Genomic DNA, 110,410 nt, shown 5'->3' with positions numbered 1-110,410 from the left:
CAGAGACAACTGAGAAAGGAAACAGTGCGACAGTGAGGAAGCAAAAGAATGGGAGGGGAATCGGACCATTCCTGTCCCTGTCCTGGGAGTGTTCGATGGGGACAGTGTAGAGGGAGCTTTACTCTGTATCTAACCCCGTGCTGTACCTGTCCCTGGAGTGTTTGATGGGGACAGTGTAGAGAGAGCTTTACCCTGTCTCTAACCCCGTGCTGTACCTGTCCCTGGAGTGTTTGATGGGGTCAGTGTAGAGGGAGCTTTACTCTGTATCTAACCCCGTGCTGTACCTGTCCTGGGAGTGTTTGATGGGGACAGTGTAGAGGGAGCTTTACTCTGTATCTAACCCCGTGCTGTACCTGTCCCTGGAGTGTTTGATGGGGTCAGTGTAGAGGGAGCTTTACTCTGTATCTAACCCTGTGCTGTACCTGTCCCTGGAGTGTTTGATGGGGACAGTGTAGAGAGAGCTTTACCCTGTCTCTAACCCCGTGCTGTACCTGTCCCTGGAGTGTTTGATGGGGTCAGTGTAGAGGGAGCTTTACTCTGTATCTAACCCCGTGCTGTACCTGTCCCTGGAGTGTTTGATGGGGTCAGTGTAGAGGGAGCTTTACTCTGTATCGAACCCCGTGCTGTACCTGTCCTGGGAGTGTTTGATGGGGACAGTGTAGAGGGAGCTTTACTCTGTATCTAACCCCGTGCTGTACCTGTCCTGGGAGTGTTTGATGGGGACAGTGTAGAGAGAGCTTTACTCTGTATCTAACCCCGTGCTGTACCTGTCCTGGGAGTGTTTGATGGGGACAGTGTAGAGGGAGCTTTACTCTGTATCTAACCCCGTGCTGTACCTGTCCTGGGATTGTTTGATGGGGACAGTGTGGTGGGAGCTTTACTCTGTATCTAACCCCGTGCTGTACCTGTCCTGGGAGTGTTTGATGGGGACAGTGTAGAGGGAGCTTTACTCTGTATCTAACCCCGTGCTGTACCTGTCCTGGGAGTGTTTGATGGGGACAGTGTAGAGAGAGCTTTACTCTGTATCTAACCCCGTGCTGTACCTGTCCTGGGAGTGTTTGATGGGGGACAGTGTAGAGGGAGCTTTACTCTGTATCTAACCCCGTGCTGTACCTGTCCTGGGAGTGTTTGATGGGGACAGTGTAGAGGGAGCTTTACTCTGTATCGAACCCCGTGCTGTACCTGTCCTGGGAGTGTTTGATGGGGACAGTGTAGAGGGAACTTTACTCTGTATCTAACCCCGTGCTGTACCTGTCCTGGGAGTGTTTGATGGGGACAGTGTAGAGGGAGCTTTACTCTGTATCTAACCCCGTGCTGTACCTGTCCTGGGAGTGTTTGATGGGGGACAGTGTAGAGGGAACTTTACTCTGTATCTAACCCCGTGCTGTACCTGTCCTGGGAGTGTTTGATGGGGAACAGTATAGAGGGAGCTTTACTCTGTATCTAACCCCGTGCTGTACCTGTCCTGGGAGTGTTTGATGGGGGACAGTGTAGAGGGAGCTTTACTCTGTATCTAACCCCGTGCTGTACCTGTCCTGGGAGTGTTTGATGGGGACAGTGTCGAGGGAGCTTTACTCTGTATCTAACCCCGTGCTGTACCTGTCCTGGGAGTGTTTGATGGGGGACAGTGTAGAGGGAGCTTTACTCTGTATCTAACCCCGTGCTGTACCTGTCCTGGGAGTGTTTGATGGGGACAGTGTCGAGGGAGCTTTACTCTGTATCTAACCCCGTGCTGTACCTGTCCTGGGAGTGTTTGATGGGGACTGTGTAGAGGGAGCTTTACTCTGTATCTAACCCCGGCTGTACCTGTCCTGGGAGTGTTTGATGGGGACAGTGTAGAGGGAGCTTTACTCTGTATCTAACCCCGTGCTGTACCTGTCCTGGGAGTGTTTGATGGGGACAGTGTAGAGGGAGCTTTACCCTGTATCTAACCCCATGCTGTACCTGTCCTGGGAGTGTTTGATGGGGGACAGTGTAGAGGGAGCTTTACTCTGTATCTAACCCCGTGCTGTACCTGTCCTGGGAGTGTTTGATGGGGACAGTGTCGAGGGAGCTTTACTCTGTATCTAACCCCGTGCTGTACCTGTCCTGGGAGTGTTTGATGGGGACAGTGTCGAGGGAATGATCAGCCAAGCGTTGCTCCTACCTGATGATTTCCAGGAGAATGTTATAACGCTGGATCTCCTGCAGCAGTACGACATTCAGGGGCGAGTTGTCGTCCAACAGCATCAGACACGTGCCTTCATAGTCCAGATCCTCGGGGGTCCTTTGTAACACATCGGCCGATAGCTCGAGCACCTTTAGTGACAAGACAGAGTGAGGACACCGTGCGCCGTTACGCAACCTGCTTCCCAGCTACTGAAGGAATCTCTAACTGAGGTGCTGTTACCGCGGTAATGCAGGAAACAAGGTAGCCAATTTGCGCACAGCAAGATCCCACAGACTGCAACATGATGCGGGCCAGCCAATCTGTTTTAGTGATTTTGGCTGTGGGGAATAGCCCTGAACATAAGGAACAGGAACAGGAGTAGACCATTCTGCCCATCCAGCGTGCTCCATCGTGCAATACTATCATGGCTCATCTTGGTCTTCAACTCAATTCTCCCAACCGCTCCCCGTATCCCTTAATTCCCCGAAAGATCTAAAATCTGCCTGTCCCACAGCGGTAAATATAGTCAATGATGGAGTACCCGCACCCAGCTCTGATCAATCAAGAACCATAGAATCCCTACAGTGCAGAAGGAGGCCATTCAGCCCATCGGGTCTGCACCGACCACAATCCCACCCAGGCCCTATCCCTACAACCCCACACATTTATCCTGCTAGTCCCCCTGGCACTCGGGTTAATTTAGCACGGCCAATCCACCTAACCCGCACATCTTTGGACTGTGGGAGGAAACCGGAGCACCCGGAGGAAACCCACGCAGACACGGGGGAGAATGTGCAGACAGACAGTGACCCAAGCCGGGAATTGAACCCAGGTCGCTGGTGCTGTGAGGCAGCTGTGCTAACCCACCGTGCCACCCTGCCGCTCCTGTGAAGGGTCATCCAGGCTCGAAACGTCAGCTCTATCCTCTCTCCACATATCCTGTCAGACCTGCTGGGATTTTCCAGCATTTTCTGTTTTTGTTTGAACATCCACAGCACCCCCGGGGAGAGAATTCCAAAGATTCACAACCCTTTGGGTGAAGACATTTCTCCTCGTCTCGATCCTTCTCCTGAGACTGTGCCCCCGTGTTTCAGATTCCCCCCGGGCCAGCGGAAACAATCCCTCAGGGCCCACCCTGTCAAACCCACTCAGAATCTTTGTACGTTTCAATGGGGTCACCTCTCATTCTTCTAAACCCCCAGAGAATAAAAGTTTTATTTCCTCAGCCTCTCATCATAGGACAAACCACCCCCCATCCCACTCTGTGATCCCAGGGAGCTACTGAGTGAACCTTCGCTGTACCAGCTCCAGTGCAAGTGCATCTTTTCTGAAATGTGGAGATCAAAACTGCATTCACTATTCCTGATGTGTTCTCACCAAGACCCTGTACAAATGCAGCAAAGTTTTGTGATTCCTGCACACCGATCCCCTTGCAATAAAGGCCAACATGCCATCGGCCTTCCGAATTGCCTGCTGCACTGCTTGCTCACACCCAAGCCTCCCTGAGTCACAGGTTTAAGACCAAACTGAATAACCTCACACTTCCCCACGTTACACTCCGTCAACTTGTTTCACACTCACCTAACCCGTCTGTAGCCCTTTGCAGTCACTTTGTGTCCTCCTCACAGCTTGTATCCCTACCTAGCTTCGTATCATCGGATTCATTGAATCATAGAATCCTACAGTGCAGAAGAGGCCATTCAGCCCATCGAGTCTGCACCGACTCTCTGACAGACCATCTTACCCAGGCCCTCTCCCCTTGCCTATCCCCGTAAGCCCACATATTCACCATGGAAAATCCACCTATCCTGCACATCTTTGGACACTAAGGGGCAATTTAGCATGGCCAATCCACCCCTCGCACACCCCCCCCCCCCACCCCGCACCTTCAGGATGAGAAAATTACTTTTTATCTTTTCATCTAAGTCACTAATATAACTTGTAAATATTGGAGGGCCCAGCACTGATCCTCGTGGCCTCCAGTGGTCACAGCCTGCTAACTTGAAAATGCCCCAACTCTCTGCTTCCTGTTTGTTATCCAATCCCCGTTCTTCTCCCAATACGGACGTGGGATATTTCAGGTTCACACTCGGGAGCAGAGGGTTGCGGAGTGCGGGGAGAGGTTATTTTCTGACTCGCTGAGGGTGCGCACCGTGGGGGTTTGCTGGGGATGTGACATTCACAGGGAGTGAGGGAGTGTGCCCTCTTGTCGAGCGGAGGGTTTTACCTTTTCCTCCCTGGTCATTCCCTTGCCCCCAGCGGTGGTGACCTGTGGCTGCAGCGACAGCAGGGTGTCGAAGAGTCTGAGAGCCTCGATGATCTCACTGGCCACATCAGCGTTGGGGTGTTGCCCGAAGGCCTCGGGGTGTTCCATCGCAGGCAGCATGTTGATGTACTCTTGGTAAGATTCCAGGTCCCCATCTTTGGGGATGTAGTAATTATCCAATATGGAGAGTCTGAGAGGAACGCAAAGCATGCACATTAGAAATGATCTCGACAGAAAGAATACTGTTTGGGTGGGGTATGGGGAAGGAATCTTCAAGCACAGAAGATTTAATAAATCATTAAATTAGGGCTAGGTTACAAACATGAACTCCATGCACTCGGAAAGCATGGTGAATATAAAATGGCATCCCATACTGGGGAATTCACAGCAGAACAGCAAATGTCTCACATCTCTGTCAGGCACGACCAAGAGTCACAGGATTAGAGGCTGTCATCAGTTGGATGATGGGGAGAGTTAGGAGATCAAAATTATGGGAAAGTAAATCCTTATCCCATCACCGTGTGGGGGAGTCACAGACCCCCGTCCCATCACCGTGTGGGGGAATCACAGACCCCCGTCCCATCACCGTGTGGGGGAATCACAGACCCCCGTCCCATCACCGTGTGGGGGAATCACAGACCCCCCCGAGTCACCGTGTGGGGGAATCACAGACCCCCGTCCCATCACCGTGTGGGGAATCACAGACCCCCGTCCCATCACCGTGTGGGGGATCACAGACCCCCGTCCCGTCACCGTGTGGGGGAATCACAGACCCCCCGTCCCATCACCGTGTGGGGGAATCACAGACCCCCGTCCCGTCACCGTGTGGGGGGATCACAGACCCCCCGTCCCGTCACCGTGTGTGGGGGAATCACAGACCCCCCCGAGTCACCGTGTGGGGGAATCACAGACCCCCCCGAGTCACCGTGTGGGGGAATCACAGACCCCCGTCCCATCACCGTGTGGGGGAATCACAGACCCCCGTCCCATCACCGTGTGGGGGAATCACAGACCCCCGTCCCATCCCCGTGTGGGGGTATCACAGACCCCCCGTCCCATCACCGTGTGGGGGAATCACAGACGCCCCCGTCCCGTCACCGTGTGGGGGAATCACAGACCCGCGTCCCGTCACCGTGTGGGAGAATCACAGACCCCCGTCCCATCACCGTGTGGGGGTATCACAGACCCCCGTCCCATCACCGTGTGGGGGAATCACAGACCCCCGTCCCATCACCGTGTGGGGGAATCACAGACCCCCGTCCCATCACCGTGTGGGGGAATCACAGACCCCCGTCCCATCCCCGTGTGGGGGTATCACAGACCCCCCGTCCCATCACCGTGTGGGGGAATCACAGACCCCCCGTCCCATCACCGTGTGGGGGAATCACAGACCCCCCCGTCCCATCACCGTGTGGGGGAATCACAGACCCCCGTCCCATCACCGTGTGGGGGAATTACAGACCCCCCCGTCCCATCACCGTGTGGGGGAATCACAGACCCCCGTCCCATCACCGTGTGGGGGAATTACAAACCCCCGTCCCGTCACCGTGTGGGGGAATTACAGACCCCCGTCCCATCACCGTGTGGGGGAATCACAGACCCCCGTCCCGTCACCGTGTGGGGGAATTACAGACCCCCCGTCCCATCACCGTGTGGGGGAATCACAGACCCCCGTCCTGTCCCCGTGTGGGGGAATCACAGACCCCCGTCCCATCACCGTGTGGGGGAATCACAGACCCCCCGTCCCATCACCGTGTGGGGGAATTACAGACCCACATCCTATCACCGTTTAAGTTTATTTATTAGTGTCACAAATAGGCTTACATTAACGCGGCAATGAAGTTACTGTGAAAATCCCCTCGTCGCCACACTCTGGCACCTGTTTGGGTAACACTGAGGGAGAATTCAGCACGGCCCAATGCACCCTAACCAGCACGTCTTTGGAGTGTGGGAGGAAACCGGAGCAGCCGGAGGAAACCCACGCAGACACAGGGAGAACGTGCAGACTCCACACAGTCACCCAAGCCGGGAATCGAACCCGTGTCCCTGGCGCTGTGAGGCAGCAGTGCGAACCCACTGTGCCACCGTGAGGGAGAAAGTGCCAGAACTCCCACGTCCCCCACACCTTGGGGCACTCGTTGTTGCAGAGTTTTGAACAGCGTGTTCTGGGGAAAGGTTAGTGAGAGCAGTAGCCAGAGGGAGCGGGCTACTTCTGTCTCTGCGTCAGTGATTCTTGGAAAACGAGTAGGGAGAAAGGTTTACTGTTCCTCGTTAACGCACTAACTGGAACATTGATTTCTTGCTACACCGTGCCACTGAAAGGCATTTATCTGGCTGAATGTCACTGGGTCTTTGGCAGTGGTGGCACTTCACAGAGTGAAAAATGAAACTTACTTGAAGTAAGGACTGGCGACAGCCTGGTCACAGAAATAGTCGTTGATGTATGTGGTCAGCAGTCGGCGATCCCAGTCATCAGTAACATGGCCTCCGTAATTCACCCCCGCAATCAGGTACTTGAGAGCGTCCCAAGGTGTTGCCTCGTATTCATCCAGGTAAATGCTGAGCAGGTTTTCAGACACCTGCAGCACAGACAGTGTGTTTGAGTTCCACTGACCCAGTCCGTCTGCTCCACTCAACAGACCTGGATAGACTTGGTACTCTTCAGTGGTGTTTGATGGGGACAGTGTAGAGGGAGCTTTACTCTGTATCTAACCCCGTGTTGTACCTGTCCTGGGAGTTTTTGATGGGGACAGTGTAGAGGGAGCTTTACTCTGTATCTAACCCCGTGCTGTACCTGTCCTGGGAGTGTTTGATGGGGGACAGTGTAGAGGGAGCTTTACTCTGTATCTAACCCCGTGCTGTACCTGTCCTGGGAGTGTTTGATGGGGGACAGTGTAGAGGAGCTTTACTCTGTATCCAACCCCGTGCTGTACCTGTCCTGGGAGTGTTTGATGGGGGACAGTGTAGAGGGAGCTTTACTCTGTATCTAACCCCGTGCTGTACCTGTCCTGGGAGTGTTTGATGGGGAAAGTGTAGAGGGAGCTTTACTCTGTATCTAACCCCGTGCTGTACCTGTCCTGGGAGTGTTTGATGTGGGACAGTGCAGAGGGAGCTTTACTCTGTATCTAACCCCGTGCTGTACCTGGCCTGGGAGTGTTTGATGGGGGACAGTGTAGAGGGAGCTTTACTCTGTATCTAACCCCGTGCTGCACCTGTCCTGGGAGTGTTTGATGGGGGACAGTGCAGAGGGAGCTTTACTCTGTATCGAACCCCGTGCTGTACCTGTCCTGGGAGTGTTTGATGGGACAGGGGGCACACTCTGCAGGCCACGCTCGGTGAGCAGAAAGACATTTTGTTGAAATTGGAATGTATGGTGTGGACATTAATGAGTGGAGTGGGGAAGAGGGCAGGTTCCCGTAAATCTGTTCCCAGTCACTCTGATTACACACGCCTACCTCAAAGTCGGAGTCGTTGAAGCCGTAGATGATATTCCAGCCGAGTTGCTGGAATTTCTTGCGTTCCAGCAGGATGCTGTGGAAGAAGCACAGGGCAAAGAGCAGCTTTTTGTATTTCCTGGGCTTGGAGCAGCGTTTGAATTGCTGATGCGACACCAGGTTGTACAAACGCTTCATGTTTGCTTTGATGCCCTGAGGTGGGGGCGCGTGGCCCGGGGTGGGGGAGAGAGAGAGAGAGAGAAAGAGAGACAAGCGTTAGCAAAAGGGGCAAGTGAGCCGGGCTTCGAGCCTTCTGGAGAACCGTCACGGTTTGCACGTCCAGTCACTGAAGCATCCCACTAAATGGTGCCGGGCTCCGGCTGAGTGCCGCCTGCCAAAGGGAGCGGGAGAGGCGGGGGTGGAAGAGGCTGGCACAGTCTGTCAGTCGGGAAGAGCGGGACCGGCACTGGGCATGTTCCTTTGTGGCAATAGCAGTCCCCTCTCCCAGGGACGGAGGAGATCAAGCTCGGACCTCTGAGCTGTCTGTACCACCAGGGGAGGAGATGGCCTCGTGGTAATCTCACTGAACTATCACATCCAGAAACTCAGCTCATGGATCGAAGCAAATTACTGCGGAGGCTGGAATCTGGAACGAAGAAACGCTGGAAAATCTCAGCGGGTCTGGCAATGAGGAGAGAAGAGGAGCTGACAGCTTTGACAAAGGCTCATCTGGACTCGAAACGCCAGCTCTTTGCTCTCCTTACAGAGGCTGCCAGACCTGCTGAGACTTTCCAGCATTTTCTCTTTTGAACTCAGCTAATGTTCTGGGGACCCTGGGTTCGAATCCCGCCGCGGCAGACGGTGGAATTTGAATTCAATAAAAAATATCTGGAATTAAGAATCTACTGATGACCCATTGTCGATTGTGGGAAAAACCCATCTGGTTCCTTTCGGGAAGGAAATCTGCCGTCCTTACCCCGGTCTGGCCTGCATGTGACTCCAGAGCCACAGCCAATGGGGGTGACTCTCAACTGCCCTCCAAGGGCAACTAGGGATGGGCAATAAATGCTGGGCCCAGCCAGCGACGCACATGTCCCACGAATCCATAATCAAATAGGGTGTGTGTCATGGCCCAGAAGCTCACCTTGAGCATCAAGCTGAACCCAGAGACCAACTCCTCACCATTCCCCAGCCCAGCTGCCTCTAGTCTGGCGCCCTCTCCTCACTGGGTATTTGCTACCTCCGGGCACGCTGGGGGGGACATTGAACCAGCGAGGGGGGCGTGTGACGGCTGGACGGAGACACCCGCTCCTGGGATTACCTTTGGTGGCTCTGTTGTCATCTTGATGCTGGTCTGTAGGATGGAGACTGGAAAGTCGGGATGCGGGCTGGAACTTATCCAGAGACGGAAGTCCGGGTGCGGATCCTGGATCTGCAGCTGTTCTATCAGCTTATCCAACTGTGGCATCCAGGAGAGCGAGAGGTGGCAGTTTGCGAGGAACACCCAGTTTCCTGTCGGTTACACAGAGAGGAAGCAGATCAGCTGGTGTTCCCTCAGCGTGGTCACTCTCTTACCCCTGGACACGGGAGGCCCGTGACCATCACAGACAACAGAAACTCCCACTTCACCAATCCGCAGAGTGAACACCCGCACAGGTGCACGTTCCAGAGAAGCTGTCTGCCGGGACGGGGGGAAAGAGAGGAGCCCGAGGTTTGTCTGGATGATCGACTGAGAGGGGTTTAACCAAGGTGAGAGCCATTTAACAAGCAGCTTTGACAGGGCTCGACACAATCTGTCAAGCTGCAGGAACCAGAATAGAGCTTGGCTTCAACAAGATGTTTCAATTTCAAATAGGACCAGAACCAGGGGAGAATGTGGGACTCGCTCCCACGGGGAGTGGGGAGAATGTGGGACTCGCTCCCACGGGGAGTGGGGAGGATGTGGGAGTCGCTCCCACGGGGAGTGGGGAGAATGTGGGACTCACTCCCACAGGGAATGGGGAGAATGTGGGACTCGCTCCCACGGGGAGTGGGGAGAATGTGGGGCTCGCTCCCACGGGGAGTGGGGAGAATGTGGGACTCGCTCCCACAGGGAATGGGGAGAATGTGGGACTCACTCCCACGGGGAGTGGGGAGAATGTGGGGCTCGCTCCCACGGGGAGTGGGGAGAATGTGGGACCCGCTCCCACGGGGAGTGGGGAGAATGTGGGACCCGCTCCCACAGGGAGTGGGGAGAATGTGGGACTCGCTCCCATGGGGGAGTGGGGAGAATGTGGGACTCGCTCCCACGGGGGAGTGGGAAGAATGTGGGACTCGCTCCCACGGGGAGTGGGGAGAATGTGGGACTCGCTCCCACGGGGAGTGGGGAAAATGTGGGACTCGCTCCCATGGGGAGTGGGGGAGAATGTGGGACTCGCTCCCACGGGGGAGTGGGAAGAATGTGGGACTCACTCCCACGGGGAGTGGGGAGAATGTGGGACTCGCTCCCATGGGGAGTGGGGAGAATGTGGGACCCGCTCCCACGGGGAGTGGGGAGAATGTGGGACTCGCTCCCATGGGGAGTGGGGAGAATGTGGGACCCGCTCCCACGGTGAGTGGGGAGAATGTGGGACACGCTCCCACGAGGAGTGGGGAGAATGTGGGACTCGCTCCCATGGGGGGAGTGGGGAGAATGTGGGACTCGCTCCCAGAGGGAGAATGCGGGACTCGCTTCCACGGGGGAGTGAGGGGAGAATGTGGGACTCGCTCCCACAGGGAGTGGGGAGAATGTGGGACACGCTCCCACGGCGAGTGGGGAGAATGTGGGACACGCTCCCACGAGGAGTGGGGAGAATGTGGGACTCGCTCCCATGGGGGGAGTGGGGAGAATGTGGGACTCGCTCCCACAGGGAGTGGGGAGAATGTGGGACTCGCTCCCACGGGGGAGTGGGGAGAATGTGGGACTCGCTTCCACGGGGGAGTGAGGGGAGAATGTGGGACTCGCTCCCACAGGGAGTGGGGAGAATGTGGGACACGCTCCCACGGCGAGTGGGGAGAATGTGGGACACGCTCCCACGAGGAGTGGGGAGAATGTGGGACTCGCTCCCATGGGGGGAGTGGGGAGAATGTGGGACTCGCTCCCACAGGGAGTGGGGAGAATGTGGGACTCGCTCCCACGGGGGAGTGGGGAGAATGTGGGACTCGCTTCCACGGGGGAGTGAGGGGAGAATGTGGGACTCGCTCCCACAGGGAGTGGGGAGAATGTGGGACACGCTCCCACGGCGAGTGGGGAGAATGTGGGACACGCTCCCACGAGGAGTGGGGAGAATGTGGGACTCGCTCCCATGGGGGGAGTGGGGAGAATGTGGGACTCGCTCCCACAGGGAGTGGGGAGAATGTGGGACTCGCCCCACGGGGAGTGGGTAGAATGTGGGACTCGCTCTCGCAGGGAGTGGGGAGAATGTGGGACTCGCTCTCGCAGGGAGTGGGGAGAATGTGGGACTCGCTCCCACGGGGTGTGGGGAGAATGTGGGACTCGGCTCCCACGGGGAGTGGACAGAACATGGGACTTGCCCCACGGGGAGTGATTGAGGTGAGCAGAGCAGAGACATTGAAGGGGAAGCTGGGTAAGCTTGGTGCAATCGGGCTGAATGGCTTGTTTCAATACTGTGAATGCTTTGCGACAGGCCCTTCGGCCTTCCTCCTCCCGTGCTATCCCGGGACAGGACTGAGATTGCCGCGCGGCTTGCCGTACCTTCGGACACGCCCTCTGTGATCATTCGCGTGGCGATGGGCGCTTGTCCCTGGCCCAGAGAGAGTGCGAGGAAGCGGCTAGCCATGCCCGAGTAGTCTGCCAGCTGCAGCAGGGAGTTGGTGGGATCCACCCCCGGGGAGAGCACGAAGATGAGTGGGGTGCGAGAGTTGGAATCATCAATGACCTGTTGAGGAAGGGGGAGGTGGCGTTAGTGCTTCCGGGGAGACGGCCTGCACTGATCTGAGTGTTTGGCACCCCCGTCACTCACTGACCGATTTCATATCCAGCACTGGCGGCTCCACAAACCTGGAGCCCAGGTTGTTGACGATGAACGAGGTGACGCAGAACGCGATGCGGTCCTGTCGCAGGGAGCGTACGATCAGCATGCGCTGCAGCTCGTTGCAGGTGTTATCCCATTCCACTGAAGAAGACAAACGCAGAGAAAGGGGGATTAGAACCAGCAGCAGAAGCTGCCCCCGCCGGGCAGAACCAACCACCCTCACCCCCTGCTTTTACATAAGAACCAGGAGCAGGAGGAGGCCATTCGGCCCCTCGAGCCTGCTCCGCCATTCAATAAGATCATGGCTGATCTTTCCGTGGACTCAGCTCCACTTACCCGCCCGCTCACCATAACCCTTAATTCCTTTACTCTTCAAAAATCTATCTATCCTTGCCTTAAAAACATTCAATGAGGTAGCCTCAACTGGGCAGGGAATTCCACAGATTCACAACCCTTTGTGTGAAGAAGTTCCTCCTCAACTCAGTCCTAAATCTGCTTCCCCTTATTTTGAGGCCATGCCCCCTAGTTCTAGTTTCACCCGCCGGTGGAAACAACTTCCCTGCTTCTATCTCATCTATTCCCTTCACAATCTTACATGTTTCTATAAGATCTCCCCTCATTCTTCTGAATTCCAATGAGTATAGCCCCAGTCTACTCAGTCTCTCCTCATAAGCCAACCCTCTCAACTCCGGAATCAACCTAGTGAATCTCCTCTGCACCCCCTCCAGTGCCAGTATATCCTTTCTCAAGTAAGGAGACCAAAACTGTACACAGCACTCCAGGTGTGGCCTCACCAGCACCTTATACAGCTGCAACATAACCTCGCTGTTTTTAAACTCCATCCCTCTCGCAATGAAGGACAAAATTCCATTTGCCTTCTTAATTACCTGCTGCACCTGCAAATCAACACCTTGTGATTCCTGCACAAGGACACCCAGGTCCCTCTGCACAGCAGCATGCTGCAATTTTTTACCATTTAAATAATAGTCCATTTTGCTGTTATTCCTGCCAAAATGGATGACCTCACATTTGCCAACATTGTACCCCATCTGCCAGACCCTCGCCCACTCATTTAGACTCTCTGCTGGGCAGAACCAGCCACCGTCACCCCCCTGCTTTTATAACACGATGAGAGGTGTAGAGAGGGTCTCTTTCCCCCAGATTTGAAATGTCTAATACTGGGGGGCGTGCACTCAAGGTGAGAGAGGGAAAGTTCAGCGGAGATGTGAGGGTAAGTTCTTTACACAGACAGTGGTGGGTATCTGGAACGCGCTGCCAGGGGTGGTGGTGCAGGGACTTTTAGATGAGCACATGAATATGCAAGGAACAGAGGGATATGGAGCAACGGCAGGTAGAAGGGATGAGTTTAATTTGGCATCATGTTCAGCATAATATCGTGGGCCGAAGGGCCTGTGTCTGTGCTGTAATGGGCCAAAGGGCCTGTTCCTGTGCTGTAATGGGCTGAAGGCCTGTTCCTGTGCTGTAATGGGCTGAGGGGCCTGTTCCTGTGCTGTAATGGGCCAAAGGGGCTGTTCCTGTGCTGTAATGGGCCAAAGGGGCTGTTCCTGTGCTGTAATGGGCTGAGGGGCCTGTTCCTGTGCTGTAATGGGCCAAAGGGGCTGTTCCTGTGCTGTAATGGGCCAAAGGGCCTGTTCCTGTGCTGTAATGGGCAGAAGGGCCTGTTGCTGTCCTGTAATGGTCTGAGGGGCCTGTCCCTGTGCTGTAATGGGCCAAAGGGCCTGTCCCTGTGCTGTAATGGGCTGAGGGGCCTGTGTCTGTGCTGTAATGGGCTGAGGGGCCTGTTCCTGTGCTGTAATGGGCTGAGGGGCCTGTTCCTGTGCTGTAATGGGCTGAGGGGCCTGTGTCTGTGCTGTAATGGGCTGAGGGGCCTGTTCCTGTGCTGTAATGGGCTGAGGGGCCTGTTCCTGTGCTGTAATGGGCTGAGGGGCCTGTTCCTGTGCTGTAATGGGCCAAAGGGCCTGTTCCTGTGCTGTAATGGGCAGAAGGGCCTGTTGCTGTCCTGTAATGGTCTGAGGGGCCTGTTCCTGTGCTGTAATGGGCTGAAGGGCCTGTTCCTGTGCTGTAATGGGCCGAAGGGCCTGTGTCTGTGCTGTAATGGGCCAAAGTGCCTGTTCCTGTGCTGTAATGGGCAGAAGGGCCTGTTGCTGTCCTGTAATGGTCTGAGGGGCCTGTTCCTGTGCTGTAATGGGCCAAAGGGGCTGTTCCTGTGCTGTAATGGGCTGAGGGGCCTGTTCCTGTGCTGTAATGGGCCAAAGTGCCTGTTCCTGTGCTGTAATGGGCTGAGGGGCCTGTTCCTGTGCTGTAATGGGCCAAAGGGGCTGTTCCTGTGCTGTAATGGGCCGAGGGGCCTGTTCCTGTGCTGTAATGGGCCAAAGGGGCTGTTCCTGTGCTGTAATGGGCTGAGGGGCCTGTTCCTGTGCTGTAATGGGCCAAAGGGGCTGTTCCTGTGCTGTAATGGGCTGAGGGGCCTGTTCCTGTGCTGTAATGGGCTGAAGGGCCTGTTCCTGTGCTGTAATGGGCTGAGGGGCCTGTTCCTGTGCTGTAATGGGCTGAGGGGCCTGTTCCTGTGCTGTAATGGGCTGAGGGGCCTGTTCCTGTGCTGTAATGGGCTGAGGGGCCTGTTCCTGTGCTGTAATGGGCTGAGGGGCCTGTTTCTGTGCTGTAATGGGCTGAAGGGCTGTTCCTGTGCTGTAATGGGCTGAGGGGCCTGTTCCTGTGCTGTAATGGGCTGAGGGGCCTGTTCCTGTGCTGTAATGGGCTGAGGGGCCTGTTCCTGTGCTGTAATGGGCTGAGGGGCCTGTTCCTGTGCTGTAATGGGCTGAAGGGCCTGTCCCTGTGCTGTAATGGGCTGAGGGGCCTGTCCCTGTGCTGTAATGGGCTGAGGGGCCTGTTTCTGTGCTGTAATGGGCTGAGGGGCCTGTTCCTGTGCTGTAATGGGCTGAGGGGCCTGTTTCTGTGCTGTAATGGGCTGAGGGGCCTGTTCCTGTGCTGTAATGGGCTGAGGGGCCTGTTCCTGTGCTGTAATGGGCTGAGGGGCCTGTTCCTGTGCTGTAATGGGCTGAGGGGCCTGTTCCTGTGCTGTAATGGGCTGAGGGGCCTGTCCCTGTGCTGTAATGGGCTGAGGGGCCGGTCCCTGTGCTGTAATGGGCTGAGGGGCCTGTCCCTGTGCTGTAATGGGCTGAGGGGCCTGTTTCTGTGCTGCGCTGTTCTGTGTTTTCCGACTCTGCAAAGGCCGTTGGGGCTGGGGGAGGTTACTGAGACAAGGCGGGTTGGGGGAAGAAGGTGATCAGTGTCTGGGGACTGTCACTGGAGGGATGGGGTGGGGGTTATCAATGGAGGAACCGTTCTGAGCAGGATCTGTGGGACAGAACCATCTAACGAGAAAGGTCAGACTGAAGGAAGGATAAAGTTGGTTGATTCACGAACTGGCCTCCATACAGCTGGGAAAAAACATCCCAGAAATACAAGGCAGGGGCTGACTTGGATATAAACAATTGGAGTTAGTCGCTGGGAATGTTGAGAGAGACTGGGAGTGTAGATCAGTTTAAAGTATATTTATCAGTGTCACAAGTCGGCTGACATTAACACTGCAATGAAGTTACTGTGAAAGTCCGCCAGTCGCCACACTCCGGCTCCTGTTCAGGTTACACTGAGGGAGAATTTAGCACCTAACCAGCACGTCTTTCAGACTGTGTGAGGAAACCAGAGCACCCGGAGGAAACCCACGCAGACACGGGGAGAACATGCAAAACTCCGCACAGACAGTGACCCGAGCCAGGAATCGAACCCGGGTCCCTGGCGCTGTGAGGGAGCAGTGTTAACCACTGTGTCACCGTGCTGCCCCGGGTCCCTGGCGCTGTGAGGCAGCAGTGCTAACCCACTGTGCCACCGTGTCGCCCCGGGTCCCTGGCGCTGTGAGGCAGCAGTGCTAACCCACTGTGCCAGCGTGCTGCCCCGGGTCCCTGGCGCTGTGAGGCAGCAGTGCTAACCACTGTGTCGCCGTGCTGCCCTGGGTCCCTGGCGCTGTGAGGCAGCAGTGCTAACCACTGTGTCACCGTGCTGCCCCGGGTCCCTGGCGCTGTGAGGCAGCAGTGTTAACCACTGTGTCACCGTGCTGCCCTGGGTCCCTGGCGCTGTGAGGCAGCAGTGCTAACCACTGTGTCACCGTGCTGCCCTGGGTCCCTGGCGCTGTGAGGCAGCAGTGCTAACCACTGTGTCACCGTGCTGCCCTGGGTCCCTGGCGCTGTGAGGCAGCAGTGTTAACCACTGTGTCACCGTGCTGCCCTGGGTCCCTGGCGCTGTGAGGCAGCAGTGTTAACCACTGTGTCACCGTGCTGCCCCGGGTCTCTGGTGCTGTGAGGGAGCAGTTTAACCACTGTGCTACCCAGCCGGGAATCGAACCCGGGTCCCTGGCGCTGTGAGGGAGCAGTGCTAACCCACTGTGCTCCTGTGCTGTTTTTGATTTCAGCATTGGTGTGAGCATAAGGTGTTTCACTCCAGGTATGATTCGACTGCCCCACTAGGGAGCTTTTAATAAAACAAACTTTATTTAAGAACACAGTTAGAATATAACAAGAAGAATTAGCAAAACTTTACCAATTGAAATACTTAACTGCTAGTTATCTCTATAGTTCCAATGTAAGCAATATCCCCACAGACATAAATCCTTCTTCAGAATCAGTTAGCACACAACATATACGCTCACGTGGGTGCTACTTTCCAGCCTTTTAACCCCTCTGGACAGACACCTGTCGTCTGACTCCCACACAGCAGCCTCCAGAGAAAGAATTATCTTCAAGCAGCAGAACGTCAGAGAGACTTTATTTTCTGGCAGATCCCAGTGTCCAAATCCAGAGAGAGAAAGTGAGGCACCTTCTCTCTAACAATTCCAAGCAGCAAGTGACTTGGTTTCTCTGTGTAAGCCTCGTCCTGAGGTGGAGATGCCGGCGTTGGACTGGGGTAAACACAGTAAGGAGTCTGACAACACCAGGTTAAAGTCCAACAGGTTTAGCAGCGCTCCGAAAGCTAGTGGCGTTTGCCACGTCCCGCCCAGGGGAAAATACCAAAATAACAGAACTGCATTCGTCCTGATTAACACAAACAATGCAGCAATTCAGATCAATTATGCTGCTGCAGTAACAATAGGGCTGCCTGTTACAGACAAAGCGGCACCGGCTAATAGAACTGTCTGCTAAAACACATCCTGTACAAGAAACGTGACACAAATGCATTTCCTAAAGGCACAGCACAGAAACATAGAAAAACTACCGCACAAAACAGGCCCTTCGGCCCCACAAGTTGTGCCGAACACATCCCTACCTTTTAGGCCTACCTATCGTCACAATTGTTGCAGCGTCCTAGTCCTCAAGGCCAACGAGGAGGGCGCTCTGTAGGAGCCTGTGCTCGGGCAGCTCTGAGGACACTCACCTGGTAGCACTGCCGTTTCTGGCTCAGCGTTGGTGTACCAGGCATGCCAATCCTTGGGATACTGTTCAAAGGAATTCATAATTCCGTGGAAGTTTGTCAATTTATCGAGCTCCGTGATGTTGTCCCAGTTGATGTCCGCAAGCCAACCAGGACAGGGGTTGTCCATCTGCTCTTCTCTATCTAACACCTGTCCGAGGCAGGGAAACAAGCGACAGATCAGCTTTAGAACCTTTCAATAAGCAGCATCCCACTCTCTGTAAGGCCCAAAGCTGCCTCCAGAGCGGGACATGTTCCTCGAAGCACCACATCCACAGTGTTAGACTCAACACAAATCAAACTGCTCATCTCCCACCTCTCTCCCTGTAACCCCCGCTCTGACCTCGCCTCCCATCTTACTGCTTTCAAATCCCTCCGGGGCCTGGCCCCTCCTGACCCCCCCATCTCTTCCCCTGGCCCCTCAACCCAGCAAGTTCCCTGACCTCTTTCAAATCCCCGTTTTTAATCATTCCAGGGCTCTGGGATTCTCTTAATCAAAGAATAATAGTGCAAAAGAGGCCCTTCGACCCATCGAATCTGCACCGACATGTGAGGAACGCCAGAACTCCCGACATGTGAGGAACATCAGAACTCCCGACATGTGAGGAACACCAGAACTCCCGACATGTGAGGAACACCAGAACTCCCGACATGTGAGGAACACCAGAACTCCCGACATGTGAGGAACACCAGAACTCCCGACATGTCAGGAACACCAGAACTCCCGACATGTGAGGAACACCAGAACTCCCGACATGTGAGGAACACCAGAACTCCCGACATGTCAGGAACACCAGAACTCCCGACATGTGAGGAACACCAGAACTCCCGACATGTCAGGAACACCAGAACTCCCGACATGTGAGGAACACCAGAACTCCCGACATGTGAGAAACATCTGAACTCCCACCCAATCCCATTTACCCGCACTTGGCCCGTAGCCCTGAATGTTGTGACGCGCCAAGTACTCATCCAGGTACTTGTTAAAGGATGTGAGGCATCCCGCCTCCACCACCCTCCCGGGCAGCGCATTCCAGACCCTCACCACCCTCTGGGTAAAAAGATTTTCCTCAAATCCCCCCAAACCTCCTACCCGTCACACTGAACCTACGTCCCCTCCTAACTGACCCTTCAACTAAGGCCATAAGACCATAAGATATCAGAGCAGAATTAGGCCATTCGGCCCATCGAGTCTGCCCCGCCATTCGATTATGGCGGATATGTTTCTCAACCCCATTCTCCTGCCTTTTCCCCATAACGTTTGATCCCCTTACCAATCAAGAACATATCTTGTTCCCTATCCACCCTGTCCATGCCCCTCATAATCTTGACCTCAATCAGGTCGCCCTCAGTCTTCTCTGCTCCAGAGAAAACAACCCAAGCCTATCCAACCTCTCTTCATAACTTAAATGTCTCTCTCTCGCCTCATTTTAAATACTCCTGAAAGTCTGATGTTTTGACCAATCCAGTGTCACCTGTCCCAATATCTCCTTTGGGCTTGTTATGAGGTTTTGTTTGATAATCACTTTGGGATGTCTTAATGCATTAGAGGTGCTATATAAATGCAGGACGGTGATGTTTATCAACGCGATGGGAAGTCAATATTCAATCTAAACTTTCCACTTCTATCCCTCCCTCATAAGCTCAAATCCTCCATCGATAGACCACTCCTCCCCACACCCTCACTGCATTAAAATCTAGAGGTACCACACAGACACTGGTACACTCACTGTATCCTCACTGGTACACACCACACAGACACTGGTACACTCACTGTATCCTCACTGGTACACACCACACAGACACTGGTACACTCACTGTATCCTCACTGGTACACACCACACAGACACTGGTACACTCGCTGTATCCTCACTGGTACACACCACACAGACACTGGTACACTCACTGTATCCTCACTGGTACACACCACACAAAAACTGGTACGCTCACTGTATCCTCACTGGTACACACCACACAGACACTGGTACACTCGCTGTACCCTCACTGGTACACACCACACAGACACTGGTACACTCGCTGTATCCTCACTGGTACACACCACACAGACACTGGTACACTCACTGTATCCTCACTGGTACACACCACACAGACGCTGGTACGCTCACTGTATCCTCACTGGTACACACCACACAGACACTGGTACACTCACTGTACCCTCACTAGTACACACCACACAGACACTGGTACGCTCACTGTATCCTCACTGGTACACACCACACAGACACTGGTACACTCACAGCATCCTCACTGCTACACACCACACAGACACTGGCACACTCACTGTATCCTCACTGGTACACACCACACAGACACTGGTACACTCACTGTACCCTCACTAGTACACACCACACAGACACTGGTACACTCACAGCATCCTCACTGGTACACACCACACAGACACTGGTACACACACTGTATCCTCACTGGTACACACCACACAGACACTGGTACACTCACAGCATCCTCACTGGTACACACCACACAGACACTGGTACACTCACAGCATCCTCACTGGTACACACCACACAGACACTGGTACACTCACTGTATCCTCACTGGTACACACCACACAGACACTGGTACGCTCACTGCATCCTCACTGGTACACACCACACAGACACTGGTACACTCACAGCATCCTCACTGGTACACACCACACAGACACTGGTACACTCACAGCATCCTCACTGGTACACACCACACAGACACTGGTACACTCACTGCATCCTCACTGGTACACACCACACAGACACTGGTACACTCACTGTATCCTCACTGGCACACACCACACAGACACTGGTACACTCACTGTATCCTCATTGGTACACACCACACAGACGCTGGTACACTCACTGCATCCTCACTGGTACACACCACACAGACACTGGTACACTCACTGCATCCTCACTGGTACACACCACACAGACACTGGTACACTCACTGTATCCTCACTGGTACACACCACACAGACACTGGTACACACACTGTATCCTCATTGGTACACACAACCATTGGTACACTCACCACCTTCTTGCTAGTACACACCACACCATGTCTGGTACACTCAAACCCTGGTACACATTCACTGCCCCGCCGGCCCCTCCCTCAGACTCACCACACCCCCACGCAGGAAGAAGTTGTACTCGTCCATGTTGAGCTTGCCGGCGACCTCCAGGATCTTGATGCACACCTGGAAGCTGAAAAGCAGCTTGTGTCGCTCAAAGAGCCCTCGGCACGTGTATCTAGGGAGTGAGAGGTGGATCAGGCTTCACTACACTGAGGTAATTTAAACACTCCCACTGCTAAACTGACCATCAATCACAGATCAAAGAGCCCTCGGCACGTGTATCTCGGAGCGACAGGTGGATCAGGCTTCACTCCACTGGGGCAATTTAAACACTCCCACTGAGAAGGAGGAACACTAAGTTGTATTGGTCACCAATAACAGATCTCAGAGGAAGAAACAGATTGATTACAGTGGGGTTACAGTCTAATGGGTTATTTAGGCATTAGGATACAGAATAACCTTGGTCTCATTTATATCAGCAATGAGCCGGTTACAGGAGACTGGACTGGAACCCCTCAATCACCCTAACGATCACCTTCCAGCATGGCCTAACTTAGAAACTAGCAGCAGGAGGAGGCCATTCGGCCCTTCGAGCCTGCTCCGCCATTCATTATGATCATGACTGATCATCAAATTCAATATCCTGAACCCGCCTTCCCCCCCAGCCCCTGCTCTGTTCCTTCTTCCCTCTGCACTTAACTCCAGCCAGTGCAGCCATGCTTTCAGCCCCATGCCTCTGCCCCCTCCGTCTTGCCCCCTCCCTGGTCTCTGGAGTCTTGATGAAGATTTTTATATATCTTTCAGACCTGCTCTCGACTCCAGCTCCATTTTCCCCTTCGCCTCCAGCTCACAGTCCATAGAAACTAGAAGCAGGAGTAGGCCTTCAAGCCTTTGAGGGGGCGGCACAGTGGGTTAGCCCTGCTGCCTCACAGCGCCAGGGACCCGGGTTCCATTCCCGGCTTGGGTCACTGTCTGTGCGGAGTCTGCACGTTCTCCCCGTGTCTGCGTGGGTTTCCTCCGGGTGCTCCAGTTTTCTCCCACAGTCTGAAAGACGTGCGGGTTAGGGTGCATTGACCCAAACAGACGCCAGAGTGTGGCGACTAGGAGAATTTCACAGTAACTTCACTGCAGTGTTAATGTAAGCCTTACTTGTGACTAATAAATAAACTTTACTCCTCCAGCTCACAGTCCACAGAAACAAAGAAACTCGAAGCAGGAACAGGCCTTATCCTATTTTGATCATGGCTGATCATCGACTTCAATATCCTGATCACCCCCTTCCCCCCCATATCCCTCGATCCCTTTAGCCCCAAGAGCGATATCTAATTTCTTCCTGAAATCACACAACGTTTTGGCCTCAACTGCTTTCTGTGGGAGTGAATTTCACACATTCACCACCCTCTGGGTGAAGAAATTTCTCCTCACCTCAGTCCTAAAAGGTTTACCCCCTTATCCTCAAACTATGACCCCTAGTTCTGGACTCCCCCCACCATCGGGAACATTCCTCCTCAGTGCGGGTGAACGCCACATGCCATGTTGGGCTGATCAGTGCCCACTTTTCAAACAGGCAATATGTTTTGTCCAGTGAAGCTGATGGTGTGTGTTCCAGTAGGAGTGGCAGTGGATGGGCAGAGCACATTCTACTCTCATGGTGCTCGCGCTGCTTGCCCCTGAACCCGCACTGGACGGAGTGTGCGCTGGCCGGGTACCTGTACACAGCGTAGGTGTGGTACTCGTTGAGGTTGACGATCCGCTCCTGAAGCTTGGGGCTGCGTTTGCTCTTCTCGATGCTCAGGTTGAAGAGGTCAATGTAGGCGTCCAAGGCAAACTGGTACATGGGGTCGATCTTGCCCATGTCGTTCAGGACGAAGAAGAGGATGGAAGCTCGCTCAGCGCACGAACGGTACCCCTGAGGTTAAACAAAGATATGGGGTGACATTTAACAGTGGTTCGCGGTGACCCACAACCCTCTGTTATTGGTGATCTGCCCCATTCACTCTCAGTCTCAGGCTGCTGGTAAACAGTATGAGATGGCTGGTGGCCAGCACAGACATGATGGGCTGAAGGGCCTCTTTCTGTGCTGTAAAACTCTATGACTATGACCCTATTGCCTCGTGGTTTAATTAATGGAAGGGATGTGGGTATTGCTGGCTAGGCCCAGCATTCATTACCCATCCATAATTAGAGTCATCGAGGTTTACAGCATGGAAACAGGCCCTTCGGCCCAACTTGTCCATGCTGCCCAGTTTTAACCCATAAGCTAATCCCAATTGCCCGCGTTTGCCCCATATCCCTCTTTCCCCATCGTACCCATGTAACTGTCTAAACGCTTTTTAAAAGACAAAATTGTACCCGCCTCTACTACTGCCTCTGGCAGCTTGTTCCAGACACTCACCACCCTCTGTGTGAAAAAATTGCCCCTCTGGACACTTTTGTATCTCTCCCCTCCCACCTTAAACCTATGCCCTCTAGTTTTAGACTCCCCTACCTTTGGGAAAAGATATTGACTATCTAGCTGATCTGTGCCCCTCATTATTTTATAGACCTCTATAAGGTCACCCCTCAGCCTCCTACGCTCCAGAGAAAAAAGTCCCAGTCTACCCAGCCTCTCCTTATAACTCAATCCATCAAGCCCCGGTAGCATCCTAGTAAATATTTCCTGCATTCTTTCTCGTTTAATAATATCCTTGAGATATTGCCCCTTGAGAAGGTGCTGGTGAGTTGCCTTCTTGAATCACTGCAGTCCACATGGTGTAGGCCACCACTCTATTCTCGGGAAGAGAGGGATACCGACCGAGTAAGGGCAGGAGGTTTCTTTGTTAGCTTAGTTAGGGCATCATGATCGGCACGGGCTTGGAGGGCCGAAGGGCCTGTTCCTGTGCTGTACTTTTCTTTGTAACCCCTACAGGGCAGAAGGAGGCCATTCTGCCCATTGAGTCTGCGCCAGCTCTCCGACAGTGCTGCTAGGCAGGGTTTTGACCCGAGCGGCAGTGAAGGAATGGCCGCGTCAGGATGGTGAGTGACTCGGAGGGGAAGGTGCAAGTGGTGGTGTTCCCGGGTATCTGCTGCCCCTTGACCTTCTAGATGGCAGTGCTGGTGAGTTTGAAAGGTGCTGCCATGAGGAGGCTTGGTGAGTTGGTGCAATTCACCCACTTCCCTCTCTCCAATGATGCCTGTAGCTGTTGTGTGCACACACGCGGGGTTGGGTTGAGTTCAGTTGATGTGCGTGTGTGTGTGTGTGTGTGTGTACTAACCTCTCGAGCGGAGTCGATTTTCACCTCCGTGGTCTCGCTGCTCTCGATCTGTTCTGCTACCTCGGTGGCAGTTACCTTCGAAGTCTGCAAGGTGTTGACGAGTTGTACATCGTCGAGTAGTGAGCCTGTTGCCTCGTTCAGCAACCTGGAGAGGAGGGGATTGGAGTGAGTGAGCAGACAATCCAGCATTGCGGCAGGGCATCAGCCAAAGTCCACGTCCCAACTGGAGCGCGCTCCCACCGCCAACTCCAGAGTGGTTACAGGTGGGAGCGTTTGCCTTCGCAGGCTGAATTTACACCAGTTTACGGCTGATGTGATATTTAACTGGATGGGGACATTCGCTCATTCCTAGGACCACACATGCAGGCTGCGACTGGGCTGACAGGAGAACTAGCCTCTCGCTGGTGAGCTCCTGACTCACGGTGGCACAGTGGGTTAGCTCTGCTGCCTCACAGCGCCAGGGACCCGGGTTCGATTCCCGGCTTGGGGTCACTGTCTGTGCGGAGTCTGCACGTTCTCCCCGTGTCTGCGTGAGTTTCCCCCGGGTGCTCCGGTTTCCTCCCACAGTCTGGTTAGGTGCATCGACCTGAACAGGCGCCGGAGTGTGGCGACTAGGGATTTTCACAGTAACTTCATTGCAATGTTAATGTAAGCCTACATGTGGCTAATAAATAAACTTTACTTTTACTTTAGAATCATACAGTGCAGAAGAGGCCATTCAGCCCATCAAGTCTGCATCAATTCTCTCACAGAGTGTCTTACAAAGACCCTATCCCCACTCTTTCCCTGTAACCCCGTACATTTACCATGGCCAATTCACCTAACCCGCACATCTTTGGACTGATGTGGAGATGCCGCTGTTGGACTGGGGCACAGTAAGAAGTCTCACAACACCAGGTTAAAATCCAACAGGTTTATTTGGAATCATGAGCTTTTGGAGCGCTGCTCCTTCATCATCTTGAACTTTAACCTGTTGGACTTCAACCTGGTGTTGTGAGACTTCTTATTGTGCCCATTTTTGGAGTGTGGGAGGAAACCGGAGCACCCGGAGGAAACCCATGCAGACACAGGGAGAAGGTGCAGACAGTGACCCAAGCCGGGAATTGAACCCGGGTACCTGGCGCTGTGAGGCAGCAGTGCTAACCCACTGTGTCACCCAGCAAACTGATCCCACATCCCTGTTCGGTGAGCAGCAACCGCTGGGGCTACCCGGTGTGTGTCGGCCAGACTCCTTGACCTTTGGGCCTTGCTGGGGGTCGAACTCATCCTCTTACCGTAGAATTTCATCCTCAAGCTCTTTAAGTTTCTTCTTGCCGGCTGCGATGTTCATCACCAGTGAGTCTTTCTGCTCCTCCAGTTCAGGCCGCTCCTTCCTCACCACGTTGCCCAGTAACTGCGCCTCGAGGCCCTACAGAGAGTGAGGAAAAGCAGACCGAGACAAACCCGCTGGCTCTGTACTACAACACGACGGACGCTGGCCCCACCATTCACTTCATTCCCAGAGCACATTCTCCAAGTGAATGTTCCTGCTCTCCGGCGCACGTCAATCCGGACCATGAGGCTCAGGCCAGATTCCTGATTGGCTGGTTTGTGTCACTGGAGCCTGGTGGTTTGGGCACAGCTGGCATTATACACTGCTGCTGGTGAGGTGGGAAAATGGGCAGCCAGAACACTGGGATCCGAGGGTCGGTGCATAGGATCATAGAATTGAACCCAGGTCCCTGGCGCTGTGAGGCAGTAGTGGCCAAGGTGATTAAGAAGGCGTGTGGCAAGCTTGCCTACATCAGCCGGGGCATTGAGTACAAAAGTTGGCAAATCATATTGCAGCTATATAAAACCTTGGTTAGGCTGTATTTGGAGTATTGCGTCCAGTTCTGGTCACCGCACTACCAGAAGGACGCGGAAGCTTTGGAGAGAGTGCAGAGAAGGATGTTGCCTGGTCTCGAGGGTGTTGGCTACGAGGAGAGGTTGAATAAACTAGGATTGTTTTCACTGGAAAGACGGAGGCTGAGGGGAGACCCGATAGAGGTCCACAAAATGATGAGAGGCACAGACAGGGTGGATAGTCAGAGGCTTTTTCCCCAGGGTGGAAGTGTGAAGGGGGCACAGGTTCAAGGTGAGAGGGGGGAAAGTTTAAGGGAGATGTGCAGGGGAAGGTTTTCACGCAGAGAGTGGTGGGTGCCTGGAACGCGCTGCCAGAGGAGGTGGTGGAAGCGGACACATTAGCAACATTTAAGAGGCATTTAGATGGGTCCATGAATAGGGAGGGAATAGAGGGAAACAGACCGAGTAAGGACAGAAGGTTTTTTTTTTAGTTTCGTTAGGGCAGCATGATCGGTGCAGGCTTGGAGGGCCAAAGGACCTGTTCCTGTGCTGTAATTTTCTTTGTTCTTTGTAACCCCCACAGGGCAGGAGGTGGCCATTCTGCCCATTGAGTCTGCACCAGATCTCTGACAGGGCATCTTACCCAGGCCCTCTCCCTGTAAACCCACATATTTACCCTGCTGATCCCCCTAACCCACACCTCTTTGGACACTAAGGGGCAATTTAGCATGGCCAATCCCCCTAACCTGCACATCTTTGGACACTAAGGGGCAATTTAGCATGGCCAATCCACCTAACCTACACATCTTTGGACACTCAGGGGCAATTTAGCATGGCCAATCCCCCTAACCTGCACATCTTTGGACACTAAGGGGCAATTTAGCATGGCCAATTCATCTAACCTGCACATCTTTGGACACTAAGGGACAATTTAGCATGGCCAATCCATCTAACCCGCACATCTTTGGATTCTGCCCTCAGTTTTAGTAACTGGAGAATGATGCAAATGAATGGGAATCTGAAGTTAAGCTTTTCCCATGTCCCTGAGCCTCGCAGGTACCCCGCACACGGTCTGTGGAGGCTTGGATATTTCTATCAATCCTACCCCGGGATACCCGCCCCAGTCTGTGCGGTGGGGCTGCCACCAACCTGCACTTTGACAGCAAAATTGACGATGGTGGTCTTGGTGGAGATTTCCGGGGCGTAGTGTGGATTCGACAACTTGGTCGTGATGTAGAATCGGAATTCCTTGTTGTACTCAATCTCCTTGTCTCCCAGCTTCATCACCAGGCGCCCAGCTGCGGGAGGGAAGGAACAGCGTCAAACGCAAGCTGCATGGGTGCCCTGTGGAGGAGTGAGACTGATTTTTAATTGGGAATGGGGGTTGAAGGGTTACGGGGAGAAGGCAGGAAAATGGGGATGAGAAACATATCAGCCATGATCGAGTGGGGGAGTGGACTCGATGGGCTGAATGGCCTCATTCTGCTCCTGTGAACTTATGAGCTGTGTTGCAGGCAGAGAACCTTTTAATGTTTTATTTTAAGAAAGAATTACATTCTTGCCATTTCTTTCTCAGTGGTATCATTCCTCTCAGCCTGCCAACCTTGCCCAAGTTGCTGTTCCACACGCTTGTCCCTGCCGTGTTCCAGTGGACTATTGGCCCCGGCTCTCGGCTAATCTCAATCCGAGACTCTTTTTTAAAAATTCATTCATGGGACACGGGCGTCGCTGGGCTGGGTCAGCATTTATTGCCCATCCTTCGTTACCCTTGGAGGGTAGTTGAGAGTCACCCACATTGCTGTGGCTCTGGAGTCACATGTAGGCCAGACCGGGTAAGGACGGCAGATTTCCTTCCCTAAAGGAACCAGATGGGTTTTTCCAACAATCGACAATGGGTCATCAGTAGATTCTTAATTCCAGATATTTTTTTATTGAATTCAAATTCCACCATCTGCCGTGGGCGGGATTCGAACCCAGGGTCCCCCAGTAACATTAGCTGAGTTTCTGGATTAATAATCTAGCGATAATACCGCTAGGCCATCGCCTCCTCCTCGTCTCGCTTCCTCCTCTGTGCCAGGAGCCCCACTCAGTTCCCTGCTGCGACTAATTCAACTGATCTCAGCCTAGTGGGTGGGCAGGGGGAGAACGTGGCATCTATAACCCACTCGATCAGGGAGTCCTTGCCTATTTCCTAGCCGCTCTGGACCTCGAGTGGGTGAGAGATGCCACGTTCTCCCCCTGCCCATCCCCTGGGCTGAATTGCAGGGAGAGAGCAGGGAATTGAAGTTGGGAACCCACCTTTGCTGCCATTTCTAACATGGCCTGTGCACTCAGAGCCATTTCACTGTGAGGACAGTCACTTTCAGATCAACTCATCCAGTCTGACTCTGAGACCAGAGTAACAATTCACTCTCCTTATCCCTTCGAGTGCTGGAGTTTATAGAGTGGTCCCATTCAAAGCCTTCCCAAGCTGGTTAGGTCTCCTCCTCTGTGGGTCTTGGCCACCCCTGGACACTTACCCACTTTAGTGACAGATTTATTGAGGATGGGGGCCAGTGACGGATCCAGATCTTCCTGAACATTCTGGAGTAGAACAGGAGATCCAAACTGCACTCCCTTTTCCAGCACACGCATGTAATCAGTCATCTGAAAATCAATCAGTTTCAGCCCCTGTGGAAACAGTAACCACAAAGAGGTTAGAATCATAGAAACCCTACACTGCAGAAGGAGGCCATTGAGCCCATCAAGCCTGCACCAACCCTTACCCAGGCCCCATCCCCATAACCCCATGTATTTATCCGGTAATCCCCTTAACCTGCACATCTTTGGACACGAAGCAGCAATTTATCATGGCCAATCCACCTAACCCACACATCTTTGGAGTGTGGAAGGAAACCAGAGCACCCGGAGGAAACCTACGCAGACACGGGGAGAATGTGGAGACTCCACACAGTCACCTGAGGCTGGAATTGACTCTGGGTGACAGTGGGTTACTGTGCTGCGGTGGACAGGATCTACAGCTGCCAGTCTAAGCGTGATTTCAGTTGTTCTGGGAGTGTATGATGGTGAGAATGTTTGCAGCTTATTATAGCTGCACTCTGTGTTACAGCCAGCAGATGGGGGTGTATACTGCAAATGATTTTCCAACTGGCCTGAACATCATTAAACCCAGTGTGAGTCAATCTCACCCAAACCCACTCAATCTCTCAAACTCACCCAAACCCACAAACTCACCCAAACTCACACACACAATCTCACAATCTCACAAACTCACTCAATCTCACAAACTCACTCAATCTCTCAAACTCACTCAATCTCACCCAAACTCACTCACACTCACAAACTCACTCACTCAATCTCATAAACTCACTCAAACCCACAAATTCACCCAAACTCACTCAATCTCTCAAACTCACTCAATCTCACCCAAACTCACTCACACTCACAAACTCACTCACTCAATCTCATAAACTCACTCAAACCCACAAATTCACCCAAACTCACTCAATCTCTCAAACTCACTCAAACTCACTCAATCTCTCAAACTCACTCAATCTCTCAAACTCACTCAAACTCACTCAATCTCACAAACTCACTCAAACTCACTCAATCTCTCAAACTCACTCAAACTCACTCAATCTCACAAACTCACTCAAACTCACTCACACTCACTCATTCATCGATTTTTTGCTCAAGTCATTTATTTAAGGGATGAAAGTGAACGTTTTAATTTATTTCCTAGTCTCTATGCGCTCCAGCATGCTGAGGTACAATATCATCAGGTACAGAGCAGAGCTACCTCGACACTGTCCCCCATCAAACACTCCCAGGACAGGTACAGCACGGGGTTAGATACAGAGTAAAGCTCCCTCTACACTGTCCCCCATCAAACACTCCCAGGACAGGTACAGCACGGGGTTAGATACAGAGTAAAGCTCCCTCTACACTGTCCCCCATCAAACACTCCCAGGACAGGTACAGCACGGGGTTGGATACAGAGTAAAGCTCCCTCTACACTGTCCCCCATCAAACACTCCCAGGACAGGTACAGCACGGGGTTGGATACAGAGTAAAGCTCCCTCTACACTGTCCCCCATCAAACACTCCCAGGACACGTACAGCACGGGGTGAGATACAGAGTAAAGCTCCCTCTACACTGTCCCCATCAAACACTCCCAGGACACGTACAGCACGGGGTGAGATACAGAGTAAAGCTCCCTCTACACTGCCCCCCATCAAACATTCCCAGGACAGGTAGAGCACAGGGGGTTAGATACAGAGTAAAGCTCCCTCTACACTGTACCCCATCAAACACTCCCAGGACAGGTACAGCACGGGGTTAGATACAGAGTAAAAATCCCTCTACACTGTCCCCCATCAAACACTCCTAGGACAGGTACAGCACGGGGTTAGATACAGAGTAAAGCTCCCTCTACACTGTCCCCCATCAAACACTCCCAGGACAGGTACAGCACGGGGTTAGATACAGAGTAAAGCTCCCTCTACACTGTCCCCTACAACCAACCAGATTTGCATTCTAATCAGTATTCTGTAACTTGATTTTGTGTCTCTGTGCCCTGTTTGAGAGCAGGTTTCCACTCCATCTGACGAAGGAGCAGCGCTCCGAAAGCTGATGGCATTTGCTACCAAATAAACCTGTTGGACTTTAACCTGGTGTTGTTAAACTTCTTACTGTGTTTACCCCAGTCCAACGCCGGCATCTCCACATCATGAGAACCAGGGCAACAGTGAGAGCACCGCCTCTATCGAATCCAAGTTGCCTGGTCGAGGGAGCAGCAGCAAGGACAGCAGCCAAGGCTGCTGGTCCTGTCGGAGTTCTCACAACTCCGAGCACGGCCATTTCGGGGAGGTGCTGGCAGCGTTCTGCACCCACAGGCACAGACCCTCCTGCCAGTTTGATATCTACCTCGAGAGAAGATGGGAAAATTGAAGGACGGGAGGAGGACATTGTGATTTGGCCACAGAGAGGCGAGGCTGCTGTATCTGGGCCGGGACGCTGGCTGGGTTTTGGGCAGGGTTATCTGCAATGTGTTACTATCCTCCCCTCACTGCGTTTTGCTGGGGACGTCACCCTGTTCTAACCGGGAGCCACTGCTGCAGTCCCACTCAGGAATTCTGTATCCTGTAGGGATTCTTTGGCTGGGTATTTCCGGCTGTTCCCACTGCTGGGATCTTCCAGTCCCACTGCAGGCAACCACCCCCCAACCCCACCCCTTTCCCGACCCCCAGCCGAGAGTGTGAACACCTGGAAACCCGGTTGATAGCGGCGGGACCCCAGCAAATGGTGGGCCGTCCCATCCGCCACATGTTGAGGAAGGGGTGAGGGGTGAGTCCTACACTTTTTAAACAGATCATGCAGACTGTTTGAAGGACCACGCGGTCCAGGTAAGCTTTCAGGGTTAGCTGTGTCATCAGGTGTTGCCTGTTGTAAGGTTGGCCACTTCCAGGGAGTCATGACCTTCGCCCTGCTGCCAATGCATTATTGACCTCACCGTCTTGGCCAATCATAGAATCCCTACGGTGTAGGAGGAGGCCATTCGGCCCATCGAGTCTGCTCCGACCACAATCCGACCCAGACCCTATCCCCATAACCCCATGCATTTACCCTGCTAATCCCCCTGACACTAAGGGGCAATTTACCACCTAACCAGTACATCTTTCGGACTGTGGGAGGAAACCGGAGGAGCCGGAGAAAACCCACGCAGACAAGGGGAGAACGTGTAGACTCTGCACAGTTTCCCAAGCCGGGAATTGAACCCGGGTCCCTGGCGCTGTGAGGCAGCAGCACTAACCCACAGTGCCACCGTGCCGCTGGGATTGAACCCGGGTCCTTGGCGTGTGAGGCAGCAGCACTAACCCACTGTGCCACCATGCCGCTGGGATTGAACCCGGGTCCCTGGCGCTGTGAGGCAGCAGCGCTAACCCACTGTGCCACCGTGCCGCTGGGATTGAACCCGGGTCCTTGGCGTGTGAGGCAGCAGCACTAACCCACTGTGCCACCGTGCCGCTGGGATTGAACCCGGGTCCTTGGCGTGTGAGGCAGCAGCACTAACCCACTGTGCCACCGTGCCGCTGGGATTGAACCCGGGTCCCTGGCGCTGTGAGGCAGCAGCACTAACCCAGTGTGCCACCGTGCTGCCTCATCATGTTGATAAATAATGTGGATTTATGTATTTGTTCCCCCTGTTGGTGCTCAGCTTGTATCTGCAGCTTCTAGTTTTATGAGCCTTGTACCTTTGAGAACTCCATGTTCTTGATCCACTTCAGAGCCTGACCCTGTGGGTCCACCATCAGAGGCCACCTGAGGGAGAGAAGGACTAATGTCAAGGTGTGAATCTGAGTCGTTTCCAGCAGTTTCCAGCTCCGTTTACAATCACACCCCTTACCCAAAGAGACTCGCTCACATTCCACTAACTCGCACAGAATGCAAACCCAGCATTGTGATGGCCAGAGGATTTCCTAGTACATTGCACTGAATCAAACAGAGTAAAGCTCCCTCTACACTGTCCCCATCAAACACTCCCAGGACAGGTACAGCACGGGGTTAGATACAGAGTAAAGCTCCCTCTACACTGTCCCCCATCAAACACTCCCAGGACAGGTACAGCACGGGGTTAGATACAGAGTAAAGCTCCCTCTACACTGTCCCCCATCAAACACTCCCAGGACAGGTACAGCACGGGGTTAGATACAGAGTAAAGCTCCCTCTACACTGTCCCCATCAAACACTCCCAGGACAGGTACAGCACGGGGTTAGATACAGAGTAAAGCTCCCTCTACACTGTCCCCATCAAACACTCCCAGGACAGGTACAGCACGGGGTTAGATACAGAGTAAAGCTCCCTCTACACTGTCCCCATCAAACACTCCCAGGACAGGTACAGCACGGGGTTAGATACAGAGTAAAGCTCCCTCTACACTGTCCCCCATCAAACACTCCCAGGACAGGTACAGCACGGGGTTAGATACAGAGTAAAGCTCCCTCTACACTGTCCCCCATCAAACACTCCCAGGACAGGTACAGCACGGGGTTAGATACAGAGTAAAGCTCCCTCTACACTGTCCACCATCAAACACTCCCAGGACAGGTACAGCACGGGGTTAGATACAGAGTAAAGCTCCCTCTACACTGTCCCCATCAAACACTCCCAGGACAGGTACAGCACGGGGTTAGATACAGAGTAAAGCTCCCTCTACACTGTCCCCCATCAAACACTCCCAGGACAGGTACAGCACGGGGTTAGATACAGAGTAAAGCTCCCTCTACACTGTCCCCATCAAACACTCCCAGGACAGGTACAGCACGGGGTTAGATACAGAGTAAAGCTCCCTCTACACTGTCCCCCATCAAACACTCCCAGGACAGGTACAGCACGGGGTTAGATACAGAGTAAAGCTCCCTCTACACTGTCCACCATCAAACACTCCCAGGACAGGTACAGCACGGGGTTAGATACAGAGTAAAGCTCCCTCTACACTGTCCCCATCAAACACTCCCAGGACAGGTACAGCACGGGGTTAGATACAGAGTAAAGCTCCCTCTACACTGTCCCCCATCAAACACTCCCAGGACAGGTACAGCACGGGGTTAGATACAGAGTAAAGCTCCCCCTACACTGTCACAGGGTATCACTTGCCTGACCCTCAGAGAGTGAAGCTGAACCAATTTTTAGAAAGTACGGCACTCCCTCAGCACTGACCCTCTGACAGTGTGGCTCTCCCTCAGCACTGACCCTCTGACAGTGCGGCACTCCCTCAGCACTGACCCTCTGACAGTGCGGCACTCCCTCAGCACTGACCCTCTGACAGTGCGGCACTTCCCCAGCACTGACAGTGGAATTGTCCTCCTTGACCCTGGTCTGTTGGTGTTACATATCTCTCTGCTGCCCCCTCCCTCTGGTGAATAGCCCCACCGTACCTGTTGCCTCTGGTTACGATGACTCCATTTTCTGTGGAGAAGGCATCCGTTGGCAGGCCCTGGATGTTCCAGTCTCGCACTGTGGTGGGATTGGAGAGAAAGTTTGCAAAGGCAAAGTCGGGGGAGTAGGGCACTGCCCTCTGGTTGATCTGTAGGGAATATCATTCAGAGAGTTTGACGGCAGTACAATCAGCCAGGCAAGAAACTGGGTACAAACACTGCTCACGCCGCACTCTGGCCTTGTACACAGCCTGGGCCCTGTCCACAGCCTACGCACTGTTCACAGCCTGGGCAGTGTACACAGCCTGGGCAGTGTACACAGCCTGGGCCCTGTACACAGCCTGGGCCCTGTACACAGCCTCCGCAGTGTTCACAGCCTGGGCAGTGTACACAGCCTGGGCCCTGTACACAGCCTGGGCCCTGTACACAGCCTGGGCCCTGTACACAGCCTGGGCCCTGTACGCAGCCTGGGCCCTGTACGCAGCCTGGGCCCTGTACGCAGCCTGGGCCCTGTACGCAGCCTGGGCCCTGAACACAGCCTGGGCCCTGTACACAGCCTGGGCCCTGTACACAGCCTGGGCCCTGTACACAGCCTGGGCCCTGTACACAGCCTGGGCCCTGTACACAGCCTGGGCCCTGTACACAGCCTGGGCCCTGTACACAGCCTGGGCCCTGTACACAGCCTGGGCCCTGTACACAGCCTGGGCCCTGTACACAGCCTGGGCCCTGTACACAGCCTGGGCCCTGTACACAGCCTCCGCAGTGTTCACAGCCTGGGCAGTGTACACAGCCTGGGCCCTGTACACAGCCTGGGCCCTGTACACAGCCTGGGCCCTGTACGCAGCCTGGGCCCTGTACACAGCCTGGGCCCTGTACACAGCCTGGGCCCTGTACACAGCCTGGGCCCTGTACACAGCCTGGGCCCTGTACACAGCCTGGGCAGTGTACACAGCCTGGGCCCTGTACACAGCCTGGGCCCTGTACACAGCCTGGGCCCTGTACACAGCCTGGGCCCTGTACACAGCCTGAGCCTTGTACACAGCTTGGGCCTCGTTCACAGCCTGGGCCTTGTACACAGCCTGGGCAGTGTTCACAGCCTGGGCATTTCTCAGTGTAGGAAAGCAACAGGAAGAAGGGATTACTGAGGCAGCTGAGATTTTGCTGCAAAAGGATGAATTAGAAGGTGAGAAGGTGTCAGCACAGTAACAGGAGGGACAGAGAGAGTTGCAGCTTGGAAACGATGTGAGGGAAGTTCAGAGAGACTGCGGCCATTCGAAGATCGACACTTGTTCAGGAACAGCACTGCTCCTGTTATCCCAGTCACTCTGCCCAGACTTGTCCTGTGCAACCAACAGCACACACCGACCGCTAGTGCGGTGGGAATGCAAAAGGCAAACCATATACATCACAGCACACAGGTACACCACAGCACACAGGTACATCACAATGCACACAGGTACACCACGGTGCACACAGGTACACCACAGTGCACACAGGTACATCACAATGCACACAGGTACACCACAGTGCACACAGGTACACCACAGTGCACACAGGTACATCACAATGCACACAGGTACACCCCAGCACACACAGGTACACCACAGCACACACAGGTACACCACAGCACACACAGGTACACCACAGCGCACACAGGTACACCACAGCGCACACAGGTACACCACAGCGCACACAGGTACACCACAGCGCACACAGGTACACCACAGCGCACACAGGTACACCACAATGCACACAGGTACACCACAGTGCACACAGGTACACCACAGTGCACACACAGGTACACCACAACACATACAGGTACACCACAGTGCACACAGGTACACCACAATGCACACAGGTACACTGCAGCGCACACAGGGACACCACAATGCACACACAGGTACACCACAGCACACACAGGTACACCACAGCACACACAGGTACACCACAGCACACACAGGTACACTGCAGCGCACACAGGGACACCACAGCACACACAGGTACACCACAATGCACACAGGTACACCACAGTGCACACACAGGTACACCACAACACATACAGGTACACCACAGCACACACAGGTACACCACAGCACACACAGGTACACTGCAGCGCACACAGGGACACCACAATGCACACACAGGTACACCACAGCACACACAGGTACACTGCAGCGCACACAGGGACACCACAGCACACACAGGTACACCACAATGCACACAGGTACACCACAGTGCACACAGGTACACCACAGTGCACACACAGGTACACCACAACACATACAGGTACACCACAGCACACACAGGTACACCACAGCACACACAGGTACACTGCAGCGCACACAGGGACACCACAATGCACACACAGGGACACCACAATGCACACACAGGTACACCACAGCACACACAGGTACACCACAGCACACACAGGTACACCACAGCACACACAGGTACACCACAATGCACACACAGGTACACCACAGCACACACAGGTACACCACAGCACACACAGGTACACCACAGCACACACAGGTACACCACAGCACACACAGGTACACCACAGCACACACAGGTACACCACAGCACACAGGTACATAACAGTACACAGGTACACCACAGCACACACAGGTACACCTCAGTACACAGGCACCATGATAACCTGGTGATAATGGTCAGTAATAATGTGCAGAAACAACACACGAGGTGCTGGCCCTCTGACACTCACCTCCTTCATCCAGATGTCAGTAACAATCTCCTCCCGATAATTTGAGAGGAAAGGGCCCATGTATGAAAGGAAGGCTGAGGCCAGCAGGCAGTCTCCAACCAGGTAACCCATGTCCGATTCGAGACCCTGGCAGGGAAGAGAAAAGGACCTGTTGGAGCTGGCCACGCGAGGATGGACAATGTTGTTAACAGAATACTCGAGCAATGTGGCACGTGACGAAAGCAGTGTGGAACAGGTTCCAGAGAGAAGTTTTATACTCATTAACTACAGGCTCGATCTTTCAGTGTTACAGCAACCCTGGCTAGACGAAGCAACCAGACACATCACCAAGTGGCCCTGACATAGCGTCCCTTCAAATTAATTTTGGATACAAGAGAGACAATACTTCCCTTTTGTCTCATCAACTCCCCATTTTCAACATCAGGTAAACAGCAGCGAGATGGTGGTTATTATAAATTGAGCGTTGTCGTACTGTGGCCTGGCCACACAATGGCCCAGTGGGTTGCACGCTAGCAGCAGAATTTGCCCTCAGGACCCCTGCACCACTCTCGATCGATGCTGTCAGCTCCAGTCCCTGAACCCACCCAGATGCCGGGGCTTTGTTGGATGTCCAGTGATCGGCAAAGGGATTGCTGGCTGCCCTCGGCTGACTCTCTGAAGGGGTTTTGAGGGTATCTTAACCATCCAGGAATGCACCTAACGCTGGTGGGACCTTCTGAACTCTCAGAGAGGCGGGCTTTCAGCCTGACTTTCCATCACCACCACTGGGGGAAGGGGGAACAGCAGCTAAGCACAAGGTCACGCACAGGAGAAGGAGGAGGAGTGCTGATGGGAATCCCGGAGCCTGCGATACAGAATGCAGCTCCCATTTTTAATACACTGGCAATCCTCAGAGGAAGAAGTCTCACAACACCAGGTTAAAGTCCAACAGGTTTATCTGGTAGCAAATACCATAAGCTTTCGGAGCGCTGCTCCTTCGTCAGATGGAGTGGAAATGTGCTCTCAAACAGTGCCCAGAGACACAAAATCAAGTTACAGAATAAGTTACAATCCTCAGAGGAGCAGCAGGAGGTGGCAGAGGGAGCTGAGGGATCTGTAGGCCAAGGCCGCAGTGAGTTTCTGCCCATCGAGCTGACTCCGATCCCTGCCGCCTTGTCCAGGGACGTTCCTCCCTGGCAGGCGGACTGGTCGGAAAACCGCTAAGCAAACACCGGCACAATATGCAGAAGCTTCATCGGCTGCAGGATAGGGTGGCGGCGGTTTAGAACACGAGAATGTGAGAACCAGGGGCAGGAGGAGGCCATTCAGCCCCTTGAGCCTGTGCCGCCATTCGATGCAATCATGGCTGATCTCATCTCAGCCTCAACTCCACTTCCCTGCCTGCTCCCCATAACCCTTCAACCCTTCTGGGTGGCCCAGTGGGTTAGCACTGCTGATTCACAGCGCCGGGGACCCGGGTTCGATTCCCGGCCTCGGGTCACCGTCTGTGTGGAGTCTGCACGTTCTCCCCCATGTCTGCGTGGGTTTCCTCCGGGTGCTCCGGTTTCCTCCCACAGTCTGAAAATGTGCAGGTTAGGGGGGTTGGCCATGGTAAATTAACCCTCATTGTCCCGGGTGTGATAGGTTAGAGGGATTAGCAGGTTAGCTAAGCGGGGATAGGGCCTGGGTGGGATTGGTGTTGGTGCAGACTCGATGGGCCGAATGGCCTTCTTCTGCGCTGTAGGGATTCTATGATTCTACGAGCCCCATTACTAATTACAAATCTGTGTCTCCTCCTTAAATTTACTCTCAACGTCCCGGCATCCGCCGCACTCTGAGGCAGTGAATTCCCACCCTTTGAGAGAAGTAGTTTCTCCTAATCTCTGTTTTAAATCTGCTACCCCTTAAAACATAGAAACATAGAGGATAGGAGCAAGAGGAGGCCATTCGGCCCTTCGAGCCTGCTCCGCCATTCACCACCATCATGGCTCATCATCCAACTCAATAGCCTCATCCTGCTTTCTCCCCATAACCTTTGACCCCATTCGCCCCCAAGTGCTATATCCAGCCACCTCTTGAATACATTCAATATTTTGGCATCAACTACTTCCTGTGGTGATGAATTCCACAGGCTCACCACTCTCTGGATGAAGAAATGTCTCTTCATCTCCGTCCTAATGGTCCACCCTGAATGGTATCCTGGTCTACCCTTATCCTTATTGCTAAAACCTCTTGTTCTAGATTATACCACAAGAGGAAGCATCCTCTCCACGTCTACCCTGTCCATCCCCTTTCTCATCCTGTACATCTCAATTATCACAGAATCACACAATCCCTACAGTGCAGAAGGAGGCTATTCGGCCCATCGAGTCTGCACCGACCACAATCCCACCCAGACGCTATTCCCGTAACCCCACATTTTTACCCTGCTAGTCCCTCTGACACTAGGGTCAATTTATAAAGTCATAGAGGTTTACAGCATGGAAATAGGCCCTTCGGCCCAACTTGTCCATGCCGCCCAGTTTTTACCACTAAGCTAGTCCCAATTGCCCGCATTTGGCCCATATCCCTCTATATCCATTTTACCCATGTAACTGTCTAAATGCTTTTTAAAAGACAAAATTGTACCCGCCTCTACTACTACCTCTGGCAGCTCGTTCCAGACACTCACCACCCTGAGTGAAATAATTGCCCCTCTGGACACTTTTGTATCTCTCCCCTCTCATCTTAAACCTATGCCCTCTAGCTTTAGACTCCCCTACCTTTGGGAAAAGATATTGACTATCCAGCTGATTTATTAATTCAGCATGGCCAATCAACCTAACCTGCACATCTTTGGAGTGTGGGAGGAAACCGGAGCACCCGGAGGAAACCCACGCAGACACGGGGAGAACGTGCAGACTCCACGCAGACAGTGACTCGAGGCTGGAATTGAACGAGGCCGGAATTAGATCTCCTCTCATTCTTCGAAATGCCAGCGAGTGTCGGCCTAAACTGCCCAATCTCTCTTCGTAAGCCAAACCCCTCATCTGTGGAATTTGCTGTGTTGGGGGTTCTGCACTCCCCCATCTCCACCCTCCATGCCCAGAGCAACACTGACAATCTGTACAGTTGCTGCACGCCGCTGCCCCCCCTCCCCCCCTCCCCCAGCCCCCCTCCCCCCCCCCCCCCGCTCCCCCCCACCCCACACACTCACCTTGACGGTCTCTTCCCAGCGTACTTTCTCTGCAGCCAGGCCTGACAGCAGCTTGGCTGCACGGTCCATTTTGATCTCCATCTCCTCCGACTTTTTGCGAAGCTCCTCCTTTTGAGCCAGTTTCTCATCGTACAGTTTCTTCAGAGTATCCAGCTTCTCAGCCACCTGGGGGGGTTGGGGGGGGGGGGGGGGGGTGTGGAATGGTAAAGAGCGTTGGAAACAACCGCTGGGAGCCCAAAAAGCACCCACCACCACCAAGCCAGGCATGTTTCACAAATCACTGCGTTCGAAACAGACGGAACTACCAGAAGGATGTGGAGGCTTTGGAGAGGGGACAGAAAAGATTTACCAGGATGTTGCCTGGTATGGAGGGCATTAGCTCTGAGGAGAGGTTGGAGAAACTTGGTTTGTTCTCACTGGAACGACGGAGGTTGAGGGGAGACCTGATAGAAGTCTACAAGATTATGAGGGGCATGGACAGAGTGGATAATCAGAAGCTTTTTCCCAGGGTGGAAGAGTCAATGACTAGGGGGCACAGGTTTAAGGTGCGAGGGGCAAGGTTTAAAGGAGATGTACGAGGCAGATTTTTTACACAGAGGGTGGTGGGTGCCTGGAACTCGTTGCCGGGGGAGGGAGTGGAAGCGGATACGGTAGTGAGTTTTATGGGGCGTCTGGACAAATACATGAATAGGATGGGAATAGAGGGATACGGTCCCCGGAAGGGTCGGGGGTTTTAGTTCAGTCGGGCAGCATGGTCGGTGCAGGCTTGGAGGGCCGAAGGGCCTGTTCCTGTGCTGTAATTTTCTTTGTTTTTTTTGTTCAGGACCAGAAGTGAAAACTGCAACTCAACGCTGGAAAACCTCAGCCAGTGAGAAAACTGCAGTGAAACTCGCAGGGAAAACTACAACCTGCCTGCCAGTCCGAAAATTCTCTACATCTCTCACTTCGCTTTCTTTGACGAATATCTTTCCGGCTCCCTCCAGAATGTGGCAGCTTCCACTGTCACCTCACACTCTGTGGACTGTGCCTGTTCCTGGGTGAGGGTTTGTCGGGAAGCAGCGAGATGTATGGGGTATTGGTGTTCGTCACGGGAAAGGTCGGGCAGGGATGGGATGCTCAGGAGGCCTGTCTGGAGGGCCAGGTAGAGTGTCCCGCACTCACCCCTCACTCCCCATTGTCTCCATTAGGCCAAATCACATGTCAGCAATGGGTAAAGGCCATTTCACACAAAGAGCCTGTCTCCTTGTCTAATCTCACCTCCTCAACTCATCACTCAATCCCTTTGCAGAAATCTCTTCAGGACCCTCTCCGAGAACTCAGTCCGCTGCTCTATCATAGAACCATAGAAAAGTTGCAGCACAGAAGGAGGCTATTTGGCCCATCTTGTCCATGCCAGCCTGAGGACACCCAGGTGCCCTTTCTAATCCCACCTTCCCGCAGTGGGCCCATAGCCCTGTAGTTTACAGCACTTAAGGTGCAGATCCAGGTACTTGTTAAAGGAGTTTAGGGTCTCTGCCTCCACCACCAACTCGGGCGGTGAATTCCAGACACCCACCACCCTCTGCGTAAAAAAGGTTTTTCCTCCTGTCCCTCTACACCTACTGCTACTTATCCTGAATCTGTGTCCCCTGGTTCTAGAATTCTCCACTCTATCTCTTCCTTTATAAAGGCAAATTACTGCGGACGCTGGAATCTGAAACCAAAAGAGAAAACGCTGGAAAATCTCAGCAGGTCTGGCAGCACCTGTCAGGAGAGAAAAGGGCTGACGTTTCGAGCCCAGACCACCCTTTCTCAAAGGAGCTTTGACAAAAGATCATCTGGACTTGAAACGTCAGCTCTAATCTCCCCTTACAGATGCTGCCAGACCTGCTGAGATTTTCCAGCATTTTCCCTTTTGCTATCTCTCCCCCTCATCATCATTTTGTACACCTCAATCAACTCACCCCTCAGCCTTCTTTGTTCCAAGGAAAATGGTGTGCTGGCCTTTATCAATCGAGGGATTGAGTTTAGGAGTCCGGGGATAATGATGCAGCTTTATAAGACCCTCGTCAGACCCCACTTGGAGTACTGTGCTCAGTTCTGGTCGCCTCATTACAGGAAGGATGTGGAAAAGATTGAAAGGGTGCAGAGGAGATTTACAAGGATGTTGCCTGGATTGAGTGGCATGCCTTATGAGGATAGGCTGAGGGAGCTCGGTCTTTTCTCCTTGGAGAGACGAAGGATGAGAGGAGACCTAATAGAGGTGTATAAGATGTTGAGAGGCATAGATCGGGTGGACTCTCAGAGGCTTTTTCCCAGGGTGGAAATGGCTGCTACGAGAGGACACAGGTTTAAGGTGCTGGGGGGTAGGTACAGGGGAAATGTTAGGGGAAAGTTTTTCACACAGAGGGTGGTGGGCGAGTGGAATCGGCTGCCGTCAGTGGTGGTGGAGGCAAACTCAATAGGGTCTTTTAAGAGACTCCTGGATGAGTACATGGGACTTAATAGGATGGAGGGTTATAGGTAGGCCTAAAAGGTAGGGATATGTTCGGCACAACTTGTGGGGCCGAAGGGCCTGTTTTGTGCTGTAGTTTTTCTATGTTTCTAAAATAATCCCAACCAATAATCCCAACCTGGGAGTGTGGAATGAGCTACCGGATAAAGTGGTAAATGCGGGGTCACTTTTAACATTTAAGAAAAACTTGGACGGGTTCATGGATGAGAGGGGTGTGGAGGGATATGGTCCAAGTGCAGGTCAGTGGGACTAGGCATAAAATGGTTCGGCACAGACAAGAAGGGCCAAAAGGCCTGTTTCTGAGCTGTAATTTTCTATGGTTCTATCCAATCTCTCCTCCTGGCCCTCAGTGTGACAGCCTGAGTGCGGATTTAGCTGCTGAGTGCGCTGGCAGCATTGAGAAGGACAGGGAGAATCTGGAGCAAAGTCCTGGCATTCTGATGAAAGTTTACAAAGTCCGATTGCCAGCAAAGGGAGTGGACGGTGTCTGTCCCGTCCGAAATCACTGAGCTCCCTGTCGCTTCCAGCAAGCTGCGGGTGGGAGATGGAGAGTTAACAAAGCCGCAGAGCAACACATTAGAACAAGGCAGCACCCACCTCTCTTAACTTAGCCTGTGCGTCAGCAAGTGAGGCCTGCTTCTCCGCCAGCTGTGCCATGGCGTCCCTGAGGCGGATTCGTTTGGGTTCAACCACACGGTACAGTCTGCCGTACAGCTGTGGGTAAAGCGATGGGGAGAGGAGAGGTTAGAGACAGGCAGGGAATCACTGCAGGCCCACTTAGTGTCAGCGAGATACACCTGAAAACTGCTTCATTGGCTTTTCATAGCTTGTCCTCCGTTGCACAATTTTCATCACCATTTGAGTCTGATCAGATAGTGAAACAGTCTGCGCTCGTGTACAGCAAGGCCTCGAGAACATGAAGGCTTGGGGTGGTCACTGGCAAGTCACATTCACGCCACACAATGACCATCACAAACAAGAGATTTTCAAACAATCTCCTTTTGACATTCACAAGCATTAACACACTGAATCCCCCACTGTCAACATCCTGGGGGTTACCATCACTGAATCCCCCACTGTCAACATCCTGGGGGTTACCATTGACCAGAAACTGATCTGGACCCAGCCGTATAAATACTGTAGCTACCAGAGCAGATCAGAGGCTGGGAATACTGCGGAGCGTAACTCACCCCCTGACTCCCCAAAGCCTGTTCACCATCTACAAGGCACAAGTCAGGAGTGTGATGGAACACTCCCCACTCGCCTGGATGGGAGCGGCTCCAACAACACTCAAGAAGCTCGACACCATCCAGGACAAAGCAGCCCCACTTGATTGGCCCCCCATCCACAAACACTCACTCCCTCCACCACCGACACTCAGTAGCAGCGTGTGTACCATCTACAAGATGCACCGCAGTGACTCACCAAGGCACCTCAGACAGCACCTTCCAAACCCAAGATCTCTACCATCTAGAAGGACAAGGGCAGCAGATGCCTGGGAACACCCCCACCTGGAGGTTCCCCTCCGAGTCACTCACCATCCCTACTTGGAAATATATCGGCTGTTCCTTTACTGTTACTGGGGTCAAAATCCTGGAATTCCCTCCCTAACGGCATTGTGGATCAACACGAGAACGTGGACTGCAGCGATTCAAGAAGGCAGCTCACCACCACCTTCTCAAAGGCAACTAGGGATGGGCAATAAATGCTGCCCAGGCAGCGACGTTCACATCCTGGGAAAGATTTTGAAAATGTGCGTTCTGTTCCAGTTTTACACTCCACTCCCATCGACAGAGCCCAATGACTTGGTTGATGAAACCATTCATAGGAGCAGCACATCCGCACCAAGATTCAGAGCAGGAACATTGAATCATATTGCATTCAAAACGCGTTTGATTTGCTCCAGCTGGATTTATGATTCATTCACAATTTGCTGAAGGGTTAGATGAACAATGAGATTCACAAAGAGAAGCAGAGACATGAGTGAGATAGTGAAAACCTGATGGGAAAAGAGCAAGGGAAAACAAAGGAAGCAAAGAAGAGAGAGAGGAAGCACTGGGAGCCACGAGGAAGGAGGAGAGATGTGGATAATTGGAACAATACTTGCCTCCATGGCAAGGACCCACATACTGAGGGATTTGGCCGCTACAGACACACGGCCCACAATTTCCGGCTGGAAGTCTGGTTGTGCACAATACGTCCCGATTTTCTTCAGCACTTTGTCAGAAATATTGTCCTTGTCGAAATTAATGAGCTGCTTAATGAAGGTTCCCTCACCTGAAAAACAGGAGGCCGCCTCATCAAACCCTGCGTCAAATCCACCACTCATCAAAACCAATAGCACCAACCTGCATCCCCCCTACTATCAACATCCTGGGGGTTACCATCACTGAATCTCCCACTATCAACATCCTGGGGGTTACCATCACTGAATCCCCCACTATCAACATCCTGGGGGTTACCATCACTGAATCCCTCCCACTGTCAACATCCTGGGGGTTACCGTCACTGAATCCCTCCCACTATCAACATCCTGGGGGTTATCATTGACCAGAAACTCAACTGCGACCCAGCCACATAAATAAGTGGCTACCAGAGCAGATCAGGGGCTGGGAATCCTGTGGAGAGGGACCTGTCTTGTGTTTCCAGGGAATGTCTACACCTCACTCTGCTCTTGACAAGGACACTTTGTACCATGTTTATGATGAACGGATATGGGTTGAGCAGACAATTACCCCGTTAGCATTTAAGTTTTCAATTCAAATTTTATTATTATTGTCACGAGTAGGCTTACATTAACACTGCAATGAAGCTACTGTGAAAATCCCCTAGCTGCCACACTCCGGTGCCTGTTCGGGTTACATTGAGGGAGAATTTAGCATGGCCAACGCACCCTAACCGGCACATCTTTTGGACTGTGGGAGAAAACGGGAGCACTCGGAGGAAACCCACGCAGACACGGGGAGAACGTGTGATGCACCATCAATCGAGCAAAGACTAGTTTGTATGCAAGAACAAATAGGCTTTTATTACCAAAAGACTTGGAGCACACCCATGCCGATGAACTGGTCCAGACTGAGGCAGGGGGTTGGGGAGCAGTCGCCTTTATACCTGGACCAGGGGGGGAGGAGTCTCGGGTAGGGCCGGCAGGGGCGTGTCCAGGCATGTCACACACACAGACAATAAGCTAACAGTGGTTTATCACAACGTGCAGACTCCACACAGACAGTGACCCAAGCCGGGGATCAAACCCGGGTCCCTGGCGCTGTGAGGCAGCAGCGCTAACCACTGTGCCACTGTGTTGCCAATTTGTCTTGATAAATGGGGAAATCATTCACTTGCTCCTTCTACATGTTTTGTTTTGCTGACTAGCCGTGTGGCAGAAACACATCTCACACCTCGGAGGGCTGACTGATCCACCTGGCCTCCCAGACCGTCCACCCATCCAGCCAGACAGTATCAGACGTTAGGGCCTCACCCAGCTGTTTCTTGGCCTCTGCCCAGGTTGGCTCCGATCCTCTGAGAATCATTACTGCTTGCATCACTGTCTCAACGAGGACAGGGGGGCGGCCGTACGATTTGATTTCAGTCATGTCCTTTTTGTTCAGGGACTCCAGAGCCTGCAAGGTGAAGGATTGAGACAGTGCATTAGCCCATGGCTGTCCGCTTAACTCACACCCCAGCCAGCCGCGCCGTTTACCAACTAACATTGGCAGGAAGATCGCCATGCCTTGGTAAATCATGTTGGATCTCAGAAAATCATTTTATTTTTCACTGATATTAATGAATAAACACATTGGTTCGAGTGTACAGTTCCAGGCTCCACTCTTTAGGAAGGGTGTTGGAGAGGGGTGCAGGGGAGATTTGTTAGAATGGCTCCAGGTCCTGGAGCGATGTGGAAGCTGGGATTGTTAATAGAACATAGAACAGTACAGCACAGAACAGGCCCTTCGGCCCACGATGATGTTCTCCTCAGAGCACAGAGGGAGGAGCGGAGATTTACTGGGGGCGTTTGAAAGCCCAGCAGGTTTTGGTGAAGAAAATCAGGAGAGAATGGGCGGGATTTTCCAGCTGCCCTCGCCTCATCTCGCCCGAGGTCAACGGACCTTTCCATGGTCCGCCCCTCGCCCGCTCCGATTCCCATGGCAGGCGGAATGGGAAAATTCACCCCCAGTGTTTCCAGTGGCAGGAGGTCAGTATCTGAGGGACGCAGATTGCAGAGAATCGGGAAAAGTTCCAGAGGGGGGAATCGAGAATCTGTGTTTGGAAGAGCAAGTTGCTGTCATCTAGAGGGCACTGACTGAAAGGGCAGAGGAAACAGACTCAATATTAACTTTGAGAGGGAAGTAGATAAATTCGAACCACAGAATCACAATGATGCTGAAGGAGGCCATTCGGCCCACTGAGTCTGCACTGACTCTTCCAAAGAGCATCCCACCCAAGCTGCTATATGAACGGAGTGGGAATGGAGGGATACAAAAGAGTGGTCTAGTTTGGACCAGGGAGCGGCGCGGGCTAATTGTTCCTGGTTTCTCGTTTCAAGGCTTCATTCTATGATCATCTTGCTGGTGCCAGTACAGAGTGAGACTGCGGATAGTTGGGAACCTCTCTCGGGGGCAGGGAATTCATATGGTGTTCGTGGAAGTGGAAATGACTAGGGTTGGGAAGCATTTTCCGATCGGGGCCATTGTGATCTCCTGGACTCGTTTCGATCGCCTCAGGGGGTCGGAGAGGAATTTCCCAGATTTTTTTTCCCCATATTGGCCCTGGGGTTTTTCACTCTGGGTTTTCGCCTCTCCCTGGAGATCACATGGTCTGGAATGGGGGGTTGGGGGTAAGTTAATAGGTTGTAATGAACAAAGCATCGTAGCTGTGAGGGACAGCTCGGTGGATAGGATATTGGTATGTAGATAGGCTGGAAAATTGGGCGGGGATCCTGGATTCAGGATTCAATCCTGGACCGGGGAGCGGCGCGGGCTTGGGGGGCCGAAGGGCCTGTTCCTGTGCTGTATTGTTCTTTGTTCTTGTTCTTTGTTCTGCCCACTGTGTCCTATCCTCACAACCCTGCGCATTTACCATGGCCAATCCACCAAACCTACACATCTTTGGACACTAAGGGGCAATTCAGCATGGCCAATCCACCTAACCTGCACATCTTTGGACACTAAGGGGCAATTTAGCATGGCCAATCCCCCTAACTGCACATCTTTGGACACTAAGGCGCAATTTAGCATGGCCAATCCACCTAACTACACATCTTTGGACACTAAGGCGCAATTTAGCATGGCCAATCCCCCTAACTGCACATCTTTGGACACTAAGGCGCAATTTAGCATGGCCAATCCCCCTAACTGCATATCTTTGGACACTAAAGGACAATTTCGCATGGCCAATCCACCTAACTGCATATCTTTGGAGTGTAGGAGGAAACCGGAGCACCCGGAGGGAATCCACGCAGACATGGGGAGAACGTGCAGACTCCACACAGACAGTGACCCAAGGCTGGAATTGAACCCGGGTCCCTGGCGCTGTGAGGCAGCAGCGCTAACCCATTGTGCCACCGTGCCGCTGGGATTGAACCTGGGTCCCTGGCGCTGTGAGGCAGCAGCGCTAACCCACTGTGCCACCGTGCCGCTGGGATTGAACCCGGGTCCCTGGCGCTGTGAGGCAGCAGCGCTAACCCACTGTGCCACCGTGCCGCTGGGATTGAACCCGGGTCCCTGGCGCTGTGAGGCAGCAGCGCTAACCCACTGTGCCACTGGGATTGAACCCGGGTCCCTGGCGCTGTGAGGCAGCAGCACTAACCCAGTGTGCCACCGTGCCGCTGGGATTGAACCCGGGTCCCTGGCGCTGTGAGGCAGCAGCACTAACCCAGTGTGCCACCGTGCCGCTGGGATTGAACCCGGGTCCCTGACGCTATGAGGCAGCAGCACTAACCCACTGTGCCACCGTGCCGCTGGGATTGAACCCGGGTCCCTGACGCTATGAGGCAGCAGTGCTAACCCACTGTGCCACCGTGCCGCTGGGATTGAACCCGGGTCCCTGACGCTATGAGGCAGCAGCGCTAACCCACTGTGCCACCGTGCCGCCCCGTTTCTCGAAAAGGGAATATGTGCAGCGTAATGGGGAGGAATGGGGTGAATTGAATAACTCTTTCGGCACAGACACAATAACACAGCACTATGGAAACAAGCGGATGCGGCATGGCAAATTTACTCTGAATGTTTCGAAAATGTCTTGTTTGCAGCTCGTTTGACCAAAACACTGCGTGTGCGACAAACCAGCTGCCCTGCCCATGGTTTGGTGCACATCCAAGTGATCCTTGTACCACTCGCAAGCTTCTAGTTAACAGCCCTGATTATCAAGTGCCAGCGTAGTTAGCAGGTGGGGCCCCCCCCGCTTCACCTCTCTGTCACAGTCAGGGGGGGGCCCCCCCTGCTTCACCTCCCCCCTGCTTCACCTCTCTGTCACAGTCAGGGGGGCTTCACCTCTCTGTCACAGCCTGTCCCTGGTGATGTGGCACTCACAGTAAGAGGTCTCACAACACCGGGTTACAGTCCAACAGGTTTATTTGGCAGCACAAGATGTGGCACTCACTCAGCTCAAACTGCTGATGCGGCAATTGAGCCAACAACCAGTCACACGGCGGGGGCAGGGGGCGGGGGGGTGGCGGGCGGGAGAGCGCCACTTGCTGAGTCAAGCTGACACTCGTCCCTGCGTGAGATTCCGCAGCAGAGGGGGGTGAAGAAGCAGCAGACGAGGGAAACCGTGTGAGTCAGCCTCTTATCGTTTGCTCCCAGTTCTGTACCTTCATGGCTTCCTGCAGTGCTGGCATGGCCTCATCCAGTTCCTTCTGGGCTCCTTGCGCCATTATCTTGCATTTTATCTCTTCCGCGGCAATCTTCTCACTGTGGGAGCTGACAGTCTACATGGACAGAAATGCTCAAAGGGGTTAGTTTATCAGGACAGTGATCGGGTTACATTGAAAGGGGTCTCCGATCTCCCCTTGTGGTTTAGATTGGAGCGCCCAGCGGTGTTACAGACAGGGCAACACAGCATGAGAAACTTGGGCCTCGTGTTCCCACGTTGCCAAGCTCGCTGACAGCTGCCTGTGACTCTGGCTGCAAGATACACATGCTCTCCCACTGGGGACGCAAACAAATTGGTCACGGTGCCTGCAAGTGCGTTCACAGAGTCAGGACAAGGCCATTCAGCCCTTCAGCTTGCTGCGTCAACCAATCAGATCCTGGCTGGCCTGAAGACCTCAAATCCGGGATGACCTTAACCAACTAAAATCTATTTCTGACTGACTCCAAACACTAGCAACCTCCTCAGGAGAGGATCATCACTGCAGTGCAGAAGGCTATTCAGCCCATCGAGCCTTCACCGACAACAGTCCCACCCAGGCCCTATCCCTGTAACCCAATGTATTTACCCGAGCTAATCCCCCTGACACTAAGGGACAATTTAGCATGGCCAATCCCTCTAACCTGCACATCTAACACTAAGGAGCAATTTAGCATGGCCAATCCCCCGAACCTGCACATCTAACACTAAGGGGCAATTTAGCATGGCCAATCCCCCTAATCTGCACGTCTTTCAGACTGTGGGAGGAAACCCATACAGACACGGGGAGAATGTGCAGACTCCACACAGACAGTGACCTGAGGCCGGAATTGAACTCGGATCCCCGGTGCTGTGAGGCAGCAGTGCGAACCCACAGTGCCACCGTGCTGCCGAGAGTTCCAGATTTCCACGGCCCTTAGTGTGAAAATACGTCTCCTGGAATCACTTCCAAACAGTCTCTCGCTCTAACCTTATGGGAATTGGGTCTTTCAATCTAAACTTCCATTTGATTAGATTATCTATCAAGCTCCTGAACTCAAAGAGTTCTCATAATTAACCCCTGTAGTACGTCCCCAATATCCTTCTGGTGAGTCTGGGCTGTGTAATGACCTCAGTGAAGCCTGTGAGGTGGGGCTTTCGGAGTATGAGCTCCCTGATTGAGGGAATGATTGTCTGCCCAAGCAGGGAGTCTCGCCTGTGGATATACGGAGGAGTGTCAGGGCTACCGGCACTCCGGATTCCCACAGCCTACCTGAAGCACTCTTAGGAGTGGGGAGAAGTTTCTAAATAAAGGGAATCTGGTGAAGGGACACCGGCTTCTGAGGTGCTATTTCAAGGTGTACACCCTATCTTTATTGGGGTGCTGTACCTAAACCTGAGTGTAGTTACTCGGGGTAGGGTCTGAACAAGACTCTGTGTTACTCACTTTGAATTCCAATCCCTTTGAATTAAAGGCCAACATTTCATTACTCATGTACGGGATTTTGCTGATCTGTTCACCTGGCCATCTAACCCCCTACTGCTCCTCCACAGCTACTGGTATCTCACCATTATCATTGGCCAGACTAGCCACCAGCTTCCTGAATGGCATAGCAGGCTCGAGGGGCCGAGTGGCCTACTCCGGCTCCTAATTCTCATGCAGTCACGGCAGAGAAATATTCCAATTTGCGTTTAGATCCAAAGCGGGTGAGGTGAGAATGACACTGCCAGTGTGAGTCTGTGCTGTCACATCAGGAGGAGGAACCCAAACCCATCGACATTAGCTGTGAGGAGAGGTTGGAGAAACTTGGTTTGTTCTCACTGGAACGACGGAGGTTGAGGGGGAGACCTGATAGAAGTCTACAAGATTATGAGGGACATGGACAGAGTGGATAGTCAGAAGCTTTTTCCCAGGGTGGAAGAGTCAATTACTAGGGGGCACAGGTTTAAGGTGCGAGGGGCAAGGTTTAAAGGAGATGTACGAGGCAAGTTTTTTACACAGAGGGTGGTGGGTGCCTGGAACCCGCTGCCAGGGGAGGGAGTGGAAGCGGATACGATAGTGAGTTTTAAAGGGCGTTTGGACAAGTACATGAATAGGATGGGAATAGAGGGATATGGTCCCCGGAAGGGTAGGGGGTTTTAGTTCAGATGGGGGCAGCATGGTCGGTGCAGGCTTGGAGGGCCGAAGGGCCTGTTTCCAAGCTGTAATTTTCTTTGTTCTTTGACACTGGAATCAAACGTCTCTCAACATCACGGAGAACCTGTCTGCAGCCTGGAGAAGCAGCAGCAACTTCTGATGCGGTGCTCCTCACGTCAGACAGGTAGCCCAGAAAGAGCTTTACAGTCTAGGGCAGTGGTCTCCAAACTCCGATCTGGGTGCGGCCCGCTGCGGGCCGGATGTGGCCCGCGGGCCGTAGTTTGGAGACCCCTGGTCTCGGGGAATGAATTGTTCCCGATGGTGGGGGAGTCCAGAACTAGGGTGGGGGGGGTTCATAGTTTGAGGATAAGGGGTAAATCGTTTAGAACTGAGGTGAGGAGAAATTTCTTCACCCAGAGGGTGGTGAATGTGTGGAATTCACTCCCACAGAAAGTAGTTGAGGCCCAAACGTTGTCTGATTTCCAAGAAGGTATTAGGTACAACTCTTGGGGCTAAAGGGATCGAGGGATATGGGGGGAAGTGGGGATCAGGATATTGAATTTGATGATCAGCCGTGATCCAAATGAGTGACGGAGCAGAGCAGGCTGGAAGGCCGACTCCTGCGTCTAGTTTCTATGGACTGTGAGCTGGAGGAGAAGGGGAAGATGGAGCTGGAGTTGAGAGCAGGTCTGAAAGACACGTAAAAATCTTTATCAAGAGACCAGGGAGGGGGCAAGACGGAGGGGGCATAGGCATGGGGCTGAAAGCATGGCTGCACTGGCTGGAGTTAAGTGCAGAGGGAACAAGGAACAGACCAGCGTCTGGGGAACAAAGTGTACAGGCAGGGGCACGGGGCTGGAGGAAAGCACAAGGTAGGCTGGAGGGAGGCCATGGATGTGTGTTTGCGTGAGGGTAAGGATGCTGACATCAATGCGTAGGGACCACGGTGGAGTTCGGAAGTGCAGGATGTTTGAGCTGCTTAGATCACAGGACTGAAACGTTAGGGAGTTGAGAGAGGTTACACCCAGGGAAATGGAGCAACGGGCACGGGCTGTCGAGCTAGCTGAGTCAATGGGGATAATGTGGGTGCACCTTCACAGAGTGTTAGCAGGAACACAGGCTGGGAGGGGATTTCCTTCCTTCACCCACCTTTCACAAGGTACCGCATGGTCGGTTCATAGAATCATAGAAACCCTACAGTGCAGAAAGAGGCCATTCGGCCCATCGAGTCTGCACCGACCACAATCCCACCCAGGCCCTACCCCCATATCCCTACATATTTACCCACTAATCCCTCTAACCTACGCATCTCAGGACACTGAGGGACAATTTTAGCATGGCCAATCAACCTAACCCGCACATCTTTGGACTGTGGGAGGAAACCGGAGCACCCGGAGGAAACCCACGCAGACACGGGTTGCTGCGTAACGTTAAATCTCACGGGATCCAGGGTGAAGGTAGCTAATTGGATACAAAATTGGCTTCTTGACAGAAGCCAGAGGGTGGTTGTAGAGGGTTGTTTTTCAAACTGGAGACCTGTGACCAGCGGTGTGCCTCAGGGATCAGTGCTGGGCCCACTGTTATTTGTCATTTATATTAATGATTTGGATGAGAATATAGGAGGCATGGTTAGTAAGTTTGCAGATGGCACCAAGATTGGTGGCATAGTGGACAGTGAAGAAGGTTATGTCCGATTGCAACAGGATCTTGATCAATTGGGCCAGTGGGCTGACGAATGGCAGATGGAGTTTAATTTAGATAAATGCGAGGTGATGCATTTTGGTAGATTGAACCAGGGCAGGACTTACTCAGTTAATGGTAGGGCGTTGGAGAGAGTTACAGAACAAAGAGATCTAGGGGTACATGTTCATAGCTCCTTGAAAGTGGAGTCATAGGTGGACAGAGTGGTGAAGAAGGCATTCAGCATGCTTGGTTTCATTGGTCAGAAAACATTGAATACAAGAGTTGGGACGTCTTGGTGAAGTTGTACAAGACATTGGTAAGGCCACACTTGGAATACGGTGTGCAATTCTGGTCACCCTATTATAGAAAGGATATCATTAAACTAGAAAGAGTGCAGAAAAGATTTACTAGGATGCTACCGGGACTTGATGGTTTGAGTTATAAGGAGAGGCTGGATAGACTGGGACTTTTTTCTCTGGAGCGTAGGAGGCTGAGGGGTGATCTTATAGAGGTCTATAAAATAATGAGGGGCACAGATCAGCAAGATAGTCAATATCTTTTCCCAAAGGTAGGGGAGTCTAAAACTAGAGGGCATAGGTTTAAGGTGAGAGGGGAGAGATACAAAAGTGTCCAGAGGGGCACTTTTTTCACACAGAGGGTGGTGAGTGTCTGGAACAAGCTGCCAGAGGTAGTAGTAGAGGCGGGTACAATTTTGTCTTTTAATAAACATTCAGACAGTTACATGGGTAAGATGAGTATAGAGGGATATGGGCCAAATGCGGGCAATTGGGATTAGCTTAGGAGTTTTTTTTAAAAAGGGCAGCATGGACAAGTTGGGCCGAAGGGCTTGTTTCCATGCTGGAAACCTCTATGACTCTATGACCCACCTTCTGTTGCTCATCAGCCTCTCGTTTCTGCTGCACGATGATCACCAGATACTCCTCACACTGCTTCTGAAACTCAGCCACCTTCACCTTGGCCTCCTCCAGCTCCACAGACATCACCTCCACCTTGTCACGGGTATCATCGATCTTTGACAGTCCATTCCGCAGCTTGTTGGCCTGGGTGCTCAGCTCAATGCGTTTCTCCTCCAGCAACCTGGGGAAGGGGAACATACAGACATCAGGCCAGGTCCAGCTCTGGGCGTTCACCATCAGGTCAGGGCCAGCTCTGAGCGTCCAACATCAGGCCAGAGCCACACCTAGGCGTCCACCATCAGGCCAGGGCCACCTATGGGTGTGGAGAAGCAGTGGGTCCAGCCGCAAGGCCTCCTTTGTCAAACCCATTCTTGCACAACTGTTTAGAGTCTCAGAGAGGCTGCGAGTGGCGCAGCCCACCAGTGGGTAGGCAGCAATGCCCACAGCTGTGCCCACAATGCAGTCCCTGCAACGTACACAGCCACTGCCAATCCAGCCATCGAAGGTAACACAGCCCAGCATTTTCCCAGAATCCCTACAGTGCACAAGGAGGCCATTCAGCCCAGTGAGTCTGCATCCCGACTCGAGCATCTTTCCCAGGCCCACTTGCCCACCCTATCCATGTAACCCCGCACATTTACTCTGCTAATCACCCTAACCTAATCTTTGGACACTAAGGGGCAATTTAGCATGGCCAATCCACCTAACCTACACATCTTTGGACACGAAGGAACAATTTAGAACGGCCAATCCACCTAACCCGCACATCTTTGGACACTAAGGAACAATTTAGCACGGCCAATCCACCTAACCTGCACATCTTTGGACACTAAGGGGCAATTTAGCATGGCCAATCCACCTAACCCGCACATCTTTAGACACGAAGGAACAATTTAGCACAGCCAATCCACTCAATCTGTACACATTTGCACTGTTGTCCTCCCTCTCTCTCTCTGAGCTGCTCTGTTTGAACTTTGTGAACCCAGAGGTTTGGAAGGAGATGTTTGGCACAGTGCGACCTGTCAGTTTGAACGGGGAGTGCGGGGGTTGGGAGTCGATGCACAGTGCGCACCTTTGCGGCTCACAAACAGTGTCGCCTCTCCCGCCTCTGCCACTCGGTCAGCTGCAGTGGGAGCTGCGACATTGGAATAGATCTGTCACTCTCTGACTCTGGGAGATCACCCTGCGGTCCTTGCAGCTCAGCAGTGTAATTTGCAGCTGAGTGAAGTGCTTTGACCCAAGGCGCTGTGTGAGTTTTTTTTAAGCCAAGGTGGCGAATACCATGCCTCGCAAGGGGAAGGAAGGCTTCCCTTCCCCTTTAAGGGTTGATCAATTGAAATTGGAGGCAGCTTAATGCTGCGGCATTGAATTGCGAGGACTTGTGTCAGGAAATCTCCTGACAGCAGGGAATCAGCAATTCAGGCAGGAAAATCACTCGGCATTACAGCGTGAGCTCCAGACTAATGTGATTCAAAGGCAGGGTTGGAAAAGAGCAGGTCCACTCTCCCCATTCACTGCAATTGTATGAGATTTCACGTTGAAGCAGAGTGCTCCGCAATTATTCTTTTAATGCTCAGGAAGAGATTTCCCTCACAAAGGCAGCTCGCTTCGGGAGTCGAAGCGCTTTTTGTGTGGAGCCATTGTTTTTTTTCCCCTGGGTCTTTGTTCCGATTGAGTTACTGAACGATGTCTCCCGTGGTACACGGTTTTGTCAAGGGCTGCTTTCATCTTGTGGGCAGGAGGGGGAACTCTGCAAGCTCCGCAGAGCGAGACGCCTCCACGACAGGCAAGTTTTCTGCCTCTCTCACTTCTCGAAGCAGCAGTTACCCCCCCTCCTCCCCCAGAACAGCCAGCTGAAGAATATAGCTGGCTCTGCGGTGCCCCGACTACAACAAAGGGGTACAAAGCACAGCGATTACGGGTTGCTGGACTGACAATGCAGAGGTCACAAGCTCACACATCATTGTGACTTGGATGTGCATGACCCGTCCCTTCGCTGTCACTGGAATTCCCAGTGTAAATTCCCCGATCTGGGATATTAGTAATCGCACGGATGCTCCACCAGCACACGGGTGGTTTGCATTAACCATCACTCTCACTAGGCAGAGCCAGCTGTGAACCTCCAGACCCAAATGTTCCTCAACACAGACAATAAACGGAGGGTTCTCTCTCAGTGCACAACCACAGGCCTACATTCATTTCAGTGCTGCTGTGGTCATGTATAGAATCATAGAATAGAATCGACACAGTGCAGAAGGAGGCCATTCAGCCCATCGAGTCGGCACCGTCCACAGTCCCACCCAGGCCCTATCCCCGTAACCCCTCGTATTTACCCTAGCTAGTCCCCCTGACACTAATGGGCAATTTAGCACGGCCAATCCACCTAACCTGCACATCTTTGGACACTAAGGGGCAATTTAGCATGGCCAATCCACCTAACCTGCACATCTTTGGACACTAAGGGGCAATTTAGCATGGCCAATCCACCTAACCTACACATCTTTGGACACTAAGGGGCAATTTAGCATGGCCAATCCACCTAACCTGCACATCTTTGGACACTAAGGGGCAATTTAGCACGGCCAATCCACCTAACCCGCACATCTTTGGACTGCGGGAGGAAACCGGAGCACCCGGAGGAAACCCACGCAGACACGGGGAGAACGTGCAGACTCCACACAGACACCCAAAGCCAGAATTGATCCCGGGTCCCTGGCGCTGTGAGGCAGCAGTGCTAACCCACTGTGCCCACCGTGCTGTGGCTATGTTTATTGAAACTAGTGATCCAGAATTGCAGACTAATGATCAAGAGACACGAGTTCAAATCCCGCCACAGCAACTGGGGAATTTAAATTCAATTAATGAGACGAAATCTGGAATTTAAAAAAACTAGGATCAGCAATGTTGAGTATGAAATTACTGGATTGTTGTAAAAGCCTATCTGGTTCATTAATTTGGGAAGGAATCTGCCGTCCTTACCCGGTCTGGCCTAGACGTGACTCCAGAGCCACAGCAATGTGGTTGACTTTTATCTATCCTCTGAAATGGCCGAGCGAGATACTCAGTTCTATTCAAGAAGGCAGCTCAGCACCACTTTCTCAAAGACGCTTAAGAGAGGGACAATAAATGCTGGACTTGCCAACGAGACCTACATCCTAAGAATGGATTAAACAGCACATTAAATGGGACAAAAGCAAAGTACTGCGGAGGCTGGAACCAGTAACAAAAACAGAAAATGCTGGAAAATCTCAGCAGGTCACGCAGCGTCTGTGGAGAGAGAACAGAGCCAACGTTTCGAGTCAGGGTAACAATTGCTCTGTTTTCTCCCCACAGATGCTGCCTGACCTGCTGAGATTTTCCAGCATTTCCTCTTTGTATACACCACGTGGGGCCTTTGTGAGATATTTATCTTACTGGGGGGACTGGGGTGGATTGAACCTAGACTGAGGTGATACTGCACTGCAGTCACAAGCTGTCACCTCAAATGCTAACTTAGCCACACAAATTCTTCTATTGAAACACCCCCGTCTTCAAGAACCAGGGGAGGTGATGTCCAAGTGGTATTATCGCTCGACTATTAACCCAGAAACTCAGCTAATGTTTCTGGGGGGACCCGAGTTCGAATCCCGCCCACGGCAGACGGTGGAATTTGAATTCAATAAAAAATATCTGGAATTAAGAATCTACTGATGACCCATTGTCGGAAAAACCCATCTGGTTCCTTTAGGGAAGGAAATCTGCCGTCCTTACCCCGGTCTGGCCTACATGTGACTCCAGAGCCACAGCCAATGTGGCTAATTCTCAACTGATCTCCAAGGGCAACTAGGGATGGGCAATAAATGCTGGGCCAGCCGGCGACGCCCATGAATTAATAAAGAAAAACAGCGCATGGTAACAAACACACGGTTCTATAAAATAAACAGATTAGTTACGTCTGTTAAAATAGCAGTAAGAAGCACTTTAGATGCACGGGTGTCAAACATTTGTGTATCAGCATCCTATAATGTTATTCATTTAGACATGAGGATTTCAGGCTCAGTCAGGTCAGCGCTAGTAAATCTTTCCTATTGCAATGCAACCCATCGCCAATAACAAGCATTGCCAGCACTGATCAAATCAGAAACATCAATAAATGATGTGATGTGTGGAGAGAAGGAAACTCCAGGGCATGTCACAAGCACACAGTTAGTGCCGTGCTTGAACTTTGCTCTTACAGTTTACACTGACAGCTGAGCTGTGTGATATGCTCCATTAGCAGAGTCAATGATGGATTCCTCGCCTCTCTTGCTGGGTACAAGTGTCAGCAGCCCTCTGGGATCTCACCCAGCAGCCAAACTTCCAAAGCCACACTGAATGGTGAGTGTAATTACTCACCGCAATCAAACATTGCGAAGCTTCATCCTCTTTTTAGACAGACACTCCCACCGACACACACACACACATACACACGCACTCACACACACACACACACTGACACACACACGCACGCATGCACACACACACTCACACACACACTGACGCACACACGCACGCATGCACACACACACACACTCCTGACACACACACCCGCACACACACGTCAACACACACAGACACACATATACACACACACCAACACACCCCGACACATACGCACCGACATACATGCTCTGACACTGACACACACGCTCCGACACCGACACACACGCTCCGACACCGACACACACACACCGACACACACACGCACCGACACACTCGCGCACACACCGACACACACGCGCACACACCGACACACACGCTCCGACACTGACACACACGCACCGACACACACGCACCGACACACACGCACCGACACACACGCACCGACACACACGCACCGACACACACGCACCGACACCGACACACGCGCACACACCGACACAAACTCACCAACACAGATCCACCTGCATTCACACCAACATACATATCAAGAGGCGCACTCATGCCAACACTCAAACCGAGACACATGCAGACACCGACACACACAGAAACAGACACCCACACACACACACACACACACACACACACACACACACACACACACAGATACTCACACAGGATTAAGTCACATGGAATATCCTGTACTTATTCCATAGTGGGGGGGTGTGTAGCTATGTGGGTTACACCCCTGCCTCTGAGCCGGCAGCTCTGGGTTTGAGTGGTTTATTGGGCACAGAAGGAGCGTTGAGAATGCAGTACAATGGTCTGACTGGGAGCCCACTATTCCCCAGTGGTGAATGTGAAGGTACAAAGCAAACGATTCCATCATTGGGTGCTGGATTAGAGACAATTGTTGCCTGTTCCCTGGTATTATTTCCAGCATGAGGGGAATGATGTCACGCCGCTCACTCACACTCACTTTTTGTAACCGGATACCAGTTCCAGGTAGTTGGTTGGGGTGACGTAGTTGTGCCTTCGAAGTTCCAGCAACATTTTTTCGGAATACGTTGTCACTGAACGATGCATTGTCACAAAGATACGCGCCAAATTATTGCGGAGCTAGAACAATGGAACAAACTGTTGGCAACAAGAACCAAGGTTGGGGTTCAGCACAGAAACAGAGCTAATTGGAGCTGGAGGAGGCCATTCAGCCCCTCGAGTCTGCTCCTTCATTCATTATGATCATGGCTGATCATCCAACTCAACAGCCCGATTCCACTTTCTCCCCTTTGCCCCAAGAGCTATATGTAACTCGCACATTCTCCCCACTCCCCGTGGAAGCGAGTCCCACATTCTCCCCACTCCCCGTGGAAGCGAGTCCCACATTCTCCCCACTCCCCGTGGGAGCAAGTCCCACATTCTCCCCACTCCCCGTGGAAGCGAGTCCCACATTCTCCCCACTCCCCGTGGAAGCGAGTCCCACATTCTCCCCACTCCCCCGTGGGAGCGAGTCCCACATTCTCCCCACTCCCCGTGGGAGCGAGTCCCACATTCTCCCCACTCCCTGTGGGAGCGAGTCCCACATTCTCCCCACTCCCCTGTGGGAGCGAGTCCCACATTCTCCCCACTCCCCGTGGAAGCGAGTCACACATTCTCCCCACTCCCCCGTGGGAGCGAGTCCCACTTTCTCCCCACTCCCCGTGGAAGCGAGTCCCACATTCTCCCCACTCCCCCTGGGAGCGAGTCCCACATTCTCCCCACTCCCCGTGGGAGCGAGTCCCACATTCTCCCCACTCTCCGTGGGAGCGAGTCCCACATTCTCCCCACTCCCCCTGGGAGCGAGTCCCACATTCTCCCCACTCTCCCTGGGAGCAAGTCCCACATTCTCCCCACTCCCTGTGGGAGCGAGTCCCACATTCTCCCCCACTCCCCTGATTGCTCTCCCGAATTCCTAACTGGATTTGTTAGTGATCTTCCTATATTTATGGCTGTTTGTCCTTGGTCTCTGCGACTGGTGGGTACATCCTCTGAATATCTAGACTATCACATCCCTGTCGAGTTTTAAAGACTTTTATCAATGTCACACCTCAGCCTTCTCTTTCCCACAGAGAGGTGTCCAGCCTCTCCTGATCACTATCTCGTCTCTGTAAATGTCACACAGGATCGTGTAAAGACACACCTATAGCCGTCAAGCCAGCTCGCCTCGTATCGGACTTTGGGAAGGGTGAATCTGTCAGGGGGACCTCAGGTTTGAGTCCTGGTCAGTGCCAAGATAGTTGCTCTTGGTCTCAGAGGCCACATAGCCACCACACCTGGCTGCAGAAACCCTGCACTTGGGCAACTGCAGTCACAAGGTACACGTGAGGGGAGATTGATCCAGGTGAGGTGTGGAGCTCCACTGCTGTCTCAGGCTGTGGACGGGAGCTATCCCCAGTGTGGTTCAGCATCATTCAGACTGACTGGAGTGCACTGTCACCCAGCCTCTGCACAGTCACAGCTCCTCCTGATTCCTTACCTCCTCTGATCCCCCAAGTTCCACATTCATCAGGTAGCGCTCAGCCACTTCCAGCAAGGCATCCTTTGGCCACTCGGAGAACCAGTCGATGGTGGTGCAGTTCACCAGCGCAGGGTACTGGCGTACACGATTCCTTTCAGACAGTGAAAGAGAAAACTAAATGTCCTCGGGCAGCCTCACTCTGCTGTTTAAAAACTGCCCGCGTCGTTCCGAAGATCACAAGTTATGATTGAGGAAGACCATTTAACCAAAAACAGCTCAAGCACCGAGACACACCCAGTCACCCAGACACACACCCAGACACACCCAGTCACCCAGACACACCCAGACACACCCAGTCACCCAGACACACACCCAGACACACCCAGTCACCCAGACACACACCCAGACACACCCAGTCACCCAGACACACACCCAGACACACACCCAGTCACCCAGACACACACCCAGACACACCCAGTCACACCCAGTCAGTCACCCAGACACACACTCAGTCACCCAGACACACACTCAGTCACCCAGACACACTCAGTCACCCAGACACACTCAGTCACCCAGACACACACCCAGTCACCCAGACACACCCAGTCACCCAGACACACACCCAGACACACCCAGTCACACCCAGTCAGTCACCCAGACACACACCCAGTCACCCAGACACACACTCAGTCACCCAGACACACACCCAGTCACCCAGACACACACCCAGTCACCCAGACACACACCCAGTCACCCAGACACACACTCAGTCACCCAGACACACACTCAGTCACCCAGACACACACTCAGTCACCCAGACAGACACTCAGTCACCCAGACACACACCCAGTCACCCAGACACACTCAGTCACCCAGACACACACCCAGTCACCCAGACACACACTCAGTCACCCAGACACACACCCAGTCACCCAGACACACACCCAGACGCAGCCAGTCACCCAGACGCACCCAGTCACCCAGACACACCCAGTCACCCAGACGCACCCAGACACACCCAGTCACCCAGTCACCCCCAGACACACCCAGTCACCGAGATACACCCAATCACCCAGACGCACCCAGTCACCCAGACGCACCCAGTCACCCAGACGCACCCAGTCACCCAGACGCACCCAGTCACCCAGACGCACCCAGACACACCCAGTCACCCAGAGGCAGCCAGTCACCCCCAGACACACCCAGTCACCCAGACACAGCCAGTCATCCAGACGCACCCAGACACAGCCAGTCACCCAGACACACCCAGACGCAGCCAGTCACCCAGACGCAGCCAGTCACCCAGACGCAGCCAGTCACACCCAGTCACCCAGATGCACCCAGTCACACCCAGACGCACCCAGACACACCCAGTCACCCAGACACACCCAGTCACCGAGAGAACCTCATTCCAATTTCCTTCTGTGTGGGAGGTTAAGTGACGAGTCACGGGGTTGTGGAGGGAGCCGAGTGACACAGTTTGTTTCATTTCATACAATCCTACAGTGCAGAGGGAGGCCATTCGGCCCATCGAGGTCTGCACCGATTCTCTGACAGAGCGTCGTACCCAGGCACTCTCCCCCACCCTATCCCCAAGCACATTTAGCATGGCCAATCCACCTAACCCACACATCTTTGGAGTGTGGGAGGAAACCGGAGCACCCGGAGGAAACCCACGCAGACACGGGGGGAACGTGCCAACTCCACACAGACAGTGACCCGAGGCCGGGATTGAACCCGGGTCCCCGGCGCTGTGAGGCAGCAGTGCTAACCCACTGTGTCACTGTGTGCAAGTCAGACAAAGTCAGCCACATGGATAATAATGAAAAGTGCCACAGTGGAGCAAAGCAGAGGCCATCATAAGAACATAAGAACATAAGAAATAGGAGCAGGAGTAGGCCATCTAGCCCTTCGAGCCTGCCCCGCCATTCAATAAGATCATGGCTGATCTGACGTGGATCAGTACCACTTACCCGCCTGATCCCCATAACCCTTAATTCCCTTACCGATCAGGAATCCATCCATCCGCGCTTTAAACATATTCAGCGAGGTAGCCTCCACCACCTCAGTGGGCAGAGAATTCCAGAGATTCACCACCCTCTGGGAGAAGAAGTTCCTCCTCAACTCTGTCTTAAACCGACCCCCCTTTATTTTGAGGCTGTGTCCTCTAGTTTTAACTTCCTTACTAAGTGGAAAGAATCTCTCCGCCTCCACCCTATCCAGCCCCCGCATTATCTTATAAGTCTCCATAAGATCCCCCCTCATCCTTCTAAACTCCAACGAGTACAAACCCAATCTCCTCAGCCTCTCCTCATAATCCAAACCCCTCATCTCCGGTATCAACCTGGTGAACCTTCTCTGCACTCCCTCCAATGCCAATATATCCTTCCTCATATAAGGGGACCAATACTGCACACAGTATTCCAGCTGCGGCCTCACCAATGCCCTGTACAGGTGCATCAAGACATCCCTGCTTTTATATTCTATCCCCTTCGCAATATAGGCCAACATCCCATTTGCCTTCTTGATCACCTGTTGTACCTGCAGACTGGGCTTTTGCGTCTCATGCACAAGGACCCCCAGGTCCCTTTGCACGGTAGCATGTTTTAATTTGTTTCCATTGAGATAGTAATCCCATTTGTTATTATTTCCTCCAAAGTGTATAACCTCGCATTTCTCAACGTTATACTCCATTTGCCATATCCTCGCCCACTCACTCAGCCTGTCCAAATCTCTCTGCAGATCTTCTCCGTCCTCCACACGATTCACTTTTCCACTTATCTTTGTGTCGTCTGCAAACTTCGTTACCCTACACTCCGTCCCCTCCTCCAGATCATCTATATAAATGGTAAATAGTTGCGGCCCGAGTACCGATCCCTGCGGCACGCCACTAGTTACCTTCCTCCAACCGGAAAAACACCCATTTATTCCGACTCTTTGCTTCCTGTCGGATAGCCAGTCCCCAATCCACTTTAACACACTACCCCCAACTCCGTGTGCCCTAATCTTCTTCAGTAGCCTTTTATGGGGCACCTTATCAAACGCCTTTTGGAAATCCAAAAACACCGCATCCACCGGTTCTCCTCCATCAACCGCCCTAGTCACATCTTCATAAAAATCCAACATGTTCGTCAAGCACGACTTTCCCCTCATGAATCCATGCTGCGTCTGATTGATCGAACCATTTCTATCCAGATGCCCTGCTATCTCCTCTTTAATAATGGATTCCAGCATTTTCCCTACTACAGACGTTAAGCTGACCGGCCTATAGTTACCCGCCTTTTGTCTCCTTCCTTTTTTAAACAGCGGCGTAACATTAGCCGTTTTCCAATCAACCGGCACTACCCCAGAATGCAACGAGTTTTGATAAATAATCACTAACGCATCCACTATTACCTCTGACATTTCTTTCAATACCCTGGGATGCATTCCATCCGGACCCGGGGACTTGTCCACCTTCAGTCCCATTAGTCTACCCAGCACTGCCTCTCTGGTTACATTAATTGTATTAAGTATTTCTCCTGCTGCCAACCCTCTATCGTTAATATTTGGCAAACTATTTGTGTCCTCCACCGTGAAGACCGACACAAAAAACTTATTTAAAGACTCAGCCATATCCTCATTTCCCACTATTAACTCCCCCCTCTCGTCCTCCAAGGGTCCAACATTCACTCTAGCCACTCTATTCCTTTTTATATATTTATAAAAACTTTTACTATCATTTTTTATATTAATTGCTAGCCTAGCTTCATAGTCTATCCTTCCTTTCTTTATCGCTTTCTTAGTCTCTCTTTGTTGTTTCTTAAATTTTTCCCAATCACTTGTTTCTCCACTATTTTTGGCCACTCTGTACGCAGCTGTTTTTATTTTAATACTCTCCTTTATTTCCTTCGTTATCCACGGCTGGTTCTCCCTTTTCTTACAATCCTTGTTTTTTGCTGGAATATATTTTTGCTGAGAACTGAAAAGGATCTCCTTAAAAATCCTCCACTGTTCCTCAGCTATCCTACCTGCCAGCCTGCTCTCCCAGTCTACCTTAGCCAATTCATCCCTCATCCTATTATATTTCCCTCTGTTCAAACAGAGGACACTGGTTTGGGACCAAACTTTCTCCTCTTCCATCTGAATCAGAAATTCGACCATATTGTGGTCACTAGACCCAAGAGGGTCCTTCACAATAAGATCCTTAATTCTACCTACCTCGTTACACAATACCAGATCCAAAATAGCTCGTTCCCTCGTCGGTTCCGTAACATGCTGTTCAAGGAAACTATCCCGACAGCATTCTAAGAACTCTTCCTCCATTCCACCCTTACCGACTTGAGTCTGCCAGTCAATGTGCATGTTGAAGTCCCCCATGATTATTGCCGTTCCGTTTTTACACGCATCCCTTATCTGCTTGTTTATAGCCCTCCCCACCTCAACATTATTATTTGGGGGCCTATATACCACACCTACTAGTGTCTTTCTCCCTCTACTATTCCTCATCTCTACCCATAATGATTCCACGTTTTGTTCCTCAGAGCCTATGTCATCCCTCAGTACTACCCTGATATTATCTCTTATTAATAGCGCGACCCCACCACCTTTTCCTTCCTGTCTATTCTTCCTAAACGCCTGATACCCCTGGATATTCATCTCCCAGTCCTGGTCACCTTTCAGCCACGTTTCTGTAATGGCCACTAGATCGTACCCACTCGTGCTGATTTGCACCATCAACTCATATACCTTGTTCCGAATGCTTCGTGCATTCAGGCAAAGTGTCCTTATTCCAGCTTTTATCTGGACCCGCTTTGATGAGTCGCGAACACCCTCTCCCTCTACTCCCTTATCTAAATTACCGCCTTCATTCACTTGCACCCTCTCCTCTACCATTAATTTTGTAATTCCCCTTACCCCTACATCCTCCACCCCATCAATTAGTTCCTTGATCCTAGTCAACTCTTCTAGCTCCCCTCCCCCCAACCTATCTAGTTTAAATTCTCCCCAGTAACTTTAGCCAACCTACCGGCCAGGATATTGGTCCCCGTGTGATTCAAGTTCCACCCGTTTTTTGTATACAGATCACCCCTGCCCCTAAAGAGGTCCCAATGGTCCAGGAACCTGAATCCCTGCCCCCTGCACCAGTCCCTCAGCCACACATTCATCTTCCACCTCACTCCATTCCTGCCCTCACCTTCCCGTGGCACAGGCAGTAATCCTGAGATTACTACCTTTGCTTTCCTCTTTCTCAGCTGTCTCCCTAATTCCCTGTACTCCCTTTTCATGACCCCTTCTCCCTTCCTACCCACATCAGCGGTACCAATATGTACCGCTACCTCAGGCTCCTCTCCCTCCCACCTCAGGATTTCCGGGACGCGACTAGCGACATCCTGGATCCATCAGGCCCCAAAAATAGAGAACTGAAAAGGAGAGAACCGCACGGACAAGGACTGGACTTGGAACAGAGAACAGTACAGCACAGGAACAGGCCCTTCGGCCCTCCAAGCCTGTGCCGATCACGTTGTCCTATCGAGACCAGCCGCCTGTATCTCTCTATTCCCCATCTGTTCATGTGTCTATCCAGATAAGTCTTAAATGTCACTAATGTGTCTGCCCCAACCCCCTCACATGGCAGCGCATTCCAGGGCCCCCACCACCCTCTGTGTGAAACACTCCCCCCCCGCACATCTCCACTGAACCTTTCCCCCCTTTTCTTGAACTTGTGCCCCCTGTAATTGTCATTTCTGCCCCTGGGAAAAAGCTTCCAACTCTTCACCCTATCCACACCCCTCATAATTTTATAAACTTCTATCGGGTCGCTCCCTCAGCCTCCGTCTTTCCAGGGAGAACAATCCCAGTTTATTCAATCTCTCCTCATAGCTAAGACCCTCCATACCAGGCAACATCCCCAGGTAAACCTTGTCTGCACTCCCTCCAAAGCCTCCACGTCCTTCTGGTAGTGTGGAGACCAGAATTGCACTCAGTATTCCAAATGTGGCCTCACCAATGTTTTGTACAACTGGAACATAAGTTGCCCATCATGAAGTTATCGATCTGAAGCAACAACTCAATGGCGCTGCAATTCGTTGGGAACCAGCAACCTGGACTTAAAGCAATGGCGCCTGTTTGATGCTGAATACAGGCCTTCAGTGTAAAAATAACAAATCCTTTTGGTCTGTTTTGAAACGCTCTCATTCTCTATGCTAACACCTCACCTGAAAGGGTCTCCGATGGGACTCATGCACATCACGACATGGAGGTTATTACGCACTCTTTCCATCAGGAAATTGAAGATGCTTTCATTTGTCTGCGATATGGATTCTTCTTTCGCTGCGTCTAACAAGGAGTTTTTAATCTGGCAATGGAGAAGATGGTTAATAGTGGCAGCAGATCCCTGCCTTGTTTCACTATCTCCCAGGTCAGTGACCCTGGTAAAGCCCAGCCTGCAGGAAAGGGAGGCCCAAGCCTCCTCACTGGCGGAACCCACTCAGCTCTTGTCAATGTTGCCGGGGAGGAGCGCCAGTTTGACACTTTACACCACACCGAGCCATTGCTAAAAGATTCTGAACACAACAAGGGATTGCCACATTATCGACGCAAAGGACATTCACTCTGCCAATGACCTAATAACATAAAATGTGAAGTTTCACCACCACAGAAAGTAGTTGAGGCCAAAACGTTGTGTGATTTCAGGAAGAAATTAGATTTCGCTCTCGGGTTTAAAGGGATCGAGGGATATGGGGGGGGAATTGGGGGCATCAGGATATTGAATTCGATGATCAGCCACGATCATAATGAATGGGGGAGCAGGCTCGAAGGGCCGAATGGCCTCCTCCTGCTTCGGGTTTCCATGTTCTTGTTTTACAGTCAGTCATTTTATTCCACGGTGACACTTGTGCCAGTATCTGACAAGCTGGAGATGCATCGAATCATAGAATCCTACAGTGCAGAAGGAGGTCATTCGGTCCATCGAGTCTGCACTGACCACAATCCCACCCCAGGCCCTATCCCTATAACCCCATGCATTTACCCTAGCTAGTGCCCCCTGACACTAAGGGTCAATTTAGTACGGCCAATTCACCTAACTCACACATCTTTGGAGTGTGGGAGGAAACCGGAGTACCTGAAAGGAAACCCACGCAGACACGGGGAGAACGTGCAGACTCGGTGACCCAAGCCGGGAATCGAAGCCGGGTACCCTGGCGCTGTAAGGCAGTGGTGCTAACCACTGTGCCACCATGCCACCCTGAACCAGCGGAACCTTTCTGGTTGCCTTTCGACAATGAGGGAGTGTGGGGAAGAAAGGATTTTGGCTCTCGCCCGTGCCCCACTGCATTATCACTGGGTGAACTTTCCCAGTGAGAAACTAATCATGGCTAATGAGCATTTGCTGTGTTGTACACTGCCTCCCCCTCCGATGTACTTGACGGGCTGTGAATACCCCAGGGATGTTGTGGGGAGGAGAATAACACAACAGAAGGGCAACTTCTTTCTGTTTCTCACACTATGAGAGGGAAATTGCTAAAACATTCTTGAATCGGAAAATGGATTCTAACCAGCAGAGTTCTGGGCTAATTGTCACATTGCCGATTTTTCCCCCAGTGCAGAGTTTGTTTGCGATGTGTACTGGGAGTGTGAGTGTAACTGTAATCAGGATGGAACCTGATTGTGTGGAGTATAGAGAGTGGTTTATCACCACTGCCCTTATATCTGGGACCAGCTACGCACCTCTTCAAACTCGTCTGCTTTGAACAGGTTTGGAACTTCTCCGGAGCTCAGGATGTTATTAATATCTTCCAAGAAGGCTTCTTCAACTAACTGGGTGTCCGTGAACAGGAACATGGTGGGGTTATTTGCAACTCCTGCCTCGCGGTAGATTTTCTTCAGGTCTACAAATGTACAGTTAAGTTCAGTCAACAGGGTAAGGGATTGACTTTACTTTCCTTACCTTTTCGCGGAGTTTCTTTTTTCCTAGTTTAAAGTGGAAAGCGGAAGTAGGCCGGCCGCGGGGCGACCTGGGAAGGAATTTTTTATTTTGTTATATAAGTGCGCGGAAGGTTTAAAAAGCAGGCCGCACTATCCATCGGGCAGCGTCGTTAGCGGGCAGCGTCATTAGTGGGCAGCGTCGTTAGCGGGCAGCGTCGTTAGCGGGCAGCGTCGTTAGCGGGCAGCGGAGTGAGCAGGTAGCAGAGTGAGGGCTGAAGGGCTTTGGCTCAACGGGCTTAGGCAGAAACGGGCGAGGCAGGATAGGTTTAGTTCTTAGTTTTTAAAAATTTAAAAACAAGGCAAATAAAATAAGGATGGAGCGTCATGTGATGTGTTGTTCCTGCACGATGTGGGAGCTGGTGGACCCCACTGTGGTTCCCAGTGAGCATGTCTGCAGTAAGTGTTGGTTGTTTGAGGAACTCCGGCTCAGGGTTGATGAGCTGGATTCTGACCTTCAGACACTGCGACACATCAGGGAGGGGGAGAGTTACCTGGACGCTGTATTTCAGGAGGCAGTAACACCCCTTAGACTAACAAATTCAGCCAGTGGTCAGGGACAAGAGAGTGTGGCTGCGAGTGAGGCAGGTAGCGGGCTCCAGGAGGTAGAGTTCTAGGAGCCTCAGTCCCTGAACCTCTCCAACAGGTTCGAGATTCTTGCTCCCTGTGTGGACGGGAACGGGGACTGCAGGGAGGGTGAGCAAGCTGACCACAGCACCGTGGTACAGGGAGCTGTTCAAGTGGGGGGAGAAAAAAGAAATGTAGTGGTAATTGGGGAGAGTGTAGTTAGAGGCATTGACACTGTTCTCTGTGACCAGGATCGAGAATCCCGAAGGTTGTGTTGCCTGCCTGGTGCTCGGGTTCGGGATATCTCATCTGGGCTGCAGACGAACTTGGAGTGGGAGGGTAAAAATCCAGTTGTTGTGGTCCACGTCGGTACCACCGACAGAGGCAGAACAGGAACAGAGGTTCTGCTAAGGGAGTATGAAAAGCGAGGAGCTAAATTAAAAAGCAGAACCAAAAAGGTAATAATCTCTGGATAACCACCTGAGGCACGAGCTAATTGGCACAGGGTCAATAAGATTAAGGAGGTAAATGCGTGGCTCAAAGATTGGTGTGGGAGGAATGGGTTTGAATTCATGGGACATTGGCACCAGTATTGGGGAAGAGGGGACCTGTTCCGAGGGATGGTCTTCATCTGAATCGTGCTGGGACCAGAGTCCTGGCGAATCGTATAACTAGTGCTGTAGATAGGGCTTTAAACTAAATAGTGGGGGGGAGGGTTCAGTTGCATGGAGAATTAGAAAATCAAAGGTAAAGGAGAGGGTAGGAGTGCAGGTTAATGATGAGGACTTTCAACTAGTTAAAGGAGCCGAGGGCTCAGGAGAGGTTAGTAAAGTTTCCAGACCATGTAATAGAACAGAGAGTATAGAAGGTGGCAGGAATCTAACCTCAGGCAGAGTAAAAAAGGTGACAAGCATGAGAAGGGAGGTTGTCAACACAGTGCAAGGAGATGGTCGGGGGAAGAATAACCAGTCTGTGACAGGAAGGGACAGAGCATGCAAACAAAGGAATGCACTAACAAATCGGGTCCAGGTAAGAAAGACTAACATAAAGACACTTTACCTGAATGCACGTAGCGTTCGAAACAAAGTGAATGAGTTGTCGGCACAAATCAGTACAAATGGGTATGATCGAGTGGGCATTACAGAAACGTGGTTGCAGGGTGACCAGGACTGGGAACTGAATATCCAAGGGTATCAGACATTTCGGAAGGATGGACAGGAAGGAAAAGGAGGTGGGGTAGCTCTGTTAATTAAAGACAACATCAGGGCGGTAGGGAGAGATGATATAGGCTCTAAGGAGCAAAATGTGGAATCAATGTGGGTGGAGATAAGGAATAGTAAGGGGAAAAAGTCACTGGTGGGCGTAGTCTATAGGCCCCCAAATAATAACTGCAAGGTGGGGCGGGCTATAAACAAACAAATAACAGATGCATGTAGAAATGGAACAGCAATAATCATGGGGGATTATTGATTGGTCCATATTGATTGGTCAACTCAAGTCGGACGCGGCGGACTTGAGGAAGAGTTCTTAGAATGCTGTGGCGATAGTTTCCTCGAACAGTATGTTACAGAACCTACGGGGGAGCAAGCTATCTTGGATCTGGTCCTGTGTAATGACACAGGTAAAATTAATGATCTCCTTGTGAGGAGTGATCTCTCTTGGAATGAGTGATCACAATATGGTTGAATTTCTAATACAGATGGAGGGTGAGAAAGTAGGGTCCCAAACCAGTGTCCTCTGCTTGAACAAGGGGGATTACAATAGGATGGAGTTGGCTAATGTAGACTGGGAACACAGACTAATTGGTGGGACAGTTGAGGAACAGTGGAGGATTTTTAAGGAGATTTTTCTCAGTACTCAGGAAAAATATATTCCAGTGAAAAAGAAGGAATGTAAGGAAAGGGATAACCAGCCGTGGATAACTAAGGAAATAAAGGAGAGTATCAAATTAAAAACCGATGCATACAGAGTGGCCAAAATTAGTGGGGAACTAGAAGATTGGGAAGGCTTTAAAAAACAACAAAGAACTAGTAAGAAAGCAATAAAGAAAGGAAAGATAGATTATGAAAGTAAACTAGCACAAAATATAAAAACTGATAGTAAAAGTTTTTACAAATATATAAAATGGAAAAGAGTGGCTAAAGTAAATGTTGGTCCCTTAGAAGATGAGAAGGGGGATTTAATAATAGGAAACGAGGAAATGGCCAAGGCCGTAAACAAGTTTTTTGTGTCGGTCTTCACAGTGGAGGACACAAATAGCATACCAATAATTGACGTCATGGGACTGTAGGGGGTGAGGACCTTAAAACGATCACTATTACTAAAGAGGTGGTGCTGGGTAGGCTAATGGGACTAAAGGTAGACAAGTCCCCTGGTCCGGATGGAATGCATCCCAGGGTACTGAAAGAAACGGCAGAAGAAATAGCAAATGTATTAGTTGTAATTTATCAAAATTCACTGGACTCTGGGGAGGTGCCGGCTGATTGGAAAACAGCTAATGTAACGCCACTGTTTATAAAAGGAGGCAGACAAAAGGCAGGTAACTACAGGCCGGTTAGCTTAACATCCGTAGTTGGGAAAATGCTGGAATCTATCATTAAGGAAGAAATAGCAGGACACCTGGAAAAGAATGGTTCAATCAAGCAGACGCAGCATGGATTCATGAAGGGAAAGTCATGTTTGACTAACTTCCTGGAATTTTTTGAGGATATAATGAGTGCGGTTGACAAAGGGGAACCGGTGGATGTGGTGTATTTAGGTTTCCAGAAGGCATTCGATAAGGTGCCTCACAAAAGGTTGCTGCATAAGATAAAGGTACACGGAGTTGGGGGTAAAGTGTTAGTGTGGATTGAGGATTGGCTATCTAACAGAAAACAGAGAGTCGGAATAAATGGGTGCTTTTCCGGTTGGCAATCAGTGACTAGTGGCGTGCCGCAGGGATCGGTGCTGGGGCCTCAACTATTTACCATATACATAGACGATCTGGAGGAGGGGACCGAGTGTAGGGTGATAAAGTTTGCGGATGACACAAAGATGAGTGGGAAAGCGGATTGCGTGGAGGACACAGAGAGTCTGCAGAGAGATTTGGATAGGCTAAGTGAGTGGGCGAGGATCTGGCAGATGGAGTATAACGTTGGTAAGTGTGAGGTTATCCACTTTGGAAGGAATAATAGTAAAATGGACTATTATTTAAATGGTGAAAAATTACAACATGCTACTGTGCAGAGGGACCTGGGGGTCCTTGTGCATGAATCACAAAAACACAGTTTGCAGGTGCAGCAGGTAATCAAGAAGGCGAATGGAATGTTGGCCTTTATCGCGAAGGGGATGGAGTATAAAAGCAGGGAGGTCTTGCTGCAACTGTACAGGGTACTGGTGAGGCCGCACCTAGAGTACTGTGTACAATTTTGGTCCCCTTGTTTAAGAAAGGATATATTAGCTTTGGAGGGGGTACAGAGAAGGTTCACCAGGTTGATTCCAGTGATGAGGTGGTTAGCTTATGAGGAGAGATTGAGTAGACTGGGCCTGTACTCGTTGGAGTTTAGAAGGCTGAGGGAGATCTTATAGAGACATATAAGATAATGAAGGGGCTCGACAGGGTAGAGGCAGAGAGATTCTTTCCACTTAGAAAGGAAACAAGAACTGGAGGACACAGCCTCAAAATACGGGGGAGTCAATTTAGAACAGAGTTGAGGAGGAACTTCTTCTCCCAGAGGGTAGTGAATCTTTGGAATTCTCTGCCCAATGAAGCAGTAGAGGCTACCTCGTTAAATGTGTTTAAGTCACAGATAGATAGATATTTAACCATTAAGGGAATTAAGGGTTATGGGGAGCGGGCAGGTAAGTGGAACTAAACCCACTATCAGATCAGCCATGATCTTATTGAATGGAGGGGCAGGCTTGAGGGGCTAGATGGCCTACTCCTGCTCCTATTTCTTATGTTCTTATGTTCTTATCAGCAATGTTAATTTTTTAAGATACTTCATTCTCTCCTGGGTCCCCATTTCCTCTCCTCGGACCAGGAGGCGCTGGGCACCATCCAGTCCCTCACCCACGTAACCATCCACTCCCTCACCCGCGTGACCATCCACTCCCTCACTCGCGTAACCATCCACTGCCTCAACCGTGCGACCATCTACACTCACCGCAGCGGCACCAGAGAATCCCAGCCGTGGGTGAGGCCGGAATTGTCCGACCCCAATGTCAGATGGCAGGAAGGAGATTAATATTTTAAAACAACACCAAGACTCAGACCTACCTTCTCTGAACTCCATCTTGCGGTAGACCTTGGTGACTTCGATTTGGTAGGTGTTGTAGGTGGAGATGAAGGCAGAGAGCTGAGAGAGACTCTGTCGTCCACTGCCCCCTATCCCAACCAACAGCATGTTCCCACGGGGTTGACTGATCACACGGATAATCCTCGTCACTGAGGAAGGAAAAGTGAGGAACACACATTCAATCTGAGGTTTAACAGGGCAGGAGCGGGCCACCCTGTCGGGGCACTGTTGTGGCAATTCTGATCTCCTAAATCATAACCCAGAGACTGTTACCGCCAATCTATCCATTAAACACAAGAGGTTAGCGATAGAGACCCTGAAATCTTGATTTTGATTTGATTTATTATTGTCACATGTACTGGGACACAGTGAAAAGTATTGTTTCTTGCGCACTATACAGACAAAGCATACCGTTCATAGAGAAGGAAAGGAGAGAGTGCAGAATGTAGTGTTACAGTCATAGCTAAGGGTGTAGAGAAAGATCAACTTAGTGCAAGGTAGCTCCATTCAAAAGTCTGACAGCAGCAGGGAAGAAGCTGTTCTTGAGTCGGTTGGTACGTGACCTCGGACTTTTGTATCTTTTTCCCGAAGGTGGAAGAGAGAATGTCCGGGGTGCGTGGGGTTCTTAATTATGCTGGCTGCTTTTCCCGAGGCAATGGGAAGTGTAGACGGAGTCAATGGATGGGAGGCTGGTTTGCGTGATGGATTGGGTTACATTCACGACCCTTTTGTAGTTCCTTGCGGCCTTGGGCAGAGCAGGAGCCCATACCAAGCTGTGATACAACCAGAAAGAATGCTTTCTATGGTTTTAAGGATAGAATAAATCAATTGTCCCCAAGCTGTGGCCTAATTTGAACATGTGAGATGCAGCCAGCAGGATGTGGGTGTGGTGGGGAGTTGTGGGTGTGGTGGGGAGTTGTGGGCGTGGTGGGGAGTTGTGGGCGTGGTGGGGAGTTGTGGGCGTGGTGGGGAGTTGTGGGCGTGGTGGGGAGTTGTGGGCGTGGTGGGGAGTTGTGGGCGTGATGGGGAGTTGTGGGTGTGGTGGGGAGTTGTGGGCGGGCTTGTTGGAGTTGACCACATTGCTGTGGCTCTGAAGTCACATGTCGGGAGTCCTAGACCGGGTAAGGATGGAAAATTTTCTTTCCTAAGGGACATGAGCGGCACAGTGGCAAGCTCTGCTGCCTCACAGCGCCAGGGACCCGGGTTCAATCCCAACCTTGGGCGATTGTCTGTGTGGAGTTTGCACATTCTCCCCGTGTCTGTGTGGGTTTCCTCCAGGTGCTCCGGTTTCCTCCCACAGTCCAAGATGTGCGGGTTAGGGTGGATTTGCCATGCTAAATTGCCCCTTAGTGTCAGGTGAACTAGCTAGGGTAAAAGTGTGGGGTTACGGGAATAGGGCCTGGGTGGATTGTGATTGGTGCAGATTCGATGGGCCGAATGACCTCCTTCTGCACTGTAGGGATTCTATGATTAGCAAACCAGGTAGGCTTTTCCGACAATCGACAATGGTTTCACGGTCATCATTGGACTTTTAATGCCAGATTTTTATTGAATTCAAATTTCACCATCCGCCGTGGTGGGGTTTGAACCCGGGGACGCCAGGTCTTGCTCGGCTCTCTGGGCTACTTGTGCAGTGACAACACAACTACACCACTGCCTCCCCACAGCATTACAACGGTAAGAGTGGGTACAAGACTTAACAATAACTTGGCAGCAAACCCAAGAAAGCTTTTCAACAAAAGGAGAAAACAGATGTGGAACTGATCCCTGAAACAAACTCTACAAATAATCTCTGCAGAGAACTGGAGATCTTTTCCGTGTAAGGTCAGGAGCGCAATCTTTATCATTTCATTACCGATAGAGCACCAAGAAATCTTTCCTGTGGTAGGAAAGCAAGTAGGGCCAACTGATAGAAAATAAGAGGCCTTACCCTCATCCCTGAAATTTGGCATGTCAGCTACGACTCTCACCAACTTTTACAGGTGCCCCATAGAAAGCATTCTTTCTGGTTGTATCACAGCTTGGTCTGGGGCTCCTGCTCTGCCCAAGACCGCAAGGAACTACAAAAGGTTGTGAATGTAGCCCAATCCATCACGCAAACCAGCCTCCCATCCATTGACTCTGTCTACACTTCCCGCTGCCTCGGGAAAAGCAGCCAGCATAATCAAGGACCCCACGCACCCCCGGACATTCTCTCTTCCACCTTCTTCCATCGGGAAAAAGATACGAAAGTCTGAGGTCACGGACCAACCGACTCAAGAACAGCTTCTTCCCTGCTGCTGTCAGACTTTTGAATGGACCTACCTCGTATTAAGTTGATCTTTCTCTACACCCTGGCTGTGACTGTAACACTACATTCTGCACTCTCTCCTTTCCTTCTCTATGAACGGTATGCTTTGTCTGTATAGCGCAAGAAACAATACTTTTCACTGTATCCCAGTACATGTGACAATAATAAATCAAATTAAATCAAATCTTTATCCTCATGAGCGTGCCAATACTGTAAGAGGAAGATGATCGGTATGTAAAGGAATGCAAGGCACTGGAGGGGTTGTACAACGGTTACCGTGTTCGATAGCATCTTTGAACAAGACGAGGCTCATGGGTACCACCCCAGGGGTGGAATTATACTCAGACAGCTGGTGCTCCATGTACGTTTTCAACACCTTGAAGTTCGTCAGGTCTTCATATACATCGCCCCGGATGAAGTCACCTGGAAAAGAGAGAGAGAGAAACCCTCAGTTTCCCACTTGTAGGAGAGCTGTCTGTGGAGAGAGGGCTGGGGATGCGAGGAGGCAGGATGTTAAATGTGGGATTGGGAGAAGCAGAACTGCACCTGCAGCTAAGTGTAAGAGTGTCGTCACAAGCAATTCCAAGGCCAAAGACAGCAGGGTGGCACAGTGGGTTAGCACTGCTGCCTCACAGCGCCAGGGACCCCGGGTTCAATTCCAGCCTCAGGTCACTGTCTGTGCGGAGTCTGCACATTCTCCCCGTGACTGCGTGGGTTTCCTCCGGGTGCTCCGGTTTCCTCCCACACTCCAAAGATGTGCGGGTTAGGTGGATTGGCCATGCTAGATTGTCCCTTGGTGTCCAAGGATGTGCAGGTTACGTGGATTGGCCATGCTAAATGTGCAGGGTTACGGAGATGGGAAGGGGGACAGGGGGATGTAGCTGAGTAAGATGCTGTTTCGGAGAGTCAGTGCAGACTTGATGGGCCAAATGGCCTGTTTCTACACTGTAAGGAGTCGATGATCCTATGATGTCTTTGACGAGTGGCTCAGACCAAACCGATGATGGCACGGAGCCTCGGGGAGGGGTTGGACTCATTATCTGCCATGGCGGCTGGCCTATCACTCACTCTGGGTCTGGATAAAGGACTCTTGTTATCTTCCCTGTCCAATCTGGCAGGCGGCCTGTCATATCCAGGCTGAATGGGTCAGTTCATCCCCAAATTTATCATCCAATGACTGTGGCAGCATTAAATTATTCACACGGCATTTTTTTGTTAAATCACCGTCCTGATATTAAACCAACATCAGCCTTCCAGAGAGCTTCCACCACGACTCTAGGTGAGGCATCTTAAAGCATCTTGCCTTGGTGCGGGTGCTCCGGTTTCCTCCCACAGTCCGAAAGACGTGCTGGTTAGGGTGGATTGGCCCGTGCTAAATTCTCCCTCAGTGTTACCCGAACAGGCGCCGGAGTGTGGGCGACTGGGGGATTTTCACAGTAACTTCACTGCAGTGTTAATGTAAGCCTTACTTGTGACACAAATAAATAAAATAAATATAAAATAAAAATATTTGCCCCCTCATAGGTAAAAGGACATGCAACACAATCTAGCAACTGATCATGAGTGAGTGAGTCAGGAAGCCGTCCTGAGCTTGTTAACTGAGTTAACATCATAGAATCATAGAAATCATAGAAACCCTACAGTGCAGAAGGAGGCCATTCGGCCCATCGAGTCTGCACCGACCACAATCCCACCCAGGCCCTACCCCCACATATTTTACCCGCTAATCCCTCTAACCTACACATCCCAGGACTCTAAGGGGCAATTTTTTAACCTGGCCAATCAACCTAACCCGCACATCTTTGGACTGTGGGAGGAAACCGGAGCACCCGGAGGAAACCCACGCAGACACGAGGAGAATGTGCAAACTCCACACAGACAGTGACCCGAGCCGGGAATCGAACCCGGGACCCTGGAGCTGTGAAGCAGCAGTGCTAACCACTGTGCTACCGTGCCGTGCCGTGCCATCTTGAGTTCAGAGCTTGAAGGAGAGGCACATGGGCTGGAGACGCTGGCTGGGATTCTCCGACCGTTCGCGCCCCGTCGCTGCTGCCGGCGAGGGTGGGGAATTTGGCGCTCAGACAAATCTCCTCACTGCAGCGGGGCTGGAGAATCCCGCTGGCGTGAGCGGCCGGGAAATTCTGCTTGTTCACTCTGCTCCTCTCTCTCCACAGCCGCTGCCGCTGAGTTTGTCCGACATTTTATTTCCGATTCCCAGTTTCCGCAGCATTTTCCTTTCGATTGAGACCATGTCTCCTTAGGGATGAGCTGATCAGTGATTTTTTAAGGAACAGGCGGAGTTAAGCATAGATCTGCCAAAGCATCTAAACATCACAAGCAACGGCATATTAGTACGTCTCATTTCAAATCACCAGCAGGGAGGGAACAGCAGAGAATTGCTGAGACAGGAGAGGCATTCATTACTTGTCTCTGTTTTCACGTTGAGATACTGTACTCCATTCTTACCAAAGATGGGTGACTGCTTAGTTGGACAGAGGCTGTGGAAGGTCATGTCTAAGAAAGTGCCTAACTTCTCATTCAGTAGCACCACAAACAGTTCCATATCTTTGTGTTCCACAAACCGGTCAGAAAATACCCTGCATCAATGAGACAGAAAGGTTAGCTCTGCAATCATTCAACTCAGTCGGAGACATGGTAGCAGGTCGGGAGGTCTTGTGGCGCAGTGGGGTTAGCGTCCCTGGCTCTGAGCCAGAAGCTCTGGGTTCGAGTCCCAGCCCATGACTCGACGGTCAAGGAAGATGAATCCATAACGCAGCCAAAAGCAGGTTGGGTGCGTCAGCTGGCCAAATCCCTCCAAAGACGCCAAGGGCTGGCGGTAAGAGTGGGAGAGACTCCTGGTGAGCCACACTCGATGTGGAGTGGCGACCCCCACCGCCCCCCCCCCCCCCCCCCTCCCACTCCTATACTCCCCTGATGATCAGACCGGTGACCTGATCCGGGAATTCCTAACTATGGAAACAGACCAAGGTCTGCCTTAGTGCGCCACTAGGTGCGGGAATTGGAATAGGAAATGGTACCGAGTGGTTTTTGTAACCCAGGGGGCTGGACTAATGAGCTAGAGACACAAGCTCAAATGTGGGGAATTCAAACTCGATCCAGTCAGATAAACTGGCATAAAAAGCTCGTGTTAGGAATAGCGATCAGGATACTACCAGACTGTCATAAAAACACAAGCGGTTCCTTCATCAACACAAAAAGAGAAATTAAGGGAAACTCTCAGCAGGCCTGGCAGCATCTGTGGAGGGGGAAAACAGAACTAACGTTGCGAGTCCGTATGACTCTTATTAAGAATACGGACTCAAAACATTCACTCTGATTTCTCTCCACAGATGCTGAGATTTTCCAGGATTTTCTGTTTTTGTTTCAGATTCCAGTATTTTGCTTTGTTGACTAGCACAGTTTCTTCATGCTATATTTTTTATTCATCCGTGGGACACGGGCGTCGCCGGTTGGGTCCAGCATTTATTGCCCATCCCTAGTTGCCTGAGGGCAGTTGAGAGTCAACCCCATTGCTGTGGCTCTGGAGTCACATGTAGGCCAGACCGGGTAAGGAGGGCAGATTTCCTTCCCTAAAGGAACCAGATGAGTTTTTCCGACAATCGGCAATGGGTCATCAGTAGATTCTTAATTCCAGATATTTTTTCATTGAATTCAAATTCCACCACCTGCCGTGGCGGGATTCGAACCCGGGTCCCCTAGAACATTAGCTGAGTTTCGGGATTAATAGTCTAGCGATAATACCTCTCGGTCATCGCCTCCCCTATGTTCAGGAGATCTGTTGTCCTCATTCAGTAAGAGCTCTCTGTAAGACCAGGTCCAGAGCAGTGTGGTTGACTTGTAATGACCCTCTGACTGTGTTCAGTTGCACTGAAGAAGCTTCTCCAGCGCAGTTAGAAATCATAGAAATCGTAGAAACCCTACAGTACAGAAAGAGGCCATTCGGCCCATCGAGTCTGCACCGACCACAATCCCACCCAGGCCCTACCCCCATAGGGGTTATTTTCCTTGGAACAAAGGCGGCTGAGGGGCGAGTTGATTGAGGTGGACAGAATGATGAGGGGGAGAGATAGAGTGGACAGGATAACCTTGTCTCCCTGGGTGGAGAATTCTAGAACCAGGGGACACAGATTCAGGATAAGTGGCGGTAGGTGTAGAGGGGACATGTGGAAGAACCTTTTTTTACGCAGAGGGTGGTGGGTGTCTGGAATTCACTGTCTGAGTTGGTGGTGGAGGCAGAAACCCTAAACTCCTTTAAAAAGTACCTGGATCTGCACCTTAAGTGCTGTAAACTACAGGGCCCTGGGCCGGGTACAGGAAGGTGGGATTAGAAAGGGCACCTGAGTGTCCTTGGGCTGGGCATGGACAAGATGGGTCGAATGGCCTCCTTCTGTGCTGCAACTTTCCTATGGTTCTATGTTGTGGTGTAAAACTGAGCTGCAATCAGGAATGTGCCTGCGAGGTACTGCAAGCAGCCGGGGTCTCAGCATTCCTGGGAAAATAAGGGGGGAAATGTGAAGCTTCCCTCTCCTGATGGCAATCCTGTAGGGATGTGATGCCCCTCTCCTGATCCAATACACAGCCCAGGATGCAGGATCGATGTTTGTGGGTGAAGAATAACACTCAGGTATCGGGGGTGGTGGGTGAACCAATGGATCTGCACCCCAGCAGAGGTTTGGGACAGAAACGGGGGATAACTAAAGGAGGGGGAGATACCTGAAGCACTCGTGAACCCACAGCCGTGCGATACTTGTTTTCGAGTCGTGGTAGTCCTTGTGCACACGCAGCATCCCCTGGAACACCTGCGGGAACCAAAACAGCAGCAGAATGATGAGGAAAGAGCGGAGGGGAGCAGGAGGCATTGGAGAGCTCCTTCCAAGGCCTCAAACAGATTAACTTTATTTATTAGTGTCACAAGTAAGGCTTACATTAACACCGCAATGAAGTTACTGTGAAAATCCCCTAGTCGCCCACACTCTGGCGCCTGTTCGGGTAACACTGAGGGAGAATTTAGCACGGCCCAATTCCACCCTAACCAGCACGTCTTTCAGACTGTGGGAGGAAACCTGAGCACCCGGAGGAAACCCATGCAGACACGGGGAGAACGTGCAGACTCCACACAGACAGTGACCCAAGCCAGCAAACGAACCTGGGTCTGTGGCGCGGTGAGGCAGCAGTGCTAGCCAATGTGCCACCGTGCTGCCCCACAAAGGGCTGAATGGCCTTGGTCTGTGTGGTTTGATTCTATCCATAGAATCCCTACAGTGCAGAAGGAGGCCATTCGGCCATCAAGTCTGCAGTGACTACAATCCCACCCAGGCCCCATTCCCTGCTAATCCCCCTGACACTAGGGTCAATTTAGCACGGCCCAATGCACCTAACTCGCACATCTTTGGAGTGTGGGAGGAAACCGGAGCACCCGGAGAAAACCCACGCAGACACGGGGAGAAGCTGCAAACTCCACACAGACAGTGACCCGAGGCCGGAATTGAACCTGGGACCCTGGCGTTGTGAGGCAGCAGTGCTAACCACTGTGCCACTGTGCCGCCCCGGGTCCCTGGTGCTGTGAGGCAGCAGTGCTAACCGCAGTGCCACTGTGCCGCCCCGGGTCCCTGGTGCTGTGAGGCAGCAGTGCTAACCGCAGTGCCACTGTGCCGCCCCGGGTCCCTGGCGCTGTGAGGCAGCAGTGCTAACCGCGGTGCCTCCGTGCTGCCCCGGGTCCCTGGCGCTGTGAGGCAGCAGTGCTAACCGCGGTGCCTCCGTGCTGCCCCGGGTCCCTGGCGCTGTGAGGCAGCAGTGCTAACCGCAGTGCCACCGTGCTGCCCCGGGTCCCTGGCGCTGTGAGGCAGCAGTGCTAACCGCGGTGCCTCCGTGCTGCCCTATTATTTCTATGAGAAGAGGGATTCGTTAGACAGAAATAAGAAAAACAAAGACAAGATTTGAGAGATACGTGAATTGGGGACTACGGAAAGGGAGAAACAGGTTGCAGAGAAAGGGCCAGAGAGAAGAGGGAACAGGAGAGAGAGGGAGAATGTAAGAGAGATAATGGAAGAGTGGAGGATAGAATAGAAGAGACAGGCAACAGGAAAGAGTGACAGGAGGCTGAGAAAGTGGGGGAGGGTGAATGAGAGACAGGCAAATAGAGTGAATACCTTGGAGATATCCCTGAGATTGAAGAGATAGTGGATCTTGGTGGGTGTAGGCAGGAACTTATGAACGACTCCGTTGTAAAGTTCGATGGTGGCATCAGTAATGACATTGCCAATTGGCTTCATCTGCTCATCAAAATCCTGCAGTTTCTGGTTGATCAGAGTGCTGAAAATCCGCTTGATCTGGGACGTCTAGAGAGAGAAAACCTTCCTGGGTCAAACTAGCCGAGAAGGTGAAGACACAGCGCAAATTAACAACAAAATCAGGACAGGAAATATCTGGGAACATACATGTGTGTGTGAGTACAGGAATGCAATCGGAGATCAGTTAGGTAGAGCGGGGTGTTTCAGGGATACACAAAGTGGCTTCAAACAAATAAGTCTGGTCACAGGAATTGAATCTGTGTTTGTTTGCAGGAACTGGAAAGACAGAGGATGAGCGAATCCCAGTACAGATTAACTATCCAGATTTCCAAAACATCTTTCATTAGTCTACAAAACTTACTGCCTTGTGTGTTTTCTGGCAATTTACTGGCTGGCTGGAAGCAATGGGCAGAAAATGGTTGCATATCATAGAATCCTTAAACTGCAGAAGGAGGCCATTTGGCCCATCGAGTCTGCACCAGCTCTCCGACAAAGCATTCCACCCAGGCCCCATCTCCATAGCCCTGTATTTACCCCACTAATTCCCCAATCTTACACATCTTTGGACACTAAGGGGCAATTTAGCATGGCCAATCCACCTAACCTACACATCTTTGGACACTAAGGGGCAATTTAGCATGGCCAGTCCACCTAACCTACACATCTTTGGACACTAAGGGGCAATTTAGCATGGCCAGTCCACCTAACCTGCACATCGTTGGACACTAAGGGGCAATTTAACATGGCCATTCCCCTAACCTGCACATTTTTGGACACTAAGGGGCAATCTCGCATGGCCAGTCCACCTCACCTGCACATCTTTGGAGTGTGGGAGGAAACTGGAGTACTGGGAGGAAACCCACGCAGACACGGGGAGAACATGCAAACTCCGCACAGACAGTGACCCAAGCCGGGAATTGAACCCAGGTCCCTGGCACTGTGAGGCAGCAGTGCTAACCACCGTGCCATCCATGTAGGCATTGGGGGAAATGAGTTCCAGGTTTGCAGATGTGTGAGAGTTTCAGAATGCCTGACTATACACAACAGATCCGGGTATGCTGGTGGAATGGACCCTTCACTGCTAACTGGCATGTAACCTGGAGAAGTGCCATGTGGGAATGGCGAGAGCACAACGGATAAGCAACTTCCAGAGAGAAATCCCCAACTCGGTGCGGAGAGCGATCTGGGCATTCTAGCGCATAGACCCCTAAAAGCTTTAGGGAGCTGAAGTGAGTAAGATACTAAATAAAACCAAATTACTGCGGATGCTGGAATCTGAAACCAAGAGAGAAAATGCAGGAAAATCTCAGCAGGTCTGGCAGCATCTGTAAGGAGAGAAAAGAGCTGACGTTTCGAGTCCAGATGACCCTTTGTCAAAGCTAAAAGGCAGAGAAAGCCTTTCTGTGCCTTTTAGCTTTGACAAAGGGGTCATCTGGACTCAAAACGTCAGATCTTTTCTCTCCTTATAGATGCTGCCAGACCTGCTGAGATTTTCCAGCATTTTCTCTCTTTGAGTAAGATACCAGCTTGAACTTACAACACAACATAAGATGAGCTAAACTATTCTGCTTTTGCACAATAACTTAGTTCAGGTTCAGTTGGAATGCTGTGCACACTTGTGGTCTCCCTACAGGGTGGGTGACACGCTTTGGAGAGGGTGTAAAGATGGGCTGTTGGGTTCACCCGCAGGCTTTAACATCTTTGTTACCCGGACAGGCTCGAACAGCTGGATCACTACACTTTAAAGAAATGTGAACTCGGGGGAATCTGAGCGAAGCTTTTAAGGTCTGTGTGGGAAGGTGTACATGTTGTGATAAACAAAGTGGATGGAGCCATTGGTTATTGTCTGTACATTGCTGGACGGAAGGTTTTTGCGCTGAATGTGATCACAGTAGCCCTCCCTCCCCACACCTACCGCAGGAAACGTCATGTTGATCAGATTGAACCTGCTTTGAAGGCGAGCGGAGATGACTGTCCGGCCCCCTCCAGGGGGGCCCATCGCTCCCATTAGAAACATATCCTGCAGAATAAACATTTACAGGGTGGAAACAGATCATTTTATGTAAAATGCTGAGCAGTTCCCGACATTTTCAGAGTAGAATCATAGAATCACAGAATCCTGACAGTGCAGAAGGAGGCCATTTGAGTCTCCACAGACCCTCCAACAGAGCATCTCACACTGGCAACCCTCCCACCACCACCCCCCCTCACCCCCACCCCCGCCTTATTCCCGCTTTATCCCCATAACTCTGCACATTCACCACGGCCAATCCCCCTAACCCGCACATCTTTGGACACTAAGGGGCAATTTAGCATGGCCAGTCCACCCAACCTGCACATCTTTGGACACTAAGGGGCAATTTACCATGGCCAATCCACCTAACCTGCACATCTTTGGACTGTGGGAGGAAAGCGGAGCACCCGGAGGAAACCCATGCAGACACGGGGAGAACGTGCAGACTCCACACAGTGACTGAAGCCAGGAATCGAAGCCGGGTCGGTGGCGCTGTGAGGCAGCAGCGCTAACCCGCTGTGCCCCCCGTGTCGCCCATGTTTTGTCACAATGAAATGTCAGGGGAAGCTTTGGACACTCCGTTACTTTCTGAAGGTACAGATATCGGGCTGCTGGCAGGAATATTGATGATTGGGTAACTCCCTGTCAGCAGCTCAGTGGCTGCTGCAAGTCACTGCGATTGATTGAACACATCATTGTGTAACTATCAAACATTCACACTCATTCACTGAAGAAATCACACAGCTTCTACTGGGACATCATCACTCCCTTTTCATCATGTTTGCTGCAGTTTACAGGGACTCCTTTTAAATTAGCCATAGCGACTGCTTCCCAAAGCACACTGTTTGCTGCAGAGACCAGTCTCACTGCTAAATGCAGTGCCACACAGTGCTGAGGGAGTGCCGCACTGTCAGAGGGTCAGTGCTGAGGGAGTGCCACACGGTTAGAGGGTCAGTGCTGAGAGAGTGCCGCACTGTCAGAGGGTCAGTGCTGAGGGAGTGCCGCACTGTCAGAGGGTCAGTGCTGAGGGAGTGCTGCACTGTCAGAGGGTCAGTGCTGAGGGAGTGCCGCACTGTCAGAGGGTCAGTGCTGAGGGAGTGCCGCACTGTCAGTGGGTCAGTGCTGAGGGAGTGCCGCACTGTCAGAGGGTCAGTGCTGAGGGAGTGCCGCACTGTCAGAGGGTCAGTGCTGAGGGAGTGCCGCACTGTCAGAGGGTCAGTGCTGAGGGAGTGCCGCACTGTCAGTGGGTCAGTGCTGAGGGAGTGCCGCACTGTCAGAGGGTCAGTGCTGAGGGAGCACCGCACTGTCAGAGGGTCAGTGCTGAGGGAGCACCGCACTGTCAGAGGGTCAGTACTGAGGGAGTGCCGCACTGTCAGAGGGTCAGTGCTGAGGGAGTGCCGCACTGTCAGAGGGTCAGTGCTGAGGGAGTGCCGCACTGTCAGAGGGTCAGTACTGAGGGAGTGCCGCACTGTCAGAGGGTCAGTGCTGAGGGAGCGCCGCACTGTCAGAGGGTCAGTGCTGAGGGAGTGCCGCACTGTCAGAGGGTCAGTGCTGAGGGAGTGCCGCACTGTCAGTAAACAGGCAGGTAGGATGTAAGAGGGATTACTATATTAGGGGGGATCTCACACCCTGATAAGGGCAGCCTGTTAACACAGAACAACTCCTCCCTTCCCACCATTTGAAGAGTTTGTGTAAAATACCGCGCCACAACGGTTCATGGTGTGGGCAGCGTATCATCCAGGCTCACTAACAAATCTAACTCACCCCTGATTTGGTTTAAATTTAAAGATGGCAGACAGGCTGCCCACACATTCTGGGCGTGTGCTGGGGAGGTGGGCGGGACGGTGGTCCCTCCCCCACCGGGGTGGTGGGGTGGGGGGTGCAGGAAGGTGGTCCAACCCCCACCGGGAGGGGGGAGCGGGGCAGGAAGGTGGTCCCTCCCCCTGCCAGGGGTGGGGGCAGCTGAGATACCCGATGGGCTGTGAGGCGCTTTGGGACGTTGCGAGGTGCTGGAGGAATGCTGCCGCTGCTTTGACACAAGCCCAGGGCTGCTGGTTACCTTGATGTGCTTCACAGTCTGTTTGAGTCGGTCGTACCAGAAGCCGTAATCTATCCAGAGGCGCAGCAGCTCGAGTGGGGGCTGTGAGCCGAAGGTATCTTTGGCCGGCATATTCAGGTCGTCCATGAAGGTGACGAGCTTTTTGCCACTGACTGGAACATAAACACCTTTCGTTCTCTTCTCCACGCGACTCTCAATTACATCCTGGACGTTTCTCGATGTGGTCTTTGGGCAGCCGCGGCGGGAGGGAGAGATCAGAAAGCAGTTAGTGGTGTGAGGGAAGAGTCTGTTTCTCAGCTTTGAGCTGGTGAGAGATGTTACCGACGGACAAGAAGAATGGCCCCGTTTCAACCAGTCACCATCAGTGTCTGGGAATCCTGTTATACACACACACCCGGCACACACGCACCCGGCACACACGCACCCGGCACACACGCACCCGGCACACACGCACCCGGCACACACGCACCCGGCACACACGCACCCGGCACACACACACCCGGCATATACACACACACCCGGCATATACACACACACCCGGCATACACACACAAACCCGGCATACACACACACACCCGGCACACACACACACCCGGCACACACACACACCCGGCACACACACACACCCGGCACACACACACACCCGGCACACACACACACCCGGCACACACACACACCCGGCACACACACACCCGGCACACACACACCCGGCACACACACACCCGGCATATACACACACACCCGGCACACACACACACCCGGCACACACACACACCCGGCACACACACACACCCGGCACACACACACCCGGCATATACACACACACCCGGCACACACACACCCGGCACACACACCCCCGGCACACACACACCCGGCACACACACACCCGGCACACACACACCCGGTACACACACACCCGGCATACACACACACCCGGCATATACACACACACCCGGCATATACACACACACCCGGCACACACACACCCGGCACACACACACCGGGCACACACACACCCGGCACACACACACCCGGCACACACACACCCGGCACACACACACCCGGCACACACACACCCGGCACACACACACCCGGCACACACACACCCGGCACACACACACCCGGCACACACACACCCGGCACACACACACCCGGCACACACACACCCGGCATATACACACACACCCGGCACACACACACACCCGGCATATACACACACACCCGGCACACACACACACCCGGCATATACACACACACCCGGCACACACACACCCGGCACACACACACCCGGCACACACACACCCGGCACACACACACCCGGCACACACACACCCGGCACACACACACCCGGCACACACACACCCGGCACACACACACCCGGCACACACACACCCGGCACACACACACACCCGGCATATACACACACACCCGGCACACACACACACCCGGCATATACACACACACCCGGCACACACACACCCGGCACACACACACCCGGCACACACACACACCCGGCACATACACACACCCGGCATATACACACACCCGGCATATACACACACCCGGCATATACACACACACCCGGCATATACACACACACCCGGCATATACACACACACACACACCCGGCACACACACACCCGGCATATACACACACACCCGGCATATACACACACACCCGGCATATACACACACACCCGGCACACACACACCCAGCATACACACACACCCGGCACACACACACCCAGCATACACACACACCCGGCATATACACACACACCCGGCATATACACACACACCCGGCATATACACACACACCCGGCATATACACACACACCCGGCATATACACACACACCCGGCATATACACACACACACACACCCGGCACACACACACCCGGCATATACACACACACCCGGCATATACACACACACCCGGCATATACACACACACCCGGCATATACACACACACCCGGCACACACACACACACACACCCGGCACACACACACACCCGGCACACACACACACACACACACACCCGGCATATACACACACACCCGGCACACACACACACACACCCGGCATATACACACACACCCGGCATATACACACACACCCGGCATATACACACACACCCGGCATATACACACACACCCGGCACACACATACACACCCGGCACACACACACACACCCGGCACACACGCACGCACACACACACATACACACACACACCCGGCACACACGCACGCACACACACACATACACACACACACCCGGCACACACACACACACACCCAGCATACACACATGCACACACCCGGCACATAGACACACACACCCGGCACATACACACACACACCCGGCACATAGACACACACACCCGGCACATACACACACACACCCGGCACACACACACGCACACACACACCCGGCACATAGACACACACACACCCGGCACATAGACACACACACACCCGGCACATAGACACACACACACCCGGCACATAGACACACACACACCCGGCACACACACACACACACACACACACACACACACACACAGCATACACACACACACACACCCGGCACACACGCACGCACACACACACATACACACACACACCCGGCACACACACACACACACCCGGCATACACACATGCACACACCCGGCACATACACACACACACCCGGCACACACACACGCACACACACACACACACCCGGCACATAGACACACACACACCCGGCACACACACACACACACACCCGGCACACACTCACCCGGCATACACACACACACACACCCGGCACACACACACACACACACCCGGCACATAGACACACACACACGCACCACACTCACACACACACACAGACACAGACACACACCCGGCACATACACACACAGACACAGACACACACCTGGCACATAGACACACACACACGCACACACACAGACACACACACATACACACACCTGGCACATACACACACACACAGACACACACATACATACACACGCACACACCCGGCACATACACACACACGCACATATATGCACACTCACACGCGCACACACACACGCGCACACACACACACACACGCATATACACACACGCGCACACACATGCATATATACGCACACACACACATTCACACGCACACACATGCATATATACGCACACACACACGCATGCATATATACGCACACACGCATACGTGCACACACACACATGCATATATACGCACACACGCATACGTGCACACACACACGCATGCATATATACACACACACGCATACGCGCACACACACACACACTCACGCATGCATATGCACATACACAACACTGCTTGAACCCGCTGCAGTCCCGTGTGGTGTAGGTACACCAACAGTGCTGTTAGAGAGGGTGTTCCAGGATTTTGACCCCAGCGACAGTGAGGGAACGGCCGATATATTTCCCAGTCAGGATGGTGAGTGACTCGGAGGGGAACCTCCAGGTGGTGGCGTTCCCAGGTATCTGCCGCCCTTGGCCTTCTCGATGGGAGAGGTCATGAGTTTGGAAGGTGCTGCATAAGGAACCATGGTGAGTTGCTGCAGTGCATCTTGTAGACAAGCTTTAGGGAGCCAGGAGGTGAGTCACTCTTCACAAAGTACCCAGTCTCTGACCTGCTAAGTGACAGAGTTACTAGAATTGTACAATCATAGTCAGTAGGAAGCCTCACAACACCAGGTTAAAGTCCAACAGGTTTATTCGGAATCACGAGCTGCCCCACTCACCTGATGAAGGAGCAGAGCTCTGAAAGCTCGTGATTCCGAATAAACCTGTTGGACTTTAACCTGGTGTTGTGAGGCTTCTTACTGACTATGATTGTACAAGTCTAGTAACTCTGTCACTTCGCAGGTCAGAGACTGGATACTTTGTGAAGAGTAACTCACCTCCTGGCTTCTTACTGTGCCCAGTCCAACGCCAGCATCTCCACATCAATCATAGAACAGTACAGTACAGAGGGAGGCCATTCAGCCCACTGAGCTTGAGTTGACTCTTTTGAAGACCAATGGAATTAGTCCCGCTGCCTCAGGAGCTGGCCAGTTTGGGATCTAGCTGTGATCAGTGTGATGTCCCATACCAACACGATACGCAATGAGGGGAAATCTCTTCACCCAGAGACTGGGGGATCTGTGGAATTCACTCCCACAGAAAGCTTTGGAGGCCAAAATGTTGTGAGATTTCAAGAGGAAATTAGAGGTAGCTCTAAGGGATCAAGGGATATGGAGCGGGGGGGGAAGGGGGTTCAGGATATTGAATTTAATGACCAGCCAGGATCAGAGTGATTGGTGGAGCAGGCTGGAAGGGCAGAATGGCCTCCTCCTGCTTCTAGTTTCTATGTTCCTATCTATTTGCTGATCCATCCTCTACGGACAGGTTCGGACTGACTGAACAAGTGTGCGCTGGTCAGAGCATCCACAGTCTCCGTCTGCTTCTGAAGCAAGCTTGTTAACCATTAGCAATCAGGCTTTCCTACCTGGGCCGACATGTTGACCGTCAGTACTGACCACTTGACAGGGTCAAGGGTCTGGAGGGCATTCTGACCGACGGAAGTCTTCCCGGTCCCGACCGGCCCCACCAGCAGCACGGGGCACTGATTGGCCACTAAGCTGCTCACCAGAAAGTTGTACCGCACCGTATCCACCGTGGGCACGATGATTTTGTAAAACGGCATGCTGCAACAGAGAGAGAAGGTGTCGCTGTAGCACACAATCACATCGCCAGGCAGCACTTTGCATTCCAATTCATGGGGGCGCTAACCACAATACAAGCAGGGACAGCCCCACTCTGGAGACTTCCATTCCAGGCTGACATCCCCAGTGCTGAGGGAGTGCAGGACTGTAGTGAGGTGCTGTCTTCTGAATCACCTGTTAAACAAAGCAGCCTCAGGTGGATATAACTGATCCTGTGGACACTATTCCAGAGACAAACAGGAGTGACCGGGGCCAGTATTCATCCCACAAACCCACAGCACCGGAGTGAATGATCAGCTCATTGCTGCTGTGGGATCTTACAGCGTGTGTCTATCAGTCTGGCCAAACACAAGCTACCTCGCTGCTGTTTGTGGGATGGACTAGACAGGATAGATGCAGGGAGCATGTTCCCGATTGTGGGGGAGTCCAGAACCAGGGGTCACAGTCTGAGGATTCACGATAGACTATTTGGGACGGAGGTGAGGAGACATTTCTTCACCCAGAGAGTGGTGAGCCTGTGGAATTCATCACCACAGGAAGTAGTTGATGCCAAAACATTGAATAGATAGAAATCATAGAAACCCCACAGTGCAGAAGGAGGCCATTCGGCCCATCGAGTCTGCACCGACCACAATCCCACCCAGGCCCTCCCCCCACATATTTTACCCGCTAATCCCTCTAACCTACGCATCTCAGGACTCTAAGGGGCAATTTTTAACCTGGCCAATCAACCTAACCCGCACATCTTTGGACTGTGGGAGGAAACCGGAGCACCCGGAGGAAACCCATGCAGACATGGGGAGAACATGCAGACTCCACATAGACAGTGACCCGAGCCGGGAATCGAACCCGGGTCCCTGGCACTGTGAGGCAGCAGTGCTAACCCGCTGTGCCACCCCATGGGGCGGCACGGTAGCACAGTGGTTAGCACTGTTGCTTCACAGCTCCAGGGACCCGGGTTCGATTCCCAGCTTGGGTCACTGTCTGTGTGGAGTCTGCATGTTCTCCCCATGTCTGCATGGGTTTCCTCCGGGTGCTCCGGTTTCCTCCCACAGTCCAAAAGACGCGTTGGTTAGGGTGGATTGGCCGTGCTAAATTCTCCCTCAGTGTACCCGAACAGGTGCCAGAGTGTGGCGACTAGGGGATTTTCACAGTAACTTCATTGCAGTGATAATGTAAGCCTTTTGTGACACTGATAAATAAACTTTAAACTGAATGTTTTCAAGAAACAATTAGATGCAGCTCTTGGGGGGGAAGATGATCAAAGGAGATGGGGGGAGGGAAGGCGGGATAAGGCTACTGAGTTGGATAATCGGTAATGATCGTAATGAACGATGGTGCAGGCGCGAAGGGCCGAATGGCCTCCTCCTGCTCCTATTTTCGATGTTTCTTGCTGTGTGCTAGACAGAGACAATGTTGGTTGTGCTTCCCAGTAACTCGCTGGGTGCGAAGTGTTTAGAGATGTGGTAACATATAAACGTGCCTCCTGGATCTCCGGGCTGTTCACTGGAAAGTCGATAAAGTTATCATTAAACAGGCTGAAAGAGTTGCCTTACTTGCTGGGATATCGCCATGACTTTGTCAGCTTTTCCTCAAAGGAGGTCCAGACCTTGGTCTTTGGGTCTACGTAATACTCATAGACAGTTTCCTGTGCAAAAACAGCAGAGCCATTAGTGGGAAGATTCAGCGCACAGCAGCTTGTCTGAGCGACAGGGAGACCGGAGGACCCAGCAGTGCTGACCCGCAGTGGAGCTCACAGTTTGAACTCACTCGCACCGTCCCATCACCAGCATCTCCCACACACCTCAGTTTCATTGCCAGGCATTGGCCACTGTCACTTTCGGAGCGACCTGTCCCACTCATTCACCCAGGCTGGAGGGAGTGCCACCTGAACTGTTTAACCCATGCCACAGAATCCCCACAGTGCAGAGAGAGGCCATTCGGCCCATCGAGTCTGCACTGACTCTCTGACAGAATATCCCTCTCCAACCTATCCCCCTAACCACACATATTGACCCCATAAATCCCCCTAACCTGCACATCTTTGGACACAAAGGGGCAATTTAGCATGGCCAATCCCCCTAACCTGCACATCTTTGGACACTAAGGGGCAATTTAGCATGGCCAATCCCCTTAACCTGCACATCTTTGGACACTAAGGGGCAATTTAGCATGGCCAATCCCCCTAACCTGCACATCTTTGGACACTAAGGGACAATTTAGCACGGCCAATCCACCTAACCTGCACATCTTCGGACACTAAGGGGCAATTTAGTATGGCCAATCCACCTAACCTACACATCTTTGGACACTAAGGGGCAATTTAGCATAGCCAATCCCCTAACCAGCACATCTTTGGACACAAAGGGGCAATTTAGCATGGCCAATCCACCTAACCTGGATATCTTTCGGACTGTGGAAGGAAACCGGAGCACCCGGAGGAAACCCACACAGACACGGGGAGAACGTGCAGACTCCACACAGACAGTGACCCAAGCGAGAATTGAACCCGGGTCCCTGGCGCTGTGAGGCAGCAGCGCTAACTCACTGTGCCACCGTGCCGCCCAGTGTTCCACATGTAGAAAGTTAAGTTTGTGCCCGTCCCATCCAGCATTTTCCAGTTTATAAACAGCACCGACGCAAACCTCCCCCCTCCTGCTCACTGAAACATCCACCGGGCTATCCAATTATTCCTACTCCCCTGCTGCTCCCCCACAGCCCTGCAAATTTCTCCTTTTCCACACAGATACATCCAATTTCCTTTTTGCTCTGACTGTTTGCACTGGACTCGAGCATCCCACCTTCCACCCTCTGCCCAACTGCAGTGTGAAGGAGACATTTTGAATGTTTGTCCCTGAGCGTGCCGTGCCTCAGGAGTAGCCCCACCTTGCTCGGGAAGCTGCCATCCATCTCCCGCAGGAAGTTGTCCATCTTCTTCCGTCCGTCCTCATCCACGGCTGCGCAAACGGACCAGATCAGGCTGAATGTGAAGACCATCCCAATCATGTGCATGTAGTTGTCAGGGTCAGCCGGGTTCACCTGAAAGAAACGGCACTTCAACTGAGAGCGGGTCGCCACTGACACACACTGTCTGGAAAACAAGGCACCTCGCATTTCCATAGTGTCTCGCATGACCCCGGGATGTCCCAGAACACTTCACAGCCAGCAAGAAGTCTCACAACACACCAGGTTAAAGTCCAACAGGTTTACTTGGTATCATGAGCATTCAGAGCGCTGCGTCACACACCTGATGAAGGAGCAGCGCTGCGAAAGCTCACAATACCAAATAAACCTGTTGGACTTTAACCTGCTGTTGTGAGGCTTTTTACTGTGCCCACCCCAGTCCAATGCCGGCATCTCCACATCATGGCAATTCACAGCAAGTGAGATACATTTTTAACAGTGCAGTCACTGTATCTGTTATTCTATATATAAACCCCAAACTCCTCGATTACATTCCAGTCTGTAACTCACTCCCGGGTATCTGTTATTCTATATATAAACCACCCCCGAACCCCTCGATTAGATTCCAGTCTATAACTCACTCCCGGGTATCTGTTATTCTATATCTAAACCACACTGAACCCCTCGATTAGATTCCAGTCTGTAACTCACCCCCGGGTATCTGTTATTCTACATATAAACCACCGCGAACCCCTCGATTAGATTCCAGTCTGTAACTCACTCCCGGGTATCTGTTATTCTATATATAAACCAGCCCGAACCCCTCGATTAGATTCCAGTCTGTAACTCATTCCTGGGTATCTGTTATTCTATATATAAACCACCCCAAACCCCTCGATTAGATTCCAGTCTGTAACTCATTCCTGGGTATCTGTTATTCTATATATAAACCACCCCAAACCCCTCGATTAGATTCCAGTCTGTAACTCATTCCTGGGTATCTGTTATTCTATATATAAACCACCCCGAACCCCTCGATTAGATTCCAGTCTGTAACTCACTCCCGGGTATCTGTTATTCTATATATAAACCAGCCCGAACCTCTCGATTAGATTCCAGTCTGTAACTCATTCCTGGGTATCTGTTATTCTATATATAAACCACCCCGAACCCCTCGATTAGATTCCAGTCTGTAACTCATTCCTGGGTATCTGTTAATCTATATATAAACCACCCCGAACCCCTCGATTAGATTCCAGTCTGTAACTCACTCCCGGGTATCTGTTATTCTACATGTAAAACAACCCCGAACCCCTCCATTAGATTCCAGTCTGTAACTACCTCCTGGATATCTGTTATTCTATATATAAACCACCCAAACCCCTCGATTAGATTCCAGTCTGTACCTCACTCCCGGGTATCTGTTATTCTATATATAAACCACCCTGAACCTCTCGATTAGATTCCAGTCTGTAACTCACTCCCGGGGATCTGTTATTCTGTATATAAACCACACCGAACCACTCGATTAGATTCCAGTCTGTAACTCACTCCCGGGTATCTGTTATTCTATATATAAACCACCCTGAACCCCTCGATTAGATTCCAGTCTGTAACTCACTCCCGGGTATCTGTTATTCTATATATAAACCACCCCGAACCCTTCGATTAGATTCCAGTCTGTAACTCACTCCCGGGTATCTGTTATTCAATATATAAACCACCCTGAACCCCTCGATTAGATTCCAGTCTGTAACTCACTCCCGGGTATCTGTTATTCTATATACAAACCCCCCCGAACCCCTCGATTAGATTCCAGTCTGTAACTCACTCCCGGGTGTCTGTCATTCTATATATAAACCACCCCGAACCCCTCGATTAGTTTCCAGTCTGTAACTCACTCCCGGGTATCTGTTATTCTATATATAAAAGCCATCCCGAACCCCTCGATTAGATTCCAGTCTGTAACTCACTCCCGGGTATCTGTTATTCTATATATAAACCACCCCGAACCCCTCGATTAGATTCCAGTCTGTAACTCACTCCTGGGGATCTGTTATTCTATATATAAACCACCCCGAACCCCTCGATTAAATTCCAGTCTGTAACTCACTGCCGGGTATCTGTTATTCTATATATAAGCCACCCCCGAACCCCTCGATTAGATTCCAGTCTGTAACTCACTCCCGGGTATCTGTTATTCTATATATAAACCACCCTGAACCCCTCGATTAGATTCCAGTCTGTAACTCACACCCGGGTATCTGTTATTCTATATATAAACCACCCCGAACCCCTCGATTAGATTCCAGTCTGTAACTCACTCCCGGGTATCTGTTATTCTATATATAAGTCACCCCCGAACCCCTCGATTAGACTCCAGACTGTAACGCTGTTACAGGTGACAATTTCATGCAGTGGTTGTGGGATTCATAAAGCAGGGAATGTGTGGATTTTCCAATTCTGCTCATACTATTTCATCCCGGTGTTTTATAAAGATAAGTGGGACTAACTCACCTCCCACTTCTGTCTGTGCGTTAATGTTAATTGATACCAAACATTGAGGAGTGAGTGCTGGAATTCCTGATATCCACTGCTATCAGGTTAGGTATCAGACCGGAGTTTAAATTCATACAAACACACTGCATTGTGTCGATTAGATTGCCGCCTGTAACTCACTCCCCGTGTATCTGATTCAACGCCCTGGCACAATTGTTGCCCTCGGTTGGAGCCAGTTATTGAATTACCCCATTCTCCACTGTTGCCAAGGTCTGGTACAGGTTGCAGAGAGAGACCACGCCGCAGTGCTCAGCAGTGGGGATCAGCTCTTTACAGTTGTGTTTCTTGTACTGCAGCGTCTTCTCCACACTCTTCTGGAACATTTCCTGAAGATGCTCTTGTTCCTCCTGTAAAGCAGGGACCTGGGTCAAACTGCGGCAAGTATAGAGAGAGCATCGCATCGAGTAACAACGGACAAGAGTGTCAGAAACTTAATGAATGGACAGTGGGTGGGGCGGGGGGTGTTGCCAGTCTGTTGTGCACACCAAACTCATAAACTGGGCTTTTGCTGAAAGAATCAGCAAGATGGTCATAGAACCATACAGCGCAGAAAAGGCCCTTCGGCCCATCGAATCAACACCACCACTAAAGTCGCACTAATCCCATCTTCCGCACTTGCCCCATATCCCCTGAATTTTATGATATTTCAAGTGCTGTTTAATATTTTTTTAAGGGTTGTAAGGCTTCCGGCCTCCACGACCTTCCCAGGCAGCGCATTCCAGATTCCCACCACCCTCTGGGTGAAAGAGCTTTTCTCAAATCCCCTCTGAATCTCGTGCCCCGCACCCTAAAACTCTGCCCCCTCGTGACTGACCCCTCAACCAAGGGGAACAGCAGCTCCTACTCACCCTGTCCCTATCCCTCAGAATCTTATACACCTCAACCCACGTCCCCCCTCTCTTCTCTCCATTTCTCAAGGTTTCTGTTTGGATTTGATGAGATTTTCCAACCGCGCCCCCAGTACCTCCTTCAGCTGCTCCAATTCTATTTTTGATTTGATTTATTATTGTCACATGTACAGGGACACAGTGAAAAGTATTGTTTCTTGCGCGCTATACAGACAGAGCATACCGTTCATAGAATACATAGATTTGATTTATTATTGTCACATGTACTGGGATACAGTGAAAAGTATTGTGTCTTGTGCGCTATACAGACAAAGCATACCGTTCATAGAGAAGGAAAGGAGGGAGTGCAGAATGTAGTGTTACAGTCATAGCTAGGGTGTAGAGAAAGATCAGCTTAATGCGAGGTAGGTCCATTCAAAAGTCTGACAGCAGCAGGGAAGAAGCTGTTCTTGAGTCGGTTGGTACGTGACCTCAGACTTTTGTATCTTTTTCCCAACGGAAGAAGGCGGAAGAGAGAATGTCCGGGGTGCGTGGGGTCCTTAATTATGCTGGCTGCTTTTCCCGAGGCAGCGGGAAGTGTAGACAGAGTCAATGGATGGGAGGCTGGTTTGCATGATGGATTGGGCTTCTTGCGGTCTTGGTCGGAGCAGGAGCCACACCAGGCTGTGATACATCTATGTTCATCCAGGCACTTTAGAAAGGTAAGTGGCTCTGACTGTAAGCTGCGGTTTAACTTCTGAATAGGCTAAGAGTCTGCATGTGAATCTCCCCAAGCGGAACATATACCCTCTAATGCTTTCTCTCAACATATTTGCCACAGGACAGAAATCTCAGTGATGTGCAGGGTCTAAATTACTCCCAGCACTTCCTTCATGGAAGCATTAGCCCAGTTATTTTAAGCAGCAAAGGGAAGTTTGACGGGAGTGTTTGAGTGTTGTTGCAATCATATCACTGATATTCATATTTAACCGTTGCCGTACTATTATTTGCTCCTCTGCTCAGTAATATCTTGGTGAGCAGGTTAGCGGTGGGTAAAGATTTCAGGGATGGGAAACAAAGGCGGGTGAATGGAACAGGAGTGCAGGGCTACCATCTCGGTGAATAGCAGAACAATCTTGAGGGGCTGAATGGTCCCCGTTTCCTGCATTCCTTTCTTGAACGTTGCTCCACACCACAAGAGGGAAGATTTTCTGCTTCAACACTCGCCGCGTACACGGGGTACGGGGAAACCTTCCACCATGAGCCTTCCGTGGCCTGTTCATCCACCACTAATTGCCAGCAGTGACTCTTACATCTTCGTCCTCCAGCTGCACGGTGGGCACTGTGGTTGGCACTGCTGCCTGTCAGCGCCAGGGACCTGGGTCCAATTCCAGCCTTGGGTTACTGTCTGTCTGGAGTCTGCATGTTCTCCCCGTGTCTGCATGGGTTTCCTCCCACACTCTAAATATGTGCAGGTTAGGTGGATTGGCCGTGCTAAATTGTCCCTTAGTGTCCAAAGATGTGCAGGTTAGGGGGATTGGCCATGATAAATGCACGGAGTTAGAGGGATAGGGCGGAGGGGAGGGCCTGGGTGGGATTGTGCTTTCAGAGAGTTGGTGCAGTCTTGATGGGCCGAATGGCCTCTCTCTGCACTGTAGGGATTTTATGGTCATTCTCCATGAGCCTCGCTGGTGAGGTTGGCATTTACTGCCTCACCCAAGCTGCCCTGGGTGAGGGGGTTGAAAATCAGTTAAGATAGAAGGGCTCGGGTAAGTTCTGGAATTTACAGCAGGACGGTCAGAATGAACAAGCTTTCTGAAGTAAGACTGACAAGTTTCTGTGTGTTTGTGAAGGGAGTACGAGGAGGTCTGGCACCCCCTCAAAGTGTATCTGAAATGTACCTTGGTTCGCTTGTTCAGCCAGGACTCAACGTAAGGCTTCCAGCCCAGGTCTGCATAGTCATTGTAAACCATTCCGCAGCGAGAGACGGTGGCAGGGGATGCTACTGCCAGGTTCTCCACCTCAAAGAGCAGTGAAACCTGGGGAGGAAGAACAAAACACACTGTCAGAAACTAAACCGGCTCATCGAGAATCATTCGTGGTGGGCTAGTGGGCAAAAGCATGCCCTTCCAAGGAGCTCCCAGCTCAGCCGTTCCCAGGCTGGTGCGCGCTGAAATACCTGCTCTAGCCTCCTCTGCCTGTCACACGGGCTTCAGTGGGACCTGGTTTGGACATCCCGTGCCTTATTCCACCTGGACATTGTGCATGAGCGAGCGTGGTGGAGGAACGGACATGGTGAGTTGGGCAGGGGACAGAGCTGGACTTGATCAGAGTCAGGGCCAATGCTCCCTCCACCCTCTCTAACACGGGGACAGAGCTGGACTTGATCAGAGCCGGGGCCATTGTTCCCTCCACCCTCTCTAACACGGGGACAGAGCTGGACTTGATCAGAGCCAGGGCCAATGCTCCCTCCACCCTCTCTAACACGGGGACAGAGCTGGACTTGATCAGAGTCAGGGCCAATGCTCCCTCCACCCTCTCTAACACGGGGACAGAGCTGGACTTGATCAGAGCCGGGGCCATTGTTCCCTCCACCCTCTCTAACACGGGGACAGAGCTGGACTTGATCAGAGCCAGGGCCAATGCTCCCTCCACCCTCTCTAACACGGGGACAGAGCTGGACTTGATCAGAGTCAGGGCCAATGTCCCCTTCACTCTCTCTAACACGGGGACAGAGCTGGACTTGATCAGAGTCAGGGCCAATGTCCCCTTCACTCTCTCTAACACGGGGGCAGAGTTGGACCTGATCAGAGTCAGGGCCAATGCTCCCTCCACCCTCTCTGACACGAATTGATGGATGGTGATCAGGATGAGGCTGACCTTTGCGCTCCAGAGATCCTGCTCTGCTCACTGTCAGGACATTGAGCCATCCAGAGAGCCCAGTTCCTGTTTCCTGACTTAGACTTAAGCAGCACTGGGAATCCCATCGCTGGATTTGACAGGATGGTGCTTGACATAGAAACAAGAAGCAGGAGGAGGCCATTCGGCCCTTCCAGCCTGCTCCACCATTCATTTTGATCATGGCTGATCATCGAATTCAATATCCTGATCGCCCTTCCCTCCCATATCCCTCGATCCCTTTAGCTCCCAGAGTATATCCAATTCCTTTGTGAAATCACACATTTCAAGGACTGACGCCCTGGAATAAAAACAATTGATGCAGTTTCTCAGCATCAGTGAAGAGTGAAGACAGGTTACTGAGAAAATAGGAGCAGCAGTGGGCCATTCGGCCCTTCGAGCCTGCTCTCCCATTCAATCTGATCATGGCTCACAAAAGGTTGCTGCAGAAGATTAAGGTGCACAGAGTTGGGGGTAGGGTGTTAGCGTGGATTGAGGATTGGCTATCCAACAGGAAGCAGAGAGTTGGAATAAATGGGTGCTTTTCTGGTTGGCAGTTGGTGACTAGTGGCGTGCCGCAGGGATCGGTGCTGGGGCCTCAACTGTTTACCATATACATAGACGATCTGGAGGAGGGGACCGAGTGTAGGGTAACAAAGTTTGCGGATGACACAAAGATGAGTGGGAAAGCGAATTGCGTGGAGGACGTGGAAAGTCTGCAGAGAGATTTGGATAGGCTGAGTGAGTGGGCGAGGATCTGGCAGATGGAGTATAACGTTGACAAGTGTGAGGTTATCCACTTTGGAAGGAATAATAGTAAAATGGACTCTTATTTAAATGGAGAAAAATTACAACATGCTGCTGTGCAGAGGGACCTGGGGGTCCTTGTGCATGAATCGCAAAAACTCAGTTTGCAGGTGCAGCAGGTGATCAAGAAGGCAAATGGAATGTTGGCCTTTATCGCGAAGGGGATGGAGTAGAAAAGCAGGGAGGTCTTGCTGCAACTGTACAGGGTACTGGTGAGGCCGCAGCTAGAATACTGTGTACAATTTTGGTCCCCTTATTTGCGGAAGGATATATTGGCCTTGGAGGGAGTACAGAGAAGGTTCACCAGGTTGATTCCGGAGATGAGGGGTGTGGCTTATGAGGAGAGATTGAGTAGATTGGGTCTGTACTCGTTGGAGTTTAGAAGGCTGAGGGGGGATCTTATAGAGACATATAAGATAATGAAGGGGCTGGATAGGGTAGAGGCAGAGAGATTCTTTCCACTTAGAAAGGAAACAAGAACTAGAGGGCACAGCCTCAAAATAAGGGGGAGTCAGTTTAGAACAGAGTTGAGGAGGAACTTCTTCTCTCAGAAGGTAGTGAATCTCTGGAATTCTCTGCCCATTGAAGCAGTGGAGGCTACCTCGTTAAATATGTTTAAGTCACAGGTAGATAGGTTTCTGATCAATAAGGGAATTAAGGGTTATGGGGAGCGGGCGGGTAAGTGGAACTAAACCACTATCAGATCAGCCATGATCTTATTGAATGGCGGGGCAGGCTCGAGGGGCTAGATGGCCTACTCCTGCTCCTATTTCTTATGTTCTTATGGCTGATCCTCTGTCTCAATGTCATACTCCCACTCTCTCCATACCCCCTGACACCTTTAGAGTCCAGAAATCCATCCATTTCCATCTTCAATACACTGAGTGATTTGGCCTCGCTGCCTTCTGAGGTGGAGAATTCCACGGGTTAAGCACCCTCTGAGTGAAGAGAATTCTCCTCACCTCAGTGCTATATGGTGGACCCTGAATCCTGAGACTGTGACCCCTTGTTCCAGACAATCCCCTTCCCTCCGAGCCGGAGGAAACAACATCCCGAGCTGTGCCGCATTTGCTGGGCAGATGGGAAGTGGGGAGGGAAGGGATGAAATTAAACTCTAAACCTTGGCGTTGTGTGCTGGTGTCCGGCTGCAGGATATCAGGGGCTGCCTTACCTGGTCGGGCATGGATATCCGCTCCCCGTTAATCAGCGTCAGCACCTTATTGTCATCCATGACCGAGTTCATGCTCTCAATCCAGAGTGTGTCCACAGGCCCGTCAAACAGGATCCACTTCTCATCTGGCTTCTCGTCTGCGAGTGCAGAAAAAAGACTCAAATTGGCGACTGGCGTCCCAGTGGAGGTGACCACAGATAACGAGTGTGGGGCAGATGTTAAACTCTGTGCACTGATGTGAGGGCTGAAGGAAAGGCTTCTCTCTCAGTCACAATGCCACCTCTTAGAAGGGTCAGCGCCTGTGTTAGGTCACTTGGGCTTTCATCATTAATCTGGAAATCAATTTTCTACTCAACCCTGAGCTTTCAGAGTGTGATTTTAGTACAGGTACCGTTATTGGGAAGACTCTGATAGCTTCGCAGTGACAGTCCTTATCTAGTCAGCAGGTCGTTGGGCAGCATTGTTCTGAGTGGACTGAGGTACAGGCTGTGTTTTAGTACAGTCTGTTCCTATAAAGCAGCTGCTCTTCCCCAGGATGTGATCTATAAATCAGCACATTCCACATTTCATTCGCTATAATTCCAGAGGGAAATTTCTGTAGATTGGCAGGTACTTGTAAAATGTCTTCCATCCCCTAAAGGAGCAGCACGATGACACAGTGGTTAGCACTGCTGCCCCACAGGACCAGAGATCTGTGTTTTAGATGGTCATAGAATCCCATTCGGCCCATCGAGTCTACACCGACTCCCGACAGAGTATCTTACCCAGGTCCGATCCCCGTAACCCCAAGTATTTACCCCACTAATCCCCCTAACCTGCACATCTTTGGACACTAAGGGGCAATTTAGCATGGCCAATCCACCTAACCTACACATCTTTGGACACTAAGGGGCAATTTAGCATGGCCAATCCACCTAACCTACACATTGTTGGACACTAAGGGGCAATTTAGCATGGCCAATCCACCTAACCTACACATCTGTGGAGTGTGGAAGGAAACCGGAGCACCCGGAGAAAACCCATGCAGACAAGGAGAGAACATGCAAACTCCACACAGTGACCCAAGTCTGAAATTGAACCCGGGTCCCTGGCGCTGTGAGGCAGCTGTGCTATCCACTGTGCTACCGTATTCCAGCCTCGGGTGACTGTCCGTGTGGACAGAAACTCCTCAATTCTGATTTGTTCAGTTCTGATCACATCGATCTGCTTAGAGAAGATAATTCCTGAAAGTGGCCACCGATGGGGGAATAATTGGACACGGGGAGACAGGCAAGCGGTGGGTTGAAGGTTAAACAATGCTTGTGCTGAAGGTGCAGGCAGATTCCAGGTGCTGGCTGTGTGAACGCCCTGACATTAAGCGTGGAATGTCAAATTAAACAAGATCCCGGCCTCAAGAGGTCAACATGAAAATAAATCATTTGTTGGGTGCTGCAGCCCATCCCCTTAGCCAAAGTTAAGCAAACAGATGAAGTGAGTAATTCATCCATGAACTCCTCCAGGCTTGATTTCCGTGTGAGCTGCACGGATTCCCTCACACTGTGCGGCGGGAACATGGGATGTGTCGATGCAAAATTAAAAGTAGGGAGGCAGCTGCGCCAGACAATTCCAGGATAAATAATTCACTGTGTGGGACCGCCCGACCGGTTGACTGGAAATTAAATAAATAATTCACTGTTTGTGGTTCCATAACCAACTTGAGGTTCTCGCTGCGTGATATATAAATGGTCACCTGGTCATTCAATACCGGCTTGGAAACGGGAACAAAGAACAGCACAGGAACAGGCCCTTCGGCCCACCAAGCCTGCGCCAACACATGACCGTCATTCTAAACTAAAGACCTTGTGCCTCTACGCGGTCCCTATCCCTCTATTCCCGGCCTATTGATGTATCTGTCAAAATGCTTCTTAAATGTTGCTACGGTGGATAAGGTAGTCAAGAAGGCGTATGGCAAGCTTGCCTTCGTTAGTTGGGGCATGGAGTATAAAAATTGACAAGCCATGTTGCAGAGAACTTCAGTTTGGCTATATTTTGATTTAATCTGATTTATTATTGCCACATGGGATACAGTGAGAAGTATTGTTTCTTGTGCGCTATACAGACAAAACATACCGTTCGTAGAGTACATAAGGGTGATGAAGGGAGAGGGGTGAAGAATATAGTGTTGCAGTCATAGTTAGGGTGCAGAGAAAAATCAGCTTAATGTATGGTAACATTTGGAATATTGCGTACAGTTCTGGTCGCCACACTAACAGAAGGATGTGGAGGCTTTGGAGAGAGAGCAGAAAAGGTTTACCAGGATGTTGCCTGGTTTGGAGGGCATTAGCTGTGAGGAGAGGTTGGAGAAACTTAGTTTGTTTTCACTTGAACATCGGAGGCTGAGGGGCGACTGGATAGAAGTTTACAAAATGATGAGAGGTATTGATATAATGGATATTTGGAGGCATTTTCCCAGGGCAGGAGTGTTGATTACTGGGGGATATGGGTTTAAGGTAAAAGGGGGAAAGTTTAAAGGAGATGTGAGGGGTAAATGTTTTACACAGAGGGTGGTAAGTGCCTGGGATGCGCTGCCAGAGGAGGTGGTAGAAGCAGATACATGAATATAGCTGAGGAGGACACTGGGTTGCAAGGGAGTAGAATAGACAGTATTACAGTTGATAAGGAGGATGTGCAGGATATTCTGGAGGGTCTGAAAATAGATAAATCCCCTGGTCCGGATGGGATTTATCCAAGGATTCTCTGGGAGGCAAGAGAAGTGATTGCAGAGCCTCTGGCTCTGATCTTCAGGTCGTCGTTGGCCTCTGGTATAGTACCAGAAGATTGGAGGTTAGCGAATGTTGTCCCATTGTTTAAGAAGGGGAACAGAGACTTCCCCGGGAATTATAGACCGGTGAGTCTCACTTCTGTTGTCGGCAAGATGTTGGAAAAAATTATAAGGGATAGGATTTATAGTTATTTGGAGAGTAATGAATTGATAGGTGATAGTCAGCATGGTTTTGTGGCAGGTAGGTCGTGCCTTACTAACCTTATTGAGTTTTTTGAGAAAGTGACCAAGGAGGTGGATGGGGGCAAGGCAGTGGACGTGGTATATATGGATTTTAGTAAGGCGTTTGATAAGGTTCACCATGGTAGGCTTCTGCAGAAAATGCAGATGTATGGGATTGGGGGTGATCTAGGAAATTGGATCAGGAATTGGCTAGCGGATAGGAAACAGAGGGTGGTGGTTGATAGTAAATATTCATCATGGAGTGCGGTTACAAGTGGTGTACCTCAGGGATCTGTTTTGGGGCCACTGCTGTTTGTAATATTTATTAATGATCTGGATGAGGGTATAGTTGGGTGGATTAGCAAATTTGCTGATGACACCAAAGTCGGTGGTGTGGTAGACAGTGAGGAAGGGTGTCGTAGTTTGCAGGAAGACTTAGACAGGTTGCAAAGTTGGGCCGAGAGGTGGCGGATGGAGTTTAATGCGGAGAAGTGTGAGGTAATTCACTTTGGTAGGAATAACAGATGTGTTGAGTATAGGGCTAACGGGAGGACTTTGAATAGTGTGGAGGAGCAGAGGGATCTAGGTGTATGTGTGCATAGATCCCTGAAAGTTGGGAATCAAGTAGATAAGGTTGTTAAGAAGGCATATGGTGTCTTGGCGTTTATTGGTAGGGGGATTGAATTTAGGAGTCGTAGCGTTATGTTGCAACTGTACACAACTCTGGTGCGGCCGCACTTGGAGTACTGTGTGCAGTTCTGGTCCCCACATTACAGGAAGGATGTGGAGGCTTTGGAGAGGGTGCAGAGGAGGTTTACCAGGATGTTGCCTGGTATGGAGGGGAGATCCTATGAGGAGAGGCTGAGGGATTTGGGATTGTTTTCGCTGGAAAGGCGGCGGCTAAGAGGGGATCTTATTGAAACATATAAGATGATTAGAGGTTTAGATAGGGTGGATAGTGATAGCCTTTTTCCTCTGATGGAGAAATCCAGCACGAGGGGGCATGGCTTTAAATTGAGGGGGGGTAGTTATAGAACCGATGTCAGGGGTAGGTTCTTTACCCAGAGGGTGGTGAGGGATTGGAATGCCCTGCCAGCATCAGTAGTAAATGCGCCTAGTTTGGGGGCGTTTAAGAGATCCGTAGATAGGTTCATGGACGAAAAGAAATTGGTTTAGGTTGGAGGGTCACAGTTTTTTTTTTTAACTGGTCGGTGCAACATCGTGGGCCGAAGGGCCTGTTCTGCGCTGTAATGTTCTATGTTCTATGTTCTATGATACAATAGCAACGTTTAAGAGGCACCTTGACAGATACATGAGTAGGCCGGGAACAGAGGGATAGGGACCGCGTAGAGGCAAAAGGTCTTTAGTTTAGAAACGCAGGCTTGGTGGGCCGAAGGGCCTGTTCCTGCGCTGTCCTGTGCCATGTTTGTCCTGAGGTTAACGGTAGGGATCGGCCTTGCAGGGTGTGCTTTGTGAGCTGTCTGTGAAGCTGCGGGGACATCACTTTGCCCATTTCTGAAGGGGTGCTTCTGGCAGTGTCAGCTCACTGATGCAAAGAGGGCTGCCTGCTGGCCTGGGTGATAAATAGGCAAGAGAGAGTGCTGGCAACACTCACATCGTGAGCGTGAATTAAAAATGACGGGGATACAACCTCCAGGATGTTTTTTTCGAATTAGCAGCATGCTCGGCCGACGTTTCTCTATCCATCATGGCTTCCTCTATTGTTGAGTAAAGGTCCACAGGGCAATTCAGTTCCCAGGCAATTCCTTTAATAGGCGCCTTTAATCGCATTTGTTGCTGACAAGCCCCCATTTCCATTTCTAGGCCTGAAAGCATCTCAATTTCCACCTCTGTTGTGAGGCGAATAATCTGCAGAACTTTCATTACCAGATGAGAAATGTTTGCAATTCTTTGTCAACACCACTGCAATGTACAATGGCTCGGGTTAGGTGTCCTGCTTCCAGCGATGGCCTGTGTGCAGGAACGGAGACATATGGGACCCTGCGGCAAGCAGCTGAGCGCTGACAATCACCATGAATCTCCCCGATCTACGCTTCCTGTAAATGAGATGTCGTATCCCCTCTGGGCACCCAACACTGCTTACTCACGTCTTCATTCACTTACTCCCAGCTCCACGCTCCCCGGAGCTGCTTTGATTTATCGTCCTGCTGCTAAACGCTTAAAACGCGGAATTGGACCCTGAATCGACGAGGACGGGAGCTGAGCCACTCCCGGAAAGCGGGGAGGAAAGAATCAACCGCGGGCGAGGAAGGAAAGAGCTTGCCTTTTTGCACTGGCCTTTCGCCACTGCGGTGAGAGGGTGGTTAACCAGAGCGGGTAACCAGACTGAAGAGAATCGGGAAAGGAACCGGAGGTGGGGGAAGAGGGGAGGAGAAGGGTTTTTTTTAAACGCGGCGAGTTGTTGTGATCTGGAAGGCGCTGCCTGAAAGGGCGGCGGAAGCAGATTCATCAGGAGCTTTCCGAAGGGAATTGGAGAAATTCCTGACATTAGTATATGAATTCCACGTGACCTCCTTGCAGTCTGTGCCCCGACTAATAAACCCAGGATACTGTATGCTTTATTAACTGTCCTTTCCACCTGTCCTGCCATAAGACCATAAGAAACAGGGACTGGAGGAGGCCATTCAGCCCCTCGAGCCTGCTCCGCTATTCAATAGCATCATGTCTGCTGCGACATTCCCCACGTCCACTTTCCTGCCCTTACCCCGGTAACCTTTGATTCCCTTACTGATCAAAAATCTACCTATCGCAGCCTTAAATACACACACAGCCTCTGCTCCCACCCCCCCCCCCCCCCCGCTACCTCCGCACCCCCCCCCCCCGCTACCTCCGCACCCCCCCCCCCCCCCCCCGCCCCCCACAGCTCCCTGTGCCAAGGAGTTCCAAAGACTCTCAAACCCTCTGAGAGAAGAAATTCCTCCACATCGCAGTCTTAAATTGGCCCCCCTTTATTCTGAGACCATGTCCTCTAGTCCTAGACTGTCCCATGAGGGGAAACATCCTCTCAGCATTTACCCTGTTGAGCTCCTTCAGAATCCTGTATGTTTCAATGGGATCACCTCTCAATCTTCTAAACTCCAACGAGTCCCAACCTGTTTAACCTTTCCTCATTAGACAATCCCTCCATGCCGGGATCATCCGAGTGAACCTTCTCTGCACTGCCTCCAGAGACACAATATCTATCTTTAATAAAAGGACTAAGACTGCCCACAGTGTTCCAGATGTGGCCTCACCAAGTGCTTCAGATGTGGCCTCACCAAGTGCTCCAGATGTGGCCTCACCAAGTGCTCCAGATGTGGCCTCACCAAGTGCTCCAGATGTGGCCTCACCAAGTGCTCCAGATGTGGCCTCACCAAGTGCTCCAGATGTGGTCTGCCCAGTCCCTTGTACAGTTGCAGCAAGACTTTCTGACTCTGATACTCCAACCCCTTGGAAATAAGGGCCAACGTTCCATTACCCTTCCCCGCGTCAATGTACCTGCACAGGCCGTCCTCATCAGACTGGACAGCACACCATCTGTCCATTCATTTGTTGACAGGTCGTACTCTCCGTAAAGCTCACCCAGCGACACTGCTTTCGGGTTCAGGGGATAGTCCTGCAGGCAAAGTCCCGCCATCAGAGAACAAAACAGAAAGAGCAGCAGAATAGCTCAGAACGAGAGACATTACCGCTGAGGAAATGTCAACGTTCATAAAGATAAGGAACATTTTGTGCTGAACCTTTCTCCAGATACATTTTAAAATGGTGGACGTTTGGCCCATGGATTGTGTGCTGGTGTTTCTCTCCACACTGACCGTCCACTCTCTCCACACTGACCGTCCACTCCCTCCACACTGACCGTCCACTCTCTCCACACTGACCGTCCACTCCCTCCACACTGACCGTCCACTCTCTCCACACTGACCGTCCACTCCCTCCACACTGACCGTCCACTCTCTCCACATCGACCGTCCACTCTCTCCACATCGACCGTCCACTCTCTCCACATCGACCGTCCACTCTCTCCACACTGACCGTCCACTCTCTCCACACTGACCGTCCACTCTCTCCACACTGACCGTCCACTCTCTCCACACTGACCGTCCACTCTCTCCACACTGACCGTCCACTCTCTCCACACTGACCGTCCACTCTCTCCACACTGACCGTCCACTCTCTCCACACTGACCGTCCACTCTCTCCACACTGACCGTCCACTCTCTCCACACTGACCGTCCACTCTCTCCACACTGACCGTCCACTCTCTCCACACTGACCGTCCACTCTCTCCACACTGACCGTCCACTCTCTCCACACTGACCGTCCACTCTCTCCACACTGACCGTCCACTCTCTCCACACTGACCGTCCACTCTCTCCACACTGACCGTCCACTCTCTCCACACTGACCATCCACTCTCTCCACCCTTCCACACTGACCATCCACTCCCTGCATCCTTCCACACTGACCATCCACTCTCTCCACCCTTCCACACTGACCATCCACTCTCTCCACCCTTCCACACTGACCATCCACTCTCTCCATCCTTCCACACTGACCATCCACTCTCTCCACACTGACCATCCACTCCCTCCACACTGACCATCCACTCTCTCCACACTGACCATCCACTCTCTCCACCCTTCCACACTGACCATCCACTCCCTGCATCCTTCCACACTGACCATCCACTCCCTGCATCCTTCCACACTGACCATCCACTCCCTGCATCCTTCCACACTGACCATCCACTCTCTCCACCCTTCCACACTGACCATCCACTCCCTGCATCCTTCCACACTGACCATCCACTCTCTCCACCCTTCCACACTGACCATCCACTCTCTCCACCCTTCCACACTGACCATCCACTCTCTCCATCCTTCCACACTGACCATCCACTCTCTCCACACTGACCATCCACTCCCTCCACACTGACCATCCACTCTCTCCACACTGACCATCCACTCTCTCCACCCTTCCACACTGACCATCCACTCCCTGCATCCTTCCACACTGACCGTCCACTCCCTGCATCCTTCCACACTGACCATCCACTCCCTGCATCCTTCCACACTGACCATCCACTCTCTCCAGCCTTCCACACTGACCATCCACTCCCTGCATCCTTCCACACTGACCATCCACTCTCTCCACCCTTCCACACTGACCATCCACTCCCTGCATCCTTCCACACTGACCATCCACTCTCTCCAGCCTTCCACACTGACCATCCACTCCCTGCATCCTTCCACACTGACCATCCACTCTCTCCACCCTTCCACACTGACCATCCACTCCCTGCATCCTTCCACACTGACCATCCACTCTCTGCACCCTTCCACACTGACCATCCACTCCCTGCATCCTTCCACACTGACCATCCACTCTCTGCACCCTTTCACACTGACCATCCACTCTCTGCATCCTTCCACACTGACCATCCACTCTCTCCACCCTTCCACACTGACCATCCACTCTCTCCACCCTTCCACACTGACCATCCACTCCCTGCATCCTTCCACACTGACCATCCACTCTCTCCACCCTTCCACACTGACCATCCACTCCCTGCATCCTTCCACACTGACCATCCACTCTCTCCACCCTTCCACAGTTTTCCCGAATTTTTAACCATCCACTCCCTGCATCCTTCCACACTGACCATCCACTCTCTGCACCCCGTTCAGTTTCCTGAATTTTTAACAATTCTCTCTCTTGTCACCAAGTCC

The 110,410-nt window shown here is 51.9% G+C and overlaps 1 protein-coding gene across 1 annotated transcript; it reads right to left on the bottom strand.

The window, feature by feature from the left end:
• Window positions 1–2,146: 2,146 nt before the first annotated feature.
• On the bottom strand, window positions 2,147–109,679 carry LOC144488012 (dynein axonemal heavy chain 2-like; the record flags this gene model as incomplete). The annotated part of the gene is made up of 42 exons (XM_078206029.1): window positions 2,147–2,298; window positions 4,377–4,605; window positions 6,810–6,994; window positions 7,871–8,062; window positions 9,171–9,361; window positions 11,583–11,766; window positions 11,855–12,003; window positions 17,311–17,497; window positions 20,483–20,609; window positions 22,144–22,343; window positions 23,689–23,833; window positions 24,963–25,096; window positions 26,662–26,810; window positions 28,032–28,182; window positions 31,768–31,834; window positions 33,452–33,600; window positions 36,177–36,302; window positions 39,352–39,516; window positions 42,443–42,559; window positions 43,953–44,122; window positions 45,324–45,465; window positions 48,654–48,770; window positions 53,378–53,588; window positions 58,785–58,924; window positions 60,321–60,453; window positions 66,500–66,639; window positions 68,013–68,173; window positions 73,093–73,260; window positions 75,678–75,824; window positions 77,868–77,998; window positions 80,136–80,221; window positions 81,572–81,760; window positions 83,628–83,732; window positions 85,786–86,010; window positions 90,313–90,511; window positions 92,086–92,177; window positions 93,416–93,568; window positions 96,181–96,339; window positions 98,721–98,858; window positions 101,696–101,832; window positions 108,177–108,289; window positions 109,622–109,679. Coding segments are annotated over 42 exons (6,313 nt in total), but the record flags the coding sequence as incomplete, so codon positions are not given.
• Between the last annotated feature and the right edge of the window lie 731 nt (window positions 109,680–110,410).

Source organism: Mustelus asterias, unplaced genomic scaffold (genome assembly GCF_964213995.1).
Source record: "Mustelus asterias unplaced genomic scaffold, sMusAst1.hap1.1 HAP1_SCAFFOLD_1201, whole genome shotgun sequence".
NCBI classification, from domain to species: domain Eukaryota; kingdom Metazoa; phylum Chordata; class Chondrichthyes; order Carcharhiniformes; family Triakidae; genus Mustelus; species Mustelus asterias.
The sequence above is the reverse complement of the archived record's forward strand: the minus strand, read 5'-3'. Positions and strand labels throughout refer to the sequence as shown.